Source organism: Macrosteles quadrilineatus, unplaced genomic scaffold, assembly GCF_028750875.1.
Source record: "Macrosteles quadrilineatus isolate MER2022 unplaced genomic scaffold, UCM_ALF_1.0 Scaffold_32__1_contigs__length_1466915, whole genome shotgun sequence".
NCBI classification, from domain to species: Eukaryota; Metazoa; Arthropoda; class Insecta; order Hemiptera; family Cicadellidae; genus Macrosteles; species Macrosteles quadrilineatus.
Window position 1 is genome coordinate 524,291 of NW_026542625.1, and position 144,179 is coordinate 668,469.

A 144,179-nucleotide genomic window follows, 5' to 3' on the forward strand; every position below is an offset into this window, starting at 1 on the left:
CAATCAGATAGTATGTTGAAATCAAGGCAAACATCTAGTGTTATAACTGCTGTGTCAGTCGACAATCTATTCAACTGCTGAACTTTTAAAGGAACTATTTCTAATATAGTTCATACCCTATTTCATTCTGTCAGAGAAATCCAATAAGTATTTCCTGTTTTTAGTTCAGCACCAACTATTAAAATTATTTGATTTCCCTGATCTATTTAGGTATTTGACTCGAAATGTCATTGTTCCTTACACAAACTTAACTTTTGTATTTAGATTTTGACATTATGGTACTGCAATGTTTATTAACTTGAATTCATTGCATAACTATTGTTGTGGTTCACTAAATGATTTGTCATCGTCTATAAATCTAAATTTTAAAATTTAAAACATATTGTACTCCGTTCACAAAATTTAGGCAGGTTTGAGGTGAAGCGATCTCCTCCACTTCATTTTAACCAACAAAATAAGTAAAAACAAAAAAATATGTTATCACGTTAAAAGTTTGGGGGTTAACTAAAAAAATCTTATTTAATTATAAATGTTTTTGTTTGAACTTTTATACTACATTATGGACCATTTTTAAATTGCAGAATCTTCTTATGACTAATTAAGAGTTTTAACACCCAAGAATTTAAAGAGAAAGCTAAATTCATATTTTCTCTCTGACCTCGTACATTTTATGTGTGAAGCTCATAAGAGACTGTGTGATAAGATGCGAGCGTTGTCGCCCTCAAGTAGTTATACAACAACTTAAAACTGTTAACTTCAGTGTTCAAAGTTTACCTTTGCCCCAGATAATAATGTTCAGCGCATGTAATATCTGAGGAAGAGGAACTATTAAAACCTGGCAATAAAAATATCCTTAGTATGTACGCTCAATACGTAGTACAACAAGTTAGAAATCCAACTATCCAAGGCAATAATGTAGTGGGTTTGTCTTTTGATGCTACCAATAATATTTATCGGTAAAATTTGTTTTGTCCTGTATCGACTCGCGCCTTGTTTTACTAGATGCGTTTCACGTACTGGCCCAAAGGCCCATTTAAACTACTACCAACGAATCCACCAACTTTAAATGCCCTGAGCAATTTTGAAGGGGAAATATTAACTGCGAAAAGATAATTTTCACCACACTAATATGCAAAACGAAACAACAAAAGTTTTAAGGAGAAATATTTTTGATCTTAAGGAATAACAGGGAATAGAGAAAGAACGTTTTTTATTTCCCAGGACTGCAAATGAAAAGTTGTGTCAGCCTTAGTAGAGATTTTACTGGGGTCTTGTCAGTCTGTCCTAGACTTACATGTACCCCACACATTGTGCTGCATACGTTTTTACAGTGTAATACATCACACGTAGGAAGTTGAGCTGTAAATATCTAGCGTCTGACAGTGTTTGAGTTATGAGTCTGACGTAGTTTTACGATGCACCCGGTCTCTGTGAAACTCCATGTTTCGCCATTAATCTGAACACAAGTTCAATATAGATTGAGAAAACAATAAGAAACCATTTTTAATCCACAGTAATGCAATGGCATATTTCATCACTAACTAGCTTAGACACAAGCTCAAGTTAACGAAAAAGGCAAGCCGAGGTTGGAAAAGGAGTTTTTGTTAACCTTTACAAATTACCCCCAAATAGATTGCTCATTGCTTTGCTGCAGTGTAACAAAAAGTTGTTTAACTAAAGAAAAAATAATTGTTTCTAGGTTTGCACTTGCGATTAATTAAATCCGTTATGTAAGAAAAACGTTTTTAATCTCACTTGGTTGGGATTTGCTTTCAAAACGTGATCGGAAATAGTTGTGGTATTTGTAAACAACATTTTTGTAAACATATCAGTGACAGCTAGAAAAAACAATCTTGATCCGAACAGCTGTTCGTTATTTCATAGATGTTTAAATGTGATAAAAATTGGACGATCTCTTGACAAAAATCGCACAAAACTGCATTTTTGAACGTCCGTAATTTTATTTACAAAGTAGTGAGGCCATATTTTAATGGCTAAAGACACTCTCGCCAATTCAGTGAATACATTAAAATGACTTGGATCTTGATAGGTACTCTCGTTTTCCTGGAGAAGATTGCGTAAAATGCCATCTTGAGTGTTACAGACAGATAGAAAGACAGACAGAAATTTAGATGAGACTTGTTTCGGCTTCTTTAATGTATAAAACGTAAAAATAACCTGAAAATTTATGATTCTGAGCAATGTACAGACAAAACTCTAATTTTATTTATATAGATGTTTACTGCTGATTTCTTTATTCGTCCAAGGTAAATTATTTTTCATTTCCGATGCAGAAAGTGCTATTTTCAACCCCATAAGTACGGTACTCTGCTAGTTGCATATCATGTCAAACACCAATGTATCAGGCACACAAATATTTTAATTAAAAATAGGTATTTACCTTCGTCTACAGCTCAATCTGTTGTAACTTGAGTTACGGCCGTTTCGGCATTATAATGCCATCGTCAGACGTTGAACATTCAGCTGAAGTAGCGTCGTCATAGTTGAAACACGAAACACGAACACGAATAACATTTTACTTTTACAATTAATAACGAAAACACAACGAACAGGCCTGTCGCACACACGGTACCGGTTGACATTGCCACGATCTGAACTGGATGCCGACTGGAAGTTAATCCTGCATCGTTCTTTGCGTAGTGGTGTTATCAGCTGACCTTTGTACTCCTGCTTTTTGTCTCTTGTCCTGGTCTAAAATACTATTGAAAATGATGTGTGATTTATATTGTAGTTTGTCATTTAATATTGTGTCATCAAAATTATTTTCTGTATAGGCTCTGTAAATTTCGTATTCTTCTAATGTGTCCAATTTATTTCCTTTCTTGCTTGTGTGGAGTATATCGAGGCCAGTGTTCAGATCATACATGTCATGGTTTTTATCAACCAGGTGTTGCGCAAAGGATGATTTTTGTTTGTCGGCTCTTGGACATGGGTGATGTTCTTTGTACCTGGTTCCGAATGTCCGTCCAGTTTTTCCTATGTAAAAGCTCGGGCAATTGGCACATTTAATTTTGTATACACCTGACTTCTCACTTTTGTCGATTACACGATCAGAAACGTTTAATTTATTAATTGTCTTGTTGTTGGTCTTGAACGCCAATTCGATACCATGCTTTTTCAATTCTTTCGTAAGTGAGTACTGAATTGAATACTCGTGTTTTCGTTATTAATTGTAAAAGTAAAATGTTATTCGTGTTCGTGTTTCGTGTTTCAACTATGACGACGCTACTTCAGCTGAATGTTCAACGTCTGACGATGGCATTATAATGCCGAAACGGCCGTAACTCAAGTTACAACAGATTGAGCTGTAGACAAAGGTAAATACCTATTTTTAATTAAAATCACAGCTCAGGGGCTAAAAATGGATTTTAACAAATATTTTGACAAGAAATCTAAATAAATTAATAGATCAAGTATATTTAATGTTTATGGTGGTTTAAAATGAACAAACTTTTTACTAAATAAGTTTATTTGACTGTTTAAAATCTAGGTTATATAAAATTGATGATAAATGCCACTTATTCTAGACTAGACTGTTACAAATAAAAGCTATGTGTTTCATAAAGTGGGTTACCGTACATACACACAAATAGTTTTACCTGAAATTGAAATGCTGTTTTAAAGAAAGTACAGTTATGATTTTGTTAAAGGTTTACCATCAAGGGTAAGTAACATCCACGATACTCGTTTTGTAATTACTTTCCCTTTTAATAGTTTATTTTATTCATTGAATCAAGAACACAACAATAAACTTGAAAATCAAAATATTATGGCATTTTGGTTCTTAACAATATTTTAGGTATGACAAGTTAATACTTTATTTCACTGTAAAAGATACTTTCAATGCTGAAATTTGGTTTTACAATTAAAATTGTGAATCGAGTGAGGATTTCTATTGTAAAATATGTGTTGCTCTACACAATAAAACTAAAAGTAAATAATAAACTACATGCATTTTCTGAGAAAATTAACTTGCAAAGTTTTTGCAATATGTTTGTTAAATCTTACTCAAAAATCAAGATTTTAAAATGTTTCTCAGCAAGATGGGTGTGAAATGGAAGACCGTTTTTTCAACCCTACAATTTGTAGAACCTTGATAAGATTCAAAAACATGTTCCACGAAAGAGATTATATATATTCTAAACATTAGATATAACATAGTTAAAACCAAACATAACGTGAATATAAATAAAACTACAAAAACAAAATACCATTAGGTATATTGTATACTGTATATCTAACCACTAATAAGGCACATCAGTTTTCTTACAAAAACGGTTAACATGACACGCACATATATGGCATTTTAATGCAACATTTCCACTGTATAAATAGGAAAAAATTATTAATATGGCATATTATCAGGCCAACTGCAATATGCAGTATGGTCAACTACTTATATTTAGTTTATAGCTTAATTAAGTAGTATCCAAGGCTTTAGGTTAAGTATTTTAGTCAATCAAAGTATTATCAATGCTTGACTGCAATATTTTACACGTAACCGCTAAATACACTATTTGAACATTTTTCATCAATGATATGTTAGCAATTATAATGAACATAAAGATTACCACCCTCTTTATCATTCTAGTATATGTCCGTGGAACACTGATGACAAGGAAATATTCAATAGTATTTTGGCAGTTTAATCACATAGTTTGAAAAGAGAACAACCAGACAAACCATTTTTTTACTATTACAAAATAACTACTGAGATAACTAAAATGAAAATCAGTCTTTTGGCATTTCAACAAAAATAGAAATAACACAGTTGTGTCATGGCAAATTAAGATCCCTTACTAACTTGTTTACTAGCTTGAAAAATTGATATGGTTAGGTAATTTTAATCACTAGCTACACCAATTAAGAAGATGTCTTTAAACACCAATTTAAAAAGAGAGTATTACCACTGATTAGATTGATGAACAACATGTGGCTTGTTTCACTTGGAACTGGTATTTCTAAAGCCTAGTCCACACATGAAGACTGGAACAGTAGGCAGACAGTCGGCCGACTATCTTTAGACATTGCTGGATACAAACGGCAACCCTACGGAGACAGTCTGCCAACAATGTTTCCGGAGACAAATCACCATGTGTGGACTAGGCTTAAGATACATTCTTGGAGTCCTTATAAGCCTTATGATAACATTAACTGTTATGTATATTTTTTATAGTGACATTGATATGGCATAGGTTATATCACAATAATATCATAACAATTTTGATTACTTCAGTAGAGTCCCGATTATCCTTGATGAGTGGCTGAATGATCGTGGATAGTGCAAACCTAACCTAAAATGTCCAGCAAATAACTAACATTACAGGTCTAGGATATTAAACAAATTTAGTGTATATGCCCTTTAAATTTGTTCAAACACAAACAAAACAAATAATACTGGAGAGCCTATTTTCCGGCTTAGTAATTGCAAAAGTGAAAACACACACGAGATGTAACTTATCAACTTATCTGTGGTCAATAAAGCAACTCTAGTCTGCCCAAAGATCATGGGCCGCTTCACACTAAATATGTAGGTCCTCGCTGTATATCGTATATTTTCCTTGTATTTAATATTTTTTACTTAGATTTTTTATCTTCAGCGTGGTTAGTCTGTTTGTGGATAATCGGGAGTCTATTGACCCGTTTGTTAAAATTTCAACATTACATTTCCATCACAAAGTTACAAACCAACATGTAAACACAACTAAAAACTGCCCTCGCATAAATAATTCCTAAAAATAGTGATACAATAATGGTGAACACAATCTTGAGTGTAACTCTTACACCATTGGCTTTAAACACTGACACAGACATCTAATCTTTATGGGGAAAGCTGCAACAAGTGAGTGTACTACTATTTAAGTTTGATATTTCTCATTTAGTTCTTCATAAAAAAGCAGAAATGGGGTACATAAAATGCTATGATTTACAATAGCTTTAACAGAATTGTAAGGGATAAAGTTCATCTAGCTTACTTGTGAAAATTAGAGTCCAGATGGTGATTGATACAAAATTCAAGATGGCGACCTGAATATTACACTGATATTATAAGTTTTTTTCATGTAAATTTACACCAAAATTTTCTCCTGATGTTTTTAATCTGCTTTAATAATACCCTGTATTTTGACAAAATATCAGTGTCAAAGTTTGTGAAATTTCACTCTCACTGTGCATCTATTAATTAGCCCCTGGACTGGGCTGATCTTGTTAATTCTATCCTTTTTCAAGTAAACTCTCAGTTTACAATAGATTGTAAAATATGTCTATGTCTATTGCGCTTTCCTTTTTGCATGATTAAGATGTCGGTCCACAAGAAAGATACCCATAATTTCCAGCTTCACACTGTGACGATAGCTAAACTGAACCTGGATGTCCTTTCTCATTCTGAAACATTTACATGAGACAGAGACAGTGTTTACATGTGAATGTAAAGTCTACACCATTAGAGTGTCTAAGTCAAAACTTATACAATACGAGTACTACAACTTAAATATTTGGTACTTATAGTGGTATTGTAGAACTACAGATCGTCTCTTGGCGGAGCTGGCAGGGTCACGGCGGGGGGAGAGTCCTCGGTGTCGCTGTGATAGCCTTCCTCATACAAGTATCTCACAGGGTAGATGATCAACGGCTCAGCAGAGAACACTTGCAAGTTACGCACAGGGAAGTTGGCTTTCCACTTCTCTCTGCAACACAGAACTTAACTTGACACAAACTTTGTTATGAAAGGACATTTAGAAGTCGATACATCTTGGATTACACTGGTTGTGCAAGATGTTGTTTATTATTAATTATGTTATGAAATGTGTATTTTACTTTTGTTCATATCATGTATTATTGTTATTACTATTATTATTTAGAGGTTAGCTGTAAGAAAGGACCATGAGGTCCTAAGTTCGCCTCAATAAAGAAGGATTTTCATTTCATTTCATCTCGCTTTGGCATCCTGTTAGTGAGCACAATTATATAGATCAGCTGAGTGGTCTTAGCACTTGAGAAGCAACACACTGAAATATCAACACCACCATAATGTACTGGTACTCATCAGGTTCCTATATTTCGTTCATAATATTTAGGCGGGTTTAGGGGAAGAAATCTCTTTCCACTTGACCTTTGCCTTTAAAATAATAGCTCAACAGCTGATTAAGCAACATAGATATTAAATACAAAAAAAGTGTTAGATGAACCTCCCCTCAAACCACCTAAATATTGTGAACGAAGTATAGTAACAACAGCCTCACCAGCCATTGCGTGACGTATTCCTATTGTAAAATGTATATAATTTTTTTTTTCTGTGTGTTAATGTAGAGTCTCAATTATCTGACCTTTGGTTATTTGGTCTTCTGTGTTATCCCGACCTTACGTATTATCTGACGATTGAATACCTTGAAATTGGTTTGCTAATTCTGATTGATATGACTGCACAGTGCACACCAAAACAGGTGCATCAAGATCACCCCTTTTGCTGCCCCAGGATTAGGAAAATATGTGCAAGGCTATTAACGACCTACCCTCAACTGAACTTCCCTGTTGTTTTAGCACACTGCATACCATAAATTGGCCAACTGCACTTCCCTCTTTCCACACACATCTTAGTGATCGTACAAAGTGAATCCTTTCCCTGAGTGTAGGAGTGTTGCTTTGTCTCATTTTATAGTAACAATGTTGGTGTTTTAGTGTTTTTTTGTTGATTATTTTTACGTTATTTGTGATGATTTGCGATCCACTTTACTAGCAGAAATTGGAAAAAGGTTAACAGCTGATTTGTTAAAAGACAAACTTAAAGCCCCGAAAGGGTTTGTCATTGAAGATCTCGTTGCTAGCGCACAGACCACCTATGTATGTATGTTGTTATTTGGAAATTATATTCTTTGTATATTTCTTCCTTGTTGGAATGAAATGATTTAGATTTGGTTTGAGATATTCTAAATTGTTTGCTTATCTGATCTTGATACAGCCATATAATACAGGATGTGTTATCGAAACAAGTTTATCAATGACTTACTCTGTATGCTTGTCGTACAGTATGGGTAAGTACTCGTCCACTGGTAGCAGGTTAGACAACGGGTCGGCTTCCAGCAGTTTCTTGGCCCCAGACCTAGACAGCAGGTAGCCCAGGGTCCAGTACGAGTAGTTGGGCTTCACCAGCATCTTGGAGCCTGGCACAAACAACTCATCCTTCTCTTGCAGCCTCTTACGGCCCAAGTATCTGTAAAAACAAGGAACACAAGATCAGAGGTGGACTTGGCATTCTTGTGAATGGTGATTACGTTTTGTATGAACAGTAGGAATAAACAAACATTGTTTTGTCCTAAGGTGTTAGGCAAGTCCCTGGAATAGTTTTTCACATTACTTTTATATCTAGGGGTTGTGGCATTATCACTTGGATATAATCAATTGGTGATTTGGCAGGATTTTAACACAAGACCTCACGGACCAAAGTCCCGCACTCTAACCACTAGACCAGCTCAAGCCCCAATAAACAGAATTTTTTTGCCTTGATATCAAGATCATGTTATTATTTTGTCTCTCATTCGGAATTTCTCAAGCACTACACAATTGTGACTTAAGACAACAGATGATAGTGGTATGATGCAGGTCAACAAATTGCACTAAAATAAGCAAATATAATCGGCAAAAGTCCTGTAATCTGCAAAACTTAGCGTTAGCACCCAATAAGCCAGCAGGCCAGATTTCTTGAGGATCTCATTAAGATTTGTTGGGATTTTGTACATTGCACAAAACCTGACAACAGGGTTGTTTACCCTTGGCAACCCTGAGAGCAAACTACAGATCCCAGTAGCTTGGATAGTTACATAGTACATTGCTAGCGCTACTTGCAAGCATTAAGACGGGGAAGATCAGAGTTCTAGCCAGTAGCCTAGGTCAGTCAACGCAATAACGGTCCATAATCAAGAATTTAAACCCCAGAAAGTTCCCTTTTACTGGATAACCTGGCCTTTTTTTACTTAGAACCCGTCTAGTCCACATTATGCCAAGTGTGTGCAGTGGGACTGTACTATAGGGATTTACAAAATGTTGACTATAATTTTTTTTTGTAAATCATTTATAGTTGTGAAAAATACAGAAAGAATCATGAGAACTGATAAATGAGGTCCATGAAAAAAACTTGGGATTATTACTAATTTTGTTTAATGATTTACTAATTTTTTTATATAATTATTTATCTATTTCTAGAATAAAATAGAAAATTGCAAAGATTGAATACTTACACCAAATCCCAGCTGAGATCTAGAGTTTTCAGTTCCTCCAACAAAGACTCCACTTTTTGCCGAAAGAACGGTTCAAATCGAACATCATCTTCCAACACCATGACTACTTCATTCGTACTTTCAGCAACCTAGCAAGACATTTTCATTTTAGACTAAAATCAAACAAAAATTTTTTAAATAAATAAAATGAGAGGTAAGAAAAACTGGATTTAACTTGTTGACTAAATTTGAAATCACTTATTCTCCCAAAAAAATGTATTCCAAAAGTTATTAATTATGCAGCAAAAAACTTCTTAATGGACTTCCTTTTAATTGGATTAAATAAGTTTTATATTGAATATACCTCTGTTTTGCAATATTAAACCCAGTTTTGCACACAATATTCTATTTTTGGTTTTTTTTTACTTTTTAATGCTTTACTATATTAGGTAGTTCGTATTTTTACAACAAATTAGCTTAATCTACAAAGTTTTTTTTTTGTTTTTTTTTTTTTGTTTTTTGTTTTTTGTACCCATAAGCCCCCTAGACACGATCATTGCGGCTTGACAGCACTATTAGAACAGCTGAACTGATGCCACACACACTATCGCATCGTTTGGACAAACTTATGCATGTACACAGTCGGCTTGTCAGTTTGGGTTGTTCACATTGAATTGATAAGCCAAACTTGACGGACTTTAGTTAATCAGAAAAAAAGTCTATCAATAAGGTTTTCAAGTTATAGATTCAAAGTGTGTATACAATTTTTAATAAAATCTATAATAACAAGCTGCTACCAGTGCTTTGCAACGGGAAGAAAATGTGACCTAGAGAGTATTAAAGTGGTGCTGATGTGTTTTAAAATACAGCCACTCTATGATTTAGTTTGAAAATATAAACTGATTCAAAAGCGTAAACCTACTTACTTTCAAACCTCTACTTTTGGTGTTAATAGATCCATAAGAATATGACAACATGTCTTAGTGTAGCAATAGCATCAATTGTTTCATATTAATGCTTCACGAATGACATTTTTTACCATAATTCTTCAATTTTAGTCAAGCCTCTTCACATGTAGCTTACTATAGAAATTTAAAAAATGAAACTTTGAGCAATTCTTTACAAAACGTATACAACCTCACTTTAAAACCAAACATAACCCTCTTCAATCTACATAAAGCGTCACAAAAATCTTTTTTGAGTAAATAAACAAACACCAGTTAATTTTACTAACCAGCTGTTTCATTAACTAAATTAAATTTGGAAGCATGCCAGGCGTAGCCCTTTGGAAATTAGCCTGTGGGGCAGAGCCCTTAGGAAATTCGTCCATATCAATACTTTTCGGCAAATCTACACACTCTAAGCTTCATTTTGATGTGCCATATGTCTATATTCTTATTTGGTAAATGGCCTTAACCGTTTACATAAAATTTGATTGTATCACTTTAATAATATAATAGATTCATAAATGACTGAAATACATAATAATTCATCATAAAAAGCTTGTGTTAAGTGATTAACATATGCAAATGTAAAAAAAATATAAAGATCCAACAAAAAAAAACTTAAATCAAATTTAACCTTACTAAATTGACTTGGGTGTCAACATCTCATTACTCCGTAAAAAAATTAAAAGTTCAATATTAACAGACATTGTATAGACAAGTCCGAATAAATATCATTCCAACAACCAGAAGTTATTATTTAAAGAATGTTATGTAGCAGCCACACCACAAACAAAACCTCAGTTTCTATTGTTTGCATGTAATTTAATCTGCCTCCTCGCAACGACTCTCTGGCACATTTTAATATATTCATTGTTACCACAGTTTCTATCTATATTCATGAAGTTATACAACTTCCATACAAATTTTTACTAACTTTTTAATCTATAAGAATAATTGCATTCAAATTGAAAACCAATGTATAGAAAATGTTCGTGTATAGCACTGCTCAAGAATAAATTATCTGAAAATAAATTTTGAATTGATTTGTTCATGTTCGTTTCTGTTGCGCGAATACCACAAATCATCGCCTTAGCTGAGGTTTGTGTGAGTAAATATAAACCAAATTTTATTATTTGAGATTACATTTTATTTGGTTTCATTAAGTTCCATGAATTATCTCCCCAGTTGCAGTACTTTTCCAATAACAAGGTTTTTTAACTATATTTTATAATCATCAAATTCCTATCAGTTAACTTTTGGACGGGTGAAATGGTTTTTCGAACCAACAAAATTAAAAGCTTATTGTCAGTTTCTATAAGAAAGTTAATACACAAAAGAGAGCATTCTCAAAATTTTCAACAATGTTATTCATTGAAAGGAATAAGAAAATTGGCAAAAGACACATCACACTTAAAATTAAGACAGCTTGAGCAAGCTCATCAATTAATACTTAAATCTAAAACACCTTCCGGTCTAAATTTGAGATAGTATGTAAAACTTATTTTCTTTCTTTCTTTCTATCAACATTTTCTTTTTTACTTCTTTATAAGTTATATGTATTTTGGATTTTTGCTGAAATCATCTGATTCAGAGTGGTTAACACTTATATTTGTTATTGTTTGTTTGTTCCTGAAGAAGGCTTATGCCAAAATGTAGAACTTATTTAAAAAGTTGTAACGACCCAAAATCCGTCAAGGGGTAAAACCCCGATTTTTAAAAGTTTCATTTTAAGTATTATAATTTTCTACGTTCGGGGTAAGTCGCACCCGCGTTATCAGCGGCATCGTAGGGGCAAGGGTCCTACGTCATCGTAGAGGGGAGGACGCTAGTTACCTACCCCGCTGCCAAGGGCGATGGCGAAGAAGGACCAGAAGAGCAGACCTCATGGTCAGTTGTCCACTTGCTACCGAACCGTCAGTACGCCAGAGGAGATAGATCCAACAGTCCTAACTTACGAAATTCTGGTCAGTTAAAAGATTTCCCCCGTTCCTGGTAGAATCCTAAGGCATCAGGTTAGTGTGCTACCGAATTTATTTTGTTTAATCTCATTTTTAGAGAAGTTTTATTATTTTTATTTTATTGTGCCGCAGTCGCGTGCACCCCACACGCTTTTTCACGTACGAGCACACTACCTTTTTGTCTTAAACCAGCTTCGGAAATCATTTAAGTTGCCAGAACGGTTTACGTACAAATTATTCCGTTACCCTGAACGTCCTACCTCTGACTATTAATACAGCAACTGTATCTAATAGTTAATGGTCCTACGTAAGTTTGATTTAAGAAACCCCGTATCGACTCTGGTGATCGACCGAGTTTAATTTTCCCGACACGTTTACTTTGGTGATTACCAAGTGTAACGAACAAACCACGTTTAGGTTAAGTTTCCAATAAATTAGGCTTATTCGCATTCATCGTAGGTTAGCCAAAATTCTAAATTTAACTTTACATATTTTTCGAGTGGCTATGATGAGCACTTGTTGAAGGTAAGCTTAACATTGTAAGCATTATTTTTGTAATTAATATTCTGAAGCAATAAACTTGAAACGATAATTAAATAACGAACACGTTAGAGCCCTGGACTATCTCATTGTAGGCTAAGCTATCTGGACAAATTATAAGGTGTGACCTAATTTCAGGTGGGACGACAATTACGTACTTAAAATCTAATTTTGTCTCTCAACCCGAAATTTCGTCATAAAGTGTGTGATAAGTTTATTTTGAAAAAAATATATAAAAAAATGTATAAGAAAGTTAAATGATATTATTTAGTTTTATTTTAATTAAGTTATTGTATTGGTAACATCAAAACTGCTGAAAATATGCATTAGGTGTAAAAATATAACAAATTTCAACATTAAAGTCAACCAGAAAATACATTAAAGTCAATCTCTGATAGAAATACAGATGAATTTTGCAAATATCTACAGAGCACTAATAATAATTTTGTATTTAACCCCGCTTTAAACCCCAATGAAAATTACAAGAGTTTTTTGAGAATTTTTTTATTATCTTTCAATCATATATTTCCTGTTAAATCACTAAAAAAGAATGCTAAAACTAATAAATCTACTATGAATTGGGTAACCCAAGGTATAAGAATTTCCAGTAAGAGGAAACGAGAATTGCACTTGGAAGCCAAGTTTAGTAGAAACCAAGAGTTTTTATCCTATGTAAAGCAATACAAAAAAATATTTAATAAAGTTGTAAAAAATTCAAAGATTCTCTCAAATAATAACCTAATTAGAAAATCTGAAAACAAGTCTAAGGCAGCTTGGCAAATTGTTAACAATGAACTGGGTTTAAACCGTACTCAAAGATACAAAATTATTTTAAAAGATGATACAAACCAAACCACTGTTGATAATCCTGATGATGTAGCTAAGCTTTTTAACAGTTTTTTCTGTAATACAGTTATTAATCTGAATGTAAAAAAGGCTTCTGTCAATGGTGTTCATTCGTCTGTAAAATCATACTGCAGTGATGGTGGGGTTACATTGTGCAATCTTAGCCCCACTAATAAAGATGAAATAAAAAAGATCATCCTTTCTCTAAAGAACAAAATTTCAGTAGGCTGGGACGAAATCCGAATTAAATTGATCAAATCTGCTGCTGACATTATCTCCGAACCCTTATCTCTTATTATAAATCAGTGTTTAAAGAATGGTATTTTTCCGGATCAACTTAAGTACTCCCAAATTTCTCCCGTTTTTAAGAAAGGTTCAAAATCAGATATTAATAACTACCGTCCAGTATCAGTATTAAGTAATTTTTCTAAAATATTTGAAAAAGTAATAAGCTATAGACTAGTTAATTATTTTGAAAGTAATAATTTATTTTACAATAAACAATTTGGTTTCCGAAAAAACTTAAGCACAGTTTCTGCTCTTACTCAGTTTGTTAATGAGATTGCAGAGGCCTTGGACAGGTCTCAGGCCACAGCAGGTGTTTTCTGTGACCTGACTAAGGCTTTTGATTGTGTGGATCACTCACTCCTGTTGCTAAAACTTATTGATTATGGGATTGGGGGAAGTTGCTTTTCTTTAATACAATCTTACCTTTCTGAAAGAAAACAAAGAACTTTAATTTTAGAAGATAACAACAAACATTATTCACCATGGGAAATTATATCCACAGGTGTTCTCCAAGGCTCAGTATTGGGCCCACTTTTTTTTCTTATTTACATTAATGATCTTCCAAAAGGGAGTGTTGCTGAAGGTCTAAGTCCCGGAAGGTCTAATTAGACCTTCGACACACATTTTGCAGTTTGTACTTGTTGCTGAGGGTCTAATCTGGTAGTATGTCGAAGGTCTAAGTCCCGGAAGGTCTAAGTCCCGGAAGGTCTAAGAGTACAGTCAATGCAAAAAACTCATCCACTGATACTGTTTTAGACCTTGCGGGATTAGACCTTGGGCACACAATGTATATTTTGTAAATAAATTATTATAAAATGAGAGTTGCTGAAGGTCTAATTCCCTGAAGGTCTAAGATTCGAGTCCCTGAAGGTCTAAGATTCGAGTCCCTGAAGGTCTAAGATTTGAGTGCCGGAAGGTCTAAGATTCGAGTCCCTGAAGGTCTAATTCCCTGAAGGTCTAAGATGCGGGCGGGCATTGCGTCGCCAGAGATGAAGGCTACACAAGCAGGCAATAACGCAACAACTTTTAGAGTTGTAATATTCTTAGTGATAGTTTTAATAACTCTCACGTCTTTTTTTTTTTGCTAGCTCGTTATTACAAGTACGATGGAGATATAAAAAAAATCCTTATTTATATTATATCATTGATTATTGGATACTTTAATTTTTGTTATTGGCATAGTTGCTGGGCCATAACAGTTGCTATAGCTCAGAATAAATCATTACATCAGTTTAAATTGGTAATTAAAAACCATTGTGCAATCGGCATAAGTAAGTTAAATAAGTTCGGCAGAAATAAGTTAAAGTTGGTGTTAAAAGAACATCGTTAGTTTCCTTGGTGTTCAGGATTCTGTTTTGTTTATTTCAGCTTATCTTAGCCAATAAATAGTTTCATCCATATACTTTATACCACAGATGTTAATGACTAATTTCATATATATGTATGACCATTGATTAATCTAATCTTTATATTTGTGCTATAACTTATTTGTGAAGATTAATAATGTCACATGTTTTTAATAATGTTAAAATGATGGGTAAATAAATAGTGATTGAAATGTTGTACAGAAATTGACTATTCTTATTTTGACTTTGATAATTGACAATTTAATAACACATATAGTCAATGTTTCATCTTACTAATATTATAAATCTAAAAGTTTATGAAATTTTGCGTGCGTGCGTATAAGGCCGGTTCCGAGGCAATCAATGTGATTTTCCACCGTGGGTCCGAGGTCCCCGCTTGTTTCGAGGTCCTGGTGAGGGACCTCGGATCCAAATACAACCGAAAACGTGTTTCGTTGCCAGAGAATAATTTTAATATCAATATTAAGTGATTTTGAGCGTGACCTTGGAACCCTAATGGAAAGTTTAAAACTTCTTCGCGGGATTTCCAATAGGAACGTAGCGATAGTTTTTACTTGTACACAGTGTGGCATCTATTTATCTATAATATTAAAACGAAACAGTGTTTTTTTATTTCACGATTCTGAATCAACCACTCGACGGATTTACATGATTTTTGTGTTGAAAGAAAGATAATTTTGAGAACTAGGGAATGTCGAAGCCATAATTTTAGTTTTGGGTCCCAGTTTTTTATAAATTAAGTTTTAATTTTTAAAAAGTCTAGCAGCCGACGCTAAGATTCTAAACTAGCTTTCGGCATAAAATAATTTGCTTAATATAACAGCTGTAAACATTCAGCTTTTGTGTCACAAATTCAGCATTTGGATAAAAATGTAAAGACATACTTAGCGTTGACTTATTTATACTATGTGTAATGCTAATCATTGTTACGTTCAATTCTTCTTTAAGAGGATGACAGGATTAATTAAATATACATAGTAAAATACTAGGATGTTCAAAATATTTTTTAAAGCAATCTTTGTAATCTTGATTTGTTTTAGAGCAATATAATTTGTTTTAACTAACAGCTGGTTAAATATAAACTATGGAACTATGAGGTTATTTTATTTACTCTTATTTCTTCATTGATTATAGGAAATAAGTCAGATTAGTAGAGATAATTAGACCACAGTTTAAAATAGTTTGGACCAAAATTAATTAAACCACAGTACAAATTGAGGCTCTGTACACGAGCCTAATAAAAAAGGATAAATGCAAATTATTTTACTGCTCCACTTTTCAAGGAAAGAATAGAAAAATAACAATGTTTACATGTTTTATGAAATCGTGTTGAGTTGTGGTTACGTTTGGGGGTGCCTATATCAGCGCCCCCAAACGTGAAAATATCACTTTTATTTAAACTATGAATATATTGTAGTTTAAATTAACTAATATGGGAAATTACGATGTACATTTATTCAATGAGGGTGGGTAATTATCAAGGATAGAAGTTATAACGGTATGGATAATAAACATTGACAATTACATCATTAGCTTTACTAGCGTGTTTACTTTTTATATTCCTGCTACATATGACCAGTTCTTTTTTTCAAATGAATGTTATTTGAACCAAACAGCTGTTTCAAAACAAATTGTTATTGTTTTTACTTTTCTTTGTTTAGACTTATTTATTTAGTAATTAATGCAGTGAAATTGATACAAAGGATAGGTGTGACGATTAGTTTGATGTTAGGACACCAAAGTTAAATTATGTGTACTATGAATTTTATTTGATATTATCGTTTTATATTAGGTCGTTTCTATTCAGACCTACTGGAAATTGTGTATAGTAAGTTAGTTGTATTGTGGCATTGTGGTGATAATAATTATAGAAGAGGCAGGTATGCTATAGAAGGTAGTATCGTTGACTAGGTCTATACACTTCTCAATTGACTATTACCTTTGACTATTGGATACAGAAGTTGTATAAGATAAAGAAGTGTTGTATTAATAGTCAAAGCTATTACTCTCTCTACTGTATGCTACTTATAATCAGTGTGCGTCTGTGCGAATCGGCTGCAAATCTCACTTCAACGTTTTTCACATCGTAAAAATTGCAGAATTGCTGTTTTATTGTAAAATTATCGGATTTAAAATGCATAAAAACATATTTGGTGGCACAACATTTGTTTAAAGATGATTTTTCACATTAAAACTGCAAGAAACTTTGTCTTTTTTAAACTAGCTGATCTGAATTGTACACGGTTTTAACTGACTACTGAATTCCTGTACGTAGGACGGGCTAACACCTCGTACTTATTTAATACGCAAGCAGGATTTTTGTGACAATTACTCCTCCGAAACTACTGAACCGATTGACATGTTTTTGGTGTCATTGGAAAGAGGGTAACCTGAAGTTGTGCAGGAAACTTTCATTTTAGGGAAATAATGAGAGGTTGAGGCCCTGGAGCCCTTTAAAGTTTCGTATTTCTCCATAAGATTAACATGGGAAACAAATATTGTTATGAAACTCCAGCTGTTGTCAGAAATTAAAAGTGAAGAGAAGAACATATGTTAATTGTAAACAGTCAATAAGTTTGCTAATATTAGTTTGCCACAAACATTTACTTACTCGGTTGAAATGAAATAGTTACTATTTGAATTTGGGTTGGCGTAATTATTACAACTAGTGTACATGTTGCTCGGATTCGAGCAATTGCAAAGTATTACAGGAGTTATTTCAAAACGAATAACAGTCATATTTACAATGATTTTAAAAGAGTCAACTCAAAGATTACCGGTGTGTAACTCAGACCATGTTTATCTTCGTTATTGATAAACCTAAAGCATTCCGGCCGGTTTTCTCCTTCCCAAAATGCCTCGCTGTACAGGCAACACAGGTCATTCATTGATAGAGGGCCAATTGGGAACGAAATGTCGTTTTGGGGTAGTGTTAGGGCGCATTTGTAACCTAATAGTTGACATTGTCCAGCGTCAGGTCAAGGTGCTAACTGTGATGAGTTAAGCCTATTACGCGCCACTGTTCTGTAGCTGCGGTCGTTATCACGATTACGCCTCCTGTCTATGTTTCGTTGTCGTCGCGTCGGAGGCATTTAAAAGAAAAAACAACAAAAGCAAAAAATGCGCTACACAAAACAACGATAAATGCACAAATTTAAGTTACAATCATGCTAAAGCGACACAAAACAACGATAAATACACAAATTTAAGATACAACCATACGGTACTAACACGATCCGTCTTGAGGGTTATGTTTACACAAACTCAAATAGTAAATAAACGTACTCAATGCGTTTCATTGAATTGAAAAATAAATAACAACAATTAAATTATACAGCTGATCAAAATGTAAACAATTATGTTCCTCATAAGGATAACATGGGAACTTTCAAAGCCACTGGGGCAGAGCCCAAGGGACGTTTTCAAAAATGTAAGGCCAGTTTGCAAATCTACGCTACACGCTCTTTCCAATGAGACGTCAATGGATAAAATCGGTTAAGAAATGGCGGAGGAGTTCAACCGACAAAGTTTCATGTAGCGTATTAATTATATAGATGGGAAAAAACGAGAGAGCCTGGATAGATTGATATACTAAAAAGAAAACTGAATTAACACTGTGCTTCATTTCTTAGTAATCATTGAAAGAGACGATTTGCAAACTATGGAAACATAGGAAAGTCATAGAACACCACCAAGGGGAAGAAATAGAAATAATGTGTGTTATAAACACTAAAAAACAAAATCAGCTTTCGAAAAATGATAACATATTTACAAGAAATGTTGATTATATCGATCTGTTATCTACATCTTGAGTATTCCATAATCTTTGAGTCGAATCTTTTATAGTCATAAAAAATATGACTGTTTTTCGTTTTAAAATAACGCCTGTAATACTTAGCAATTGCTCGATTTCGAGCAACAGGGACACTAGTTAATTATAAAACATGTTGTTGATATTGTATAAAATGTACAGTAAAATTCAAAAATTATATTCTCTACTTGTTAGTCTACTTATAGAGCTAACTGTACCCGTTGGATTGAATGAACAGTGGAGTGAACTAACAGGCAAATAATTTGTAAAATTACTTTTTGGAGTGAACCATCTTGGAGTGAATGAAACATATCGATAATTACAACTCAAGTTGTTGCGTTATTGCCTGCTTGTATAGCCTTCATCTATGGCGACGCAATGCCCGCCCGCATCTTAGACCTTCCGGGACTCGAATCTTAGACCTTCCGGGACTCGAATCTTAGACCTTCCGGGAATCGAATCTTAGACCTTCCGGGACTCGAATCTTAGACCTTCAGGGAATTAGACCTTCAGGGACTCGAATCTTAGACCTTCAGGGAATTAGACCTTCCGGGACTCGAACCTTAGACCTTCCGGGAATTAGACCTTCAGCAACTCTCATTTTATAAACATTTATTTAAAAAAGTAACATTTTGTGCCCAAGGTCTAATCCCGCAAGGTCTAAAACAGTATCAGTGGATAAGTTTTTTGCATTGACTGTACTCTTAGACCTTCCGAGAATTAGACCTTCGACATACTAACAGATTAGACCCTCAGCAACAAGTACAAACTGCAAAATGTGTGTCGAAGGTCTAATTAGACCTTCCGGGAATTAGACCTTCAGCAACTGATCCTTCCAAAAGCTATTAATAAAGAACTAATTCTTTTTGCCGATGACACTACTGCTTTGATCAAAAATAATAATACAGCTGAAATGTTTTCTTCTCTGCAAAGTGTGGTAAAGGACATGGAGCAATGGTTTTTAGAAAATGGGTTAAAACTTAATGTTGAAAAAACAAATATTATTAAATTTTCTACTAGACACAAAAATATGGAAAACTGTTCCTTTAATTTAGTTGAAGCTCATAAATTCTTAGGGGTTTACGTAGATGACGCAGTTAAATGGGATTCACATTTGAATTATTTACGTAACAAAATTAGGTCGATATCATCTTTATTCATACATTTAAGGGACTGTGTTTCTATTGAGACACTTAAAGTAGTTTATCATGCTTATGTGGAGTCAGTGTTAAGATATGGCATAATTTTATGGGGTCAAGCTACTGGTATTAAAACTTTATTCAGGTTACAAAAACGTATTATTTGTATTATTACCAACTCTCATCCACGCAGTTCTTGTAAGAAACATTTTCAAAGTTTAAGAATTCACACATTAACGGGGTTGTATATTCTAGAATTATTAAATTACATACATTCAGTTAAAAATGAGCTACCAGAAACAATACATTTTAATCACAGGTATGAAACCCGAAATGAAAATATATTTAGACTCCCCAGACACCGTTTGACCCTATATGAAAAATCTCCATTGTACGCTGGGCTGAGATTGTACAATGTGCTTCCGCCATGCTATAAGTCATTAAGCAAAACCAAATTTAAAGATACAATAGATAATTTTCTTATTGACAAGGCTTTTTACTTAATTGAAGATTTTTACAGAACTACAATTTAGAAATTTTTTTTTTAAGTGTTTGGTTTTAAGTTAAAAGTTTTAATGTTAAATATTTTATGTATGGATTTAATTTTGACAATGCACCTATTCTAAATGTTATGACATGTATGGAATGTTTTGTGCAAATAAAGTCTATGTCTATGTCTATGTCCAGATAGATAAACTTACTCTTTGCCAGATAGCATGATGACTAAGAAAGCAACCGATTTCCCCTCGTTTCATAGGCCTGGAAAATAAAATCATAATATATTACAGTAACTAGAATTAGAATTCAGCATATTTTTCCCTACATGACTAACGAGTGAGGCATTTATTTCATTGAAGCACAAAATGTTACTAGAAAAACAAATTAATATACAAATTCAATACATATTTTGTACTATGTTCGAAAATCGTACTAAACCAAGACATGTGAATTATTTTTCTATCAAAACATAACTAACTCACCTCTTATGGTAAGGATCCGTGTAACCTTCCATGAGTGAAACTCCCAACTCCTTCAAATCATCATCAGTCAGTTCTCTAGAAAACAAATTTATATCTTTTTAAAGTGGCCCATCTCAACTACAACAGTCATAGGTATGCCTGCCCTTGTATGAAAAGAGGTTATATTTGTTTAAATATTCAGAGAGGCACTGGTCGCCTATCAAAATTCATCAAAATTCACTATCATTCATTGCTTGTTGTAATACATGGTATAAAATCTCATACAGTAGACTCCCTCTTATCCGGACTCCTCGGGACCAAGGCCAGTCCGGATAACAGTTTTTCCGGTTAAACTGACGTCCCCAAAAACTCGTTAAAAAAACGGACCATTTAAATGAATACTGTATACGTATTTGACTTAAATTTAGGAGAGCATTGTATTTAGACACGTGGGTACTTTCCTGTTATCTGGTACCTGCGAAACAATTCTTTCCTGTTATCTGGTACCTGCGAAAAAAATTCTCGAAAATTAATCAAACTTATTTACAACGCAGGTCGGTGATTGCGATGTTTTCGAAGCACTGTTAGAAGTAATTCGTGACTTCTGGCCACCCGAAACTCAGATGTAATCATTGTTTGTTGTTTTTGTTTGATTAATAAACGCAGGTACCAGATAACAGGAAAGAATTTTTTCGCAGGTACCAGATAACAGGAAAGTACCGACACGTGATCACTGGTCTCAAATCTTTTCCATGAAAACAGTCGTTTCAGTACCACCTACTTCCTGCCGATCTAGTCCGGTTAAACCGATGTGCTGATAAAAATTTTAAGGCTAAAGAGATGTCATTTCCGCCGAGTGTTGTCTGGTTAAACCGATGTCCGGATTAAAGGTGTCCGGATAAGAGGGAGTCTACTGTAGCAGTGTTTTCATTGTTGAGATTCATATATTCTTTAGCATATGTAGGCTGGTAACTGTTTTTATAAGTTTGTTTGTTTTTGTTCAAGGACGCCAGGCTCTAGCCAGGAATCGTTTTTCACATAGCTCAGGCTAAGCCTAGGAGATGCGGTACTATCAGAGGTTCCCAAGGTGGCGGGTGGAAGTATATACGATGAGCAGTGTGATGAATGCAATTATAAAGTTAGTAATAAAACAGGAGTTATTTATTGCGAAGATTTTATCGGGCGCCCTACCCAAACCCAAAAACCAGATTTCTTGGTTAATGCACAAAGAATTTGACACAATTTTTAGAAAAGCCTACGCGGTGTTATCTACAACATTGTTAGCAGCTTGGTAGCGTTTGCCATGTGAATCTTTTTGTTTGACAAGTCAAATTTATGGTTTTTAATGTTATGGTGTTGTAAATAGTCTCCTTCACACTAAACAGAGTTTGTGGGATTCAACTGTGCGTGTTCTTACAAAGGATGAAAAACAATATAAGCCAGTTCTTACTTGCCATCCACAGCGTCTACTACAGTTACTCGGAGACCGAGCTCGGCAAAGCAGTGTTCCATCCTGTGTCTCCGCTCTGGTCGTCGCACCAGGTTTATCATGAACACCTCATCCAATCCTAGTGTGTCGCGTGGCGGCAGGCTGGTGTAGTCTGCTAGTAGCTCACTCACTGGTAGTGGTGGGCTTTCAACTACAAAAACCAACCCATATGATTGTTTTATATTGTCAAATTGTTTGGGTTATTGTATTTTTTAGGTTGTTTGTAAAAGGTGAGACAATGACAACATCACAATCTTTATATAGTAGAAATTTAACATTTTTAAACCAGGATACATATAAATATCAATCAATCAATCAATCAATCAAATATTCTTTATTCACAAAGTTTAGACAATATGTCTTGAATAGCGTCATTAAACTAACATAAACAAAAAATTATAAACTAAATAATTAAAATCATTCACAAAGGATTTATATAGTAAAACTAAAAATGAGTGCTATAACTTTAAAAAATCACAAAATCCTGATTACGGAGGTTACGTTAGAGTAAAACTAGGTAGTAACTGGAATTCAAATGGTCGTTTCGAGATTACAATTTAAAAATTCTTTGATGGAATAAAATGGGTTTCTTATCAACAAGTCTTTTAGTAGGCTTTTGAATCGGTTTGTATTATTTTCTTTTTTAAGTGAAATCGGTAATTTTTGAAGAAATTTTAAGCCTGCATATGAAGGTTTTTTGGTATAGAATTCTAAATTATGTCTAGGAAGGTTAATTTGAAAGCGTGTGTTATATTTACTTGCAGTGGATAATAAATGAAATTGTTTTGCATAAATTATTGTCTCATATATATACAAACTGTAAACTGTTAAATACATACATATAAATAGCACATCATAACAAAGCTTATATTAGATGGAGTAATTTTATAATTTCTTGAAAACAACGTCCTTCAAGTGACGTACTTGCCTATTACTTGACATCCCTTTAGTCCCTTGAACCATTAGATACTCATTCCAGTATATCTAGTGGAATCGCTTGGTTTTCCAGGCCAATTTATTACAGTTCAAGCAAATCTCTAGCTTGAAAACCCTTGAAATTTAAGTAGCCTTATAGAAAAAACCCACAAAGAAAGAAAAGAACCAATGAAAAACTTCCTAACAACGAAGGCTTCCTGGAGGTCCTTTTCGACTTTGAGTTACTGCGACTCACACTTATTCCGCAATAGCTGGTGGGCCAACTGTTTTGCAGCTCCCACCCATTTTTTTAATAGAGTTTAAGCAGTATTTCTAAATCATTTTACCCACTTTCCTATCATTTTCCAATTTGAAAAATGAAAAACAATGATGAAAAATCTTCCGGGGTATACACCAATTGGTGTTCTTTGCAAGCTGTTGTAGTGGACGTATTGGAGAAGGTTAAAGTTAAAGGGTTTTATGTGAATTCCTATTAAAGCGTGCCACCATGAAGTTACGTCTATGTAAACATCTGAGAACTTGAGTTCAGATGTTGAGTTGTTTGTCCTCTATCCATATCTAAAACCATTTTTACCCAACATCTTAAAATCCAGATAAATCAGCTGTGAATACTGCAAGGTTGGACAAATGACAATGTAATTTTTACCCATGATCTCCAGTTTCAGGTTGGTTAGTTGCAGCTTGTCGTAGTTAAGTGTGTCATCCCTCTCGAGTGGAACCATGACATAGCCGTAGATCAGATCATTGCACACATACAGCGGCAAACCTACACATAACATGTGTACATTACAGTCAACATTATTACACAGAGAGAGTATTTAATGTATTATGTTTGTTTAATCACTCTGTATACAAAAATAGATCATATCCGTACAGCTTGGAGCTTTACGAAAATCATTGTTTTCCATTTTATTGAATCATAAGTCTTTGCCTGTCTTACATTACTTTTCCCAAACAAATAAATTTCCGTTTAGCTCAACAGAAGTGCTAGTGTATGTATTCTTTCATCACAGAAAATATCTGACACCTGTCTTTTAAAGAAATTGTAAACTACCTAGGCCTATATAAGAAAACTGGAAAGAGAAATAGTGTTTTGTTGTTTTATCAATTGTGATTATTTGAATCATGATGAAAAGTATTATTCACTACTCTTCTTTAAAAAGTTCCATTCTGGTGCTCACTTGTAAACCACTATCTTGCCCAAAATGTGTCACTTTCGGGATTAGTAGTGAAGTGCTATTCGGAGTAGTCAAAAATGAAATTGTTTATTATTGTTTTTTTCCTGAAACAATTAATGTTTTAATAGTTTGATAATATAAAACCATTTAATGCAATGCTTAAATAAAACACTAATTTGAATCTTGCAATTGTACATACACAGAAAATTACATACATTACGCCAACATTCAAATCACTTGTACATTAACCATGTACCTCGCTATATAACTTTATAAGCTGAACCACAGAGGTTACCTGACAAGTTAGCAGATAGAGCGAATGTGATGATGTCATCGTGTGGTCCGTTGTAGCCGTCGACCAGCTTAGGGTCAAAGTGTAGTTTGTCAGACTGTACGGTTCGCAAGTCTACCAACACTGACGAGTGAACCATCGGAACAGCAAAACATCCTGACCGCTGCCTGTTGAGTATTGGCTCATAGTCCTTCAAAACAAATTGAATAATTGCTTTTCAACCTTTTTTGTCCCACCTTCACATCCTACGACACAAGGCTTTAGCCAGAGCTGTTTTCAAATTGCTTCAGGCTTAGAAGAGTTTAGAGTGTTGCTACATAGGCAATTAATAGACATAAATAACTATTCAAGGCCAGAAACATGGAGTGAAAAAACAATTCTCACAAATAGTTATTGGTGGATAAGTAAAAAGAACTACTCTAGTCTTAAACCATACCTAGTGTTATTTAAATTGGGAATAAATATGTCTCGTTTATGGAAATATTCTAGAAAAAATCCAATCAGACAAAATAAAATTAGCTTAGTCTGCAGGTTTGCTGCTGCGGTATCAGAGTAATGATTAATAAATGACATCTTACTTCAGTTCGAGTGTAGTAATAGTCTTCAGTCATCCCACACCAGAAGTTAGAGTAGAGCCCGTCGGAACGCAACATCGGAGCAGTGACAGCATGGTGCTTCTTCACAAGCTCAGCAAGTGTTTGAGGGTTTGTCACAAACACATCACAGTCTAGAAACTGAAACAAAATGGAAAACCTGAAACAACCCCTACTTGATAGTAAATAAGATATTGGAGCACTGCTTAAATAACACAAATGGACTACACAGCTGCGCTAACTTTACCTACCCCTCAGGGTAGATATAAAAACGTAATTGACCTTTTGGATAGCCCCCACATTATTTTTAACTTCAATTATTTTATTATGTCACATTAAGTTATGAAATAAATGAAATTATCATTTCATTTTGACTCACCACTAGGCCTAAATCATGCGTCATCAGTAGAGCCTAAATAGTAGGCTATAAGAAAAACTTATGGCAATGTAAGTATTATCTATACTGAACTAAAGCTATAAGACCTCCAACTGATTATAAAGACTCTACTGAGCAAAAAGTAGGCTTACAATAGTCTGCACATATCCTACCCAGACATAGTCCGCCCACACATCTCGACTGAACTTGAGAGCTTGTTCACGTAGATTGATGAGGTGAGAGTAGCGTGCGTGTGGCCAGTGCGCAGGACCGTCCTCCCCGGGGTGGTAGGGAGGCGAGGGTACCACCTCCACATCTACAGCATGGTAATGACTGGACCAAACACTCAACCAACGCTGTAGGATCTCCACTGAGTTGTCCTCATTATGATCACTCCGAATCCTAAAGAAAGAGATCAATGTAGTCGGTTATGTTGGGTTAGTTCAGTGGGCGATGAGTAGGCAACTCAAAGCCAGTTAGCTATAAGCATAATAAAAGAATTTATCCAAGCTGATCGGGATATTTTTTTTAATTTTGTCTTTTTTAACTTCTAAATCAGCGTGGAGTCCCCTTAATTAGCCCACTAATGTTTTAAACTGGCCTTACAAATCTTACTAACCTATGCACAATTAAGTTGTCTTTCCAGTGAAGAAATAATTAACTTACCACATGGAACTTTTATCATCTGTCTTTCTTATAGGCCTAGTGTATAATTTTGGATAAGTCATTCTAGAATTTATGGTACACAAAATAAAACACAAAGAAATAGGGTGAAAATTGGCCACTGGCTTGAACACTTGCACACTCCTAACTTGCAAAATCTCAGTAGGCCTAGGCATATATTTAAAATAGGTCCACTGAGCAACAGCATAAACTGTGAGATTGAGTACCGAGTAGGCCTAGGCCTATTCGGTTTTCGGTACTTCTACAGTAGGCTAGGGTTGTAATAAATAGGTAAGTTAACGTTCCTTAAGGTTTGTCAATTCTATAGTAGTCTCAGGTAGGTCTAGGTCTACACCAAATATTGGATTTAAGTAGAGTGGGTGCATTGGCTAGACCTGTGATTGTGTGTTATGGCCGGCCACATACTTAAGTTAGGCCTAGGCCTACTTGTTTTAATGTCAGTTTCCTGTATTCGCTTGAACTGGAAGTTTAATGTACCGACACTAGTCGTCTGAGACTAGGCCTTTTATATATTACTTAGGCTATATATATTGACGCCATCAATCCCCCATGGGGTAAAGGTGAAGAACCGTTAATAAGGTACGTTTAAGTATGTAAACCTAACTTATTAACTAAGTATCTAAATCAATCGGAAGAAATTATGAACATAAAGGCTAAGTTAGTAGGCCTAGGCCTTAGGTAATATTTAAAACTAATTCATAGCCGAAGGAAATTTAAAAAATAATAATTGTCAAAGACTCCTGAATTAGGCTATAATAATGTATGTTTAAAGCTAAAATAACAAAGCTTTAACTTCTCACCACAGCATTATCCGATCTTTTGGATAATCTAACCTCTCCAGACATGTTAAAAAGTATGGGAGTGTATGTGCTTTATTCCTGACGAGAATTGAAATTACAATAGTGCTATTTTTCAGTTCCAACACATCATTCATTTGACCATTGATAGATGGTTTACTTATAAAGAATATAAATAACAAAATGTTCCACAAAACTAAATTTTGAAGCACCGCCATTCACCTGACCTGACTAATCAATCCAATCCAACTAACACAAACACAATAACAAAACAACAACTTATAAAACTCAACTCAGCGACTCAGCTCAGCAAGAGCAGGTGTTAGATTGTTTTGTTTTGTATTGTACACCTGTTAGTTAACCAAAACAATCTATTACACTACACTTCTCTGCTGCTTAGATTTCGTTTACATTATTACAATACAATCACGAATACATGAGGGTTGTGTTTGGTCTTTTGGTCTATCAGTGTCGGCAGTCCTTAGTCAGCTGATTAACTTACTGATAAATGGCGGGGGCAACGTACCCATCATTGATTATGATTATATATAGATGTATAACCAATTGTGCCCATCTTTTCAGAATCCTAGTTGTGTTTTTAAAATACTATTTGATTCGTTATAGGATCTCTATTTTCTATTTGGAATGTCTTTAGTCAATGGTTACTATTTAAGACAGGTGTGCACCCTTATGGTGAATTTTAACCCAAACATGAGTGAAAAAGGTGTGGGCTAGTGAAAATGCTTTGAGTAGCTTTATTACAGCTTGTTATTGTCTTTTAGGCCCGGTTCACAAGAGCGACTTATCTAGCTGACGACTAGGTAAGCCCGACTGCTTGGTTAGCGGACCACAAGATATACCGGCTCACACAAGCGACATGTCCACGGATTAGATGACAATTTTGATATCAAAACCACTCGGATCCATCACTGGTGGACAATGAGAACAAAGGGAAGGATGCGAGCTGCAGCGCGACTACCTGATCGCTCGTTTGAACGCTCCCATAAGGCTACGTGTACTGCTACGCCACTAGAGCGGATGACTGGGTAGCTGCCATGAGTGATTGGGAAGTGGGGCCCGACATGTTTTGGGACACCAAGCTCGAACGCGGCTAGCTAGTCGTCGCCCTACGCTCGTGTGAACGAGAACGGCTCCATTTGATCCAACCAGGACTTTATTAAAATCCCGATAATGGCGATAATCAATGTCAGCTATGCCAGATTTTTCAATGTAGCACTACAACCCCTCTATAAGAATTGACCTACTTTAGTATTGATTTCCACAGTAGTAATTATCCAAATTATGCAATTAATTTTTATTATCAATATGGTATATCATATCTACACCAAAGATAAATAAGGTACTGGAGGAAATTCAATGGCGCAGGCGCACTTAAGTGGTGTCTAGCACTACACCTTTTCCACTTTAATTTCAGAAAGGGTCAATTGTATTTCAGAATAGTCATTTGTATTTCAGAAATGGCAATTTGTATTTCAGATGTAAGATTTTAATTTTAGAAAGTGTCAACTGTATTTCAGAATAGTAATTTTAATTTTAGAAATCATCACTTTTATTTCAGAAATGGTAATTTATATTCCATAAATGATTATTTGCATTTCAGAATATATCAATTGTATTTCAGAAATAATTTGTGTTAACAACTTTGTCATCAGCATTAGGAATTAGCTATGAATTTGTTATGAGAAAAAACCTTTAGTTAGTATAATTTTTATATCATAGGATGAGATTCAACTCGGAAAAATATCTCATTAGGCCCTGGTCAAATCAGGAAAAAAACGTGATAAACTTTTCTAGGCTAACTTAATTAACCTAAACTTAACCCTGGGCTTCTTATAAATTTAATTTGAATCAGATCCGCTACGACTGTGTAAAATTGTCTAATCGATCATTTCTGAAATACAATTGACTTTGTCTGAAATACATTTGACTAATCCTGAAATATATGTGACAATTTCTGAAATACATATGACTACTTCTGAAATTCAATTGATGTTTTCTGATATAAAAGTTACTAGTCTGGAATGCAAATGATACTTTCTGAAATGAAAATGATAATTCTGAAATACAATTGATGCTTTCTGAAATAGACTTGACACGTTCTGAAATAGAATTAGAAAAGGTGTAGTATCTGGTATCTAGGGCAAAGACCAACGCCTTCGCTTCTCTTGGCCCCCTCACAATTATTCTTTTACGTAATGCCATCTTCATTAGGTATTAAAACGCTCATGCTGAAGGAAGACTCTAAGCCATATTCGATAGGCGCTTACGCACAATGCTGCATTTTTTAATTGATAGTGGTGTTAAGTCAAAACAATCCTCTTTCCTATACTTTTTTGTTAAAAGCACCTGTAACTCCTCACAGAATCCTCATGTACCTATATTGGTAGGTACTACCTATATTGGTAGCAGTATATGGACTGTTCCTGAGTCATTTAATGAGTACTCTCCACAAAGTATATTTAGTAATACAATTTTGATGCAACTGTAGTTTACTTAATTGGGCAAAATTAAACCTCGTTAGCTGATGATTATATGATAATTTTTTCTTTGTCCAAGCAGTGGCATTATTATAGTGAAGAAAGTCATTAACTCTTCAAATGAGTCCAAAAACAATAACTTTTTGCTATTGGATATGCCAGAGATCAACCTCGTCTCTCTCCCATCAAAGTCCATATCACAAATCCTCTCGGCCAGACAGCGCTATGACTTGAACCCTCCGACAGTCTGTTCCTGCTTGTGTTGTATCTGTATGTGTTGTTTTTTGAATGTGTGTCTGTATTTACACATCAACAAAGCTAATCAAGCGGATTCAATTCCCTGGACTGAAGTGTCTGACGATGGCATCTCGCCGAAACATATGTACCACAATTGTTACTTTTAGAACTGCATGATGATAGGTGATAAAAACTCGTTTAGTGTACGAGTCTATAGGTCCTAACAGGTTTAATAGACTTCAGGTTACTTGTTATACACGGTAACACCATCGTGAGGTTCGTTAAGAAAGTTCAACTTGTAACGTGCAAAGTTTAATAGGTACCGTAGCGAGTAATATTTTTACTATTCCAAATATGTTACTTGGCTCGCACAGCAAAAGCTGGACATACCCAGCCAATATTGTATTGTATTGGATTGCAGATATGTAAAAAAATATAAGATTATAATAGTGTAGAGACCAAACAGCATAGAGACATACACTAAATATATAGAGCTACGCAAAATATTTGTCCTACTGTTACCTGACAAAGCAGATTTTCTTGTACTAATTTTAGCACGCAAAGTAGCTAATTGCTGCATTTACTTACTTTTGCCGCACTCCAGTATTCCAACCAAACAACACAAAACACTGTGCTTTTATTAGGCACGTAAGACGTGTACGCTTGAAATTAGTTGGCAACACTTAATGATACTAAGACTAAGATCAACTGTTCCAGTGTTTCCCATTCCTTTCAACGCTTGAATTTAACCATAGCCACCTCTAATTGACCAATGAAATTAAACCAATAGACAATTTATGTAGGTACAGTAGTTGCAAGAGCAGTTGTACAGTAATGACGCTTATTGTTAAAGGTGAAAAAATAGAATAACGGTAAAGGAAAGGTTCACAACCAGTAATAAAGGTTATGGCAATAAATATTAATGGCCATCTTATTTTAATCAACACGATGGAAAAAACACAATCATTAATAATTGTACAACTTTTATATATAGATATACACAAAAAATAACAATAATATACAACTACATACAAAATAAATAATTTGTAAAGATGATTTCATATAGTCAGATTTTTACAATAACATAATCTATGAAATATTTATATGGTCAGCTTTTAGGTTAGGTTCACTTTGGTGTTTCTGTCATGGTGAGCTTTCACAGACGGTTGTTCCACTGTTATGCCTGAAACAGTTTAACGCATCATTTAAATGCAGTAACTTACTGAAATATTAAAATATTATATAAAGTCTATTTTTTAAGTTGTCAGGATATAGTATTTTCCTACAGTTACCTAACAATGTACATGTTCTCTCACTGATTTGAGAAAGCAAAGTGGCCAATTCGCTCACCAGTGAGACAATGTTAACATTGTCTCACTCTAATTACTTTGTCTCACTCCAGATTTGCAACGTGAAGGCACGAAATAGTGAGCGCGTAACATGCAGGCAACGTCGTATGCGCGCGAAATACGTTGGCAGCACTGGCTGTAAATCAGCTGGTCAGCTGTTGTACTGTTGTATTTGTCACTTCACATTAAATGTGATATTAAAAGTTCACTTCTGTGTAAAAATAGGTTATGTTTGTTCATGTTTCTTCACAAATGTTTTTGTTTTATGGTAACTGTAGGAAAAGTATAATGTGCAACTCGAGTTCAAAGTACAATTGCCTCACTCGAGAAACCATTCCTCACTCGCCTACGGCTCGTGAGTAAGGATTTCTCTCGAGTGAGTCAATTGCTCACTTTTCTCACTAGTTGCACAAATAACTATTCTTTTGTAGTTTTACCAAGAGAGTGATTGTTTGGTAGATGGACAAAAGCAAAATAGTATAGTAGAAAATGTCAACGTCTCCTATTAATACTTAACTGTTTAATAAATTGCAAAAAAATAAAAATAATTTTCTACAATATTACACAAGAAAACAGATTTAGTTTTTTTTTAGATTTACCTCAGTAAACTGAGAATGTCTGCACAAATGTCCTTGACTCGAGGGTCGATGTTGGTACAACTGTACATCTGTCGCAACAGTTGGCTGCCCTGGTCCGCTTCCAGCATTGGGCAGTATCTTGAGGCTATGAGATTTATCAAAATAAGTTCAATGTAAAATAAGTTCAATACAAATAAAATAACAATCTATATATATAAAATCCAATGTATGTATGTTTGTTTGTTTGTTTGTCCTTTATGGACTCCGAAACCGCACGACAGATTGTAATGAAACTTTCAGGCATTATTAACTTTCAGGCATTCAAGGATGGTTTGTGTGAAGTTTGGTGCAGATCCATCAAAAGGGCTCCGCCCTAGTGGCTCTGGAGTTTCCCATGTTAACCTTATGAGTACTCATATTTAAATGGAATAAAAGAATCTTAACAGCTGGTTCAACCAAACAATTTGATTCTGTGATGTTCAATAACATTAAAAAGGTAATAGGTTTACCAACAGGGTGCAGCACTATTATTTTTTAATTTATGATAATTTATGATAACAGCTAATTTGCAACCAAAAGGTGAGTAAGCGTAGCAAACGAACTTCAACCGGACGTGATTGAGCCATGCGAGCTCATCTTGAAAATGAACGAGCATTGACACAAAACCATATTAGGACAGGACGACGTCTGTCGGGCCAGCTAGTTAACTTAATAACTCTTAACTACATTGATATAAAACTATCTGATGGTACAGTGACCAAAGCTTGGACTGTCCCCTTGGAAAAATATAAAAAGTGCTAATCCGTAAGATAAAACACAAATACATATAAAAACTTTAACAACATGTTTAATAAAAAATTTAGGGTTAAGGCATGAAAGAAGTTCTACTGAAGTTCTTGTTCTGAACTTCCTGCTCTTGTTAACACACAACTCGATCCTCAAATTGTCTGGGTAGCCTAGTGGTTGTAAGTGCCCCCTTCAAATCTGAAGGTAGCTTGTTCGATCCCAAATTGGGTTTTTTCTCGATCTAGATGCCATTTATAGTTGGGACTATCAATTAATGATGATCCCAAACAAAAAGGTGAATGTGGGTTTAAATCCCATTTCCTTACTCATAAATAAAAAAAAAATTGTGTAGATCCACAAAAAAGAAGTAAGTACCATTCTTAGTGCACACGTGGTGTATCGCCCACACCGCCCACAGCTGCACTTGAGGAGCGTCGTAGCACTGCAGCAGGGACAAGAACGGATGGAACGACCTGTACGCCACCATCTCACCCTCGGGCGGCTGCCACGCGGCGACCGCGGCCCCCAGGTCACACAGGGCGTCCTGCCACGACAGCTCTGCTCCACTGTCCTGCCACGCTTTCTTCCCCTGTGACGCCAAATGTGCCATGATCCCTGCGGCAAAGTAGCTCACGTCTATCTGGGACGAGTGGAGCAGGTTCCTGGAACAACATTTAATATTACAGAGCTTGTGCCAATGACTACGGAGAGTAGAAATTTCGTTCCGTGTTAAATGTAGCTAGTTTTAGAATGAAAATCAGTTTTAGAATGAAAATCAGTTTTAGAATGAAAATCAACTGAATCACAATATGACACTACTTTTTTTCTTAAAGAAATATCAACTAGGTGGCGTTCGCAGATGCATCCACAAAATTGAGCGGAGTCATCAAGGGTTCATATTATACTGTTTTTGTCATACAGCAGTAAAAACAGTAGTCATTGATGCATGCGTTCCGGGTCTAAAGTAGCATTTTTACTCTTTAGGAAATAAAATTCGTTTTTAGCCTCTATGGAGTAAAACTCAGCTGTTGTCAACTCAGTTGTAAATTTATATTGTAAACGATTGAATACGTATCGAAATATGTAACGATTCGTACTTCATAATCATTTTAACCAGTCTCTTCCCATAGCATTTTAGCATTGCAGATACATTAATCCATTCCCACACTCAACACTGCCCACCCCCAACGTCGTGGACCTGTATCCCTCTTTTCCCATAGCATTTTAGGATTGCAGATACATTGTAATTGCCAAAGACAGTTCCCACACTCTGCACTGCAAGCCTTACTACTTCCTTCACTAATTCCTACGACATAGACCTGTTTCCTTCCCTTCCCATAGCATTTAAGTATTAGATACATTTATCTAACTGCCCAAACGGTTCCCTCACTCTGCACTGCCAGCCGTTACTACTTCCTTCACCACTTCCTACGTCGTGGGGCCTGTTTCCTTCCCTTCTCATAGCATTTTAAGATCGAAGATACATTAATCTAACTGCCACAGATGGTTCTCACAATATCTCCATACTTCATTACTTCCTAAGCCACTTCCTACATCGTGGACCTGTTTTCAGCACTTTCCATAGCATTTTAGTATTTTAGATACGTTAATCTAATTGTCACAAACATTGCCCACACTCCGCACTGCTAGCCTTTACTACTTCATTCACCATTTTCTATGTCGTGGGCATGCTTCCATCCCTTCTCATAGCATTTTGGCATTGCAGATACATTAATCTAACTGCTACAAACTGTTTCCAGTTCCCAAACTCAGACTGCTCACCTTACTACTTACCTTCACCTCCTTCTTACGTCGCAGACCTGTTTCCCTCCTTCCCATAGAATTTTAAGATTGTAGATACCAAGATACCTTAATCTAATCGTCATAAACAGATCCCACACTCCGGACAACTCGCCTTTACTACTTCCTTCACCACTTCCTACGTCACGGACCTGTTTACCTCCCTTTCTATAGCATTTTAGGATTGCAGATACCTTATTCTAATCGTCATAAACAGTTCCCACACTCCGAAAAACTCACCTTTACTGCTTCCTTCATCACTTCCTACGCCACTGACCTGTTTACCTCCCTTCCCATAGCATTTAAGGATTGCAAATGCCTTAATCTAATGATCATAAACAGATCCCATACCCCGAACATCTCGCCTTTACTACTTCCTTCACCACTTCCTACGTCGCGGACCCGTTTACCTCCCTTTCCATAGCATTTTAGGAATGCATAGACCTAAATCTAATCGTCAAAAACAGTTTCCACACTCCGGACAGCTAGCCTTGACTATTTCCTTCACCACTTCCTACGTCGTGGACCTGTTTTCCACCCTTCCCATAGAATTTTAGGAATGCAGATACCGACCTAAATCTAATCGTCTAATACAGTTTCCACACTCCAGACTGCTCACATTTACTACTTCCTTCACCTCTTCCTACGTCGCGGACCTGTTTACCTCCCTTTCCATAGCATTTTAGGATTGTAGATACCTTAATCTAATAGTCATAAACAGTTTCCACACTCCGGACAGCTAGCCTTGACTATTTCCTTCACCACTTCCTACGTCGTGGACCTGTTTTCCTCCCTTCCCATAGCATTTTAGGATTGCAAATACCTTAATCTAACGGTCATAAACAGATCCCATACCCCGAACATCTCGCCATTACTCCTTCCTTCACCACTTCCTACTTCGTAGACCTGTTTCCTTCCCTTCCAATATCATTTTAAGATTGCAGATACCTTAATCTAATTGTCATAAACAGTACCCACACTACGGACAGCTCGCCTTGACTACTTCCTTCACCACTTCCTACGTCACGGACCCGTTTTCTTCCCTTCCCATAGAATTTTAGGAATGCATAGACCTAAATCTAATCGTCATAAACAGTTTCCACACTCCGGACAGCTCCCCTTGACTACTTCCTTCACCACTTCCTACGTCGCGGACCCGTTTTCCTCCCTTCCCATAGAATTTTAGGAATGCAGATACCGATCTAAATCTAATCGTCTAATACAGTTTCCACACTCCAGACTGCTCACATTTTCTACTTCCTTCACCTTTTCCTACGTCACGGACCTCAAGCTAGTGTCGTCATTTGATTACATTTATGATCCATAACACCGTTTATGTTCTAATGACTGTGGAATAATGCTATCAGCTCTTTATTTATCTAATGAATTCAAAAGTCAACAGCTGATCATATGTCTTTGTTTATGTGTCAAATACTGCTTCCATAAGGATTACATTGAAACTTTGAGACCCAGTGGGGCGGATTCCTGAGAGACTTTTTTAACGCCATATAGATGTTGGCACTCACCGGTATGGTCTTTATCACCATACAAAAATTGAAAACGATTGATTCAGCCGTCTAGGAGGAGTTTGCGTATTACGAAATGCATAAAAGTCGACGTATAAGAGCTTCGCTCGTTCCGCTCAATAAAGAAAATTCATTGATTGATTGAGCTCAGTTGAGTGAGCCACTGAGAGTGTGTTGCTGTATATAACTGATTCCCATCATATACCAAACTTCTACTGAGCCAGACTGGGAAAACAGCTTATCATTCACTAAAGCATATTTGATGTCACATTGAATATCAAAGGGTTAAAAATAGAAAGTATAAATTAGACTGTAGCATACTCTGTGTGCGACTCATTCAAGTCTTTTTGAAAAAAGGAATCTGTTACAGCTGGTTTATATACACGGGAAGCCTGATCTAGTGCTCTAGTATCAAAGTTTGAATAGCACAATATCCTCATTTGTTAATTTCATTTTTCATTTATTCATAACATTAAAGTCAGCAACCCATTTCATCTTCCCCTTAACTTGTCACAACTGGCCAAACAGATGAAATGCTGTAGCCGAGGATTTACCTGAGAAGATCGATGAACGCAGCCTTGAGCAGATAAGTCCTCAGTTCAGGCACTTCCGCGATGTTGTTGATCAGTCCGAGCACCTTAGTCTCCACCGTAGCTTCTCCTGGGAACGCCACAAGCACTCCCAGGAACAGGTCCAAGCCTCCCTCGTTGAGGAACATTATACACGTCGTCGGAGACTCATCTGTAAGCATGAGGAGAAGGTATTCCAGCTGCTTAAAGTCACACCCTCTCTTAACCGACCCTAGATTACCCCCTGTGCTTGGGCATAAAATAGTGCCCATCCACCCTGAGTTTTAAAACCGGTTGGGTTGACCGACTTTTTCCAGGAATCTAGGGACTTCCGTTTTCATCCTTATTGCAGTGATAAAACAGAAATCTGTCCTTGCTAATTTAATTTTGTAATGCGCAGGAAATTTACAACAGAAAAAGATAAAATAAAAATTGATGGGCTTTTTGTAAGTTTTAGAGTGTGATTGTGATTGTGTGAGTTTTTATGAATAAAGTATTCCTAATAGTTTCTAAAATATGAAGTACTGTAGTATACAAGAGACAGATTGTCTTTCTATGCCCAGAGAGAAGTAAGGTGCAGAGGAAACAAGCTTATGGGACAACCGTGAGCATTCAGCTCTGGTGTGTTAAGAGTGGAAATATGCTTATGACGGGCAAGGAAGAGTGGAAAATCCTATTGCACAGGGCGCAGGGTCTTCCTCCATTAGGGTAAGGGGCTGGTGCGGGACTTGGACCTAGACACCAGCAATAGTGCTAGACACCCTCCTTACTTCTCTGTGCTATGCCACAGTTAATATATTTAGGTATACAAGTTGACAATCATGTTGCATACTTTAATTGTTATTTGAGTAGAGAATATTTTTATGTTTTATGAGAAAAAAATTAAAACAAGGCAATAACTGAAATCAAGCACTTGAGCTTATCTTTAAGACATAATATAATAAATTAATTTCTACAGTAGGCTATTTTATTCCATAGTTTCCCATTCAGTCAACTTTTTTAGGTTATCTGACCTAGGGCCCATCCCATTAGAGTAGGAGGGTTTACTCGTTTACTGTAATTTTAAATCTAAAATTACGAGAAAATCAAGCTTCAGATAAGAAGACAAGTTTGATTACCTGTGAGGTTCCACAAAGCACTGAGGGTAAACTTCATGGTGATGTCTACCGTCTTAGTCTCCATCTTGCCTCGGACAAGACTCAGTAGCTTCCTCATGTACGGCTGTCGGCTACCCAGCCTAGACGTCTCACAGGTGGAGATCTTAGCAGCTGCCAATACAATTTGATAATATTATTTTAAATGTTTTCTCAACAACAGTAAAATTAGTAGGTACTATTTGTTTGTTGACAAAGGGCACATATGGCCTACCTGTTTAAGATGTTCAGATGTAAAGAATTATAAAATAAGAGTGAAAAATTGTGTTTGAAAAAGGGACCTTGGCAAAGATTGTAGCATTAGGTTTTTAATTTTTTTCTGTAAGAGATTATCTTTATTGTTTAATTTACCTTGCTTTAAGTTATTTTCTAATAAACATCCATATTCGTTTGGTTTAATATTTGTTTGAAGTGAGTAATTCTATAAACCAGTTTGCACTGAGAAGAGCTTGAGAATCAAGGCATTTTGATTCGGAAAGTAAGCGAATGGGATAGGCCTAGTTGGAGTCCCACTGTATATGGACCGGCTGTAGCCAATTTTTTACCACAATAGGGCTTGAATAAGCCACTGACAAAGTGCTCCGCTACGACAGAGTGCTCCACTATGACAGAGTGCTCCGCTACGACAGAGTGCTCCACTATGACAGAGTGCTCCCCTATGAAAGAGTGCTCCGCTATGACAGAGTGCTTCGCTATCAACGTTTGTTTTTCTCCTTTAGCTTGCAATAACTTGTCCTTTCAATTTTGGTTGGTTAGAAAGTTTGCCTATTTAAAAGAAATAAATAGATAACATTGCACTTTGTCGATGTCTCAATTAACCTCAACACTAAAACTGGCAGCTTTAACATGGAGGATGTCTACGATTCAATATACTATACAATCCCAGCTGAGTATAGCAAAAATGTGGTTCGGATTCCACTATTTGCTGTAGGTCCCTTAGTTGCCATTGGCTTTATGGGCTATTAATTATCAGTCTTGCCTAAGGAACATGCCGGCCTTAGTCACTAACAAGACTAAAAGATCGCACCACCTATCCTATCCTACACTCATCTCCATTCATACTTGGCTTAAAATACCTAAGATAGTATGGTTTCAATTGAAAGTATTTAAGTATTTATTTAATTTCACTTAGTTTTTCTTCCAACACAACTACCCAATTAGACTTGTGCACTGACCTAGAATGCTACAAATAGCTACGCTCATCCTGTTCATGGACGGGTCCTCGAATGCGCAGAGAGAGTCTAGCACCAGCCGAGCGCAGCGGTACTTCTCTATCGGGACATCCTGTAGGATCCTGTCACTGCACAGAGTAAGCAGAGTGTTCTTCTGTAGCTGGTAGTGGTTGGGGAAGTTCTCCATGGCAACCAGAGATAGTTCTACCACCTACAATCAACAAATCTGTCATCAGCTGCCAAAGGAACTTCTCACTGCATTGAGACAGACATTCACAACATATTACACTGGATTTATTGTAATTGATTTATTGTTCATTGAATGAATACTGAAGTAGATAACCCATGTACATGGAACTGTAGCCAATTATTTAGAAATTACATCAAATTTACCAAACAATCCACTCACAGAGCTTGATATAGTCTGGAATTATATTATCATTTTAGTTATTGTTGTTGTGTTTGGAAGATGCTACAGTTAGCAAAGGCAATAGTTTGTCTTTCTAGTGTCTTTGGTTAATAAGCTGACATAAGTAATAAAGATAGTTTTAATTTTTTTACGCTGACTACAAATTTAATGCGAGAGAGAATGGGGTGTTTAGTTCTAACTTCCAACCATGTCAAAGGGGATGTCAATACTCCAGAATGTGTAATTCAGGGTTGCCACCTTAGGTCAGGGAAAAATCGGGACATTGCTCCCTCCCTCCCGGATTAACATAGGCTTAAATACGGGCATAAGGAACCAAAATCGGGACTGTCCCGGCAGAATCAGGTTTGGTGGCAAACCTGGTGTAATTTAACCCTTTAAGGTCAATTTTTTCGGCGAGTATATGTTGCCATTTGAGCAGTCGGGAAAATGGCGCCCAGCAACATATCCTTTATATATCCTTTAACATATAATTCGACAGCAAAAATAAACTTGTTTGATTTTTTCTTTTGTTAGTATAGGTCGCCATTTTTGAGGAGTCAGGAAAATGGCGGGCGGCGACCTATACTCGCCATTCAACCGTGAAGGGTTAATGTAAAATGATGAATTTTGAATGAATGATAGGGTAATACAGTTACTAAAAATCAACTGGTTTTTAGCCAGAATCATTAAATAAAAGTTCAAAAGTCGAGGGGTCTATTTCTTACTATCAAAATAGGATCCATTTGACAATAATTATTAAGATGTATCATGTGTGTTCTGTCACTTGTAAGTTTTAGTATTATAACGTAAACTGTACCGTACACTTATTTAGCTTTGTTTCTTGTTGAAACAAGTTTTTGAATCTTTTGAACACGGGACAAACTTTATAAACACTCATGTACCAAGAACAAATGTAGTTTTCAATATATTTTGGACAAATGTCATGTTCTCATTTTACCTTAGCCAACACGGCAGGGTGTATCCTAGCGGCCAAGTCCCCCTTGGTCAGGTTGTACAGACAGGCTGTGGCGGCCATTTGCACTCCGAAAGACTGCGGGTGTAACTTCATCCCAGGCAAAACTAACTGTAAAACAGGCAAGTAGTGTTGTAGCTATTGAGAATTTACTATTGCATTGTCTCACAAGAGAATATACTTTTTTAATTGTAATATTTCTCCTATTGGTTTACAATCTGCATGTTGTTCTGTGTGGGCCACACTTGATAACCGCAATACCGAGACCATAAATAAATAAATAAAAATGTCTTTATTAAGCGTTTTCTCTGGTACACCAGCTTTTCAGAACAACTTTCGCCACTATGCTAGATATCTTATTCTAGCAGAGTGTTAGCATATCCATCCATACAAAGATTGTGGAGATTGTGTCCATCTCATACAATCGTAGTAAAACAGTGATTGTCTTCCGCAATCACAATTTCATTATGACTCTTACGACATACAAAAGTTACTATTTCCAGATATTAAGGTTATCTTCTGCCTTGTGATGAATACATCAACATCCATTGTGAAATTGCTTAAAAATTTGTGTTCTTTCAATATTTTTTCCTGGTGATATTGTTGTTATTTGTTGAAGCTATCATCATAGACAAATAGAATAAATATAGACCGTCAGCAGTGCTGCGGTTAGCATAGGTTATGGCGCCTACCGCTAGGAGTGCCGTGTAGTTACGACGAACACCGCTGCAGCGTCTGCTGGTAGCATATGGCTCCTGCACTCCTCGTCTGGAGCGGTATGCGCTTTTTAACTACACGGCACTCCTAGCGGTGGGCGCCGGAACCATCCCTTGACAGTCTATATTTATTCTAATTGTCTATGGTTATCATTTACCACAAACAATCATTGAGAACAACAATCTTCAAAGAACATCCAACTATTCATAGCTAAATTAATGGCAACACCAATCTTTAGTTGAAACATAAAAGAGGAATCTACAAACCTTTATAATGTCAACCCTGGTGTCCGAGAAAGTAGGAGTGAGTCTAAATAGGTTATACAAACACTTCTGGACATACAGTGGACGGTGATAGTAGCGTCTCAATGCCAAGATTATTTGTTCTTCTGTCGCAGTCCCAGCAACCTATACACAAACCGCACAAGATTAAACCCGAGGGGTTTTAAGTATCAAATCAAATCAAAATCTCCTTTATTCATGAATGTACAAGTACAAAGAATAGAGTCAGTGAGTACTTATTGTCTATTCACAATATTTTAAATTGTAAAATTCCTCAAAGGAGTAAATTGGTTTTTCTACTAGGAATTTTTTTTTGTTTAAAGTAAAATTTCCTACTATTACATTCATTTTTTATATCTTTTGGTAAAAGATTTATATATCTAAGGCCTCTTTCTATTCACTGTGTTTTTTTTATAAAATTCTAAATTATGTCTGTTTTGTATAACATATTGTGCATTTCTGGTATTATATTTATTACTGGTAGGCCTACTTAGTTCTACCATCTTATTCTAGTATTTAACAATAAATCAGAACAGGGCCCTCAATACCCCCAATACCCCAAATTACACCTACCTGAAGGTTGGGGTTGTACTCGGGATTTCGAGGGTTGATGAAGCAATCATCGTAGCAAGCCTCGGAATGCACAAGTCCGAGGAACCTCAAGTGGGGATGACGTCTGACGAATCCTTTCAACTCTTTACGACCGATTTCATCCTTTCCTGAAATAAAAAAATGTGAAAAGTAGTCAAAATCATATATCATACCCCAAACTTGTTTGTCAACATGCAACACTCTACAATCATAATCTTTCCCAGCACTCCGTAATCAAAATATTACCTGAAATATCCAGTGATGTTAACTTATCCAAAACTCTTTCCTTGTTTAAAAATTCATTCGTCTTGGACGCAATGGAGACAAACATTTCAAAAGGGTGGTTGTCTCGATCTTCCGACATGTCTAGGGTTTGAAGCTCAGTCATTTCAGCCACTACCTCCTCTTTGGACGCAACTAAGATATACTGTAAGACAATACATTTGATTTATTTCAAGGACAAATTACAACAAATATTTACACTTAGGAACATGTAGAGCTCACATCAAAAGCAAAGTTAAGAAATGAGTGTTATTCATGTTTGGATTGATATCACAAAACAGGTTCAGGTATTCTCATAAAACATAAGAGCTAAATGATAGACAAGAATGATAACATATTACAAAAAGACTTTGTAAAATTACAAGTAGGGTGAGTTTATCGCCAATGTTTACCTTTAGATTGCACATGGCCAAGGATTTGAGCCTGTGTTTACCTTTAGATTGTACATGGCCAAGGATTTGAGCCTGTGTTTACCATTAGATTATACATGGCCAAGGATTTGAGCCTGTGTTTACCTTTAGATTGCACATGGCCAAGGATTTGAGCCTGTGTTTACCTTTAGATTGTACATGGCCAAGGATTTGAGCCTGTGTTTACCTTTAGATTGTACATGGCCAAGGATTTGAGCCTGTGTTTATCTTTAGATTATACATGGCCAAGGATTTGAGCCTGTGTTTACCTTTAGATTGTACATGGCCAAGGATTTGAGCCTGTGTTTACCTTTAGATTATACATGGCCAAGGATTTAAGCCTGTGTTTGAGCTTTTTCAAAGGTGTTATATCATCAACCCTAGTGTTTGAGATGTCCAGGTTTTCCAGCTGAGGTAGATCGGAAGCTACAATCTCTAGTCCGTGACGGTTGAAGTCAGTGTTGCTCACATTCAAGGTCTGCAGGGCTTGTAACTTGGCGAGCGCAACAACAACACAGTATCTGGAAAAAGAACACAGCTGAGTCAGGTAAGTCAGAGCAGTTTGATCGTCAACTGAGTAGACTAAGGCTTGTTGCCAAAACAACCATAGATTCTAACTTTCTAAAACATCTCAGAATGTTAAGTGAAAATATTATACCATCGATTGCAGTTTAATTAAATGGACCTGTATGGTAAATGTTCTACGGAAATTAGGTCTACATAAATAGGCTATTGGTTACAGTAAAGACAGTAGCGTAGCCAGGACTATGTAAAGAAAGGTTTAACATAGAGCCCAGGAGGGGGTCTGAGGGCAACCTTGTAATCTTTAGGACAGAAACAATGAGGTTAAGGAAACAAAGGGTAATAGTGGGGGTCTTTATAAAGGTCTTTGCTTTATAAGGGTCATTAAAAAAAAGAGTTAAAAATGTTATCTAAAAATTTCTATAATATTTCAGTTCCGCCCTTACACAGATGTACACTTACAGGATGTTTAGCCAACTGGGAAATCGGGAAATGTATGTGAATTTTGTCTGACTTCAAAACATCTTCTAGATAATTATCGTCTGCTGCGATGGCAGCGAAATAATTTTGTCAAATGGGGGGTTATGACCCCCAAACACTCCCCATTGCCTACGCCACTGGGTATAGAGTACAAACATCCTTCGTTCAGATTTGTTTTTATTTTTATGGTCTCTTCACTACATAACCCATTTGTATAGGGTTGTATGGTACACACAGTGTTGTTTTATCCGTATTCCTGTATTGTTTAATGCAGTTTTAACGTTATTAATTTGCTACAATGAGAAAAGTAAAAACAAATACCACTGCCGCAGCGCAACTGCAAAATAAGAAAAATTGCCCGATTGAATTAACAAACACTACAACATCTGCTTCAAAGTATCTGATAGTTTTATTTCCTATATAATATTAGTTTCCTAGTTAATTTCCTAATAGTATTAGTTTAACGAGTAGGCTACTTAGGTTTGCTGCAACAGGGAGGGTAAAAAAAGTTTTTTGTGAAATTTTAAATCTGATCAAAATATGTTTATAAACAAGCATACTACAAAAGTTTACCTGACCAACTTATTCTCCATAATAATAAAATGGGAAGTTTATATTTACATATTTTTGTAATTTTCTCCATACCCATTATATTATTAGGCGCATAATAACGCTTCAATACACTTTATCAGGCTATTTGTTTTTTAAACTCTAAAAAATATTAGCCTATAGAAAGAAATTACAAAACTTTATGTTTTTAAGGTAAAAAAAGGGAAAACCATAACTTTAAATCCTGCTATTAGACTCTAAATCTTAATAAATAAAACACAAGCTTACTTTGGTCCATCCATAAATGCACTGTGTGCTACGTTCAGGGAGCGTAAGTTCTGTAGTGTCCACTCTCCTAAACAGCCGATGAGGTCATTGACGGTCACTTTCAATCCTTGTGTCTCTAGGTCGGTTATTTTGTGGGCTCTTAAAACTTTAAGCCCACGTAAAGTCAGTTGACTAGCATCCGATAAGCAAACTCTCCTGATAACAAAAATGTTAAATATGAATGTCAGACAACTTGAAGTGATCTAGGCCTATCCTTGGATGCTTTGGGTTAGTTTATGTGGGTTTGATTCCCTACAAGATAAACTCATAAGCCTATAGGGTTATACAAAAACACATTTAATAAATAGTCAAAACATGATAGAGAAAAAATCAACAGGCTCATTTAGTATAATTGTGTTTATCCACGCATTGGTGGCATTGATAAACGTTTTTTGTAGGGACACGGTCCAAACCCTGGACTTGTGGGACTGTGGGTGCAGTTTTGAAGAGAACCTACAATATATTATTGGTTGAAATATTAGTTCGATCCTATAGGCTAGATCGTATCAGATGTTGATTTCAGACAATATAAGTTAACTTGGGTACCGGTACCTATATAGATTGTAGGCCTAAGTATTAAAAAATACTAACATTTCAAGCTATACGATCTTTTAAGAAGAATCTTTTACACTGTTCTGCGGCAGTTAGTTTATTTCTCTTTGGCTTTGTTGTTTAAATGATAACGACAAACAAGGTAACATTTATGAAAACAAGCTGATTGGCCAACGCCGAGTTTTTTTTTTTAAGAAATAGCTGGTACCATACTGTATGATAAATTTACAAAGATGTCTATTTATATGCCGTGTTATATTTTTCATGAGTTTTTTTATAATAAGATTAACTTATAAAAGCAGCTTCTTTCTGAAAGGAAATAGGCATATGCTAAATTCTACCTTAAGGTATTTTACTTCAGCCAGGTCACATTCTCTTTTATTTTGTTTGTATAAAAGTTTGTTTGTTTTGTGTCCCTTGTCTTGTGAGTGTGTGTGTGTGTTATTTATAGAACTCTGTAGATAACCTTCAAATGAAGTGACTAATTGACACCTTATAGGGGCTGCACTTAAGTTTACCTCCTACACTCATTCGAATGAAAATATTGATCGATATATCGAATAATCAGGTACACTTCCATAGCTATTGGCACAAACAACCGAATGAAAATATCGATTGATATATCGATTATTCGATATATCGTTTGGTTAGTTAGGTAAGGTTAACCTAACCTAATTAACCAAACCATATATATCAAATTAAACAATCGAATAATCAATATTACTCATTCGGTTGTTTGTGCCAACAGATGTGGAAGTGTACCCAAATAATCTATATATATATATATATATATTTTTTTTTTTCATTCGAATTAGTGTAGGACGTAAACTAAAGTGCAGCCCTTGTAGGCCTGATGATGGTTCAGATTAAGAACTGAAACTAAATTAGTTGCCATTAGCCTACAGCGGCCAAGGATTACAATAAGCCTACTATAATTAAGCAGGTATTTTAGGTACATAATACGCCTACAGTAATGCAGAGGCTAAAAAACTCATTGAAAATAAATTCTACTAATCGTTCGGATACCAAGTTAGTAGGCTACGCTACATTTCACTTAGCTAGCACAAGCACCTTCAGCTAAAGTTACCCTAAATGATCAGCTTTGTAGGTAGATAGCCAACATTACCTTAATCTTGTAGTACTAACATCAAAAAGAGACATAACTTGATCACAGAGTTTCTTTTTGGCACACAATGCAGTAAGTAGTTGTTCTGCTATTTCGGTGTGTAAAAATATTTCACTGCCCTTAAAAACTACCCTAATTCCATTTGTTGGAACTCTTGCATTTTGTCTTTGTTCGTCAACACTTTTGTCTACAGGTGATGATTCAAGCCTACTTGTAGCTACAGTTGATGAGGTTACTTCACATAAAGAGCCCAGATTTTCACAAATAAAGTCAACACATACATCTTGAAGTGAGCCAGGTGAGTCATACATGTTGTTAATCAGGCCTATTTTATCTAATTATGCTACTGATTCTCTAACTTAAATGAATAGGTTCGTTTCACTATGTTAAAATAAATTTGTAATCTACTAAAATGTTCTTTCCATTAGTGTTGTCTAATGTACCAAGTCAAATTTAAGGTTAAAATCACATATCAGTGACACTGACAACATTGACATAATATTACGATCAGCTGTGCTGTACGATGAAAAATAATGATTGACGATATAGTATCCCATGGTGTAATAAGTAGGTTTGAATTGATACTACACCATAATACTAGCTAATGGATTGTTTCCTGAAATAAAAAGCATTTTATTCTCTTATTTATGTTACTTCAACGAAAATCTTTTATCTGGAAACATTTGAGATGATTGTCACTCTTATAGATAATATTTTGTGAGATAGTTTGAATTTCAACTTAAGAGGTTGGCTATTCTGATCCTGCTGCTAATAATATACAGTGTTGCCAAAAAGCGGGTAATTACCCGAAAAGCGGGTAATTTAGTTACCTGGGGGTAATGCTGCGGGTAATGGCAAATAGGCGGGTAAAAAGCGGGTAAATGACAACTGATCAAATATTATTTTTTTTCGTATTATTACTTATATTTCACTAGAAGAAAAATATTTCCCTGCGTTTTTTTCCATTAAAGTTATTTCACAGACTTTTTATTCCTTTACACTACTTCTCTTAATCTTCATCAGTTTGGTTCAGTTCTCACTCAGTCACTAGTAGCATAGATAAAACATACTCCCTTAACTTGTGTTGGTTAGTCTATGCTAGTAGTGTAGATATAAAGTCAATGCGAGTAGGCTACAGCGTTCAGTCGGTTCGGTTCGGTTCAGTTTCAGTCAGTACGGTTGTTTGTAGTCTTTTCTTTTGGATTGGAGTGGAAAAACTTTTGGTTGCCTGGCCTTAAATGGCTGATCCGTGATCCTCTGATCTCACTCTCACTTCACTTCTCACTATACTACAGTCAACGCTGATACGCTGATACCATGGTGGAAGGAAAATACCGTACCATACACTAGTCTACTTCTAAGAAGATGAATAACATAAAACAGGGGAATAATAATGTTGATAGGTTATAATAACTATTTTCTCCCTAAAACTAATAAAAAATAAAATTTTTAACAGTACTTACTCATTATTAAACAAGTATATGACATAGGCTATCATAAAAAAACCAAATCATTGTAGGACTAATGAAATTATTTTTGTAAGGTCAGTAAGATTGAAAATTTCATTATGAAGGTTAATTACAAGTCTCAAGTCCTATATTTAGTTCTTTACTACATCTTAATTTGTGGGATTACTCAAAACTAATTTATCAGGGTTTTTATTCGTTACTTTTAGAGACAGGCAAGAGTGTTAAAAGGGAATTTTTGGTTAGTTGAGGGTAATTTTTAGAAAAAGCGGGTAATTCTTTGCTTTGGAGGGGGTAATCGGGCCATAGTGGATTGGCAACACTGATAATATAGCTTCTCGTCTGCAAGTGGTTGTTTTGTATTGATTTGAAGAAATGTCAACCAAGCTAAACTCAATTGTTGATAAACAAGATAAACAGGAAATATCCTTAGAGAAGCATTATAAGTGTTAATCAAAGAATTATTTTTAAACATCCAATGATGAGAGAGTAGTTTCTTTCCAGCGTGTGTTTAATTCGTGCAGTGACTCCTGTTCTTAAATATTAGATTAGCTTCTATCAAATTTGTCTCTCCATTAGGCCTAGTATTATTGAATTTTTTCTCTTAGCAAATTAGCAGTTCACGTTATTAATAAATATTCCTTTAACTTTACCAGTTGAGATTCAAGAATGGCTAGTTTAAATGTATCTGATGTAAACCCATTACCACCTGGCTGGGATTGTAAATATGACAATGTTTCAGGAAAGAGGTTAGTAGATCATGTTTTCCTTTTTAAGCAAACCATGTAAAAAAATAATAGACCCTTATCCTTCTTGCCTTTTCCCACAATAAGAAAGGGTCTTTGTACCAGTGTATTCACAAGACCAGACAAAAATCCCGCTTTTCAGGTCGAGAAAATCCTGTTTTAGCGTGACGGAAAACCCTTTTGTGTCTTGCATGAATTTCGTAAAAAATCTGGTTCTATCCCAAGTGATATTTTTGAAGTAGGCTATCTTGTTTTAAACAATCTCTTTAAACCTTTCCATAGTGCTATCCTGCATCTACCTATCAATTAAAACTATCAATTAACACATTGCGTGCGGGTCAGTCGCCGGCGACCGGTTCCTTATCATTGAGATAAGTGCAATTTTCAAGAGTAAACATGACGGCCGCATTGAAAGAGTTAATTCTGGATAGTTTTTATCTTGACTTAAATCTAAAAATTCTGCAAAAAAATAAAATTAAAGGTAAAGAGTCAAAAGTCTTGTTTGCATGCCATTTTTATCCTGCACATGGTCCAAGAATTCTGTTCTTGAAATAAAAATCCTGCTTGCGGAAACACTTGCTTGGTACTGCTTTGCTAATCCACACATTCTGTGCAAGGGCACTGACCTAAACGTTAAACGTTAGAGGTATATATAGTCAATGACGTTAGGCATAGTTCTGCTGCAGTTTGTCGTTGATCCACTGTATCTGTACGCTAAATAACAATTGAATTGCTGTAGATCGTCTCTCTTCATCGACTAGGTTACCAATACAGTAACTTATGTAAATTAACAGCTAAAGCTTTCAGCTCAGCTTTGCAATTTTAAATTTACTTAAATTTTATTCCTGCTTAGGTCGTTTAGTTTGATTTCTTTATAAGCTGATCAATTATTATTTGTCATATTAACGGTTGTGATTTTCAAAATAAGAAAGAAGAAAATAAGAAATAAGAAAATAAAGTGAATAGCTTAGGCCTAGTGTCAACTTGACTAATAACTAATAATAATTTTTCAGACAAAAGAATTGATAAAAACAAGGAAAACAATAATTAAATATTTAAAATGTTACACTTGAAATCTTGAAATCTAGTGATTGAATCAATCATCCTTATATATAATACGTGGCGATTTCTACAAAACACTACTCCTCCGTTAATAATGGCCGGATTTTTACAAACGAGGTGTCAAAATTAAGTATTTTTTGTGTAGACACCCCCTGTCACCAATTCCTGTAATAAGTCTTCGGGCTTCACCCCACAGGCCATCAAAATCCCAATGTATTTCTCATGAAGAAAAGTCTTTGTTTACTTAAACAGACGAATAAGTTGTATTAATTACAGCTGTTCATAGTAAACACATGATACACACAAGGAGCGTTCGTTTTTAGAGTGAGTTTGTTTTCAGTGTCGATAACTGGAGTAGAGTGAGCCTTCGTTTTCAGAGTGAGTTTGTTTCCAGTTTCGATAACTGGAGTGGAGTGATTGATTACATCATCTTTTAGTTGACTCTTTTAAGTAATCGGAAATTGTGACTGTTATTCGTTTTGAAATAACACCTTTAATATTTTTCAATTGCTCGAATTCGAGCAACAGGTGCACTAGTCTGATACATTGAATGAATTAATTATTGTATGTATACTTAGATCACAACCCATCAATTTATGTAGATAATGCATCCTTTCAAATTATTTACATATAAGCAGTGTACCAGGCAGTTACGGTACTTAGCATATCACATTAATTATTGTTAAGAATTCTAATAAATTACCTTACAATTACTTTCAGATATTATATCAACTATTTTACACGACATACGAGCATGGAAGATCCTAGAGTACAACATACAGAAAATATTCCGCTGCAGGTAAGTTGTGTTGGCTTATAATGCTAGAATATATTTATCCGTAGGTTTTATTATCAGCTAGTCCCAACACCTCAACTTTGTCATATTTACTATCAGTATCTAATCCATTTAAGATGGGAGTCACAGGTTAGTGATTTTATAAACGGAGAAGACGTTTTTTAACTTAAATGTAAATATAAGAGGAGTGAGACATCTTTGTAGCTTTGTTACTAAAACAGTTAGTTGTTTCTGTAGCCAGAATCATTTATCAAATCCTCAAGATCTAGATCAGTGGGTTCAATTTTTATTAATTAAAAAGTTAATGCATTTCCTCAAGCTCAAGCTTAACCTTTCAAAACTAAAAAGTAATATCTCTAGGGAAAATAAGCCAGAGTCAGACGATTTGAAGTCAAGGGGAAATTTCTTAAGTGCTTTCTTTATTTTAAGAACTTGACTATGATTAGCCTACAAACCTTTTCCAACACTGGGCAGTTTAAAATATAAGAGAATAATGTACATTTTTATAAAAAATAAATGTCTATCTTCTCCCCAGGACTTCACATCAGCAGCAAATCATCGGCTGGGTCTGATGATGGGAACCAATTCTCTGAAACGTCAACAGAGCGCAGCATCAGACAACAAGCAAGCAGCCACAGACCAGACTGTAGCTAAGATAAGTTCGATGTTTCCCACTGTCAGCGAAACGCACATCCGCACACTACTGCTCAAGTGAGTAGGCTAATGAAACATTTGTTAGCTAATCAAAAAAGTGTTTTTTGTCAATGCAATCAGAAAAACATTGCATTTTAAAATCTTACTAGGTGGGCTGATCCTTAAATTTAATATAGGCCTATTTTTCATAGTTAATTTTTTCTCAATTTTGTGTGACTAACCCAACTGCATAAAAGAAAGGTTAACTTTTTTCTCATAGCATAGCTATACTGTGAATATAATTACATTTATTTGAGTAGGACTTTAGGACCATTGACTATGGATGCTGGAAATTATCTACCAACAATATGAAACAATATACTGTGGTGTCACTGTGTTGATTTCACGTGTTGCTGTCAACTTCTTTCTTACTGTTTAGCTAACCGATAACAAAATATTTTATAAACAGCTGAAAACATTTTAAAAACAATGTATCCACCAATTATAATGGATGGTTCGGCAGCCGTGTTGCCACAGTTAAATGTCTGAGCCATGATGTCACAGTTGCCTCGGTTACCGTATGTCCGCAGGTACCACAACCGTGAGGCCGTGGTTATGAGTGCGTTGCAGGTGGAAAAACACCCGCTCACTACACCCGGACCCTACACGCCACCCATGGGTGCCCGTACTCTCCCGGGGGTGGGGTTGTACGCTGTCACCCCTCCAAGCACCCCTAGAGCAGGGTTCCTCCCCCCTCGACTCTCACCTCGTCCCCACTCATCTCCCAAGATGAAGCTCAGGTTTTACTCTCCCCTAGGTGTCCCGGAATGCCGTAGTCGATGTGTCTTTTCTTTGTGTTTGTTTTGTTGAGGCATGTATATTATATGTTTATTTTAGGTTGTAGTTGTAGTTAGATTCGTCTGCTAGACAGCGATACTTATTTTAAATAGTGTTTATTTTGACTCTACAAATAGCTGTGGTATAGAAATAACTGTATAGATAATCGTCCTAATTTTTTGACAATGTTTTTTTTTATCATCAGTCTGTATGTAACCATCTCTAACTTTTTAAATTGAGAATTATTTAATTCGTTCATTAGCTTAGATTTGTAACCTCACTCTTTCGAGTTAAAATAACATGTTTTTTTTAACATGTTTTGAATTGTAACAAAATAAGTTATGTTACCTATTCTTGTAAATATTATCTCGAGACAAAAATGCTTATAACATACAATTGATCAACGTTTATAGATGTATATTAAAATAATTTTACCCATCTTGTCTCCATTAGCTGATTAATTTATGCCTGCATTTATTAAGTATTTTACTTTTGAACTTTCTATCCATAAATGATTACCATGTTTTTTGTTGTGAATTTAGTACCTACCATACTTATTTATCATATTATGTACAACAACCCTTTCTTAATTTTTAATTTGTCCCTATGTGTAGCATGTTGAACAGTGTTACAGATTTTTAAATAACATTAATCTATGTTGATATAAATGTTCATTCACTTATTACAATTCAAACCAAATGCTAAGAATTTTGTTGACAATCCAATGTATTCTTGTACATATTTGCTGGCATCAAGTATTACTTGACTTGTTTTGCTGTAAAGATATGGTAATACTGCACTTAATAATTAGGCTACAGGTTAAATATTATCATTATTTTGACTTTTTAAAACTGCAAACCAATCAATATATTAAGCTGTTATGTGTACTGTAGAACCTCGATGGTTCAACACTTTGTGGACTAAGATGGTTTCGAAATATTTAAATGTCAAACTATGGAGTAGATTGGAGATTTACAAACAGGGAGTATTTAAAACTCAAGATAGAGCAAACAAACTAAAATAAGTAGTATAAAACTGTACACAAATAAACAAACTTATCAACTTACATGTCTACTGTACATTCTTTGGCTTCTTACTGTATAAAATAGTTTGTAATATTCAACTATTTTTAACTTCCAATGTTAGGAAAAATGTAAATATAAGTTACCCCATCACTGTATAGAATGGGTAATGATGGCTGATTTTGCCTGGTCTATACGCCGAAGGTTATCTTACCTAATCCCTTTGCTTTCGGTTGGCCAGTTGTATAGGCCGTGTTGTTAATTCAAACATCAGCCACTCCCGTGGCCATTACCTTTGGCAACCTCTCTCTGCAAACCATCTTGGCTCCCCTGAAGAATTCTACCAGCTTAGAATTACTTAAGTTTCAAATTTGCTTAGGCTCTTAGGTCGCATCACTAGGAGAATCTAAACAAACAACATTCAGTTAAAATATCTGGTCAAAGCAATAGTGCTTCCATGTTAGCCAGTATAGATTGTGTCAATTAGAGTGGCAGCGGGATGAGCATGCACACAAGAACCCTTCCCCCACCACTGCTGCTTTTTAGCGAATTTCCCCATAGGGAAGACGCTATTGCCGAAGGTTTCAACTTGATAAGACCTAGGCTCGGGACTGATTTACTTTTTCATTTTGATGTCCCCAGAGGCCAAAAAGACACCTCAACAGCTTATTCCCATTGGATTAATTGAATACCACCAGCATCGAGTGTGACTCTCAGTATTGTTGGGAATATTCCCCTCATCAATCTCACTGGCCATCCTAATTGACATGATCTATCACTGGCTATCCGAGAGGCAAGATAATAATGTGAAATTTATATATATTACTTGCTGTACAAAAGATAGCGGCCATTACAGCTAGCTACCTGACCGAATAAGTATAAAAATACTCTTGCTGATCGCACAAGGTTAACTGGTGCTTACTACCCTATACTGTACCTAAAAAGTGCTCAGTGCCTGTAGTATTTCATTTAGCATTCTAGTTGACTCCCGTATGTTGCCTAGGTACCTGAAGAGTGTATTCCCAGTGGTTGAGGAGACAGTTCTGCTCGACACTCTGAGCAGTTCGGACAACAATGTCCACCGTGCGACGCAGACGCTGCAGTCTATGGGGTTTGACAAGCGGGCGACGCCCCCGCCAAGAGTGTGTCTTCAGAAACAAACACCTTCTACACAGTCTGCCCCCCCGGCGCCGCAGCACTCACCCCCCGCCAGGATGAAGAGCGTGGAAGAAAAGCAAGAGAGTGAGTATTGGTTTTACCTAAGGTTTGAGGACTGCATTATTTCCTGAAATATTTCTTGTTTTGTCAAGTTACCCACTCAAACATTATGTAATGGTTTGCATTAATGAAAGCTTGTGACATGGAAATAACCTTTGATTCAGAATATTTAAATACTAAAAGTTACAAACTAGCTGCAGTGTCTTATTTTATGCAATTATCAAAATGTATTTAATCAAAAACCCATGGTTGGATATATATTTTTTAAGTTTAAGAACTTAAACAACAATAGTATTTAACAAAATAGATGTCAATGGTGTTGAAACAAATTAGATTAAAAAATACCCCCACCGCAGCAAACCTGCAGTCTAAGCGGATTTCTCTAATTTTTGGCCTGATTGGCTTTTTACTACAATATTTCCTTAAACTTTTGTCAAATTTATTCCCCATTAGTGTTAGGTTTAACGAGTTCTTAGGTTTCCTGCTACAGAGTTGATAGTAAAGTGTGTTTTTTAGTGAAATATTAAGAACTTGTTATAAAATAAATAAATTTGCCAGAGCATCCGCAAACTACAACAGTTGTCTTATTCCCCATATAAATAATACAGCAATTTTAAAATTGCAGTTTTTTTGGGGGAATTTTCTTCATAACCATTAAGCGAACAACGCCTCAATATGGGGGACCAAGGTCCTGGACGGTAATAGCTTATTCGCTCATTCCTAATGAGGTTGAGGAATTTGCTAAAAACAGCCAGTAAGGTAAAATCCTGAGCTTTAAATTTTATATTTAAGGTAGGTTTTGTCATTATCAGATGTTCTGTTAAATCAGTGTCTATGGGCGGCGACAACAATGTTTTGTATGTTTTGTTGTTTTTGTTTTGGTTTTTGTTTTTGTTGTTTTGTACAATGTTTTGTAACAATGGACAAAACACTTCTATTCACCAACACTTCAACCTCAACATTTCAACTGTGTAGAAAGCCATCTTCACGGTGACTTGACACCGGAAATATGTCATTTATTGGCTTGCTTGGTCAATTGTACTTAAGTCAAGTCACCCAAATATGTCTATCTACATTTTAGCCACGATGTTGATGAATATCTATTTTGTGTCAGTGTTTTGTTTATTTTGGGCAAGGTCGCACCCAAAGACCACGGATCTTCAGTATGTAACCATGAAAGCATATCTTTGAAGATAAAATGTTTTGTTGTTTCACAGTGAAGGTTCGGCTGAGGGAAAAACACCCTGACGTAGCCGAGAGAGTTGTCTCCATTGCTCTGGACAGTGTGGACTACGATGAGACCAAGGCAGATCAAATACTGACCATGGCTGATGAAACGCCTCCAGCTACAGAAGACAAGAAAAATCCCGACTCTAGGTAAGACTGCTACTCACTGACTGATTTTATCCCAAAGACATGGATTTGTCATGTTTCTTTTATTAAGATGAAATTCTTTATTTTCCATTCTCGTTCTTATACTAAGTCAACTTAAAACTTTTCTTAATCAACACATTTTGTTTGAAGTAGTAAATGCAATTCTTACACTCAACCAACTGTTTGCAGTAGTGGACATGAAGTGATGAAGGAGATCATTGTAGAAGAGCCGTCTCAGCCTCCTTCTCCTGAATCTCCTCCTGACAGTCCATCCGGAAAGAGGAACAAGAATAACAGAAACTCCAGGTAGGCCTACTTACATCTTTAACACATTAAGCACATTTCGTAAATATGGTTAACAATCTGTTTGAATTTTTCAGGCGTATTTCTAGGGCTGCACTTTTTTCTGCAGGGTTGCACAATTGATGCAGTACTCTGTATTGAGTAGCTATTAATTGTCATACCAAAATGGAATCCAGATAAGTGGAAAGGTCAATTTCATGGAAAATAACAAAATTGAATGTTAAAAATCATTAAATGAATACAGTTTTTTGGATATCAAATCCATGTAAGGTTTTAATTTCTTTTAGGCCTATACTAAAACCACTAAATTTTTCATTATTTCAAAACATCTTATAAGTTGTGTATTATTCCAGCTTCAAGAACGAATTATTAATAAACTAGTTTACCTTGTGGTTGCCAGATTCTTGAAATGTGTAGATATCTTGCTCGATGTACATTTCGCTACATGTGTAGCATCGTCAGGAGCACAGTTTGTCACATTAGTCTATTTAACACAAACACTATTTACAAATATTTACATTTTCGGTCGGATGATGATTTACGGTAAAGTCATAGGAATCCAGCGCGCGAACGCGTGCGCGGACCACGGCGCGGACCGGAGCCACTACATGTGTCACTATTTGACTGACAACTGGCTTGAGGAGGTATGTTTGGGGAGGTTCGGTCAGGGGATGGGGGTGAGTTTACGATGTTAGAGCTTTCTCTTCTTGGACTGCGACGTTGCCAAGTCTCTGCGCTGTTGCCACGTTTATCTTCTAGATGGTTTATAAGTTTGAAAATTATTGAATTGTTGTAATCTTCTTTTTTGTTTAATAGGGTGTCTGTATTTGAACTATGGGTATGTTTATATATGTGGTAGCTTTCTTGGACTTTCGCTATTGACTTAGAATTTGTGCGTTTGAGGATTGTTAATGATTCTGGAAATGAGATGTGGTGGTTCTGATTACTTTTCAGGTGTTTGGCGACTAATGATTCTGGATTGGCGTGGTGGCTGGCACTATGTTCTTTGAATCGCTGTTTAAATGATCTGTTAGTATAACCAATGTATTCTTTTTGACATGGTGGTGCACATGTTATTTTATATACGCCTCTTTCTTGTTCTATTGGGATGTCAGTTTTCTCAGCTATTCTGTAGTTTGGGACGGGATTTGTTTTTACTCTGTATGCAGGTTTATATCCTGCATTGTTGAAGACTTTTCCAATTTTCTCTGTTATCCGGTCGGTATAGTTGATTGGTATATATTTAGCTCGTTCTATTGTCTTTTCGTCATCTATGATGTCTGTTGGAGGGTTAGGTTTTAGTTTCTTTAGTATTTTATTAATCATTTTATCGATAATGTGAGGGTCGTACCCATTGTTAATTGCTATATTTTCTATGGTTTGTTTTTCTTTGGTGTACTCGGCTTGGTTGAGGTTGTAGTTCAGTAACCTATATACTAGAGATCTGAAGGCTGCCATTTTGTAGTTGTAAGGGTGGTTTGAGTTGGCAGGGATTACAAGATCGGTTTGGGTTGGTTTCCTGTATATTGCTATTTCTACTGTTTTATTATTGTTTTTTATTACTGTTACGTCGAGGAAATTTATAGATTTGTTGTTTTCGTGGTCCATTTTGAATTTAATATTGTTGTGTGTCTTGTTGATGTGATTAAGGAATATTTGAGCTTGTCTGCTATTGCCATTTAGGACGAGGAAAGCATCGTCAACATATCTGGTGTAGAATATGATTTTGTTATGGTATGGATTGTTTTCTGATAGGATATGTTTTTCTTCGAAGTGTTGCATATATAGTTCTGCGAGAGTGGCTGATAGAGGGCCGCCCATTGGTAGGCCTTGGGGGTCATAGTAAATTTTGTTGTTGTATGTGAAGTAGCTCTGTTCTGTAATTATTTTTACTATTTTGATTATATCTTCGATCTCGTCTGGTAGAAAATTGTCGGACTTTGTGAGTCTGTCTTCTAGTACTTTTAAAGCTTCTGTCCGAGGTATGTTGCCATACATGTTATCGACATCTATTGTTGTTAAGAGGTGTCTGTCGAGAATTGTTTCTTTTTGTATTCTTTGTATGAAATCTTTTGTATTTTTACATGATACGGTCGAAGTATTGGGAATGTTATTCTTTATGAGGTTGTTGATGTATTTTGCTAGTTTGTATGATGGTGAAGGTATGGCGTTTATTACTGGTCTGATTGGGTTACCTTCTTTGTGTGTTTTTATTAGGGGCTTAAAGATTGGTGGCGATGCGTTGTTGTTGTATAAAAATCTGTTCTGTTCTGGATTGATAATACAGTTTTTGTTTAGGAAATCTTTTATTTCCTTGTTGTATACTTTTGTTGTGTCATTTATTTCTTCGATTTTGTTTTTCTGGAAGTATTGATTTATTTTGACGTTTAGTTCATCTTCATTAATAATGACTGTGGAATTGGATTTGTCTGCTGGTAGGATTTGTGCGTTGTTTGCGATAAGTTTTTGTTTTATTGTTTGGATGGTTTTATTTTCGGTAGAAGGTTTATTGATTGGGTGGTTGTGTTTAATTTCTTTACAAATTATATCAGCTACACCATATCTTATTTGATCTCTGTCTTCAAGTTTTACCATTTGTAGTCCTACCTCTGTTTATAAGTTTGAAAATTATTGAACAGATTACAACAATTCAATAATTTTCAAACTTATAAACCATCTAGAAGATCAACGTGGCAACAGCGCAGAGACTTGGCAACGTCGCAGTCCAAGAAGAGAAAGCTCTAACATCGTAAACTCACCCCCATCCCCTGACCGAACCTCCCCAAACATACCTCCTCAAGCCAGTTGTCAGTCAAATAGTGACACATGTAGTGGCTCCGGTCCGCATTACACATGTAGCGAAATGTACATCGAGCAAGATATCTACACATTTCAAGAATCTGGCAACCACAAGGTAAACTAGTTTATTCAAAACATCGTTGCAAATTACATAAAAAATGACTGTCAATTAAAAAAAAAAAACATTATTGTAATGGTAAAATATAAGATATGAAGCGATACACAACTACTCAGCCAAATGTCTCAATTCACACCGAAATTAAGACATGAGGGGTAGCAGAGAGATAAACAAGTATAAGGGGAGAAGTTGATACACTTTGTGGTATGTAGCTCACTAAAACATCAAAAGAACTAAGTCAAGTATCAAGTGCAGACGCCTAAAGCCTGGTACGTATTTTCCAATACAGACAGAGGCAGCGAATAGGGATTGTCTTGACATACCCACTATAGTATCATGATGCAATCATACCACACAATTTCTCGGTACTAGATTGTATAACACAAAAGGTCGATAAGTGAAAATCGGATATTAAAAACTCTACTGCACTGATAAAAAAATATGGTGACTTATTCTCCACCAGCTACTTCTTGATGATTCGTTGTGTCCAGGAGCAAAATGGTTTTCAAAAGTACAACTCTGTTGAATATAACAATGTGTTTTATTTGATTTTTTTTTATGTGTGTAAGGATAATTTGTTCCATAAAGGGCAATTGATTTTTAAATTATAGATAATATTTTAAAATCTGGTAATATTTATAATAGCCTATAAGAACTAACCAACCTACATATAAGATACATTCTTACTGACTCACAATTAATTTGTTATATCACAATAATATTCAAATAGCAAACGGTGTACGGTTTTCATAAATTGCATTATTTTTTTATTTTTATTTATTACTTAGCTAGCACATTAATTCATAACATTTATTTTTTACTACTATCTCAGCAGGTTTTGTGTAAAACTGTGTTTTTAATGAAAATCTATTACTTTTGATGCAGTTCAGAGACATTGCTCGCAATTGTTAAATTTGTTATTACAAATATTTTCTTCTACTTTCCACCAAACAAAGTTTTATGAAAAACAGGTTTATTACAACGGAAGAAAATTATTTAACAAACTACCAACTAATATTCAAAACTTAAAATTATAAGAATACAAAATAAAATTAAAACAAATCCTTACTGAAAATCCAATCTATTGAAGACTTCAATGACAAATTCATCAAAATTTAAAGAGTTTGATTTAAACCTAAAATGGAGATCTCCGTTGGAAATAAATAAAACCTAATTGTACTGTCGATACGATTTATATTGTCAAGTACATAAAGTGTAATTTACAATCTGAAATTAAAAAAATAGAGCCAATGCCAATAGCTAATATTTAACATTATTGGTTTTTAAATAATATTGTCATTGCGGTTTAAATCTGATCTAATCTACAGACAGACATAGTAATTACATAATTTTTAATCTCAAATTGATGTTTGATAATGTTAGTGAACGCTAGATATTGTTCTGGAAAAGTTTGCTTCTGTGGATTGAAAGTGTTTATTTAGTTGTGCTGTGCTGTATCAAAGTAAAAGTTTTTTGATAAGAATACTACTTTAAATATTCATGAATTTTCTAGTCCATCATGGAAAACCCTTTAGTTGCTCTTTGGTTTCTGTACCGTGTAGCATTCGTGGGTGCTTCAAGTGTTGCTGATAGATCGAGTGGAAAACCGCAAGATTCACATCTCTCTCCCTTGCCAAATTACGTTGTGGCAAATGTATCTAATCTCCAAGCCGTTCAAGATTCTTCCATCCGGAAAAAAGCGGCTGCACTCTCATTTCCTCTGAGCGAACAAGACAAACGGGACCTAGAAACTTTGGAAATGAAATTCGACAATGAAAAAGACTGTGCTGGGCTTGCAGCTCCTCAGATCGGTATTTCAAAAAGAGCGATAGTTTTCAAAGTTGACGAAGAAGAAGGAGTCAAAGGTTTTCCTAGATCCGTCTGGATCAACCCTACTTACGAGAAGGCGAGTGATGAAACAGAAGTCGCTTATGAACAATGTTTCTCGGTGCAAGGAGTCACGGCGCCTGTGAGACGATACAAGTGTATAAACTACGAAGCGAGAGATGTGAGTGGGAATATCGTTCGAGGTCGTGCAGAAGGATTTTCGGCAAGAGTCATTCAACACGAAACAGATCACTTGAATGGTATACTTTTTATCGATCTGGTCCCAAAGGAAAAGATCATTACTATACAGGAATTCAAGAAGCTTTTGAAAAAGTACGAAGAAGAAGAATCAAGGAGAAATAAAACTAAACGATAGTTAAAGATTATTCTTTGTTCTTCAGTTTTCATCTTGTAAATACATTTTTGTAATTTTATCTTTGACTTTTTTAAACGTTCCTAAATCAGTGTTTGATAAGTGTGAATTTCGAAGTGGATAGAATGACCGGTTTATTGTAAGCCGTTGTGACATCAATAATATTTTTCTCATGAAGAAATAACAAAGCTACTCTCACCACTACTCTTTAGAGTACCGTTAGAAGTATGGGAAGTTAATAAACAGTTTGAGTTTAACGCAAATAAGTGAATTAAAAATTCCAAAATCTTATCCACAAAGCACACAATAAAAAATACAAGATTGGATTTTATGTCAAATTTGGAACCTTTTCACTTTATTTTCAACCAACAATTAGTTTGAAAATAATGTTGAATGGGTCAGCTGATTCTATTATAAACTCCCCTTGGTTGTAACGACTGTATCTATTATGCATTATGCCACCCTAACTACTGTTTCCACACTTTTCATAATGACATTTCCTATTCGAGTGACACACCTATCCACCAGTCAAGCTGTATTTCCTTGTGTTTTATCTACGAATTGAATTCTTATCGTTTGGTAAGCTTTATTTATAGTTTTAATTAAGTTGTATATTTTAAATTATATATGGTAAACTTGAAAATATATTATACTTCAGTTAGGGTAAACTATTTAAACAATAACTGTAAGTGAATAAACCTAAATTTAAAATAAATATTATTTGATAGTAAAGTGCCTGGCAGCTGAGCCATGCTAGGTTGTGTTTAATTTGTTTCCTTGGTTAAAAATGGAAACATGTAAAATTTACAAGAAATTTAGGTTTTTATCAGAAATAAAAATATTGTATGAAATTAAACTAAATGTAAAGAATGGAGGAGAAACAGTTCCTTAACAAGAATCTTTTCATAGATATTTGTCACCGAAAGTCATTTAAAACCATCGTAAATTAAATTATCACACTCGCGCTATTGACACAGTCAATGATAAATACAAAATCACATTTGTATTTTAAACAGTAATACTGTGTGTTGCAAACCAATAGAAATTGTGTTTTTACCAATTTTTGTCTTCTTCACTAAATTTGCTGAGTTATTGGTGAAATTCACAAACCAAACTTTGCCCCTAAAAGTTTGCAATTCTAAACTTTCAGCATTTTGCTGCTATATTTCAAGATAAACTTTTGCAAACACAAAAAACAAACACACAATAATTCTATTAGAGTATAGGATAAGAAATTGTGTTTATACTTAGCTGATTAGTAAACAGATAATACAAGAACTGGTAAATATCAGATTTTGGAGGTTTCCACTACTATCAGTCTAGATACATTTATGAATCATAGTGCATATTGTGAGCTGTAAGTGGAGTTTCATTAAATTATTATTATAAACTATATTTTTGTCTCTCTGAAATTCACATTAGTTCTTAGTTTCTCTTGAATACATGTTTAAAGTTGTTTTTTTTTATCTAGGCCATAGTGGCACTTTAAATGAAGTCAATTTAAACACTTTTTAGGAAAAGCGGTCTAACCCCTTTAACGTTTTGTAGATGTGCTTGCGAATCAAAGTTGGATGCCGAGGTGCTAACCACCACGCCCCCCCCCCAACACACCCTTATTCTTAAATAGTTTAACCAACAAAATTTACATTCATTTTTTTAATTTTTTATCCAAATTATTTGTTCATGAGCCATTGGTTTGGAGTTCGTTGTAAGCTGTATAGGCAAATAAAAACCGCCCCTAATTCAGTTTTCCCTCCACAAAAACCATATGATAATTAATTATACTAAATCTGACAATATCATGTGCCTTCATGTTTTTAATCAAAACAAATTTCCAACACAGGTACGAGTTGAAGCTCAAGCAATAAGTTTAATGATATTTTATGTTTCTAGATCTATCGACATGACCGACTTCAGTGGTTATCGTTCTCTGCTCACCAGACCAGCTCTGGGACCTAATCCAAGACTCGTTCGCGGACCTGATCAATCATTGTTGCTGTAAGTATAGGTGTGAAAAGTGAAAAGCTTCTCTTTAGGAACTGACCAAAACATATACTTGATTCACACAAAAAAAACATCATTTATGTTTCTACTTAAAGGATTTGCCTTTTAAACGAGTTGTCTTTAATATTATCATAGCTTGTTAACACTCACTAACCTAATTTAGTACCTGTAATGTTTAAAAACTTAAAAGTAATGTAAAAAAGAACTTTGTTTCAGCTAAAAAATATTCAAAATCTAAAAACATGAGAGATTGTTTGAAACTATTCTTGATAAAGGTTCGCAAACAAGTATTTTATTAGATGGTTTGATCTAGTACAAAATTATATGAATATGCTTCATCTAACCCTTGCCACTTGATTTACTCAATAACACATCTTTCTCTTAAATTCACATGTTAATGTTTGAAATAAACAACATATTTGACAAAGCAACAACCAACTCAAGGACGACAGAAGACAGATATCAGCTGAGGTAACACCTGACACAACACTCTTCACTTATCACTAGTATTACACATCAAAATCAATCAGCTGCTTATTTACGTTTCTTTCATCGTCTTTGTTTTCATCAAATGGATTCCCTCGAATAATGCATGCTGCAGATTAAGTTATAATATTTCAAAAGGAAAGCCTTTCAACCTTTCAAAAGGTTTTTGAAAGGATATAGCAAAATAAATAGCAAAATTATATATTTAAGTTTATTGTTGCTGGTGGTGAGTTTATCTTTAACATGTTTATTGCGGCATGTCTACAATCGGAGACATCAGCTACCCCGCCCGGGTGCGCATGCCTCCTATCAGAGACATTATTTGTCATGGACATTGTAATGCGATTATATTTCGTCTAGCGATTGAGAAGGAAACGCATATTGTGCATTAGCGTGCACGTTAGGGTAGTAGGTTTTTTAATTTCATGTTTGTCGAGGTTAATGCCAATATTCATATTTTCCAAAGGGCTTTATTTTTGTGTTTGTTGACGTGGTTTATCGTTTAGATAAACAACGTCGTTGTAGCATGTTATGAGAAATGTTATGACATGAAGTAGAATAACGATACTGAATTGCATTGTGGAAGGAACATAACCTCAAAACTTTGCTTGATCACTTTTTGCGGTATGTTTTGATTGAGTATCCGGGTACTTTGCCTCTGCCTTTTCCATCCATTTGGCAATACTGAGGGCCGGCTAGCAGTTTTGTTTAGTTCTGTTATCTATTGTTTTTTTTGTTTTTTTTTTTAACTGTGCACAACGACTGGGACACAGTACATGCTATAATATGCCTCTACTATTTGATGAAACTGAATTCAAACATTTTCGCGAACTCATCCACACAGTGCATTAGCTGCTGGCGCTCCCGGCAGCGGACGACCATCACGCAGCCACAGCAAAGGTGTTAAAGAATGATTTTGCAAACATTTTCGAACGATAATGGTGTTGCAGTGCTATTGATTTCCCTTATTTCATTTCATAAGCAAAAATTCGTTAAGCGAATTTAGTTTTTTTTGACGAATAATCTACCAAACACTAAACACTTGTTTACCAACAGGCCCTTGATTTTATAAACCTTTTTTTTTTAGTGACCTTCTATGGGAATTTTTTGCCTTTCATATAAATCTTTGTAACTTTATTTTGAATGGTTATTTCTTTTTATTTGCAAACTCATCATTAGAACTCATTTTTAGTACTCATCTTAAGTAAAAACAATAAAATTACCGATCTCATCATAAATATAGAATGTGCATGTATTTATTATACTGAATAGAATTTGTTTCCTAAAACAATTTCATCATTATATCAGTACAGTAGATGTATGTATGCAACATTTTATAAAATCAAAATCTGTTTCATCCCCAAACATCCCTTCCTGAGCCTTCATTTGCTCAGAGTTACAACAATTTTACTTATTACAGATTACTTAACAAAATTGGTTCAGATATCTAAAGAAACGCAAGTTTGTACAGAGTTGCCTTTAGTTATGCCAGATAACAGCTAGTACCTTGAAAGAAGTATAAGGTAGCAGTGTTAGCCTATAAACAAATCTACATGAGTGAGATTGTACCAAACAAATCACCATTATTACCCTCCGAAATCAGATGTTATTATCCGTTTTTGCCATTAAAATTCAATATTTCTAACAAAATATTTTCTTAATTATCGCCCAATTCTCCAGGAAAAAATAGGCTAACAATTCCAGAAAAAAATAAAAATTCCTATGTCCTTACGTCATATAATTGACTATTGGATACAGAAGTTGGATCAATAGTCAAAGGTCATACATAGGATCACACATATCACTTTTGGTATCTTTTACTTAAGGCTATGTTTCTACTTTTGGGAGCGAGCTGGTATACGTGGTACAGAGCCGAGACTTTGGTCCCCAAATTCCCCGTGCTCAAACCCTGTCTAATGGATATTATCCGAGTGATAATGGTGCAACCTCTAGGCCTAGCCTGAAGTATTGTAAAAAAAACAATCACGAGCTAGAGCTTAGTTAAAATTAAATATAGGTATCTTTAGATTGCTTATTGATGGGATAGCCAGTTAAAGCCCGCTATTGACATGTACATGACAGTGTGTCCCACAGGCCGGACTACGTAGCCTGGTGTGGTAGTGGGGGTTTGGCACGGGGCCCCGACCCTCTACACTGTGAGGGCCCCTCCTCTCCTCGGGGCCCCGACCCCTCTCTACGCAAGGGCCCTCGTGCTGGACTTGCCCGAGGCAGTATCTACTCTCAGCTCGCTGCTCTCTCATTGGCCGAGTCTCGTGGCAAATAGCGGTGGTGCTTCACCTTGTAATGGACGTTAATGAAGAACTACAAGCCTGCGTAACTTTTGAATAACGTAATTATAAAACAATAGTTATAATTGTACAAAACTATTGTTTAGGTTATAATTGATAGGAAAGCTAAGTCGCTAATTAGGAATGTTCTTTAAAAAGGATAGTTCAACTAGCTTTCCTGAGAAAAAGACCAGAAGCTAATTTACACACAATAACAGGTCACAAAACATTCCTTTTGGAAAATTCTCCTTATAGGGAAAATATCACATTAATTGTGATCAAAATTTGGTGGACTGTTGTGTAATATCAACTAGGCCTACTACCTGAACTTTTTTCTTAGGTAAGTTGGTGTATCAATTCCTTGTAAAACTTAACCCTGGTATTTTGGCCTGATAAAAGACTTAGAGTAGAATGAAGAGAAATCTCATTTGAAGCTTTGCAAGTATTGTCAAGTCCTGTGTAAGGACGAAATATCTGTATGTTTTGTGACCTTTAGTTGTATATTGATTAACCCCTGAACTCAAATTTCCTCAGGTAAGCTAAGATTTTCAAAATTGGAGTACACAATAAAAAAATATGTGTTTTACATTCCTATTCAATACATCTGTTTTAGTATTAAGTACGACACGCCTCTTAACCTGTGTTCATTTACGATACATTCCGCTTACTCTTTACACCACTGGATTGTGAAAGGTACATATCACTGAACAGACGTATATTTTGTATTTCTCCTGTACACAAAAAGAGTAAGTGAGTTTATACACAAAGAAAAGAAGTATTGAAAAGTGCTTCCACCGTTTGGAAAAAAGACAAAATGAATGTTGAATGTTTTGTTACTTCGACATGTGAAAATTGTTACTTAAAAGACATACCATTCCAGTTTTTTACTACCTTTTTCCAAATGACATGGCAGGTAAATTTGCATGCGGTTTTCTTATTTTAAGTTTATATTTTAGTGCCAAATTAAATTATGACCTATCTCGTACTAACGGTGAGATAAGTAGATGTAGTTTTGCTGAAAAAAAAAAATAGTGAGTAGCCTTAGGGCCATACGAACATGAATATAATTCACTTAAATACACCTATATAAAATGCTATGGTTGAAATTAACTAACCCAAAGCTTGATTGTAAGACAAGTTTGTGCTCTTTGTTTGTTGTATAATCTAGTCTTGCCTTATTTTAAGCTTTGAATGTACTTTAATAACCTTGATATTTGGTAGTTGACACTCACACAGGTCTAGGTGAACCACTATAATTATTATACCTGTGGCAGTTCTTAAATTTTCTTTAACTTAATTCTAGATTTTCCTGTCAAAGAGGAAGATTGTTGACCTTTTGAAGTATACAAGATTGTGTATCAGTATTTTTATTTTCTGGTGTCATTGTCTGTTTACCACTAAAAAAACTTATACATGTCTTAACCAGGTGTTTTGTTTCTCTATGGTTAAACAATGTTTTGCATTTCCTTATTTCAGTATTCTTTTTTATTTATATTCTATAAGATGTATTTTGTTACGGAATATCAACATTCTTAAGTTATCATACGCGTAAGTAAAGCGTGAATAAGTAAATTGTGAAGTGTTTTAACAAGCTCTTTGTGAATTGTATTCTAATTTTGTTTGTCCCAAGTTGATGTCTAATGAAATTTTGGCATACAGTAATAGAATTAGTCTCGATTATTCAACTTAATTCGTCTGCAGCAAGGTTAAATAAGCAGAGGTGTCAATAATTTGAATAATAAAATATAATTTTCCTGCCCACTAATACTCTCAAAACTACTGATATCGGAAATCTGCACAATGTAATGATCATCACACTGTAGTTTTCGTGTTAGCGATAATTTCCCTGGAATTTGTTTCCAAAAGACAATATTCTTTATTTACATATTCGTAGAGAGAATAGTACATGCGTGAAGCAGCAAGACCATGAGTTTCCAGAGCTTTGTCTTGAAGAGCTTGCGAGTAAGATTTACTTATCATAATTGTTAGTTTATCTACTTTTCTGCCAAACACTAACATTCAACATTCACTTTTAAAACCACATGAGCTAGATAAAAAAATTAATAATGTTCATGGCAAAAAATTTAATGGCTCTTCAGAGTTCTTTCAGCCTAGAAGTTTATAATCTCAGTGCACTAGATAAACTACAATCACTTTAGAATTTGGAAAAAAAAATTGAGATGGTAAATAACTCTTCAGCGGCTGTTTGAAATTAACAAAAATAGCTCTCATGGCGGGTAAATCCGAGATGGTCGTCACCTTAGTTGGATAATTGAGACTTACCATGTTACCTTTACATGCATTGAAGAGATGTTTAAATAAGGGTATAAGTGCAATAATTAATAACAGTTACCCTACAAGCCAAAACAGAATGCTGATGTTATTGATGTATGATTGTTAAACCTTCCATTACTTCACCATTAGTGTTGTGTAACTCTTTGTTGAATGTATTATGTTGTGTTTGTGTGTTAGTTTGCGTTACTTGACTCTTGTATTGTTATGAACTTATTGATTAAGGTGGGGTTAAATTCTTTCTTGGCTGATAGATCAGCATTAGTTGGTGTGTATATTAAAAAGTTTTGTCAATTAGTTCACTTGGGTCACTACTACTGGTTCTCTAAACAAAAACTAAGCAATAACATTAAAAAAAACTGACAACTACAATTATTTGAGTCATAGAGAAAAGTTGCATCCTCAACATGTTGTGGCTGTAAAGTTTATAACATTTACCTATTAAAAATGTCGGTTTGAATCTCTCAAAAACATTTTTATGGTCAAAATATCTTTTGGTCATTAGTAGAAAGTTTCACAGTTGGGAGTTGACTTTTTGATTGCTAACACCAACCTAATTATTTGCTCAATGTACACTTTCCCCCTTAAATGATATCATGCTGTATCTGTATTTTTCTATGTAGTCTCGATAGTTTTAAAGTTGTACTTACAAATTATTTTTTCTAAATTCACTCAGCACTAGTTTAATTATCACTTTGCAGTAGTTTTAGAAATAGGTCAATTCTTTTGGTGCAAATTTTATGTTTTAGCATAGATGATCCAGTTTACTTAAAGTTGATTATTTTTTAGTTGTTAAATTTTTTTATTTTTTTAAATTTAACCTAGAAAATTGTATTTAGCCAAGTCATATAACAAAAGTGTTTTTTCTGCTTCTAATTCAATTTTAGATCTCTATCTTTGAAGTAGTCATAGATTAGATAGGTTTCAGTACTTTCGAGCAGTTTAGAAAACTTAGAACTATTAAGTAATGTCCTCTTTAGTTACCATCATGTGTGCTAAATGTGGGTTTGACGTTTTAGTAGGAAATGTTTGTAGGAAAGGTCTAAAATGTGTTTGACCAATTTGTGATATCAATAAGTCATAAGAATTTGTCAAACTGAGTGTCAGAGAGCTATTTTCATGTACCCTGAACGTATTGTTAAATAAATATTTACTTATGAATAAGTCCTTTATTTTACCAGTTGTTTTACCTCAACGATAAATACGACTGTAGACTAAAGAGTTAAGGTTACTTATCTGTGTTTTTTGGCCAGGATTAAAGTACACAACCAAGACTTTGCCACATTTACAACACACAGCCAGACTACATAAAAAACTTAAGATAGTCCCTTTTAATTTCTAAATAATTTTATTATATTTAAAAAATTACCGATTTAGGCCTAATATAAATTTGCAATATATATAGGTTGTGTAAACTTTAAACATTGCAATACCTAATTAGGCTGCAGCTTATTTGAAGTCTATAAGATCTTTCTTTTATAGAATTGTTCTGTTTACTAACAGACTTAACTGTTTAGAGATTCATCAGTGTAGTAGAAGCTTAACGCTGACGTTCCCAGACCGGGTAGTCTTCTCGAATACCACGAAAACCAGTTTTAAGACATGAAAATGTTACACAGTTAACGAGATCAAGACAAACTACGTACAAATTTTTAGTAAACATAGCTGAGGAGGGGTTTTGAGAAGAATTTGCCAGTTTTGGAACTTTTAAAACTTTTATTGTATAAAACAATTACTTAACGGTTGGACTTGGCAACTCGCTCCAGTTCGTCCTTCTTTTTGATGGCGTAAGAGTTTGAAGAGCCCTGAAACATAAGACGGCATGACATGACTAATGCTATTTTTATTTTTTATGAATAAAAAAGGTAGGCTATTGAGTTATAAATTTAAAAAGAAAAATTATAGGCAGGCCTATAGCCTACTGATTCTCATCTTTCAAAACCAAATTAATTCAACGTCAAATAATAAATTTAGGCCTATTAGTTTTAAAGTACGCCCAGTTGCAATTAATGATGTATTAATAAGTAATGCTGAATTTAGTTTTAGTGAAATCCTATACTCTAATACGAGCAATGTTTGCTTGTATGCTTGCTTGCATGCTTGCTTGCTTGCAGAAAGATCTCGAAAACGGCTCCGACGATTTTCTTAAAATCTGGTAAATAGTTTATTTTTGGCCTAAAAACGAGCTTCATGCAGTTAGAACTCCCAACAAAAATCTAATTACGTAGAAAAACTAAACTGAAAGTCACATTTTTTTTAACATTAGTCTTATGGGTTGCTAAGTAACCATGTTGGTTGAATTAAATTACAAGGAAAAAGTAAACAAAAGACTTGAAGTTGTAGTAAGTGTTCATAATAAGCCAACTACCCACAGTATACTAGCAAATTACAAATACAGTACAAAAGGGAAAGCATCACTTGCTACTATTGAGCAAAGATTATACTGAAGATTGCTCGATACATTGTAGGCCTAGTAAAGGCAAGCAGTACGAAGTGTGGGATCTGTTTATGACAATTAGATTAAGGTATTTGCAATCAAAAAATGCTATGGGAAGGGAGGAAAACAGGTCCGTGACGTAGGAAGTGGTGAAGGAAGTAGTCAAGGCGAGCTGTCTGGAGTGTGGGAACTGTTTAAGACGATTAGATAAGGTTATTGGCAATACTAAAATTGCTATGGGAAGGTAGGAAAACAGGTCCGCGACGTGGGAAGTGGTGAAGGAAGTAGTCAAGGCGAGCTGTCTGGAGTGTGGGAACTGTTTATGACGATTAGATAAGGATATTGGCAATACTAAAATGCTATGGGAAGGGAGGAAAACAGGTCCGCGACGTAGGAAGTGGTGAAGGAAGTAGTCAAGGCGAGTAGTCCGTAGTGTGGGAACTGTTTATGACGATTAGATAAGGATATTGGCAATACTAAAATGCTATGGGAAGGGAGGAAAACAGGTCCGCGACGTGGGAAGTGGTGAAGGAAGTAGTCAAGGCAAGTAGTCCAGAGTGTGGGAACTGTTTTCGACGATTAGATTAAGGTATTTCCAATCCTAAAATGCTATGGGAAGGGAGAAAAACAGGCTCGCGACGTAGGATGTGGTGAAGGAAGTAGTCAAGCCGAGCCGTCTGGAGTGTGGGAACTGTTTATGACGATTAGATTAAGGTATCTGCAATTTTTAAATGCAATGGGAAGGGAGGAAAACAGGTCCGCGACGTAGGAAGTGGTGAAGGAATTAGTAAGGCTAGCAGTGCTGAGCGTGGGAACTGTCTGTGGCAATTACATTAATGTGTCTTCAATCCTAACATGCAATGGGAAGGGAGGGAAACAGGTCCACGACGTAGGGAGTGCTGAAGGAAGTGGTAAAGGCGAGCAGTGTTTGGGAATGGATTCTGTATCTGAAATACTAAGACTGCTTTCAGAGCAAACTAATGATTTTCCCGAGCAAAGCTCGGTCCCCAGGTACTAACCAAATTAAACAACTAAGCTTTCTTAACTTCAAATGATAAATGTAAAAAAAGTGTTTTTTTTATTTTTCTCATTTTTGTGGCTTGAATAAAAATTGTAAAGCCTGTTTACACATGATCATTTTTAAGCATGTGTTTTGAAGTATAATATGTGGGGATAAATCTTACAATAAAAGCCTTTTATCGGGAACAAACTACAAGCCTACTTGTGGCGAATTAAGTATAAAGATTAAAATTATATTATACTTTTCTAAGAAGTGATGACAATAATAATCCTTCGGAACAACCAAGAACTTAAGTTTTTTTTTCTGAAAACAATAAAAATGTTACAATGGTTAGATTTTTTTTTTTTTAGCGAATTTCCCATATAGGGAATAAGCTATTACCGTAGTACTCATGGTAAGACCTGGACGCGGGACCGATTTTTTTTTTTTCGTTTCGAGGTCCCTAGAGGCCAAAAACACCATCCGTTCAAATTCATATATATATATATTTATATATTTATATCTAATATATAAAATTCTCGTGTCACAGTGTTTGTCTGCAAACTCCTCCGGAACGACTTCACCGATCGTTATGAAATTTGGTGTGTAAATTCTGTAGGTATGCGAATCGGACGTAAACTATTTCCCGTTTCGAAATTCTTAAAAGGGCTCCGCCCCAGTGGCTCTGGAGTTTCCCATGTTAACCTTATGAGAAATGGAATTAATGAATCTTAACAGTAATATATAAAATTCTCGTGTCACAGTGTTTGTCTGCAAACTCCTCCGGAACGACTTCACCGATCGTTATGAAATTTGGTGTGTAAATTCTGTAGGTATGCGAATCGGACGTAAACTATTTCCCGTTTCGAAATTCTTAAAAGGGCTCCGCCCCAGTGGCTCTGGAGTTTCCCAATCCCATGTTAACCTTATGAGAAATGGAATTAATGAATCTTAACAGCTGTTTCAATTAAACAAGTTGGTTATGTTCTATGATGTTCAATAGCATTAAAGTTACTAGGATTACCAACAGGGTGCAGCACTATTATTTCTTTTACTTTTATGACAACAGCTAATTTGCAACCAAAAGGTGAGTGAGCGTAGCGAACGAACTTCAACCTGGAGGCGAGTGAGCGTAGCGAACGAGCTAACCTGAAGGCAAGTGAGCGCAGCGAACGAGCTCCAACCTAAAGGTGAGTGAGCGTAGCGAACGAGCTCCAACCCAAAGGTGAGTGAGCGTAGCGAACGAACTTCAACCAGGACGTGATTGAGCGATGCGAACGAGATCATCTTGAAAATTAAACGTAATGGTACTTTCTTTCCATCGGTAGGCGATACGAAGTTCGCCGGGTCAGCTAGTATTTATATATTTATATATTTTGTTATTGTATACATCAATGAGGGCTACTTTAAATGTTACTAAGCAAATCAAAATACCACAGTACCCTAAAAACATTTTATTTTATATTACTTACATGTTTCGGACATTAATGCCATGATCACAGTATAGTATATAACCTAATAGGTTATATACTATACTGTGATCATGGCATTAATGTCCGAAACATGTAAGTAATATAAAATAAAATGTTTTTAGGGTACTGTGGTATTTTGATTTGCTTAGTAATATTTATATATATATATATATGTGTCTGTTAGCACGATAACTCGAGCAAAAATGATCCGATTTTGATGAAATTCGGTACAAACGTGTAAACCTACGTTTATTCGAACGAGTTCGCGATCCAGCATGATCGGACCATGGGAACGGGGGTTTACGGGGGGTTTTATGGGGTAAAAATAGGTTTTTCGCATTTTTGACCCAAAAAACATAAAATGTAGCAATTTCTTTCCAAACCATTTTGTAGCGCTTAAAAAAATAATAATTTAGTATATTGAAGCGTTATTATGCGCCTAATGGTTACAGAGAAAATTCCAAAAAATTGTAAATTTAAAATTCCCATGTTATTCTTATGGAGAATAAGTAAACTGTTGTAGTTTGCTTGTTTATGAACATATTTTGATCAAATTTGGAAAATGTTTTTATTTCTTACTAACTATTAACATAAAAAAAAAAACAGTTTTACCTCCCTGATGCAGCAAACCTAAGTACTTGTTAAACTAATTCTATTTAAATCGGGAATAAATGTTATATTTTTAAGTAGACATTTCAGTGTAAATCAAATCAGTCAAATGGAAATTCGCTTAGTCTGCAGGTTTGCTGCGGCGGGGGTATTTTTTTGCCACGATAGTAGGCCTATACAAACTCAGAGAGTGTTACCTTGGCAGCATTGATGAGTTCATCAGCCACACACTCAGCGATGGTCTTGATGTTTCTGAAGGCAGCTTCACGAGCGCCTGTGCACAACAGCCAGATAGCCTGGTTGACCCTACGGAGGGGGGAGACATCAACAGCCTGTCGTCTCACAGTACCAGCTCTTCCGATACGTGTTGAGTCTTCCCTCGGCCCTGAGTTGATGATGGCGGTCACCAAAACTTGCAGTGGGTTCTGTCAAACAGATAACATAGATGCTTAAGAACTACACTTTGGCATTTAACACTTAAAAGCAACCAAATGAAAATTTTATTTACGATTAAATACTGGTAGTTCTAGATTTACCCAATCCTAGTTCGTACAATTTAGCACGTAGGCCTTCATGAATCCCCCCAAAAAATGCAATGCATGTAAGAAACTAAGGATGAATCAATTAAAGCAGCTACGGTACAATCCAACTAGTCTATAAATAATCATGAATAAACTCTTTGGACAATTCAAAATTAAAATTTAATATTTTTTTCCCAAACACAGTTGTAAGTGATGTAAGGCCTATCCCACAGCTGAACAGGCAAAGTACAAGTTGACAAAACAACTTTGTATTGTTTTCTACAGTTTTAATTGTAATATACCATGGTTTGAATTTGTTCCTAACTACCTTCTGATCCCAAAACCAAATTTTGGGTCTTATCAGAAATGCATTGATGATTGGTGGAAACTTATCAAGGTCAATATCTTATCTCTAAAAATCTAGGTATAACAGCTACAACCAGTGCTCGATTTGTGGGGGGAATGCGGCGGAACGTAGTTTCGGTACCTCCCTTTCAGAAAGATAAATATATTGGCATAAATTGGTACATACATAGGTACAAAAACTCATTAAATATAGGTTACAGTTCCGGCATTTATTTTTTTTTACAAATCGGACACTGGCTATCACCACTCTTCATTACAGGCTACAGTACAACTTACCCCAATACTATACGGGTGGTTTGGATTTCAACTCAGCGCATGCAGTTTCACTATTGGACAGTGTATTGTAAAAATAAAATCAGAAAAGGTAACCCTAAGCAAGAAATAGATGTAGAACAATGTTTTTTGACATGTCGTGTCTAGGTGTGTGGTCAGTCTTAGTAAAAACACTTTGTAACAACATATTATTAAAATTGTTTTGCTATCAAATGAAATTAACATTTTGCTTAGCACTAAAAACTTGTGTGTGTACCAAATGAAAATGGCTAAATGAATGACAATAAACCTTAGAAAATTGTACAGTAGGCCTACCTACTACTGTATAGCCTAAGCCTACCTCTCCAGTGAGCAAGTGGATGATCTCAAAGGCGTGTTTGACTATCCTCACAGCCATCAGTTTCTTGGCGTTGTTGCGACCATGCATCATAAGAGAGTTGGTGAGACGCTCTACGATGGGACACTGTGCCTTGCGAAACCTCTTGGCTGCATACCGGCCGGCCGAGTGGGGAAGATATTTGGCATTCTTCTCCTTCACGGCTATGTAGTCCTGTAAATATTATTCAAAAGTATTACTCAATTTGCAAATCAACAAATTAATTACTCGTTTACGAAAACTAAACACAACCAAGGATACAGTTATCAAAACTCTGTAGCCTAAACTATTGCTTACGAGGTCTTGACGAATTTGTAACTGATCTTGGTGAAATAACTCTGAACTAGAGCAACAATTAACAAACCCCGCAATCACTGACACATATAGGTTTTACCGGAGATAGTTGCTATCAACATTATGCCTACCGGTACTGGAAATATAACTTTTATTTTAAACAAAATGCATCAACTGTCCTTGTAACCCTACTGAATGCGCCAAAGGACATTTTACAGTACTTATTTTCGTAACTTGCTAAAAGGTTGGTATTTTTCTGCCATCTGAAATACTAGGAAGGCTTATAGAAACACAGCACTTAAAGGTGAAGGAGGAATGGAGTATAAATGCTGCATTTCTTACAGGTACAACACATAAATATTATACATCTGCCTGCCTGATATACGCCTAGCTTTATTGCAAAATTATTTTAATACAGTTAACAATTATGGTTACATGTTAAGTGGTTAGGTGGACAGTAAATTTCTGCCAGATCACGAGTTTATTCAGTTAAGAGATAAACAAACCTGCAGAGACATGTCGGACACTTGGACATCATCACAGCTCCAGCGACCGAACAGCTTGATCTCCGGCAGCTCGGGGGCCGCAGCTACAGGAATAGTGTCAACCCCAGCTGCGGGCTCGTCCATTCCCCAGTCTTCGTCCGCCATCTTGTAACAACAACAAGAATCATCACCAAATCTACAATTTCAAAACCAGTCGTACACAACATTTAAGTTATGTAAATTGATTAAATATAAGTTCACCTTCAGTTAAGAGAAGGGGCCAGTGAGAGACTAGTCTGAATTGAGTTGTGGGTTGTCCCATCCCGCACATTACACTCAAACTGCTGGTGACAGGAGCTTTCCACCGGGCAGGGCTCGGAGCTCAGCTTTTCAGCTTCCCAGCGACCGACCCTCCCGCTATTTCTGGTCCCCTGCAGCCCTCCATGGGCCCCCCCTGCTAGAGGGTTAGCCACCCTATCTCAGACCTTCCCGGGGCCGAGTAGCAACAAGTGCTCTGTATGTAGGCCCCTGGTGCAGGCTTCCCACTGGCCCCAGGTTGTATCATCACTAGGTGAATTTAAATTAAACCACTTCATATTAGTAGGCTTAATTTAGCCTTAGATCGACTAGAACTACCTAGTAAGCCCTACTTAAATGTCAATGATTGGCCTATTTATTTGGACAAAATGCAAAAAAGTGTATTAAATTCCCCCAAGTAAACAGTGTTGCCAACATGCGTTTGTGAAAATTTCCGTGGGCCTGTCAGACGGGGGTTTTGGTAAAAGTGTTAATTCATTTAGTGTTCGATAGATGTTTTTTTTTACGTTTCAGATATCTTCCAAAATGGCCATCCAGAGACCAGTAAAGTGGCTGAGTAACACTTTAAATTTGGTCAGCTAAACCAATATGACCTAAGTTAGGCCTAAATCATATTAACTTATTTATATTTCTTTAGTTATTTTCAAGACTCACTACACCAGGAGTGCAATAAAATCTGATTCAAACCAAAGGCAATCCACCAAAGCAGAACTACGGGTGACAGTGTGACATTGTCGCAGAAAGCTTAGCCTGCCTGACTGGTTTTTTTTATATTTTTTTATATAAATTATTTACATGGTCCTTTCTTACACTTAACCTGTGTAAGTTTCTATTGAAAGTTGATAAAATTGTTTTTTGCAGAATATATTTCTGTAGAAAGTAGACAACTTAATTTTCTTGAAAAAGATTAAACGTTCTGCAAATTGTAATGCTACAAAACGTCATGCATTACGTAAACGAAAGCTGCAACGTCAATATTCTGTGCTTCGATCGTGAGGAAGAATAACCTAATTACCAAAACGAAAACAATGTAATAACAGAAGGGAACCAATACAAGCGTTTGAAAACTTATTTATATCCAAATATTCATTAAAACTATCACACACGCGGTTCATTTTACACGCAACTTGGACGGCAATGTTTTGCTATGAAATAGCTGATTAAAAGGAGGTAAGTTAACTTAGCTTTTCCGGGACGGTAGACCAGTTTGAAGGTGGCCAATAAAGAGAATAGGTACTGTAGGCTAAAGTAACATGCAACCTCATAGATATGGTAACATATTTGGTGCTTTTAGATACCTTAGGTTATGATACAGTAATCAATTTCAGTGTTAGGTAATAAGTGATCATCGATGTCCTGCCTCGATTTAACGGCAAAAATAAAAAATTATTGTAAAATGTTGATTATCATGATAGGGGAGTTTCTAACCAATAAATTGTGGGTACAGTTCAGCAAGGAACCTGCATCATCGGATTAATAAGATATACAGTAGAACCCCGGTTAACCGAAATAAAGGGGGGAGAGCCGTTTCGGATAATCAATTTTTTTTTTACCCATCAAATGCTTAAATAGCCTATGTATTACCACAGTGTGTAGCAAAAATGTTATAATTGGTTATAGAAAAGCCCCTTTTGAGAGAAGAACAGGCCTATCTATTTACATATTACTTATTGTACTTATATTTTAGCCCTGTATTAATTTATGGAACCGTTTCGGTTAACCCAATTTCGATTAACTAGGGTTCTACTAAGCTTATCGATTATGATTAGGTTCAATAAATAAGTTAACTTATCGCATTGAATTGAATTTTAACATGATACAAATAAAAACATTTCTAAAGTTGTTTCATTAAACATTAGGCCTAGTTTTATTTAAAACTAGCTGAATACCCGTCCTTTGTACGGGGTAGGCGTATGAGTATAAAATGCTTATTGCAGTTATACTCACTCATGTTTTGTGTTTGCAATGGAAGAGGACACGGTTTGAGAAAATTTTGTTCTTTTGATTTACGGAAGCTATAGGCCTAGTATAGCAAATTTACCATAGCCATAATGTTTTACCACTACACCTAAACAATAAAAAATTAAATTATTGAATATTCCCACAATATCAAAACATTGTTTATAAATTAAAAACATAAACTTATCTGCAAACAATCCTACTTTAACAGTTCTCATTGTGCATCACAGCTTTTTGTTGCGGCTTGGTTCAAATTACCTTTGTTGTCATAAATTTAAAAAATTAATAGTGCTGCACCCTGTTGGTGAACCTTATAACTTTGTGTAATTGAAACAGCTGACAAAAATCCCTTTTAAATATAAATACACATAAGGTTAACATGGTAAACTCCAGAGCCACTGGGGAGGAGCCCGAGAGGATTTTTGAGATAAGAATATGTCTAAATGTTAATCGGGAATGTGAGCTATCATCATACCAAATTTCAGCCCAATCCGTCCAGTAGTTAAAGCGTGATTGAACTTCAAACAAACAAACATAAAAACACACAACTTTCACATTTATAATATTAGTAAGATTTGCACGACTAAAATAATAAAAGAATCTAAGTTAGGCCATGGAAAAAACATACTGCCTTGGTAGATTTTTCATCCCAATAGAACAGCTGAAGCCAATTTTATTATTAGTTGGTTCTGTCCAGTACACTGTAAAGGTCATGTTTCGTTCACAATTTGTTTCTTGTTATTACAATCATTTAACTTAAAACCTCTTTTGACTTTTTACCAAATAAAACGATTTAATCATGAACAATAACTCGTCCCCTGGTTCTATAACCAAGCAGTAAGTTGTTAACTTAAAGCACAAATCATGAAATTAACTCTAAAATAATAGCAACAAGCACAAATCATGGATTACCGGTAACTCTAAAATAATAGAAACAAAATTTGGTCAAAACTAGCGATCAGTGTCACCGAACATGAACTAGAAACGAAAAACAAGTTTCAAAATTTGCAATGGGATGAGAAGTATACTTGTGTTGGTTAGTCTATGGTAAGGCCTATATCTACTTAAGTATATTTTCCGAATAGGCCTAATCTTAGGTGGTAATTACAGTAGACTCCCTCTTAAATCCGGTCACCTTTGAACCAGACATCGGTTTAACCGGACTACACTCGGCGGAAATGACATCTCTTTAACCGGTTAATTTTTTTTCAGCATGTCGGTTTAACTGGAGTAGATCGACAGGAAGTGGGCAGTACTGAAACAACTGTTCTTGGGGGAAAGATTTGAGATCAGTGATCACGTGTCTAAATACAATGCTCTCCTAAATTTAAGTCAAATACTGTATACATTGTGCATTTACACAGTCCGTTTTAACAAATTTTAGCGGCCGTCAGTTAAACTGCAAAAACCGTTATCTGGACTGGTCTCGATCCCGAGGAGTCCGGATTTTAAGAGGGAGTCTACTGTAGCCTAGGATCAAAAAAGGTTTTTAAAAGATTAACTTAGGCTAACTTAAGTTTTTGTTAGTTTTGTTACCTTTCACTTTCATAAAAATATATTTTGTATGATAGAATAATAATGATAGGCTCTACTTTCACTTAAAACAACAATATAAACATTTAAACACATCGTGCATAACTTAAGTTAACTAGGTAAATTTTAAGTTTAGGTTAAGTTAGGCTTCCTAAAAAAAGACATTGTAGAAACTAGAAACGATATCCACCGAATCAATATTGATACTTAATTACTTATTTGAACAGTAAGGCCTATTGATTTCTAAACCAATAGTATAGGCGCAGGTTCTCTTTGGGATTGAGATTACCATAAACAGTGACCTCTCTTATTTTGATGTGTATGTTTTTTTTATCTTAGGGCCTAACTTACTTAAATTACGTTGGTAGAAACAGTTTTACAAAAAAATTCATATAGGCATACAGTAGAACCTCTTTAATCCGAACCCCAGTAATCCGAACATCCACTAATCCGAACCCCTCATTGCTGTCCTCTATAGGGTACACAGTAGGCCTACAGCAGTTCTTAAAAAACTGAAGGAACACGACTAAATTAAAGACAACTGTCTGACAAGTAATAGATTTGCTTATAACATGACTAAAGATGTGTTTACCCAGAGTCTTTGTCCATGTCCAGCAACAAAAAGCCTTTGAGACTTACTTGTCAGCTACTGAAATATTGCGTCCCAGACACGAGTTTAGGTTATCCATCAAGAGTCAGTAAGATCGTAGGACTGTCACCGGCCATATGTATAAAACTCCTGTCACAGTAAATGCAAACACAGTGACTTTATACGCCAAGTACCAGTCGTCAGTCAATAAGTTAAGTAGGCTACAGCTTGTAGGAGCTACCTGAGTTTGAGGTTAGGTTTTAAGTGTTTGGCTTTGTTTTGTGTAAAACTCGCTAGTGTGTATTACTGTGTGTAAGTTTAGTTTACTATAGAGTGAAGTGGGATCAAATTAGGTCTAGGCTGGCGTAGGCCTAACTCAAGTTAACCCTACAAATATTTGGGTTTAAGTAAGCACTTTAAAGTTGCTCATTGGGCTAGGAAACGGAGTTCAATTTTAAGTTGTAACATTAGGGCCCACCGAAAAGTGTGAATTCTTTCCCGCTTCATTTATGGAAGTTCTTGTACTAAAGTAGACTAGCCTAATAACATCTCTAACACGTGCCACGTTCGGTCATAACCTCGACTAATCTAGTGGCAACCCTCGAACAATAGGTGGATTGTTAAAATGTTATAATTCATGTTAGTATTTAAAGCAGTTTTTATACAACACACGAAACAATAATTTTACTTTCTAAAACATTAAGACTTACCTTGATAGCTAGAATTCCCAAACTTTACACCCTTCCCTAGGAAATAATGAAAGATAAAGAAAAGAAATTATGGCAGGCAACTCGGCACCGACGGAAGTAGAGATCCGGAGCATTCAGTGTAGCCAACAATAAAGAGTAATTTTCTACTGTATAAAATGCCATTCAAAACAAATTTTTAAATGAAATTTCTTTGTATTAAGCTGAGAATTTTGTATTCAAATGAGTTAAATTATTTTACTGATTAGAGCTAAGTGCGACCCTTTGGTCAAGGCAGACGTTTTTAAAAAGTTTATATCATTGACTAAAGATACTCCAATTATTATAAAGGCATTGATTGACCGGGGGAATGTTTAATCTATGATATTACTAACGAACAATAACAGTAAAACACAAAGATAAATTGCTATTTTAAAAACAAATCAAATAAAATAATTAATTGATTTGATAACACACTCATTTCTATATTTGGTCAAATTAGTTTTGAAGTTGGTTTATGACGAAAAATAAAAAAATTACAAAACAAACTACCTTTTTTAGCCGTGCAGATTAAACACTTCTACAGTGGCTCGGCAATTCTGTTAGAAAATCGGCATGCTATAAAATTTTGGTCCCAATTACAGGGCCGGCGAGAAGCATGGTGGAAGGGTGAGAACCATCTAGGGCCCCTGATTGGGCTGAGCGATCCCGGGCGGATTTCCCTGATTTAATGTCCAGCCGCCTCCGTGCTGTTTTGTTACACATATAACAATACATAAACAGCCCTTCCCACCGGGCCACCGCCATTGGCTCGGGCCACTTATATGCCCTGTTCCACCGGACCACGACCGGGTCGATTATAAGCAACCGGACCACCTGGGTCATGTCGCCAGCCCACTACCACCGGGCCACTTGTAGGCGCTGTCCCACCAGGCCACAGGTATTGGCCCGGACTACTTTCACAACCCTTACCTGCCGAGCCCCGCCATTGCCTGAGGCCTCTTCGAAGACCCTTCCCCATAAGGCCACCACCATTGGCCCTAGATACACCAACAGCCCTTCCCCACCGGGACTCCGCCATTGCCCCGAGCTACTTCAACGACCCTTGCCCGCCGGGCCACCGTCATTGACCCGAGCCTCATCGTAGGCCCCTCCCCATCGGGTCGGGGTGTTTCACCCGGGCCGCCCGGACTTGGGTACGGTGCCCGGGCCATGTTGACCGCCCGTCACCGACGGGGCACTGGGGACCACTTCCACGCCGGGCCGGCACATTTGGCCCGGGCGATTTGGCACACCCGGGCCGTCTGGTCTTGGGTACAGTTGTACCGGGCCATATCACCAGCCCGTCGGCAACGGGCGACTTGTATAGCCCCGTCCCACCGGGCCTCAAGCATTACCCCGGGCGTCTTGGGGAGCCCTCTTCCACGCAGGGCCGGTGCAATTGGCCCGAGCGATTTGGCACACCCGGGCCGACCACAACGGCCCGGGTCATGTCACTGGCCCGTCACTACCGGTCAACTTCCATAGCCCTGTCCCACTGGTCCACCGTCATTAGCCCGGGCTTCTTTGGGGAGCCCTTCCCCGCCGGACCGGCTGAATTGGCCCGGGCGATTTTGCACACCCGGGCCACCCGGGCTCGGGTACAGTGCCCAGGCCATGTGACCGGCCCGTCGCCGCCGGGCAACTTGTATAGCCCTGTCCAACCGGGCCAAAAACATTAACCCGTCTTGGCGGGCCCTTCCTAGCCGGGCCGGCCGATTGGCCCGGGAGATTTCGCACACCCGGGCAGCCCGGGGGGTCGTTGGGACGGAGTCATACCTAGGTCCACCGCGGTCAATCTCCCCCGCGCTAGTTTCCGCAACGTCTGCGGCCGGCGGAGCATGAGACCAACAATCCCTCCCACTTGCCTCTGAGTCGCACAGTTTGGTTTGGCCGACCTAACCAAACGGTGCGGCGGACAACTGGAGACTACTTCACTCGTAACTACGCCTGCAAAATGTAGGATACTTTACCAAAGCACTGCTGTATTGCGGGCTGACTAATGAGACCGTTTTCTGTAAAGTAGTAATTGTACAAATTACCGTACACTTGCTTGACTACGAGAAAATAATTATTCAATTGTCATATCTATTCCACGATTATTAATGGTTTTGAAATCCATACACCACTTTACTCACTAATATTAATGGTACAGATTAAGCACATAACATTAGAATAATAATTCACTTTAAACACAAATGCAAATTGTTAACGACAACATTATTACATTTATTAATTAAAGACAAATCAATCAAATAACAATAAGCCGTTTAATTACTAACACAAAAGGTTTCGTATGATTAGATTATGCATACTGATAAACCACCTATGGTCATCTATAATAATATTTATTTGGGTTTTCTTTTCCGAGTCGGGTTAGCTCTTCTACTCGGCCGATTTTCATAATTTTGGCCTCAAACTAAAGGTATGGACGCACTACAGATTTGCAATCAAGAATCGGCATTCATTTTTATTGACGTATATTTCGAGTTATGCAAAACTCATAAACTAACTCGTTCATAAACTAACCTCATAGTTCTTAGAATATTTGTATATTCAACCAGCTGTTAGTTATAACAATTTAACAAATTATATTGCACTAAAACAAACTAAAGATTTTATAGACTGTTGAAAAAATAAATTAGAACATCTATTATTTTAATTTTACTTTGTACTAGCTGTTCTACGTACGGGAATCTTGTAGTAAGTTGAAACCTTATATTCAGAACAGGAGTTGGTTTGCATATTTAGTGTGCATTTTTCCAGATATGCTAGCAAAACTATTACTGTATAGGAATACATATAATCCTTCGCAAATACAATATCTGACAGTTTCAAAGCCAGAACGAATGCTTCGCAATTAAATGTCACCCGATCGTGTTAGTCCATATTTTATATCTAATGATAAAAGGAATTGCTTTATAGATCTATAGCCCTAAGGTAGACCTGTAATTGAAAGTTACTTTTCACACTGGTTAAAAAAAGTTAAAAAAACTACCTCTACCAAAAACTACTGCACACTTTATTCGGGTTGAAATTTTCAATAACAAAGGTGCTCTTGTCTTTTCCAAGAAACACTGAGAAATAAGGACATTAATGCGCTACCAACAGACATACACACACAATAGCAGTTAGGGGATTTGCTACGCTTTAACCAAAGCAAATTACAAACAAAATAATTATTTGAAAGTTTTGATAGTGTCATCAAATATTATGATAATCGTTTTTAGGCCTAATCAAACTGTAAAATTTGTGTAAATCCGTTGGTAAATATATAAATAAGTAAATAAATACACAGTCCACAAAAAATTTATTCGTTAACAACGCCAAGCTTTAAAAATTCATGATGGTTTGCTAAAAAATCTTTCAATAATGTTTTATCATTTCATAGCATAAACTAACATTTTGGAGTCCAGACAGAAAACGCAAAAATTATACAGTAGGACATCAATTAAATTTAATAAGAAATAAGGTGCAGCACTAACGATAACTATAGTTGTAAATAGTGATGTGTTTCTACATAAAAATGATTCTTACTGCTACCACCGGTTCTAAGGAAAAGTAGCAGTACCATAAACCAACGTTTACATTTAAGAAAAGAACTATAGTACTTGCAACCAATTCAAACTGTCCTTCTAATCAAACTGTTTTATATAGGTTTTAATCCGTTGGCAAATAAATAAATAAATACACAGGCCACAAAACATGTAACATGTAACGTTAACAACGTAAAGCTTTAAAACTCACTATGGTTTGCTAAAAAAAAACTTTCACTTGATGTGGTGCAGTACCGAAGTTATTAATCTCCCTTGGTTTTAAATGTCTTTTAAGTTTTCGAGAATCAAAGTTATTTCCCAATAATAGCATTAATTGTAAGCAACTTTCAATGTTAACATATTAATGACAGTTTGAAGAAACCACCTTTATCCAAACAAAGGTTTCTTATGTAAAATATTACGTAATCTCTCTCTAAACGATAATTGGTACATATATCTAGCAAACATTCGGAGGAAATGTGACAAAAAACGCACAAATCTGGGGTTTTGGACGTTTGTAGTTTTACTTCCTAAGTAGGAAAAGTACCGATATCGTTGTCGAAATGTAAGTAGTAAAAACCAAAAGTGACACATTGGAAAATTGAGTTTAGCTACATCTGTAAGTTAAACCTCTGTTACGATCACAGCAAAATCAGAAAGATCTTCCACGATCGCAGCAACATCCACGATCACCCAGTCACCCACTGCAGTTGTGATTTTTTACTTTGCACTTACCACAACTGTCCTTGAAGCGCCGTCAATGAATGGAAACCTTTTTTGTAAGGCACAACGTTTTTAATCTCACTTGGTTTGGATGTGCTAACAAAACTTGATCGGAAATGGTTGCGGTATTTGTAAACAACTTTTACTGTAAACATATCAGTGACAGCTAGAAGTGAGAACTAATCCAAACAGCTGATCGTTATTTCATCAAATGTAATAGTAAACATTAGGAGAATCACACTATGGTTGCGGTATTTGTAAACAACTTTTACTGTAAACATATCAGTGACAGCTAGAAGTGAGAACTAATCCAAACAGCTGATCGTTATTTCATCAAATGTAATAGTAAACATTAGGAGAAAATTTGACAAAAATCGAACAAAATTGGGTTTTTGATAACACGTTATTTTGTGTTCAAAGAAGCGAGGCCAGGTTTTTATAGCCAAAGACACTCTCACCAATCCAGTAAATACAGACAAATGATTAGAACCTTGATCGGTACTCTAGTTTAGGAGTAGGCCGCGTAAAATGACATTTTGGCGTTACAGACGCAACCACAGAATGGACAGACAAACAGATAAACAGACATACAGACAGAAATTGAGATAAGACTCGTTTCGGCTTTCTTAGCCTATGAAACGTAAAAATAACCAAAAACTGCATGATTCTAAGCAATGTACAGACAAAACTGTAATTTTATTGATATATTTAAATTATCTCTCGTCCTCTATCCGAATAATTAAACGTATCAATTATTAAAGCATTACACATAGTATAGAAAGTCAACCCTACGTATGTCATTTCATTTTCATCCAAATGCTGAATTTGTGTCGAAAACGCTGATTGTTTACAGCTGTTACGTTAAGCAAATTGTATTATACCAAAACCTAGAGTAGAATGATAGCGTCGGCTGCTGGACTTTTTAAAATTTTAAACTTAATTTAAAAAAACTGAAACCCTAAACTAAAATTGTGGCTTCGACATTCCCTAGTTCCCAAAATTGGCTTCTTTAAAATCTTTCTTTCAACGCAAAAATGATGAAAATCAGTCAAGTGGTTGATTCAAAATCGTGAAATAAAAAAACCTGTTACGTTTTAATATATAAGATAACGTACACATTTTTGTAATATTCCTGGAATTAGTTTGGGTTTTTATTACTCGATACTTAAATTATATAAATAGCCAAAGGCAAGATAACGTCTGCCGGCTTCAGCTAGTTTTTTAATAATCCTATCTCCTCTCTGGCATTATTTAATTCGAAAATGATTACATTGCATTATAAAGTGATTTCATACGTTGTAGACCCACTTATTATGTCTTACAGTATACCCCTTCAATCACGGTTAAAAGATTAAATACACCTATAAAGAGTTATTAAATTGTGAGTGAAAATAGAATGATAAGTATTTGTTATTTAATTAGAAGAAGATTTACCTAAAAATGGGGCCCATTGGCTTCCTTATGGGGCAAGAATAAGTGACCCAATGTCCCCAGTGTCAATAAGCAAACTTTTTTAATTAAAAGAAAACTGCTTTTCGTGGTGGGCCCTCCATAATAGTAGGCTATTTTTAGGACGCATTTCATCCCTTAGCCACCTTCCTAAGATAAATAAATTATTACATATGAGATTATGAATTTCAAAATGGAAAAGAGTGTTTCTTCAGCGTGTAGATTCTTAATATAATAATAATACGACATATTATAATAACGAATAATATGACAGATTAAAGTGTTTTCCGTACGTAAATGTGAGTGAGTGTATGTATAATTGAAGTAACATAAATTATGGAAGCAGCCAGATTGGGTAAAATAAAATATGTAAAAACAACAATTCATTTAATTTAAATAACAACCCCTAATTATTCGGTCCACAATGGAATGACATGCCGGGCACGTTATCGGTACTCTTACTTGAGTACCATCTCCATTAATAGAGAATAACTGTTGAGAGACAAATGCCCTCAAACACCAAACACCTACTACAAAACACGGGGTGGCCACAGGGGGTGCAAAGCCTCGTGGGCTGCATAACACCGCAGAAGCGGAACGGCGCGGCGGTTCGATGACCAGAGCGTCCAGTTTTGCGAGCAAGAGAACAAAGAGTTTGCGTTCCTTGAAACCCAAACAAAGACTGATGTGTTGGGGTGCGAGCTTTCTCTCGGCGGCAGGGCAGGTAGCTGGTAGCTACGGCCGCGACTAGGGTCGCTGCAGTTGTAGCTAAATAATATCATCGACGCATTGACGGTGGTGGATATATATTGTTAAAATAAAAATGAATTATAATAATTATCATAGTTCAATGTCCTAATTAAGAGCTTAATTTTTACGCAAAAACCTTATATCAGACAAATGTGCTTTATGGACAGATTTCACGTTTAAGTCCCTACCACGTGCAACACTTGGTTTTTTAGCAAATTTCCCTATAGGAAATCAATAGTTTCTTAGCAAACGTATTGACTGTTTACAATTAACATATGTTCTTCTTCTCACTTTTAGTTTCTGCCAACAGTGGTTGGAATTTCATAACAGTGTTTGTTTCCCATGTTAATCTTATGGAGAAATACGAAACTTTAAAGGACCTCTGGGCCTCATTCTCTTATTATTTCCCTAAGCAGAAGGTTTCCTGCACAACTTCACGTTACGCTCTTTCCAATGATACCAAAAACATGCCAATCGGTTCAGTAGTTTCGGAGGAGTAATTGTCACAAAAAACCTGCTTGCGTATTAAATAAGTAATAGATAGATATACTGTTATAGTGTCCCTGTTGCTGTTTTCTTTTTAGTATATCAATTCATCCAGGCTCTCTCTCTTTTTTCTATTGTAATATTTGCGCCAACCCAAATTCAAATCTTTATAATTAATACGCTATATGAAACTTTGTCGGTTGAACTCCTCCGCCATTTCTTAACCGATTTTATCCATTGACGTCTCATTGGAAAGAGCGTGTCGAGTAGATCTGCAAACTGACCTTACATTTATGAAAAAGTCCCTTAAGCTCTGCCCCAGTGGCTTTAAAGGTTCCCATGTTTTCCTTCTGAAGAACATAATTGTTTACATTTTGATCAGCTGTATAATTTAATTGCTGTTATTTATCTTTCAATTCAACGAAACGCATTGGGTTCATTTACTGATTTTGGCTGAATAGAAATGAAATAAATGTACTACTTTAATTTACAATTTAAATAATCTAAAAAGCCTTGGCAATTTGATATATTTTACCTCCTATATAATGAAGAACACCTACAGTATGAATATTCCCACAAAAAATGAACAAGGATGTTAGTCGAAGTGTTAATATTTTGTAGGAAACACGGACTTAACTTTATGATTATTGGCAAAGGAAAACACTCTAAGGCTGAATTAAACTGTTACGGCAAGGACATTAAATATATGTTTTATTAAAAGTCAAGAGATTTAAAATAATATGACTACATCCAAAAAACTTTAATAAAACTTTCATTGAAGGATTTGCATTATTCACATTTAAGGGAAACAAAAAACCATCTAAACAATATTAGGCCTTTCAATCCTGCATTTTTTCAGGTAAATTTATCCATTGAGTATACACGTATATAATTGAATATACGTGTACTCAATTATATAACATACGTTATAACAGTAACTAGCCAAATTATTGCCAATTGAAGCAAATACAATTGTGATAGAGAGGTTATGCAGAAAATCAGGCAGTTCTTAAGTAACGTAAACAAAATGTTATCGTTGTAAAAAAATTACAGAAATTTGTAAACGTACTGGCAACAATGGGTAGTACCATGCAGACTACATTATCATTGACGAAGATCAACATGGACAACCTAATGCGGCTATAAGTGGGAAATATTTGTAGAATACACTAAAAAACTAGATCAGCTTTTGAAAAATTATAAAATATTTACAAGAAATGTTGATTATATGGTACTGTTAGGTACGTGATCTATGAGTTGAGTCTTTTAAACTCATCGGAAATTATGACTTTTATTAGGTTTTAAATAAGTTATTTGTTTTTAAACAACTACCGTACTTTACTTCTTCGCAATTGCTCGATTTCGAGCAACATGTACACTTGTAGTAAAATGTTTCATTTCAACCAAGTGTTTGTAGCAAACTGTTAAACTGTCAAACTTCCATTACTATCCAAACTATCCATTATTTCGTAAATTGCCCTTTAAGGTCATAATTCATTTCTAAAGCGAACTTTCCATATACCTAATGTTAAAAATACCTTAGCTGTACTTATTTGTTTGTTATTCTTTCAATTTATTTCCTTATTAAAATAAGTGTGTTTTTTAGCGAATTTCCCTCTAGGGAAGTAGCTATTACCGTAGGTGGCACGGTAAGACCTAGACCCGGGACCGATTTACTTTTTCATTTTGATGTCCCCAGAGGCCAAAAACACCATTCGTTCAAATTTTTATATATGTATATATATATATATATATAGACTTATATATGTATATATATATATATATAGACTTATATATATATATATATACGTCCGTGAACGCGATAACTTGAGTAATTTTTGTCCGATTTTGATGAAATTTGGTTTAAAGGTGTAAAGCGGGATAAACTTGAATGAGTTCGCAAACCAGCACGATCGGACCATGGGAACGGGGCTTTACGGGGTGTTTTATGGGGTAAAAATTGGTTTTTCTCACTTTTGACCCTCAAAACACAAAATTTCCCGATTTCTCTTTAGACCTTTTTAAAGAGCTTAAAAAAACAAATAATTTAGTATATAAAAGTATTTTTATTCGATTATTAGTAACGGATAAAATTAAAAAAATTTTAAATTTAAAAATTCCCATGTTATTCTTATGGAGAATATTGTCAAATGTTGTAGTTTGCTTGTTTATGGATATATTTTGATCAAACTTGGCAAATTTATTTATTTTGTACTAAGCTATCAATATTTTACTCAAAAACACACTTTACTAGTTTCCTTGTAGCAGCAAACCTAGGTACTCGTTAAACCTAATGTTATTAAAATATATTTATCTGAAAATCAATTCAGACAAATGGAAATTCGCTTAGTCGGCAGGTTTGCTGCGGCGGGGGTATTTGTATTAGGTACTGTATTCTGTGTTAAAACATGTAGCACATGAAATGGTTGATATCACCCCATTTTTCAGGATTCTCTACGGAGAAAATTCGTTTGAGTAGGTTGGTGTATGTCTCAAATCAAAGAAATAAAATGACTCGACTTAAATTACTTAACACAGGTTATCAGTAAGGCATATAAGATTTTCTTAAGTTCTCGATTCTGGAAACACTTTATTGCAGCATGTTACCTCGAATTGAAGCTGATCGTTTAGCATTCATTAGAAGTCATCAGTTAAAACTGAGAGCATAAATACCGGTAATGTAAGTGAGCCTTGACGACGCAAATAGAGATATTTAAAATTAGTTTCTAATAAGTACAATACAATAATTGGAAATATGATGTCATGTTGAGAAATTTTACAAAACTACAACATAGCAGCGCATAAATAAAATATTATTAAAAGCAACAAAGATTAACAATCCATTGATTAAATGAATGGAAAAGGCGTTCCTGTCATCCCACAATACAGCGGAGTTTGCAAAAGGTATACTAGTTTTTGCAGGCGTTGTTTCGTATGGTACTCAGCCATACATATACAATAAGTGCCGGCTATGTATAACAAGCTTTATTTTTACAATGATTTCCTTGTAAAATCAAATAACTCAATTGTTAATATAAGTGTAGTAAGAAGATTCGTTCACTCATCTATTATTACAATTAATACAATAATAGCATTCCCCAAAAATTTAAGTTGCCTTTTTTAAAATAAAACTTATTATGATATCTTCTGGCCAAAAGTTTAATTATCGTTCTGATTTTAAAATATTTATTTAACATTGCAAAGTTTAAAGTAAATTATTCACCTACTATAGGAGGGTTTCGAAAAGGGTAATTAACTTCAAAAAATACAAAAGGATTTTTTTATTCCAAGAAAATAAGCAGAAACCAGATTTATTTATCTTAGTAGCAAAAATGCTATACAAATATATAACACGGGTTACTTTTGTATTAGTCTTACTCTTATCCCATTTAAATACTATAATAATGATAGTATCAATAAACAAATGCATATTAGTTATGTAAATGAGACTTTGTCCTGACCGTACCAGCCTAACAGATGCGTTGGCCACTGGCAACAAGGTCTACCGGCAGCAAACACGACTACATCCCCTTCACCCGGTTCAGCTCGGACATTTCGCACCACCAATCGTAGGTCAGGTTGGTGGTCGTAGACCTTGTTGGCCGCGGACCTTGGCGCGTCCCCGTTGGGACGGGTTCGTCACAACGGCCGGGCGCTGACAGAATTAGCAATAAAAAATGTGAACTGATGGTAAAATTATTAAAAAAATACTACTTCTTAAAATAACTTTACCATTTTGTGACTATTGAAAAAATATATTTGTAGTGCAGTAACCTAGTTTATTTATAATAATCATGTTTATGTATCCTTTGGAATGTTTTTGTATTCCACATCCAACCAATACAGGTATTCATTTTGATATCACTTCGCTTCACCTAGTGAGTCATCTCTGTAAAAAATATATAGGTACCTACATTTACTTTTGGTCAAAGGTTCAGTTAAATGCTATCTAAACAAATTTAAACAGCCAAGAACTTTATATTCATAGAAACAACTTACTTTCTTGAAAGATATCATACAGGCAACATAAAAAAATGAATTCTTCTTAGTCATAACTCATCTTTTGGCGTTGCAGCACATGTCTCCCCCGTGATTACACTGACTAGTTTTACAGTGTAATTTATTTGTTTTCCATGTTTTTGTCGTGTTCGTGTATATGTTTTCTCAGAGTTAACGACGAATCTAACCGAATCGGTTTAATGACTTCATCGATGTTTTTGTTTTACCTGATGATGTATTTCTGGATGGAAGTCCGAAAACTATGGTTGTAAATACTCAAAAAGGATCACTTGACGAAGCCAGGTAACATATAAACTATTTAAATTTAGTAATCCAGAGGCTACCTCACCAACAAACAAATGCTCCCGAGTTCCCAAAATGAGTCAACAGCACCACAGACGAGTAATGTTTTAAGTACTGGCTCCAGCTGAAGCGGATTACATACTGTACACTTATTGGCATGTTCACACTGGCACTGTTGCACCACTATTAGCCTATAACAGTGGCGGATCTAGAACAGAAACAAGGGGGGGTTCGAACCGGGGGCTTGGGGGATTTGGGTTCGAAAAATTTGTATAAACTTAGTCTCCAAAATGGCAGATTTATACCATTTCTTTGTCCAAAGTTAGTGTGGCAGATTATTTTACACAATGTGTAATGTGTATGCACTATTGTATTACATGCAGTAAAAAAATATATATATATGTATGCGTAAAGGGGGGGCGGTCGCCCCCTTTGTCCCCCCTCTGGATCCGCTACTGGCCAATAATGTATTATGTACCAAAATTGCAGCAACACCAATGAGCATCTCTTGTGTTGTAGTTTCAGTTACATTGTAAATGTATCTTGGGATGGTATAAACTCTCAAGAAAACAAAATATAGGATGAAAGTATCTTTATTTCATTTTAAAGACTTACAGAGAATACAAAGATGTGAACTTTGATTAACAAATAATTGGCATATTAGAAACGTTAAATGTATTTTAAAATGTAACAGACTTTACACCGTAACAAGTATTATCTCTATTTAGAGACCAATGTTGACAAGACTTTAGCCTTGCTCAATATTAGTCATGGCACACAAGGAAGTTTGTTGGAATATCTGAACATTTCTATTGAAAACATATGTTAACTGTTTTTAAAGATTATTGCACTTACGTAACTAGAAATAAAATGAAAAGACTCACGGAATAAATACCTATTACTGTAACAGTATATATGTACAAAAGAAATGACAGTAGACCTATACAGTTTATTTAATACTGTGACTGTGTATACTGTATAAATGCTTTCTCCAGTACTACGACATCCCTTTGTAAATTTATGAAAAAATTAAATTATATGAATTGCGTTACTACTAAATTAGCTACAATAATTTTTACAAAACTAACGTATAAAAATAAATTACATAAAAATTATATTTACATTTTCTCTCAAACCTAACACACAAAACAGGTTACACAAAATTGGATTTTTTTATGATCTTTTAACAGAGTATGTTGTAATACGTTTTACAATATAGAAGCAGTGGAAAGAAGAAACAATGTTAAATACAATAACATACAGGCCAACTCCCTGCATTTTCTAACATTCAATTCCAAGTAATTTGTAAACAATTAATCATTACCAATATAAATATACCATTTCAAAATGTTTCCCACTGTTGAATTCAAGTGTTAGTATTTAAAATAATAATGATAATTATAAATTTACCTGGGAACTCCTTATAATGCAACCAAAAAGTAAACATTTATCAGGATTTAAATTCCTAGTTAATTACTTTCCATTGGCTTATTTTCAAAATTCTATAACATTTTGCCACACAAACGATTTTAAATACTGTATCACACATCTGCGTAAAAATCCTAAGGTTTAACTCCGCTCATATTTTTTTTTACTACTGCAGGGGTAAAAACGTATCATGAGTCATATATACAAAAAAGAAAAAAAGGAAACAAGAATGTAGGCTGGAAAAGAAATTACTCTTTGTAATGTCAACAGTAAAAGAAAACAAATGTTTATTTTTAACTAATGAATATAAAAACTATATTATATGAATACAAACTTGCAAGGATTCAAAACCAAGACCCTATTTTCTCCTCTTCGGTAAGACAATTTGATACAACTGAACTCTTCAAAATCAAAAGAAAATTCAGCTGTGTAAACTGATTTAAACTGAATTACGGAACTAACCAAATAGAGTCAAACCATTGGTACAGTTATTAAATAATTAAAACACAAGATACTATTTATCACAAGAATAACCCATTTTCTCAAAAATTAGTTTTGAGTTACATAGCTCATTTGTTTTGCTTGAGTGGAATTAAATAATATCCATGATAAAGGAAGAAAGTTTACGATAGTGCTATAACAAATTATATAAACGACTAGTAGCAGAAAACCTCTAAGATTTACTTTGCGACTGTTTAACCAACTGAATTGTACCCAAACCTTTTACAATTATTTACACTAAAGCCGTGTTTACACAAGGCCAGTAGCCATTTTACCTCAGGCAACCTGTCTGCCTACCTACTGGCCTCACGTAAACGCGGCTTTACAGACATTTAATAAACAGCAGGAAAGAGATAGTATATAAATAGAGAGCTATTCTACAAGAAGTAAATAAATGCACAGCCATTTACCCCACGCAAGGCAAACTATCACATGTTTTTTAAACATACAAACTGCTACCTTGTTCACAACAAGCTCCTGACACGTTCCAAGTTGTTAGTATCCAACATACAAGTGAAACAACGATAAATACAACAATATATATATACACTTACCCATGTATTAATAACAACATTTGTTCGAGGTTATCACCAAGAATAAATAGACTATGACGAGAGAAAAGTTCATTATTATTGTACCAGAACACTACCTAAAATAGATGTAAAAAATAAATGCATTGATTAAGTACAAGGTTGAAAACAGTCTAAACTCAGTAAGTACAGTTAATAACAGTGGTTTTAATAATAGATGTTAATTTATTTTAAAATTAACAGTATAGAATAAGCAGGGGAATGGAAAATAATGTATTTTTAATGTTATATATTTCATCACTTACGATTTCTAAGTGGTCTTATCGACTTGAAAACAATCAATACTTACCTTTGATTATGGTATCAAAGTAAGAATGACTTGATGGTTTCAAATTATTTCAAAATCAATAGTTTGCAAATTTTAAGTAACTGCTTGCGTTGGGAGTTTAACTAAGTTACTTTTATAATAGAAGATTTTAATTTTGCTACATCTCCTACTGGCTCAAGATTGAGCATCTTAGAAAATTGGCAAAATAAATACATTGTGATTTTTATTAAGTTTTACATTTGTTTGGAAGAGTTTTTTTGGAGGAAAAATCACTTGTCTAAGGAATGCAACGAAGAAGGAATGGATACACAACTAATTTACCCAAAAAAATAGTTCCAATCAGATTAAAGCACACAGGAAGTAGACAACACAATTAATTACAGTAACTTGATATTCCCGCTCCTATCTACAATAATTCTACAATAATCCGTTCTCCTACTCTCTTTTAAAATAAGTCTCCTTGTAGGTGCGAAATATTGAGTTAGTCTTGTTGTGTTGTGAACTTCCAGTGTGCTTTAAACCAGTGGAACTCTTTCCTTGCGTAATTTACTTGTGTACCACATTCCTTCTACTGTATTTGTTTGGAAGAGCAATTTAAATTACTTTTTTAAAATAATTAAGAGATACTTTTACTAGACCAGGGTGGCCACAAACCTCCCTGAAAAAATTCAGGGCTTTCTCAGTTGTGATTTAGGTCTACATTTTACTTGGGGTCTGCAGGTTTATGATATTTTTGAGTCAGGTTGAGTCATGCCAAGCCGAAGCAGTTGAGCGCGGACAGAAAAGCAAAGAGAAAAGCAAACACAGAAAGCGTTTGCGAAGATGTGAGATCGAAAATTTACAATTTTTCTGCGATCGTGGGAGACACAATGATGTCACTGTGACGCAGATGTATACAATTTTGTAGTCACCTCAAAAGATGTTCACGATTTTAACATGACCACTGAAAACTTTCACAATTTTGCCGTGACCACAGACTAAAATCAGGTTTCCCTTCAAAGATATTACAAAACTCTCACATAATTCCCAGTTTTCCCAGAATTCCCAGTCTGTGGCAACCCTGTCTGTCAAATACTCTTTATCCTATTCCTTCCATTGTTACAAACTTCAAAACCTTTCATAAGATAGAATGGAAGAAGCAGTAATCTGGAAAACTACCTTCAAACCATTCCAAACAAACTTTTGATACCATACTTGTTCACAAAGAACAACACTCGATGAACTTCCCAACTAAACCTCGAGTAACAAGTAAACCTGCTTATCAAAACCTAAAACTCATCTACAAATTACACATCTAAAACATTTTGGATGAAATCAGTTATCACTGATATTCAAAGTTTTACTTTGGCATCTCCTTAAAACTTGAAACTCTGGGGATGAGATAAAATCGCTTACGCTAAGGAAGGTCGTTGCTGTCGTGGAAAAATAGATCACGTTATCAGCGTGTCCACAGATTTAGCGTTCTTGGTCTTTTCTGATCGTTTCTGGTCCTGCACAGAGTTCTTTTTCCTTCTGCTCTTGCGCCACCAGCACACAACGATGACAAAGGCAGCCACTAGAGCCCCTATCAACACACCTATCAGCAAATAACGAGTGGTTGATGCCGGGGTGGCCACCAGACAAGTCTTGAATATCTTCATCTCCTCTGTCATATCCACATTGCAAGCCGCAGCGTCTGGGTCGTCTGAAAAATGTGAAACTGTTAACTAAGAATCATTCAAGCTGGTACAGATTGGTACAGTCAAGTGTGAATCTTTTATCATATCAAATCACAAGAGAGTGGGAGGATAAGGACACAAAACTGTATTGCAGAATGGTCTTAACAAAACTTAAACTCAAGAAGCTGTATTTAAAGTACAGAAACCACCAGAGTTTAAATTACTAATGACTGATCTTAGGCGGGTTTTTATTACTGTGACGATCAACTTGGAACTAAGTCCACCCTACCACTGCCATTTCATGGCTCAACCAATCCCTGAGGACTATTTGCGAGGGCAAACCTCGTAGTGTTTTCCCCTTCTAGTAATGACCAAAACAGTGTGTGTTTCTGTCATTTCCACCAAAGTGCGGCCCTGGAGAGTTAATAGGTGACTTGTGTTTTTCCCGAGATAATCATAAGCAATCCCCTACTGACTGAAACATTTACGTCTACATCACTGTCTAAATGATAGTCTCACCGAGAGCCGTGCAGTTGAAGCCAGGCAGAGCGATGTACCGCTGAGAGGTCCAGGTAAGCAGGCGGTGACATTGGCACTGAGTGGTGACGCCTGGCAGGTGGTACAAGGTAGGCGGCAAGTACAGCTTCTCCAGGCGGCACAGTGGCGCTAGGTCAGCAGGTGTCACTGACTCCAATGGGTTACTGGTCAGGTTCAACTCCTATAGGTCAAGGAAATGCAATAAAATCATATTCAAACTCAGATAAAACTCTATACATTGAATGGCTATCTTTGAAGTAAAATTAAACCATTATTTTGTGTTTTACCAAAGTGGTTTTTTATTTTTTTGTAAGAAAACAGTCCAGACCCTTTTTGTTACTAGGTTTAACATACACGTTTTGATGTTTAGCATCATTAATTGACAGCCCAATAACGAGTGGCGCCTGTGTCTAGAATTGATCTTGTTTGGAATCAAAATCAGCATCCTCCAGATTTAAAGGCTAATCTTAAATTTGCTGGTTCAATTCCAGACTCACCCATTCGTCATCCGGCTATCAAAAAATTATAACAGATGGTTATCGTTAGATTGTAAGGAGACCAGACTTTGGACAGTTTCCTTACTACACTTGGAAATCATAACACTCATTGCATAGCATAACACACAAAATAAAATACAATTTTTGCATAAAACATTGTATAACAGAATTAATTCTATACAAAGTTGAATATGTACTAACCTTGAGGTTGGGCAGGGTCCCGAGGGAAGGAAAATGACGCAGTTCACAGCCGGCCATGTTGAGGTAGGCCAGGTTGAAGGCAGCCGTCAGAGATATGTTCTGCAGCACGATGTTGTCTGCCAGGTAAAGCTTGCGTAACGGCAGCGGTAGGTCTGTGGGGAGAGTGTGGACTGCGTTCAGACTCAAGTCTAGAACCTGCGGATCACTGTCATTAGTATACAGTCTTGACGGTTACAGACAATAAACGCTTAACTATAATGGGGGATCGCAGCACATAGTTTAGGACACTTACTAGGCGTGACAAAAATGTGCTTAACTGTTTTCAGTAAATTAACAGAAAATGTCAGGGCATTTTGGGGGAGAAAGTAGTTGAAAAATTCACACACCTCTAACTGGGAAATTAGAGAAAACTTAAAATAGTGTAAAATAAAAGTAAAGAGCCTATAAAAAGCATTTTCAGTTCATCTAGGAGTTACCTCAATTTAGAGATCTGTGCATGAATGAAATGTACCAAGCACAGCAGAGGATAAGCTTGTAAGGAATAATCTTAATAAGCTTGTACTGCTAAACTTTAGGTAACATGACTGAAGTTGTGTCTTAGTTACCAAATCCATTGGGCTACCAACTCATTCAATAGATCAAAAGCCGTACACCAAGATTGATGATTTTGTCAAATGTTTGTTAGCTGCAATATGGAGTTTATAGGAGGAAAAAAATGTTCTTAAACAATTTAAATCTCAAACTCTTTACCTCAAGGTCTGTAAGTTCACTGAAGGCCCCGGGTTCAATCTTGGTGATGAGGTTGTCCCCAAGGTAGAGAAGTTTCAGAGATGTATAATCCCGCAGACTGGAGTTGGTAATCTTGCGTATCCGATTCTTTGCTGCGTACAAAATCTGGAAAGTGTAAGAATGTGTAAGCAATGATTCTTTGAAACTAACATAATTTAAAAATGTTAAAGCTTTGGGAGGCAACGGGGCAAAAACAGATCAGCCTGGAAATCAGAAGTTAGAAGGGGAAGTGGCTGGACCACACTCTTCGGAAGTTGGATGAGGCAATTGAAAAGAAGGCCTCTGAATTGAATCCCCAAGGGACAAGAAAGCGGGGAAGACCCTGTGACAGAAGAAGGCGAGGGAAGCCTCGAGTGTCGGAGAGACCTGGGGTCAGCTGAGGGATCTGGCGCAGGAAGGAGCGACAGGAAATAAGTCAAGTAAGTCAACTAACATAATCTAATCTATAGTCTGATCCAATGACGAGTGATCACAAAATTTCTTTCTCTACATATTGAGATGAAAATTCACATGGTTATGTGGAAAGCTGAGAGGATGTAGTGTTCACCTAACAATCAAAAAGGGCTGATTGGATCCTGAAAAAAATCAACAGATTTTTTATGGTTTAAAACTGGACTTAGCTGTCCCACAGAGGAAACATTCAATGGTAGACTTAAGTGGTGTACAGCTCTAGTACTGGTGTCTAGGGCAATGACCTTCCTCCGAACCTCTCGCCATCACATACTACAACGCTCATGGTGGAGGAAACCCTGTGCCCTGTTATAGGAGTTTCCGCACAGTTCAGGCTCTTCCTTGCTCATCCCAAGTATATTTCCGCCCCAACATACTGAACAACAGCTGAAAGCACACAGTTGTCCCATGAGCTTACTTCTCCTACCTACTTCTCTGTAGCTGTCCCTGATCATTGGGCTTATAAATAGTTCTGGCTCAAGAACCAGCAGATCTTAGCTTGTATCAAACATGTCATCTCATTCAAAACTCATCCTTCCTCTATATTTGCTTTAAAATATGCACCCTAGTGTGTTGGCAATTTAATATTATTTAATCTCTAACATTTCTTGCATATTTTAGAAATTTTATGATACAGTAGTTTAAAAACAATCAAATATTAAAGTTGTCTAATTTATTTTCATAAAAACCATTATATACATACAAAGTGTTGGAGTAAATCAAACGTTATTTACCTCAATGTCTTTATTCAGGTTCTGAGGTATTTCCTCGAAGTTCTGGTTGAAGCAGTTTGCTCCCAGCATCTTGAACTCCCGAGTGTAGGTACATTTGCCGTCCCCGACCACTGCCACTGGGCCTTGCAGTGCTATCACTGCTGCCAATAATACACCTGCAAACAGAAAATACCCTGTCAATTACAGTGTAAGTTATGTATAGGCAATTACTTTGGGATGTTGAAGTAGACATAACTCTACAAACACCTGCTTTTGCTAATTTTGTATACATTTAGAACATAGTTTGAATGACCCACTTTTAGAGGGAGCGTTTCATAAACTCCAAATTTCACAAACTCCAACGCTTAAAATATTAAATAAACAGAGTGGTTCATAACCTCCAATTTTCATAAGCTCCAAATCTATAACATACAAATAATCACTGTTTCACAATGTCCAAATTTCACAAACTCCAACGATAAGATACCAAATAAACAGTGCGGTTCATAATGTCCAAATTTCATAACCTCCAACGGTACAGTCTGGGCCAGAAGTCTCTACAGTGGTTGCCACAGTCAGATAGCAGGCACCGTTCGCCAGCGCTCAACTACTGATAATACGTGCATTTTATGATTGAAGACCACTCAGCTGTGTGACTCAAATATGTGTTAGCACACAATGTGCAAATCAAATTTACATTTTTAATACCTTTAATTCAAGCTTTCAGCTGAGTTTCTTAACTGTTCCGTCTCTCAATTAAAAAGCCAATTATTACATTACAAATATCGTAAGAGATTTTTTTACCGATGAAAAATTTTAAAACATATAAATATGTTTTATAAGTATATTTTCTAATAGCTGTTAAAATTTCATAATGATTACATCAGTTGTTTTTTTGTTATGTGTAAAAATAGCCCTTTGTTAGAAAAGTGCCGAAAACCTTGTACTTTATTCATTCAACCCACTAAAAGGATGAGTTTAAACTACATAAAAAGGTAGAAACTAACATACATAAACGCAGAAATACATTTTTATAAGTAGGATTTAACTTATACATCATATTGTAGGTATACTGGTCACGTTTCAATAAAAGCTCATACTCGAGTATTTACACTTTTTTACTCGACAGCAGTCTCGTTTTCTCTTTGCAACTTAATGTGGCTAGTTCAATAATGTTAAAGTTTTGACAAGGTGATAATTTATATTTTGATTGACTTTTCAGTGGAGAGCTAAGCATTGTATACCTTTTATTTACCAATAAAAATGCGTAATCACAAACAGTGGAGTCTTTGACTGTCGTATAAAATATTAAGGTATGAAGTTGTTGTTGTTGTAACGATTATTGCATATTCTATTTAAAAATAGTGTTCAATGTAAATAATTCAACAAGTTATTAGATAGGTACCTTTTAAAGTTTTTAGATTCTATTTAGCAAATTTCCCTATAAGAAAGTACAGTAGCTATTACCGTAGGTGGCATGGTAAGACCTAGGTCCGGGACCGATTTACTTTTTGATTTTGATGTCCCCAGAGGCCAAAAACACAATTCGTTAAAATTGTTATATTTGTATATATATGTGTACAGCTGTCCTTGTGAAAGCATGCATTTTCTAAATTTAAACCGATGACAGTCAGGGATTGCCCTGGTGTCTTAAAATGGTTATTGCGAAAGCAAGACAAAAAGGAAATTTTAGTTTCTTAAATTCAGAGGGTAATTCGGATGAAATCATCATTATTCTTTGGATTATGACTATTTCTCCTTTAAACTTACCACTGATAACTTTTGCTTCAATCATTTTTGGTGTCATTTTTAGCGAATTTCCTTATAGGGAAATAAGCTATTACCGTAGGTGGCATGGTAAGACCTAGACCCGGGATGGATTTACTCTTTCATTTTGATGTCCCCAGAGGCCAAAAACACCATTCGTTAAAATTTTTATATATGTATATATTCAATTCAATTCAAACAATTTTAATTAATGCAATTTTTTTATTAAATACATAATCCCTTGTGACATGCAAAGCACGCGCGGGATGAAAAACATATTTTTCTTAATACATTTCATTTTCTTGTTTCTGGCAGAAAAAAGCTCATTTTTCCTTTTTGTCACTTAAACAGAACAGTGAGTAGACATTTCCTATTGCAACAGCTTTAATCATATAAATAACACTTAGACAAATTAGAATAATTTAATAAGAACACGGTTTTTAGAAAGACAATAAACTCTACATGCAAATATAAATATTTATTTATCTAAAACAAAGCTAAAAATAAGTTACAGATTAGTTATGCTATATTATGATTGATAGAAAACAACAAAGCTTTTGACTTTATCACAGACCTTTTATCATTATAAACTTCATTACCGAACATTTTTACAAACGCATTAAACATTTTTGGACCAAGACAACAAAACTGATGTCTACTAGTTTCCTTTCTGCTAACAAGTAATATTGTGCTGATCGAGATATTCTATTGACAGGTTTCATTTTAAACATGTACGGAAACGGATATTAAAAAACAAACATAATCAAAGAGTTTACGTGCAATTGATTGAAGGTTAAAAGCTCTTCATGTTCAAAAAGATAACTTACTCTATCATATTTTTTTAATCCAAAAACAGCCCTCAGTGCATGTCTTTGGTTCGTGATGACAGGTTGTAATATGGTAGGATAAGTACCCCCATAATGTACTATTCCATATCTCATCACACTTTCAAATCAGGAGATGTATACCTTTTTTAAATGCTCACTCTTAATGTTGTCTCTTAAGTGATATAAAGCATAATTTATTTTCCTTAATTTAATTGAAAGTTGTTTTACATGCTGCTCCCACTTTAAATGATGATCAACAAACAATCCTAGATATTTAACATATTCTACTACTTCAATACAACTGCAAGAACAATTATACAAACAAGGGTGTTTACGGTACAATAAATTAAATTCATTTTGTAAATTTTCTCGTGATTGATTATAATGTTTTGAGTGAAGTGCTTGATTTGCAATTTGACAACCCTCAAGGAGTGGTTTTGGGCCCCATTATTTTTTGATATATATAAACGATTTGCTGGAGCTTGATTTATGTTCAAAAATATTTGCCTATGCTGATGACACAGCTCTTGTGTGCTCAGCTTTCAATAAAAGGTCGCTGAAACTAAAAATAAGAAAAGATTTAGACAAGATATCAAATTGGCTAATTGAAAACAGATTGTTAATAAACTCCTTAAAATAGAATTGTTTATTTTTCGATGTTTATATATAACTAACGATGTACGGAGGGATAATGCTACTTGATATTTAGATTCAGTGATATCACTACCGACCGTCCCCCCTCCGCGCCACTTCCGGCGTTCGAGGCCGGGTAGCACTGGTAGCAGTTCCTCACTCCGTATTTACTCGAGCCGTGCGTCGATTTTAGGATAAGTAAAAACAGTCGATGATGCGTAGAACCATTGCAATAATTAAATGCTGCTAAGTTTCATCGTAGGTGAACGCATTGCTTAGAATCTGTTTTAAATTACACAAAAAATGACAATATGTATACATGTACTATGATCTGCTAATATTTTTAATGGTTACGTAACACTAAACATTACGTCAAGTTATTTATAGGCCTACTGTGAATTTATATATATTCTGTGATTTACCTTTCGGGTGTTGGACGACTTTTAACTCGATGTATAAAAAGTATATGTAACATAGTTACTACTCGGTGTAACATATTATGTTTTTCCGAGGGAAATATATTCTTCAATAACCACTAACGATTACAAATGATAAAATTGTAAGTAGAACCTTTGTTTTAGTAGGGTGATCCTTAATCCGAGTAGTTTTTGCGTGGACTAAATAAGATCGATATACGGTTTACTGTTAGTTTTTTATATGTCAAAGAGTCGTTTTCACCAAAATTGTTACTGTTAACACGCATAGATTTTTTACTAAACTCTGTACTACATTAACATTTCACTTCATGACGGTTACCCCTATTGTATTAAAAATACTAAACGGCCCAATCCATCCCATGTATTCCATCCCATGTATTACATATATTATCGGTATTATACAACATACGAAAGGTGACAGTGGATTGGGCCGTTTAGTATTTTTATTACAATAGGGGTAACCGTCATGAAGTGAAATGTTAATGTAGTACAGAGTTTAGTAAAAAATCTATGCGTGTTAACAGTAACAGTATTATTTATAAATGTATTTAAACATTATTTTTTAATGTTTTGGTGTAAATTTTATATTTTTGAAATGTTTTAGTTTTCCTGCAAAGTGATCTGAAGGAAAGTGGTAATTGAGTTTATGTTTTGAGTATGGAATATTCGTCTCTACGGCCACCAGAACAATCAAGTTGTACAGATAATTAATTGCTAATGAGAGGAAAACATATACACAATTTAACATAGGTGATGAATCTTACTCAAGGTGAGTGTTTGATGTTCAGCAGTACCAAAATTTACTTTCTCGAGATGGCGAGTACGCTGGATACGTTGAACTACAATGTAAATTTTGTATTATTGAAAAATGAGGTAATTGAGTTTAAGTTTAAGTATGGAACGTGTAATAATACCCATAGTAGGGGACGTAAACCGTTTGTTCTGATCAAAATCATTTATTCTCTACGGCCACCAGAACAATAATGGGGAAATCCACTTGCAAGTTGTGCTGATAATTGCTAATGAGTGGGAAACATGCAAACATTTTATCGTAGGTGATGAATCTTACTCAAGTTCAGTGTTAGACGTCCAGCAGTACCAAAATTTACCTTTCGAGATGGCGAGTACTGGATACGTGGAACTACAATTTATCAGTAAACTATACCCAAATTTTTTTTTTTTTTTGTACACAGGGAAGTTGCTTACACAGGGTGTGAAAAGTACAAAAAGAAAGAGAAAAGGTAAAAAGTCATTAACTGTGCGTAAAGAGACAACCAGATTGAAAAAAACACGTAGAGGAACCATCAAACTAAAAAAAAGTAAATTGCAGTTAAACGTGCTCTGGAAGTCCCTACAAAAAACACTGACTCTTTTGAATTGGGTCGTTAAATTAGATTTGTCACTACTGAAAATCTATGAATTTCGAGTCAGAATAGACTAACAGGGACACAAATATACTCTCCTGATGTTGTCACAATGGGAAGGTAAAATTAGCTCCTTATCAACATTCTGAGTTAATGGAACATCTTATCAACGGGGCTACATACATCGACTATAAAGAAAATATTAAGTATCAAAAGAAACCAAAAACTTTCAAAAAACTATTTGAATAATACATTTGCAATGGTGAGTTATAAGTCTCACTTAGATGAATCAACATCATTCTGGTAGTCTATTTAATCTTAAGATCTGGGACTACTACTTTTACCATCTGATTGGACCGTTAATACCCTCTAACATTGTACCAAAGTATGCTCAACTTTATATACGACGTAAACACAGCTGTTGCTCACAGAATAGGTCAAAGATGCGACCAAGTGCTGATGCGTGATTTAAGTGACTAACTTTATTCCACACAACAAATATAATGAACAGAAATCAGGGAATGTAGGAGTATACATAAACAAATTATCTCCATAGAATAAGTAGCTTATTAGGTTATCAGCATTGCGCAGTTCGTACATTATTTATTTTTCAAATGAAACTCAAATTAAAATAAAACATTCATTTCGTTAAACTAATAAAATGGGTTTGATTAACATAAAATAGTTTATATAGGCCAACTATCAGTTCTATTTTATGTAAAAAAATAAGCTGCCCCTAAATAAAATACAAAGATAACCAGTATTTGTTAATTATTATGTCTCTTATTGCTGACAATATTCCCGTGGCAGAGCACGGGTGGTTAACTAGTATATTTTAAAATCAGTAAATAGTATTGCAAATACTTCTTTTGGACAGTTCAATAACTCCCAATAAACGTGTGTTGTTTAAAATACAATTTAAGAATTAACAGCTGTTTAATTCAAAAGTATTATCCACATCATGAAAATGTAAACAAATCTGTGGAGGAAGCTTTAAGGGCTTCTGGGGCAGAGCCCTAACGGGATTCACTTCGTTTTTTCTTTTGGTAACTCATCTAGAGACCAAGACCTTTCTTTTTACACCTCTACCAAGTTTCTACGACTACTAGTAGTCGTTCTCTCAAATTAGCGGAGACAAAGTTTCCAATTAAATATTTAGATTCCTCCATGTTAATCCTATGGAAGAAAATCCAACTTTGATGGAAGATCCTGCCCAAACTAATAAAGATTTCAAATAATGACAAAGACTTTGCAAAACTACAGATCAGGGCCATTCTTTTGGCACTTTAATCATCGAAATCGGTCCAAAAATGAGGGAGGAGGTCTGTTTACAAAAATCGGCTTAGCGTATTATATATATAGATTTCCGTAGTGGTTAATTATTCATGAGATTTACTTTCTGGAGAGAATTTGTAGAATAGTGTTTTATTAACTGTAAGGGTTTCTGTAATATTATTTATAATATGTTACCTTAAATTATCACTTACATTTCATTACACAGTTTAACTTTAACTAGTCTGAATCTCAATTTTTCAGTGAATATAAATTAAAATGTATGCAGCACTTAGCTCGAAATGATTAGGGGTTTAGGTTGGATAAGAAAAAGTACAGTCCAGCAAAAACTTCGCACCACGGCCTTGCTGGCGTTGCAGTCAAGAGGGAAGCTATCGTCAAGAGGAAACACCATACTTTGCAAAAAAATATATAGGCCTATTTTTTGTTTTGGTCAGAGAGGTTCTGCCTGTGGCTAAATTGTAGCCAATAGTTTAATGCATAAAATAGCCTGTATTTTTTAATTTTTTACAAACAATGTTTCTGTAGATTGCTTAAACAGGTAGGGCAATTTAGCATTTTGCAACGTGTAGAAAGAAACTACAATCGTACGCGTGCCGTATGGACTAATGTTTAATTACCTAAGGACAAAATAAAAATTAATTTATCTTTTACTGACTTTAAAAAAAAACTGCAAAATCGGCATGTAAACTGCGAACTCAATTAGGCCTTTTACCATCACTAACTTTAACAACAAAACCAAGATACCAGAAAACGCCAAATAAAATTTTAACACAAATCACTAATTTCACTAATTAATTATGGATTCAATATTAAATGGAAAACTCCTGCTTTGTTTTTATTTCAAAAACATTATAATGAGATGATATATTCTAAACGTTTCTGTAAACATTTGACGCTTACTTTAGTGTTTAATCAATATTTTGTTTAAAGTGGAATGACCTCAACGGCTACTCTGGAACTAACCTGAGAATTAAACTAAAAAAGTTCGTAGAGACAATATATTTTTTCACTAAAGCAATTACTATGACAAGTTCCAGTGAGCGGGATTTATTAATTTTGTTTGGAGAAGGTTTTAACTAGGTACATTCTGTTTCTCAAAGGAAAAGGGGTTAAAATCATATAGACTAGCATGCATAGTATGAATAAAGTACAGGGAAAACCTATAACAGTAATATTTTGAGGTAGTTTCCTTTTCTTTATATGCTTGTCAATGCTGGAGAAACGTAATTTCGTGATTGGTTTCGACAAATGGGTAATCAAACCCTAACCATGCACTGCAGTGGCAAAAATGTTAGACGTGAGCCGTTGATTAGCTTTTTCAAATATAGATGAATATAAACTCGTTAAATGTTTTAAAATAAAATCATAATATATCCATTGAATATAACATGTAATACTATCTAACAACTAAATGGCTAAAGAGGATGAAGAAGCAAATAAATAGGTATTGTAATGTGGTCTCAACCATGGTCTCAACTGAGAACCCGCTGAACGTTTTAAATAGGCCTATTTCGATAGAATGTAAAGTCAATCGCACTTTTAGCAAGAATTCCACCACATAAACTTAGAATAAGAGTAGTTTCTATTTTCGTTTATATTATTTTGACCAGAACCAAATCTAGGGTAAAGTTTAGTCAATGGGATGCATTTACACTAATTTAGTTTACCTTAACGAAAGGAGAATAAAAGTAGAAATAATAACTGGGCCAGGTCGCTAATTCAGTGGGTTTTACCAAGAACTTAAATTATCTCCACATCTTTATATGCCTTTTCATATTTCACGAAGACAATTTCCGAAATTACAATCGGGGAAGCATTTGTATCAAAGAATTTTGTTAACTATAGACTACCGGTAAGCATTAAAATGCACAAACATACGCCTGTAAATTAAGTTACCATTCTTCGTAATGTAATGACATATTTGATGTAATACAGTATAATGATAATTAAATGCTAGAAACTCAGTTTCTATATCCCGTAAACTGATGCTGAGCCGGCCAAACTCCTAGCGCCAATGCCGCGCCAAGCGATTTTATGCCTATTTTTAATCGCTTAAAAATGATACAAGCAGGCTCCGTATCAAAAAAAGCTTCAAATAAAAAATAAAATTCATACTTTGATCTAAAACTTTGCCGCAGGAATTTTTTTCCTGACCAAAAAATAAAAAAGTTCCTCGCTTACTACATTTTTCATGTTTCTTATGGTGTTAAAAAACAATCATCTGTTTTAATTTGCCTAAATAATTTATAAAAATTATGTTAAGGTAAAAACTAGCTACATAGTAATGAGCACTGGTTTTTCCAGAAAAATAATATATCAATTTGAAATTTGTATGTTAACAAATAAGTGTAGCAGAGCAGGTTGAGTGAATGTATGTTTGTGTAAAACAGAGAGGTTCATTCGGCCCGTCCGCCTCGGTATCCCGCCAATTCGATTGACTTATGGCAGAGACTGTACCGTTGGAGCTTATGAAACTTGGAGGTTATGAACCGCTCTGTTTATTTGATATTTAAAAGTTGGAGTTTGTGAAATTTGGACATTGTGAAACTGTGCTTATTTGAAAGTTATAGTTTTGGAGTTTATGAAGTTTGGAGGTTATGAAACACACTGTTTATTTAATATTTTAGACGTTGGAGTTTGTGAAATTTGGACATTATGAACCTCACCCCTTTTAGAGTGTGCTAATGAAAAATGATATTTTCCCCTTAATTTTGATGTGTTTTATTGTAATTTGTACAAACTGTCAGTTAGGCTTGGTTAGAGTTAGTGTAGGTAGTGTAGGTGACAGAGATGTGTATTTGCCATTATCACACTCTGTCAGGGTCTCAATTCTTTGTACATTTTATTTCTAAAACTAGTAGCAACTTAAATAAAGGGATGGAAAATGTAGTTCTACCAACAGTCAAAGACAGAATCAACTGGTAAAGCATAGTGTTAAGGATTTAAAAATAGGTACTCACTTATTTTAAAGTGAAGTATAAGAAAAATTGACATATCATATTGTCAAGAACATGTTTAGATTGAAAACCTAATTGGTAATCGCTAATCGGCAAGTAATTGAATTGATAGAAACCACTAGAAACCCACAACATTAATACAATCAAATAAACATAACTAAACAACAAATAACAGGACGAGTTTCCCATGTTAACCTTATGAGAAATGGAATTAATGAATCTTAACAGCTGTTTCAATTAAACAAGTTGGTTCTGTTCTATGATGTTCAATAGCATTAAAGTTACAAGGATTACCAACAGGGTGCAGCACTATTATTTCTTTTACATTTATGACAACAGCTAATTTGCAACCAAAAGGTGAGTGAGCGTAGCGAACGAACTTCAACCTGGAGGCGAGTTAGCGTAGCGAACGAGCTATAAAAAAAATAACCTGAAGGCAAGTGAGCGCAGCGAACAAGCTCAAACCTAAAGGTGAGTGAGCGTAGCGAACGAACTTCAACCAGGACGTGATTGAGCCATGCGAACGAGATCTTCAGAAGTTAAACGGGGCAAAGCCTGCGGGTTACAGCTAGTTAATTATAAGGTTGGATTAGACTGCACACTGCACCTTAAAAATACGAGTCAAAAATTATTTATTTACTTGATGGCATTTTAAAAATAGCTGGGCAATTCAATCGAACAAATTGTAATAAACTTGACTGATGAACAATTTGGTATTGTGGATTCTTTAGAAGGTAGATACCAAACACTTACAGTAACAGTTACGAAAATACATCTACAAAAAGTAGTCATTTCTTTAAAAAATAAAGTAGATAAATATCATATTTGATTGAAATGAACAATATTAATATACAGAAATAAGTAAAATTGTATTTAAAATATTTATCAGGTTGCAGGGTTGCAGTTATGTGGTGCTCTCAAATTTCATAAAGCAGTAATGTGCGAAAGCGCCTGCAATACAGTCACTGCTGCTTGCATTACACTAGTGTGCGTGTACTGTCTAACCTCTCATTCAGGCGTCGTCGTTCTGAGCAAAATGCCAAGAACTAGTGCTTCCTGTTTCAAAAGTAAATCAGCGTTAATTTATTTCCAGTAATTTTTGTATTTGGAAAGATAATAACTAAAATTAAATGTCATGATTTGATTATCAATATAAAATATTTCTTGTATTCGTTTTAAAAAGTGCTTAAGTGTAAATGGCTCTCTAGAACCCCAAGATAAATACATATTTCATACAATAATTTAACCTACTAGTATTTTGTGTATTGAAAACGTGGAGATAAACCAAAGAGGTAAAGTTGAGTTTGGTTGAAAAGTCTATAGGATCAACTTTAGTCTAGATTAGAAAGGGTGGGGAATTAAAATAAACCAGCATTTTATTCTAGCACAGACTCAGTCATTATGGCAGTGGGTGGTGTGTAAGCCGTAGATAGACGTGAACAAAACATGTGTGACGAGATAAGATTATTCAATAATCACGAGTGTGTCCTTGGGAAATAAGAAGAAAACAGCTTGACAGAGCAAGAATAAGGTGGACGTTTCAATAGTTTGGGTCGAAGAATGGTCCTATGTAATAATTAATATTCCAATGACGTATACAATGAGGGAAGGTAAGGTTAATGTTGCTATTGGCATCAACCAATTCCCCTTCTCCCCGTCAGGTGGTATTGCACCACACGACATAGACATACCGTGGAAGGCAGAACGTTGTGAGGGCCTGAAACCGGTTTGTTTGGAGGCGGCTCTGTTCAAAATGATTTGTGATTACTTCGGACAATGTAGGGACGATCGTTCGTATAAAAATAGCCTACAACAGAAAAGAAGGGAACTATACACTCTGTAAAATATTTACATTCTCTTAAATAAGACGTACAAACGTAATTATTAAGACTACAAAATTAGTCGTGTATTCAGTTCATCGATGGATTTTATGAGTTCCTTAGTGCACATATGACTTTGAATGAAGTTTTTCTCATGTAGCAGGGCTGTTTTCCTGAACCCTTTTATAAGGTCCTGATATTTCTGAATCACGAGGTTTATCTTGTAAGCATCTTAAAAGTGAAAGTTGAGTTATCAAAATCATTGCTATAGTAGATTCTTATAGATAACTTAGATATTCAGTGTGTTTTCATAATGCGACTTGATCGTTAGTAATAGAGATCGATGATTATATGCTGCACTATGGAGCCTGTTTACCGTCCAAACCCTAGGGATAGGGAGGGCCATGAGACAGGTTCTATCATACAGACTCTAAGACTGCCTTCAGATTTTAAATTACGATTAGATGTGTACTTTTTCTATTCCACAAACATATGTGTATACTTTCCCAGCTGTGGCTATAGCCTGTTTGACGGAACCTGTCTTCTAGCCCTTCTACCTTGGGACCTGCCGATGGTTTGGCCCGGACCAGTCCCAGGTAGACGGATAGTAGAAAGACAGGTTCCGTCATACAGGCTATATTCAAAGTCAATAGTCATAACTATATACAAATGGTAAACATAGACATTTAGTCATCCATAAGTTTAATAGAGATGAGTTATAGGTATGGAACAAACTTTAACCGTTCATCGCTAAAATGATTCCATTTGTGGAGCGGTCATCTACGTCCACAGATGCATGGCGGCTTAACACTTTGCAGTGTTAGTGTTAACAATGGTGTTATCTCGGTCGGTTTGTTTGGACCAACGGTTTTAGCCGTATCGTGCATCGCATCTTGTTTGTTTGTGTTGCTTGTTTACCTGTTTCTCTGACCAGTAGAAGCAGTGGAGAGCGAACATTCCTGTATCATATTGACTCTAGCAATAACCGACCTGCTGGACGACATGTCGAGAAGGAAGATTTTGAGTGTTTTTATGGTGGATAGAACTGTGCATTCCATTCCAAAGTTAAAGCTTGTAGGTAGTCAGTTTTCGAATAAAACGTTCATTTAATTTAGCTACTGACAGAATGTGCTAATTAGCTAATTTCAATTGCTGTAAACAAGCAAAACTGAAAAGTAAACTTATTGCTAGCAATAACATATTGTATCTTGGAACCTTTGATAGCACAAACAACTAAAATAAATACAATTTGAAAAGTAGCACACTAAGTGGATCATTTAACATCAGTGATAGGTTAGTTGGGACATTTGGTGGACACTTCATTAAACAATCGTAATGAGCTCCACTAAAAGTTAGTACCATCTTTGTAAAGATTATATCGGTCGACTGCCTTTTTTGTACGCTACAATGTTCTTTATAAATACCCGAAATCAATTGATCCAACGGTCTTGTCACAATCGAACTACTGGATTATGGCCCACCATAAGAGACCCGGGTTAGTGCAGGTTAAAATTTCGCAACTAACCTACCCCTACTTTCAACAAAACTCAAAATTCTTCAGATGGTTCATACAAGATTTCTTCTTTAGTGTTCAAAGGTTTATATTTTTAGCTTTATTAACAAAGTGTTTTAACGTTTGCTCAAGATAGAATATACTTGAATGTCAGTGTCAATCAATGGGAATACGGCAGAAGAGGTAGTCGGTGTCAACTCTATGAAAAATTAATTGAGTCCATCTGTTGCGATTTTAGTAAATGTAGACCGGCCAATTGCAATTGAGTTAATGTTATTTCAAGTTCGTGGATTGTAAAGAAAGCTTACGTAAAAAGCTTTTGCATTTTCTAATTGGTTATTTGAAATCCAAATCAATATAATCAGTTTTAGAGGAAAGCAATGGCAACAATGGTACAGCTCAATGTCAATGTCAAGCGATAAACATGTTTGTGTGAAGCACACACTGTAGGAACAGTAGAATTCCATTGATAGTCCAAAATCCTAACTTAGTATTCCTTGACCTTTGCGCCCTACGTCTACATTTAGAAACGGTCCAAACCCTCTGTGAGAAGGAAGTTGAAATGTATTCAAACCTATGAATGGACCCTCGCGGTCTACATGTGGCACATGGCAACTCAGTCACGGATTACATCATCTGAACATATGGACCTGTGTTGGCCGGACTTTGATGACAAATACGTCCAGCTGATCGACAAAGATGGGGTTTGTTCGACAAAAGTTCGTAAACTGCCCATATGGAACAGTAAACATAATTCGTGACTTATTTTAGGTCGCCAGAATCATTGTTGGGTGCTTTCACGATATTTCAAATAGTTTATTTGATTTTGATAGCAAAGTCCAGCAGATCGACAAAGATGGGTATCGTTTGCTTATTGCTTCACAAGTTTATATTAACATATATTTTGGAAACATAAATACCGTATTACAAATAATTATTTAACCATGATATACAGTAATTGGATTTCATAGTATTTCTAGTTTGGTTTAAGATGACAAATCCGTCCAGGAGATCAACTATAAGATGAATTTTCTTGTGTCAAAAACTCATAAGCACTATCCATAACTCTAAGTAAAAAGTTCTGAAAAAAGGTTTTTCGACAGAGGTTTCATTATTTAGTGATTGTACATTGCAGGTTTCTTTATAAGTGTTTCTAGTCAGTTGGGAGACAAATGTGTTTAACAGATTGTCAAAGATGGCCTTTGTCCACAAAAAACTTATAAACCGTCCATATGGGTCCACTATCATTGTATTGGAAGTAAACATCATTAACTCAGAAATGTACAAAAGTGATTCTAGTCTGTCAACTATGTATAGGCGGTGAAGCTGTAGACAAGCCAGTCTTTGTTGGGTGTCTTATCTCCCAGCAGTGATTTCTGACTGGTTGGTTTGTCGCACAAACATCTTCGTTATTACTAAAGAAATGTCTCATCAGGCCCGCTTTTAGTTGTTTTGCGTAGTGTGCGATGCTTTTATATTTTATAACTGAAGATTATTTTCCCGGTGACGATCGTACACATTGTACAACAGTAATGAGAATCTTTAGCTGTAAAAATTTTCATGTTTTCTTACTGGACATTGCTCGACAACGATTCCAAATCACTTTAAAATTCAGAAAGCAATCTCCCCAACCACTGCTCTAAGGGAAAGCCATGTAAATAATATATTATAAGCGGACAGCCTTAATACCCTGCCTTTAAGAGTGGACAGCGATGGTTAAAACGCTTTGTACAGATCCTCAAGATAGAAACTTTAAACGACTTTAAAAGTAGGAGGTTCAACGAAAAATTTGATTGATCCTCAAAGTGGTAATGTAAAACTTTTTAGAAAATAATTAAATCGTCTCACTGATCGAAATAAAAGCAAATGTTATATTTGTTTGTTACTATCAAACCAAAGACAAACCGATCGCAATGAAACTATGGAAAATTATTCATACAACTTGGATTGTTTCTGTTTTTTACCCATCTTAAAAATTTACCTTAAATCATAGATAAAACTTACTTAAATACACTGACTTTAAGATCTGATGTGGAGTTTTCGAGGTACATATTTGTTCTATGAGGTAATAAACTCCACGAACTTTAAATTCACATTATTTTGTTGTATTTTGTTTGTCTAGATTGATATAAATTTTAAACTTGTAAACAGCGTACAACTAAATCTGTCTCTGTTTATTCTCTCTTATTTATTCTCTGAAGATCCCATTGACTATACTAAAACTTGAACTAAGTTAAACTTTAAACTACTTTATATTATATAACCACTGGAGTTAATATAACTGTTTTAAGTAGCTTGAAGCAGCTTCAAAACTAACTTTTCATACACTGTGGTCAGACACTTATGCATGTACAGCTAATAGTTTAGAAAACATACACTAACTCGATAAATTATAACAATAATTATTGTTGCCAATTCTGAAAATATTTCTGATTACAGTATAAATAATTTTTAAAGAGTTTACTATGCCAGAAATATTATAATTTAATTACGAATGATAACATACAAATTTGAAAGATTTTTATGTAGGGTCACATAAATAAAGTCGAGCTTTTAAAATTAGGCATGTACTATTTAAAATACTGTATTACGAATCAATCTACTCTTTAGAATCCAATTACAAACCTCATGTACGGTTTTAATACAATTTGATGTGAAATTCATATAACAATGGCACAAGTTATAATGAGGTTACAGCTTTTTAAAAACATTGTAATATGAAAAGTATTCTTAGAGAATAACCAAACCGCATATTGTTCGGTACCTGAAACCCCATAAAAGTAAAACATATAAAATACAACAATCGGTACCTGATGTAAAGCGAACATCCATGATACAAAAAAGTCCACTTTTCACTAGAGTAAAACTATCAGAATGCAGACAGGGTTCAAGGCCATATTGATGTGATAAAATGTGACATTAAAATCAAATCAAGTAAGACACTGACCTTGAAACCGATGAAAATATTATGTAAACAGCTGATGTATTTTGGAGGGAATTTACACATCTTGAACATTATGGGTAATTTAAGAGGCGAATTTATATAGGAGGGGACGCAGCGAAGGAGAATTGTGTCATTTGATTATCAAACGCATCTGAAAGTTTCTTTAATTGCATGCGATCTGACAACATTGCTTATGTAAGAAAAATACCTTTTCTACGTTTAATTATTGCCTTTGGTCTTTACAACTTTTTTTTCTTAAACACTAAAGTGCAAAATATTTTAGACAGGTGTTCATATACGTTACACGTGTACTGTAGTATTTTATTTACTATTTATAAGCTAATTTCAGGTCCAAATCATAACATTTACAAGGACAAACAGCGGGATTGCAGGCGAGGTCCTGTAAATAGTAATGATCCAACAAAATTGTACAAACAATTGCAATCGTAGAACCTTTTCGTGATTGTGTTAGCCTTTCTCGTTCCCATATGAAATTCGCTAATGGCGAAGTGAGTATGATGTTTAAACCATTGTTGAGGCGAAACGTATAGTTTTGCGACTATTTACACACGTCATCATTGCACATTTTATTATTGTTATTTCACTAGTGCATTCTTGGTATACTGTATTCCTGTCGTTCGATAACTACCTCATGCATAATAATTATGTAAATCTTTAAAAGGCCCTCGAAAATGCTTTTTTTAATTACGGTTATTCAAAAGTCAGTATAGTGAGCAATTACTGAGCACTGCAAGATTTCCATAAAGGAAACCTGTTTTTAAAAACTAGGACAATCTTCATCGGAAAATCGTCCAAAATGTTAACCGACTTGGTAGCTTGTAGTTGGGGAAGTATTCGCTTTACAGCTTAGCCAACTATTCGCTTATTGAATACAAAGAAGGGAACTTTCGCCAAGAAGCTGTGGCACACCTGCTCAGACCCACAACAATGTTAAGCATCTTCTCCATCTTACACATTCACATGTTTAATCAAACATTTTCAGCAGTATGTGTTGGCAATGTGACACACTCCACACAAATATTAATTTTTAATTTCGAGCAATGTTAGGAAATTTTGATTGATTTCAAGACCCGGTATTCGAAAAATGAAATTCAATTACGTGAAACAGATTTATTGAGATGACTAGGAATTAAAAGGAGAGTTTATTACTACGTATATTTATCATTCCAGGTGAAGTGGAATTACTAAATTTAAAAAATTCTAAATTTTTCTTCTGATAATAGCCTAGTATTTTTCTGTTAGAATAAAAATACAATCCCACAAAATAATACAGACATAAATATTTTCTCCAAAGGAACATCCTGTGCGTAAATACAATGGATTATGTTATTAAAAATCGCTACATAAATGTTCACATAAATAGCTAAAACAAAAATCTAGTTTGTGCAAACAAGTTTGCAACAATTTTGAACGAAAGAATTGTAAAATTTCTGTAAAAATGATGGCCAGATAAGAACAAAATATTGTACAATTTATCTTAATTTAATTTATAAAATTAGCACCGGTGCTATCCATAATACATTATAACATAATTATAATATGTACTGTATATACAAAATTAAAACCCTTTTTCCTATTGTACTTTAAATAATTGTATACAAACATGCATTTGTATTTTGTTCTGATTAAAACTAAGTTATTGATAAACTGTGTTGATGGAGCTTTAAAACAAAAACAAAGTTCTCGAAGAAAGAGACCGTCGTAGATTTAAGTGCTGTGTTTTGATAGGTGCTCTACCCAAGCTGTCAAATAAATGATCGATTAAAATGTCGTCAAGTCACCAGCACTCTTGACTTGATATTTTATACTTCACAAGAATTGTTACATATTGATAAGAGATTTTATGCACTTACCAACGAATTTCAAGATAAAGAACGATTTCTAGCAATTTTACCATGAATTAGTAGTTCCCTGATTACTATTACGAATTATTCAACAGTGTTCAGCAATATACTAATATTACATCATCGTCCAATACCAATACAAGCATTTCCATCTAATCAAACTTGATATCAAACTGGTTTTCGACATTATGCAACTCCCCAGCGACGAATGATGAGTAAATCAACAATACGCTGATTTCAGTCCGACTGTGATGCAATCAAAAGATACACATTACATAAGTGTGGCCAAGAAGTTTTCCAAGTTTTGACCTTTTTAGACCGAGGGATTATATTGACTAGTTACGGTTATTTTTTTTTGTAATATCTCGTACTCTAGTAAAAAAAACGACATTTAAAAATCATTTGGTAGACGAACATAATCCCAGATACTAAAGTTCATCAAAGAAACTTAATTTCAATATTGTACTATAACGATATTATTGATAATCAATAAACATTGCTCTGTAATCGACCAATAACGTATCACCATCAATAAACACAAACATGAATAACACAGCTGATCAAACAGTTTTAATCAGCTGATTTCCACTATCTTCCATTGTTGACCGCCCAGTGACAAGTGTATCAATAATGGACAGATTTAAATGCAACGTCCTAATTATGTCATCTAAACATACTCGTAATTTTCGAAGTACAAACACACTGTTTAAAAAATGAGTTTTACAACATGTACTGAGTAAATTTACTAAAACCCCTTTTAAAAACAAATTGTAGAAAGGTCTGCACTTTTTCACTTTTAACTGAGGTTGCAAGCTTAAGAGGTTTCGTATTTACTCAAACGTGCATTAATAGTGAGGCAGGGTGGAAACTTTTGGTGCAAGGAAAGCGTTTTATATTAATGTCGTCATTACCAAAACACTGACTCAAAGGTTGATGTCAACAGCTGTGGAAGACTTAAACATCGTCTTATCTCTGTTTATGAATGTGTCAACCTCAATTACAAGATGTTACATGCCTCAGACGATAAGAATTCTGGGAAATTATTACATGGTTGGCCAACCGGAACTCGACATATGTAATAGAGATTACACATGGTTTTGCTTGGGTAATAGTATAACAAATGTATATTTATCGATATTTTTACAAGTGAGGATTATTCTTTAGTGACTAGGTCGTAATTTTTCAAAATTTATATTTCGTTTACGTCGGAAATAACAAAAGCCAACCTAAACTGGAAGAGACTGTGACTGTGACTAATTTTATTTACATTAACTTTTCGAATTATTTTTGGAAATTTGTAAAGCTGTGCGTTGGATCTAATAACCTAATGACGTCCAAAATGTATCAATTACGTACATGTTTTTGATAAAAACAGAACAGTAACACAACCCATTTGCCACTGTACATCAGGTAATGATGTTTTTTACATGAAGTTAATGACAAGCCCAGGGGGGAGGGCTGGAACTGCACTCACGGTCAGTCCCTGGTCCTAATCCAACTACGGAACTGCACTCACGGTCACTTTGAGCCTTTCTAGAGGTACCGGAACTGCACTCACGGTCACTTTTTAATTAGCCTATATCACATTGTGCAACACCATGATTGAATTGATAAAAACTTCTTAAATTAGTTGAAATATATTAAAAAGTTTAGATTAAATTAATGTAAACGTAAAAAAATAAACTTAGGTACTACTGACATTGTAAAAAATACACATATATATGTGCACAAAAAATTCTAGCATAGTATTTACGATAACATGATAGGCTATATTCTTATTATAACGAAGCTTCTTTTGTAAAGGTTAGGTTAGGTTAGGTTAGGTTAGTTTAGGTTAGGTTATTTATTGTTGTATTTATTGGGACAGACACTAAAACGTGTATTAAATAAAGTATTGGATAAAATAAGACAGAGGACGGAATAAACAGATGACTAAGGGGCTAGCGAAGCGTTCAGCCGTGAAAGACAGATTTTTGACCGTGAGTGCAGTTCCATATGGCTTAGGCGGGCTACCCTTCCCACCCTAGTAAATTCCTTTGACCGTGAGTGCAGTTCGTTGTCAGCCGACCAGGGTTTGTAACTGTTCCCTTACAAACGTAAAAAATAACAATGTCGTTAAAACACCCGCAATAGATTGAAACCCTTTGAACAACTTTCACGAAAAAACTACATCAAAATTTGCAATAGTAAATACGTCTTACACTTTAACAAAACATTAAAATAACCAATGTCTTAATCTCGGAGCAATTTAAGGTTATTCAAATATGCTATTATGAAACCACATAATTTTTTATGATCAATGAAGAATCAAATTAAACTATAAACTTTTACATAATTCCTAAACGTCCTACCACTGATCATTTGGCGGTTAACTAAGCGTATACTATTTAACAGCATTATATCCATCAATAATTAGGGTGTACAACAATACAAACTATTCTAACAAAACTAACATTTCCAAACATCTACCCTAATCAGTTGTTCAAAGGTTTTGCACATCAGTTCCAAATTATAATACTTTCAAAACCACAAAAATGCCTCAATTGCTTCAGAAGCCCCGAAAAGCAGGGATTTGTTCACCCTTTTGTGAAGTTGCTTTCAGCCGGTTAGTATCCATAATAGATTCGCCTGAAACATAACACTTATCCCGTCATGTCACTTGGTAGGGCGTCCCTAGTCCCTAGTCCCCTATGATCGATATTGGTAGCCCACATGCACAATACATCGGCAAACACAATTAAAGCTGCAGAAAATCAACTTGTTACAATATTATAAGTCGCAAAAGGTATTTTTATGCAAGTTTTGCTATGATCAAGCGCAATAAGTTTCGAATACTATACAAACTTTTAAAGCTATACACATCGCATCTAAACCAGTGATATTTTGAAATGAGGTATTTTTAAGCAATCCAACCCCCTCAAATCTATGAGTATTATATGTCGGGGGTTAGTCGGACCCATTCCTCAAGCCCTGAAGTACGAGATACTGACCACTAGATAGAGACGCATAAAATGGCCATTTCTTTGTACATATATTATGGACAGTTCGATATTCAATTCTCCTGTAGAACAAACCAACCATGTAATCTGTGGTTGTAAGAAAATAAAGTAGATTAATTAAATTACCAACAGAATGTGCTAATGCCAATTGCTGATTTCTGCTAAATACACTAATTGTAACCAAAGTAATCTGAAAGTACAAGTTACTGGAAACTTGAGCATTCTAAATGGCACAGTAAAAAAATATTGGGAGAAAATATAATTGGTAAACTGTAGTACACTATTTGAGTGGTTCATTTAATTATTCATCCTAAATTAAATAATTGTTACACATAATCCATGTATAGACTTGGTCTACTTCAGTATCCAAAAGGGAGATAAATTCCGCCCGGTGGTCAAATTTTGGATGAAGAATTGTTTAATAACTCCCGAAGGGTCCAGTGCGGTGATCGCTTTTAGTGTGTAGTCAAACCCTTAAGTAATATTATACTTTTATTTGTTCATTGCTACTTTATTCATGTTACAGGTTAGTGTAGGTTAGGTTAGGTTTGGTAAGGCAAGGTTAAGTAAGGTTAGGTTAGGTAATATAAATTAACTTATATATTAGCTAAGCTAGGGATAAGCCCTACAAAAGTAATGATAAAAGTTAAATCTTTTGGAATAATCGTCCAGTAAATTGTTGCAGAACTTTACGTCCAACTTTGACAAACAACTAAACCCGACTACACCAGGTATTTACAACAGGCTAAGTTGACCTTGAATGTTCACTTCTAGAATTGCCTTAAGTCTTAACGACCGTAAACCACTAAAGATGAGAATTTAGATAAGTAAACCAATTAGAGCTCGCCAAGTGCATGTTTACTACGTTGGTGAAAAGTCACAACAAAACATTTAGGCCAAGTATAATAGGCGTTTGGTACCACATACAATTAAACGTAGACCTGAAAACCATCTGCTATAAATTTATAGAACACTGATCTTGTCGTTGCAAAGCGAAATTTCTCTAATCCAAGTTATGTAACGCTTTACCTGAGCTAAATTCGGAAATCCTACATATAAATTAATAGTTCCAACGCAGCTAAACTTAGTAAATCTGGTAATTCTTTCCTTTGGGCTGAAATTAGTAAACATTCACTTTATTTGCCTTATCGTCAGATTAAAATCAGTGCTATTAGATTGGACTGAAATTGGTAAACATAGTTTTTGGAAAAATTGGATGATTATGACGTAAACATGTGACATCAGCTGTTGACATCAGTTTTTCAGCCAAATCTAATAGCACTGTTTTTAATCTAACTACAGGTTAGATAAATAAAGTAAAGTGGGTTTTTGTATAAGAAGTAGAAGTGCAATATGATGCAATTTGATATATTGCGCCTACAAAACTCTTACAAATAGTCAACGCATTTTCATGTGTAATCAGGTGCATTGCTATACCAGCTGATCACTATTTATTATGATTGTTTATATTTTGATTTTACATTGCTATACCAGCTGATCACTATTTATTATGATTGTTTATATTTTGATTTTACATTGCTGTACCAGCTGATCACTATTTATTATGATTGTTCATATTTTTATTTTACAGTTTTGTTTTCTGTTTACACCTTAAAATGAGTTCATTAAGTTATTCAAATCCATTCTTTATTTAAAACACAACATCAGGAAATTGTACATGTCCATTCATCAGATGTTTTTCTTATATAATCTAGCCTAACAATGTTATTCTCCCAAAAAATGTTAATTAATTGTCAAAACTAACTCTCAGTTATCACGTCGCAAGTGAAAAAATAGTCTATATCACAAATATTAGAAGAAAAAATGTATGGATCATAAACATAAAAAATGAGATCACTGGTTCAAATGGCTATACTGATATCCGTAACAGCTGTTTTAGTTGTTTTTGACAATTCCATTTAAAAAAATAACAACACATTTATTCTTTTGGAGCCAGTGACGTCATGTTTTATATTTATGTTCCATACCGTTTCTGTTCTAATATTCATGGGTTATCTAACAGTCGTATGATCATCGCTTGTCCTCAAGTCATGAATATTTAAGAGAAGATAGGAAGTGACTAATTTGTACTTTGAATATTCAAGTAGTGTCATTGTTAGACAAATTGTTTAAAGGGAACGGGTTGGGAAATGGAATGTAAAGAAAATTTTAATAGACAATAGTTGCTTAGGCACATTTCACATCCTTACACCCAATAAATAAATACATGTTTGTGCAACACATAGTATATTAAACTAGGTGGCGTTCGCAGAGGCATCCACAAAATTGAGCGGAGTCATCAAGGGTTTATATTATATTGTTTTGGTCATACTGCAGTAATACTAGTCGTTTTTAATGCAAGCGTTGCGGGTCTAAAGTAGCAATTTTACTCATTAGGAAGTAAAAAAGTTTTTATCCTCTATGGAGTAAAAATAGTTTTTATTCTCTATGGAGTAAAAATAGTTTTTATCCTCTATGGAGTAAAAATCAGCTGTTGTCAACTCAGTTGTAAATTTCTATTATAAACGATTGCATGTATCGAAATATGTATCGATTCGTGCTTCGGAATTATTTTAACCTACAGTCTACAGTCTCGTCCCAAAGCGTTTTAGCTTTGCAAATACATTAATCCATTCCCACACTCAACACGCTCACCTTTACTACTTCCTTCACCACTCCCTACGTCGTGGACATATTTCCCTCTCTTCCCATAACATTTTAGGATTGCAGATATATTAATGTAATTGCCAAAGACAGTTCCCACACTCTGCACTGCAAGCCTTACCACTTCCTTCACCATTTTCTACGTCATAGACTTGTTTCCTTCCCTTCTCATAGCATTTTTGGATTAAAGATAAATCAATCTAACTGCCACAGACGGTTTTCACACTATGCTCATACTTTACTACTTTCTAAGCCTTTTTCTACATCGTCGGCCTGTTTTCATCACTTTCCATAGCAATTTAGTATTTTAGATACGTTAATCTAATTGCCACAAACATTCCCCACACTCCACACTGCTAGCCTTTACTACTTCTTCCACCGTTTTCTATGTCGTGGGGATGCTTCCATCCCTTCTCATAGCATTTCAGCATTGCAGATACATAATTTTAACTGCTACAAACGGTTTCCAGTTCCCACACTCCACACTGCTCACCTTACTAATTCCTTCACCACTTCATACGTCTCGGACCATTTCTCTCCCTTCCCATAGCATTTTATGATTGCAGATACCTTAATCTAATTGTCATAAACAGTTCCTATACTCCGGACATCTAGCCTTGACTACTTCCTTCATCACTTCCAACGTCGCGGACCCGTTATACTCCCTTCCCATAGCATTTTATGATTGCAGATATCTTCATCTAATCGTCATTAACAGTTCCCACACTCCGGACTGCTCGCCTTTACTACTTCCTTCGCCACTTCCTACGCCACGGACCTCTTTCCCTCCCTTTCCGTAGCATTTTATGATTGCAGATACCTTAATCTAATCGTTATAAACAGTTCCCACACTCCGGACAGCTTGCCTTGACTACTTCCTTCATCACTTCCTACGTCGCGGACCCGTTATCCTCCCTTCCCATAGCATTTTATGATTGCAGATATCTTCATCTAATCGTCATAAACAGTTCCCATACTCCGAACTCCTCGCCTTTACTACATCCTTCACCACTTCCTACGTGACGGACCTGTTTCCCTCCCTTCCCATAGCATCATAGGATTGCAAATACCTTAATATAATGGTTATAAGCAGTTCCCACACTCCGAAGAGCTTGCCTTGACTACTTCCTTCATCACTTCCTACGTCGCGGACCCGTTTTGCTCCCTTCCCATAGCATTTTTACTTCCTTCGCCACTTCCTACGCCACGGAACTGTTTCCCTCTCTTTCCTTAGAACTTTATGATTGCAGATACCTCAATCTAATTGTCGTAAACAGTTCCTACACTCCGGACAGCTTGCCTTGACTACTTCCTTCATCACTTCCTACGTCGCGGACCCGTTATTCTTACTTCCCATAGCATTTTAGGATTGCAGATATCTTCATCTAATCATCATAAAGAGTTCCCACACTCCGGACTGCTCGCCTTTACTACTTCCTTCACCACTTCCTACGTGACGGACCTGTTTCTCTCCCTTCCATAGCATTTTATGATTGCAGATACCTTAATATAATGGTCATAAGCAGTTCCCACACTCCAGACAGCTTGCCTTGACTACTCCCTTTATCACTTCCTACGTCGCGGACCCGTTTTCCTATCTTCCTTTATAATTTTTGGAATGCAGATATCTTAAATCTAATCGTCATAAACAGTTCCCACACTCCAGACTGTTCACCTTTAGTACTTTCTTTAACACTTCCTACGTCGCGGACCTCAAGCTAGTGTCGTCATTTGATTATTTTATGATCCATACCACCGTTTATGTTAAATATCTGTGGAATAATGCTATCAGCTATTTATCTACTGCATTCAAAAGTCAACAGCTGATCATATGTCTTTGTTTATGTGTCAAATACTGCTTCCATAAGGATTACATTGAAACTTTGAGACCCAGTGGGGCGGATTCCTGAGAGTTATTTTTAACGCCATATAGATGTTGGCACTCACCGATATGGTCTTTATCGCCATCCAAAATTTGAAAACGATTGATTCAGCCGTCTAGGAGGAGTTTGCGTATTACGAAATGCATAAAAGTCGACGTATAAGAGCTTCGCTCGCTCCGCTCAATGAATAGTTGCACATGGTATATGAGTAGTTTTGTATATGAAATTATGTAAATGAATGTTCAACAACCCAAATGTAAATTTAATTTGGAAAAAACCTAGTAATTTAAACTTAACAAGTATGTTTACTCTTTCAGATATTTTATACGACAGAAGCTGGTAGTTTTTACAGCAGTTTAGTTTGTTAGAGTTTCGATAAAAGCTCTGTTTTATTCCAAACGTAATACAACTTTAAATATTGATGGACAAAACAGAGAATCCAAACTGTTATGATGCAACTTTTAAGTTGTTTCCACGTAAAAAATAGCTACAACTTAAACACACATCAATAAAATGTATACTTCAGCTTTTCCATAGCCAACTCTGTTAATCAACGAACTCAGATTTTGTTGGAAAATACGAAATCTCGTTCAAATATTCGAGAGATGATGCCATGCCACATATGATAAGGTATCTCGAGTCTCTTGTTCTCGATCAATTACAATGCAATTAGTAGATAAGCGAGATGTCACCCAAATTGGCTTAAGATTGGTTTGTTATCAGTGAAGAGCCCTCGTCACCTTCGTATCTTAACACTTATAATTTGATCATCCAACCTGTCTCGTCTTTCATAATAGGTTTGTGGATGCTTAGATGGGATACTAGAACTAGGCTACAATAATCAGTTATATAAACTGGGACTCGACCTTATAATGTCCCTTAAGACACACTAAGAATACACTAAGACACTTAAGATACACTATACAGTGGAACATTGGTAATAAGTCACTCTTTAATTACGAGCGTAATTTCCAATTCCCTATGGAATTATGCTACCCCTAATCCCATGTTATTGCAAACCTCGATAAGAAGTCAACCTTGATAACGAGTCTAATTTATCCCCACAAAAAACCTGATATCAAGATTCTACTTTAACACCAAGGAAGAGACGAAGTTCGCAAGGACCAGTGTTTTGTGAATATTACATTATTGGCTAAGATGATTATCATTAATTTAAGACGGCTAATCACATATAGGTGCGTATTTTAAGTTGAAAACAAAAGCAAGGCGAGGTTAGAATGGACAATATTATCTGTGTAGCTTTGTTCTGACTAAAATCACCTGTCTCTATAGTCAGGGCCATCTAAAAGCTAACGGTATTACAGATCAGGGGCATCTGAGTCCAGAATTTAACCCCCACAAGCTATTTATTATATTCGAGATCTAAACGGCAACAATTTGAATGCTAGGCAAACATACCCACTCAGATATTCCTTTAAGCACAACTATTCCTTTATTCCTTAAACACCCAATAATTACTAGTAGCTGGGTCAAGTTGCGAATCGAATCGTCGAATGTTGTGATGTATTTTTGTATATAGTGTGTACCATATAATTCATTGTTAGGACTTTTTAACCAATACCGACTACATATCCTGAATGTTTACAGTCTATCTCAGGTTGTTTCCACTATATCCTCAGTGCCGTATCCTTTGTCTGACACTCAGGACGCTGTACGGAGAGGAATGTGGTCTGTGGAGATCACGACGTCCTTGGACCATAAGTGTTATTATTTTCAACAGTTGAACAGAGTTTTCCCCGGTTTTCCCACACCGACACGTAATCTTATCCCATATTTTTACTTATTATGTTACAATGCTACGATACGATGTTTAGATGTTCAATTAAAGTAGCATTAACATTCTGTAACAATACCATAGTATCAAATTTTATCAGGGAAAATCGCAATGTTTCCTTGTTTTGTCCAATTAAATCAAACGTAGGCTTTTAAAAATAGTAGGTCCAGCCGCTGCTAAATAAAATGAGAATTTGAAAAATAGGCAAATTATGAAATATTAGATATTTTTCTTCTCATCGGAGATTAAACTATCATCATTGGTTAATCTGAAGGGATTAAACAGGATTTTATTTCAAGTAAATATCGAATCAAATACAATAAACCTAGCCTACATTATAACTTAATACAATGTTATTCTTGGGGTAACATTATGCTAAAGACAGCTAAAAACTTCCCTCGTTTAGGCTTTATAAATAAAACTACAGTATTGCTCTCCTTGGTCATCACCACTCTTTTGAAATAAAGATCATTTTCCTTAGCCAGAATTAATCAACAGTTTTCCTCTATTAACTGAATGTAAATGTAATCTTATTTGGATCAAAAATTAAAAAAATTTAATTCTCATTTTAAAATAATTACCAAAAGCAAACTTTAAATACGCATTTTAAATATCAGGTCTGTGTAACAATTTAAAAAAAGTGACACTAATTTTGAAAACCTCGCCTAGATTGGTTCTAATTTGCGACGATAATCTAATCTATGGTAGATTACACTTCCTTGAAAACCTAAACCTTACACACAACCTAGTGTTTTAGCATTGACAGTTAAATTGCATAATTTCTATCCACTGTTAAGTGACGATTAAGCATTTAAAATGACCTTCGGAAAGGCCATTTTAACTTTAAAGACCGTGGTCGTCGTCACTTTCCAACAATGGGACTCTGATAACTAGTTTTATTCAAGTTTACTCACTTAGTCTTACACTAAAGACTCGAAATTGGCTATGAATTATTGTTTTTGCAAGTAGACTGTTAAGATTCTTAATACTGTAACTCATTGCTTAATACACCAGTGTACATTGGTGGCGGATAGTCAATAAATGTCCAAGCCATTTAGATCAATCTAGAAATTAAAATGTTAAACTTTCAAAACTTGTAATATTGAAAAAAAATCACTGTGAGTTTGTATGTATTGACATTAATATTATTTTAGCAGTATTTAATTCAACTATAAGAACTGAACGTTAGGTTATTTCCGCTAATCTTGCTGCGCTTAGATACGATGCAAACTCGAAGATTATTGCAATTTATTTGTAATGCCCTCAATGGTTTTGGCTAATAGTACAATTTATTTTTAGACAATAACTAAAATTGTTCAGTTAAGGTTTCTTACTTATTGATTACAGAGACCAGTCTGCTTTTAACTCTTGTATAAAATAAGCATAGAAATGTTTGCTGTTTGTTTTATAGTTTTCTTAATCAGTATTCACAAGCGGTCAGCCGTTCTCCAAGGCCAAACACAAGAACTGTCCCTGGCCAAACGTCTGTATACATTTGAAGTTCACGACAAAGAAAAACAATCTTGATTAGACGTCTTTTAAGTGATACAACGATCACATTGTAAACGCTTTTGTAGAGCAGACAGAGAACGTTGTTGGTTTAAAATCCTGGAAAATTGCTTTACATTGTTTTGTTTAAAATTTTAAATGATTTGGGATTGCTATGATTGTCTGAACATACCATAAATTTAAGACAGGGAAGTTTAGGCCATTGACAAGGAGGGTGTAGTGTACAGTTTTTCCATGTTTAGCCATGCTAATCATAGGGAAACTCATTGTAACCTATAGAACCTTTTCATCATCACCCCATCAGTTATCATTCAAGACAAACTACAACATCAATAAATATCTCTACGAGAAGCTGATTCAACCATTTTTCCATGAGCGAAAAATTGGCTAGATTTGGTCTATATAAGTAGGATGTCTTCTTCAAAATTATAAGCCTCATCTGTTGAATGATTGATAAATACGAGTTTTGTTATTCTCGGGCAGTCACAAGCTGTGAAATATAGTTAAAAGCCAGTCTTATAAAGAAGAGTATATAAAGAAGCCAGGTTATGATAGTTTTTAATCATTTAAATCCTATTTTATGCACTAATAAAGACGTTTCTTCATTCTATAGGTAGTGTTTTAAACAATAACACTGCTGTAAACTTACTTCATAACCGAGAATTGCAGCATCTCTAATAGAAAATTCAACAAACGTTTTCTGTAGCAGGGTTTTGTTTTTACAATTACTAAAGAAACAATATAGGGTATTGTGTTTTGGATAAGTAAAAACCTGCCGTTTATAAATACTAGGTAGTAAAAGAACTGGACCTATCTTATTTTCAAAACAATAAAAATAGCATGATTCATTTTAAATGCTAGTTTTAAAATTTCTGAAAATAACTTCAAAATGTCTTTGAAAACTTTAGAAATTTTCCAAAGACAAAATACAAATTAATGTTGCATAGTTAGTTAGTCAAAATCCAGAGCCAAATGATAATTCAAGTGAGATTACCACGAGACCCAATCCTGATGAAATTTTGATTACTCCAATCATCAAGTTTATTTTCAATCGTCGTTTATTTACACTTAGCGCCAGTTTGGCAGTCAGTGACGTCCATCATCTGTTAGCATAAACACCATAACACTATCGACTGGTTCTGCTCTTCTAATCCATCTCCCGAAACGAACAACAAGCAAGCGTGCTAGAATGAAGCGTGTTAGAACAATTTCAATTTCGTATAACATACAAATCTGTTCGTTGAGAATTGAGATCCTCAATTTTTACAAAATGTAATATCAATCAACACGTTTTACGTTTGAATCTGGTGCATAATATTTTACCTTACACAGAGCCAAATTTAAAACGTTTCGTTCATTTTAACCCATACGTATACAGATTAATTTGTTAGCATTGCTCTGCTCTGAGTTAGTTCATTTAGGCAAACAATTAGGCTTTTATAAGTTTATTTATGAACACCACAGACTCATATAGAACTCAATGACAAATAGGTCCATAAGATTATGGGTATTTAATCAAATCGAGGGTGCAGTATCAATCACATACTGATAAGACAGCGGACGCAACCTTATCACTTGACTATCACCGCCTCATTGAATACAATGGCTTGGTATCATCACATACAAATTGGGTTTAGTGCCTATTGTGTCCATTATGCACGGGTTTGTCTTACTTATTGACGATTCAGATGTTAATTTCTGGAAGATGATTGAATTGAAATGAAAATGCTTCTTTATTGAGGCGAACTTAGGACCTCGTGGTCATTTAACAGTTATCCTCTAAGATAAGGATTCAATTCTTCTAAATAAGTTTTTCACTATAACCATCATACACATTATCCATTATAATAGTTCTTCCAATGCCAGCGATTTAGACAAATTAATGTTTTGTTACGTTAGGATTATACCGGCACTGGTTGAAATACATGTTTTGAATATGTGAAGAGGGCAAAGAGAGTTCAAATAATTTTAAAAATTGTTGGTTTATAAGTAGTATGAATTACAATTGTAATGGCAAACAATCCCCAAATATTGAGATCGCAGACAACAGAGATTACGATTAAATAAATTACATTGCACTGAAGCAAACCTAAAATGTTGGCAGCTTAAACATTATAAAACAATGGTAGGACTTACAAAATTAAATAACAAACGGAAACCTAAAAGTAAAAATGGCTTCAACATTCTCCTCCTCTTAAAATTATCTTCTCTTTGATAGACGAAACATGAGAATCCGTAAAATATCTTTAGGGGAAAAAACACAAAACACATCACGTTTAAGATTATTGTTTAAGATAAGGCCTACTTATTGGTACTAGCTGTTACCCACGGGCTTCACCCCCCGTTTGAATTCATAAGTATTAATACAACCCACAACTATTGATTGGTAAAGTAAAGCTGAGATAAACAAAACAGAATACAGTAATACAAACAAATAATCACATCTGATTTTAATAAGGCAATAAATTGATAGAATAACAAACAAATAAGTACAGCTAGGGTATTCTTAACATTAGGTATATGGAAAGTTCCCTTTAGGAAGGAATTACATCATTAAAGGGCAATTTATGAAATAATAGTTTTGTGCAAGGTTTATCGTCATGACGAACATTTTACGTATATGGTTTATGGGGATGTGACTTAGTTTTCTTTAAAGTTCATGGCTACTTTGGGATTTCTATATGGATTTATAAAATTACGTGGAAGCATATGAGCTCGGTGTTTGACATCCAAGAGTTGAAACGCACGTGCACCAAGTATTCAAGCCATTGTGCACGTTCTGCGAGGTTTATTGTTATGTTTGACACGGTAAATCAAACACGCAGTCAAACACGTTTCATATCGCGTTCGTGATATTTACATCGCGAAAGAATTTCGTGCGTATTTCACGTCCGAGATGTGAATCGAAGTCCGCGATTGCCAAACTAGTGAGAGCTCGAGAGAACTTTATTCGTGTATCAGATTTAGTGCGGGAAATAACACTTTAAAGTACTGTACTTCTTTAAGTATTCAATTACAAATATTGATTAATGACGGAGTCAAAGTTTATATTTTCAACTCTCTGAAAAACAATTATTAACACGTTACAAAGCGAAGCACAAACTTTCACGTTCACAAAAACTGAGGAACAAGTTGTTTCGACAGATTACATTGTTGGTCTATTGCTTAAGTTTGAGCTACGAAAACAGCTGACAAAAACGGCGCTTGGAGAACGTCACGTACCCTTTATCTGTATCCAGTGATTTTTATTATCAGCCATTCACAGTGCCAAATACTAAGTGAAAAATAAACATTAGACTTTGTATGATGCAACCTGGGCCTAGCTAACCAATGTTTCGGGCCAGGCTTCAGGGTAGGGAGACAGGTTCCAACATACACACTATAATAATTTAAATAAGCTCAGATAAATGTGTTATCCGAGTTTTGTTTCCATTATTATGAAAAATTTGTATAAGATTGCATATCAACGACAAAAAACTGAGAAAGTAGTAATTGAAGGATTACTTATTCACTTGCAAATGAAATTAACGACATTTTAATCACACAGTATTCAGAAAATCAACTACAAAATCAATTAAAATCAAATATGTTCTATATAACCGGAAACGTATACGCCTTTATGTTTATTCCATCATATGCGTACTTTGCTAACATAATATAAAACCTGGCTCTACTGGGCTCTACTCTTTTTATATAGAGTTTCTAATTTTAAGTATATGAGCAGGATTTCTGTTTCAAGTATTAGGATTAACAATATTTTTTTATATTCAAAGAACAAATTGATGGTTTATCAAGTCATCAATAACACAAGTCGATACAGTTGCCAGCACAAACGACGCCCACGGCACGTTACAACTTTTCGCGCTATATTGCCCTCCAAATTCCAATAGCGAAGTTCCCGCGCAAAGTTTTGGAAGTTTTTCAATCTGCAGTCGCCTGCGGCTGGGACCGGAAGTGAGTCCGTTATCACGGTGTTTCCGGGTGGCTTCTATGGGCAAACTAAGCTGGCACCCCGTAGAGATAACTGGTGGAAATTTCCATGGGAAGATAAATCTATACCACACCAAGAGGACGTCACCGTGCTGTCTGTGTTTTCCTGGTTGGTGGACAGGACCAATCGACATCATAACAGGACCAGGTTAGATCTATTGAAAGTCGCAAACCTAACGTTGTCAAAGAACGACATTGATAATCCGTCACACAAGGACTACAGTAGAAGATGCTGCAAAGAAGATTTTTTTGGAAGGGTGTATTTCCTTTATCATTAGCCATGCAAAATTACGTAAATGTAAAATCATGGTTTGATAAGCATCTTCGGCCGAAAAGAGTGAGGTTAGCAAAAAACTACGTTCGATCAGTCGACAATGTAAACACCCTTATCGACGACGGTGTATGGAGCCAACTGGAGCGTGCTTATAAACACAGTTACCGGTACAGCTTACCATTTTTAATTTAGTTTTAAGGTAGGCCTACACTAAAATATTACCTACTTCAAATATTTACCAAAGATGCTGTAACTGTAATTGATTCTCTCCAGCATTGATACTGACTTGTAAATAATCCTGAAATGTATAACATTCAGTATCTCAGAGCATCGCCCTTGCTAGGCCATTATTCACGCCACGCTCCGTAGTTCCTCGCAATGGCTTCCTACCCGCCAAGATCGCGACGTTCTGCCGCCAAAACGACCGGCTTCTACCAACGATCACAGAATAAAAATTCATATTTTGTTCAAAGCGTGGTAAAAATCCGTCACAGTAGATTCTCCAGGCCCAAAATAGCAAATATGATTTAATTTAAGAAAAAAAAATTATTTTGAGCTGAAGACGTTTTTGGAACTATTTAACTACAGTTTATTTAGTTAGCTGCGAGCACGAATTCGACAGAGTTTGCTTGCCCTCGCTAATTTCTAAGAACGCATTGAACAACATTTGCGAAGCAAATTGCACACACGAGTTGGCTGGGGACGAAAAGACAAATCTTCAGCTTCTTTTAAAACCTCGGTGCCTAATTATCCTCGCTTGCACGTCCGAAGTTTTTATTTTTTATTCACTCTACCCGCTCAGTTTGCCAGGGAAATTTGGTCCAGTTTGTGCCCAACTCCTATAACGTCTTCAACTTAGTTTATAAAGTTCAAATCTCAAAACGATTGAAGGACAAACCAAATTGTGTCGATTTGCACGACGAAAGGCTGGCAAAGACAATCAATTATCAATTATATCAATTATTTAAGATGGGGACGCCACTATGTGCGTATTTTAACCCAAATATGAGTGTAGGATGAGTGGCGCGATCTTGTAGTCTTGTTAGTGACTAAGGCCGACATGTTCCTTAGACACAGCTGTTAATTAATAGCCCATACAGCTAATGGCAACTAAGGGACCTCCAGTTTATAGTGGAATCCGAACCACATTTTCCTTGTAATTTACGAATTGGTCTAATTATCAGGATAGTACTGCGGATAGTCGTAGTACTCACTAGTGCGGACGTTAATCCACACCAGTGAGCATCGCATCCACAGTGCATCCCTATAAATATCCAGAATTCGTGACCTCCTAGTAGCTGGATTACAGGACGACGCCACCCGTCCCAGTCAATTACAACATTTGACAACAATAACATACAGTTACTGTTGACTGATACAACAATCGACAAGTACCAAGTTGCAATTCTGGTCGTCTGGAACCCGATACGTTCCAGGAAACCTTACTTGTTGATTACGTAGGTCACTTCCTTACCAGGAACACTGACAAGATGGCCGCCGTGCTGACGACGTGGCCATTGAACAGCTGATCGCGATGACGTCATATTGTAATTGCATCCGACACTCCGAGCCATAAAATGCATTAGGAAAATAAACGCTGACTTTGCAATATGCATGAAACAAACAAACTATTGTGTTTCTGTTTCCCTCGTACTGTGATAGGTTATGTAAAATGCCACGAACTTGACAGTGCGTGGTTCCTGTGAATGGTTTTGATGTTTTGGCATAGTATCTGATTCCCATGTTGCTGTCGGTTTTAGGGTGAAAATAAAGGTTGTTTAATTGAGGCACGGACAGACTGCGCTGATGACAATCGCAGATTTCTTTCCATTACAACAAGACGTTTCCAGTCAAACCAAAAAGACAACGAATTGTAAAATAGTGTTTTTTATTTCCTATCATACACAAAAATTATAGGCCGACAGCAGTGCTGCGGTTAGTATAAGTTCTAGCGTCCACCGCTTGGAGTGGCGATACGGTGCCCGCGCTACTTAACTACAAGGCACTCCCAGGGGTGGACGCCAGAACTTATGCTAACCGGAACACTGCTGTCGGCCTATATTTAATTATATTTGTCTATGATCCTATCAAAACTAGAAGATAAAATAGAATCTTTACAGTGGCTCATTCAACTACGGTAGTTGGAAAAATATGTCAAACACGTGGTCCCATGTAGATGTCTACTAGAGTACCCAAAAGTCAATTGGTAGTATCATCAAGTTATTTTCATGACAAACTGATACAGCCAAGAAACATTTCGACATAATACTTAAAACGTTTAAAATCGTAATTAGATCATAAAACTTAAATGCAGGAACAAATTACTGCAAGAATTGTTTGGAATCTCAGAAGAGACGACTTCGAAATGGCATATAACTTCTTAAAAAAACCAATCGACCCATACTAATTACTATAATTAGGAGAATAAATAACACAGGTGCACTCCTGAATTGACAATTAATTTAAGTTAACATATTACTAAAACTCTAACTTGGTTTATCGATTGCGAATGACTAATTGTAAAAAATAAAACTAGTACACTCCTAAATTAGCAATTAATTAATGTTAACATATTACTAAGGCTCTATAAATTGGTCCCTCGACTGCAAATTTACAAGCGACCAGGCGAACTACTTTACGAACCCAGACTACGTCATGACTGCAGCTGTTTATTTCTAGGACAGCCGAGAAAGTCTAACGGCATGACAAGGTTAAATCATACCTGTGGACAAGTCTATTGTCATTTGAAATGACATTACTTCTAGAACTAACCCCTGATAAGAGTTTGGCTGATAAATTTAACAAAATCATAATGTTTAATCATTTTGGGAAGAAGGATCATTTTGAAATCGGAATTCGTTTGTTCTTTGATCATAGCAAATGCTGTTATCACTATTGAAACTATATTTTCTCAGTGCTCTACAAATTTACTTGACGTGTTAAACTTAAATTAAAGTTCGTTTAGTCACTTAACTACATAACATACGCCGACTCTCAAATAATATTATCTAGCCCTCTGCGTCAAAAATACAGTAACTAACTATTCTAGTAAGTGTGTACAATTATAGCAAGTGCAAACTACTGGGAAAACAATGACTATTTCCACTTGAGAATAAAAGTTCAATAATGGAATATTGTATCGGCGTTTGATTGAAAATAGCTATCGAGCTGTAGGGACTCTGGGGACCCGATGTGAAACTTTCAATGGACATTTTGTCGTTAAATCAAACATTTTCATTGATTTAATGCGTCGATAAAAATAGATTGTCATCGTACAAACAGAAATGACTAATTTGAGCTTGAAACATTAATCGACCTAGAGGGAAATTGTACGTTTCTAAATCAACTTTATTTAAATTTAAAGCTTAACGAAATATTTACTTTACAACTCTAGGTATTGCGTTCGCCTAGTGTTTCATCTTTTAACTTGGGAAAATTCCAAAATTCACATAGATTTTGTTAACTACATCATCTTATATTATAATCATGTAACAAAAAATAAATAGAAAATCTAATTTTTACAGTAGAACACTCTGTAAGGTCATTCAATTACATTTCATTTAAAGATTTGGAGTTGGAATAACTGGACCATATAAATGGTATATCTACTTCAGTAACCATAATGATGGTACTGAACTCTGTTGGTCGGTTATGTAATCTTTTGTCACATTTGAAAATTGAAATAAATCTTATCAGAAGAACACAAGTGTCATAGTCCAGTGATCACTATCAGATATTATCAGCGCTGATGATCTGATAATGTGACCCTGGCAGTGGCAGTGTCAGCGGAACCGGACATGTGTATCTGATGGCTGATGGCAGCATAGGCACCAAACAGCTGATGCAACAATGCTGTGTCGACCGTTACAAAAAATACGGGTAGCTCGGTTGGGATGGCGAACTTTCCCACATAAAGTTAAGAACGTTTATAATAAAGCACACGTTAGTAATTTGAATCAAAATAAATGCATGGAGGAGTTTTGAGAGTATGTTCATCTGTGTACGTACGGTTGTAGTTCGGTTAAATTTATAAAGAGGTCAAAGAGGTCATAGACAAATAGAATTTAAAAAATACCGACAACAGTGCTGCGGTTAGCATAAGCTCTGGCGTCCACCCCTGGGAGTGCCGTGTAGTTAAGTAGCGCGTGCACCGTATCGGCACTCCAAGCGGTGGACACCAGAACTTATGCTAACCGCAGCACTGCTGTCGGTCTATAATTTGTGTCTATGATAGGAAATAAAAAACGCTATATTTTACAATTAGTTGTCTTTTTAGTTTGACTGGAAACGTCTTGTTGTAATGGAAAGAAATCAGCGATTGTCATCAGCGCGGTCTGTCCGTGCCTCAATTAAACAACCTTTATTTTCACTACAACCGTAGTCTAGAAAAAAAATTAAATCGCAGGAGGAGGTAGTCACGATAATTCCATCCCAACCGAGGAGGTTATTTAATTATTTGATTGGAAATGGAATTTTCCTCTCCCTTCACGTTATTATATCATTTACCCTAACTAGCCAGTCCTGTATGCTTGGACGCAGTAGTATTCCCCCTATGAAGTCGGGGAAGGAGTAAAACTTGCAACCTTGAAATTTTACAACACAAACCTGACTACGAAACAGTTACCTACTTTACACCGTAATATAAAACATAATATAGGAAATCAAGGTCTATTGAAACGTCCACAATTTCACAGCGAAACTGTTTTTGTTATTTTTTATGGTTTATTAAACGATCACAATTTGATCGATTCTCCAACATCACGATCACAATGTGCGGCACAATCTCGATTGCACAATGGACACAATGGTTCGTTGATCGGTGACCTCCCCCCACCACCAAGAGGAAGAAGAAGGTGCGAGGAGGACAAAGAGTTAAATTCCACTACGTAGCTGATGTGTCAGCGTCTTTGCTTCTAGTCCACCGTTGCAGTTCCTTCCATCATGGCGGATATAACATGATCAGGAATTGAACTGGAACGCGTTCAAATATGTTACAATATATACGTTTATTCAATTCTGAGTGCTGCCGTGTAGGAAATGAGAAACGGATTGAGATGTCTTTCGAAAAAAATTAGTTTAATAAGCTACGGTTTACGGCTGAAACCCCTTCAAATTTGTATACGAACTTGGTTACACGTGCTTATACATTCAAACGTGCAAAGCTATCTATAGTCAGCGACCGAATTTGATAGTTAAAAAAGAAAACGGAATAACAGTTCTTGGGACACAGTATAGTCTTAGGCCAGCATTCAAACACAAGTCAAACATAGAAATCTATAGAAATATATAGAAATTTATCTGTCTTCTTATGTATTATTCTTGTTAGTTTGCTCTCCATCTAGTTTTTCCCTACTAATGTACAGTACTCAACTAGTTAGTTGTCACGTCACACAGAAATATTGTATTTTACTGTAAAAACGGTAAATCCGTTTACTAATAAAAAAATAAAGAATATTTTTGTTCCTGGATTTTGACCACTTCCTTCAGCTAAAAAAAACTATTAATTATTCATCATTTTAGTCAGACAGCGGCACAATGTTGGGCATTTTAAGCTGAAAACGAGAAGAAAATAAGTGTATAACAATGTGTTAAAGCCGTATTCATAGTTAGCGACTTTGTTTTGTTTTAGACTTCAAATAGGCAAAACTACCTATTTATTTATCCATGACCATTAACCAAAAAATTACCTAGAATTGGACCAATTAAATTCAAAATCGTTCCAAACAAACATCAGTTTTTGTATAGCTTAACTTTTGATTTAGTAAACAACAATGCAACTGTACAAACGTATGCTTGAGGTAGTTTATGTTCTGTTGTCATGCTACACTCGATCTTGAAACGTACGTCATATCGGCGCCATACGTCGATATCGATGTATAAACATGGCTCTAGGAAAATATGGATGTAATTATTAGAAAAACAAAAACTTTAGAACGTCAACTTCACGAGCTATTTAATGGTTAAAGCCAATTATGATAGATTTCAACAATGTTCAGCAAGGTTTCAAGCAATTGCTATTCAATACGAAAATAAGTGCGAAACTCATAGTTTGCATTCCGACTATACTGTGTGTAGTGTGTGATCGTGTGTTGGAGCCTGGGCTGGGGAATAGCCATTGGTTAGTCTAATATGGTATATCGTTGGGGGACATGTTCCATGATACAGACTATAGTGAATTGTATTTCTCAGGACTAAGGTCCCTGGCTAAGGTATCCCACCTCCGGTTTGGTAACTCAACACTGTATGTGGTCATGGAGCGTGCACTGGTCAGTCTGGGATACAACAACACTGGACAAACAACTAAACTACAAACTCAAAAGTAGTACTGAATACTGTGTTGACAAGTCAACGTCTACAACTAAAACCCACTTATGCGCCCTTGTTTATGAGGAAAATCTCGATTTTAGAATAAGTTTTTATTTGACACGTGCTCATTTTTAATGCTACTGGTAATAGGATCTATGTCCACAACTAAAATCTGCAGTCATCATAAATCAGTTAAGAGGGATTATCTAAATTTGCGAAAATGTTTTACTAAATATCCTTTGTGGTGGGTTTCCCCGACATTTTCCTAATTGTGGCAAATCCTGGTCTTTTGATGACGACCATGTAAATGAAGACGACCTCCATTTCGTGGTTTTGGACGCGATGAATCAGTCCATTCTCAAAAAAAAAAAAAAAAAAAAAAAAAAAAAAAACTTTGAACTCAACTATTACTCCATTACTGCCTGGCGAGTCCACCAGTCCAGGCGCAGGGGTGGGGCGGGTGGTTCAAAAATGTGATTACAAATATGTTTTCTTCTACAAGGCTATAAAGGCTTCAGAGTACAAAGACCCAAAATAGACACAGTTGTTTCTCAGCCCTCTGACACATCACAACAAAGTCAACAATTCTTTTCCTAATTGCTCGCTTCATTTCCATTCCACGGTTCATGGCTGGTCAAGTATACATATCTACTACAATTAAAACCCACATATTAACCCATGATTAGCTATGACAGATAGCAAACTACGTAGATGTATTTACATTCTGTTGATTATGGAATGATAAGGACTGGGATATTTTCGATAACGAATGATTGCAATCTTCGATTATTCTGTATTGAATATTATGTTCGTAAAATGAACTTTAACATAAAACCCACTTCTATTGAATTACAGTTGTTAGTGGTAGACCTAATTATGTATCATTGCCGATATTCAATGACGATCATTGACTATTCAATGAGCGCAGTTTATTCATTGCGAATTCTAAACATAACTAATTAAAACTGGATGCGACACAACGCAAACCTTCACTAGAGAGATCGAGTTATAAACATTTAAAGAAAGCAAACAATGCTATATGTATGATAATGGCGGAATTCCATGATTAGTAATTATACTTATCCATAACGTAACGTTATTAAATTAATCACAAAGTTACCAGAAGTTAAATACGCGTTGTCACTAGAACAACAATGAGTCGTACATTTACGTAGAAGAAACACAAGATAATGTATAATTCCAAATTAAATTTCAAAATTCAGGATGTCTATAAAAATGGGAATACAAGGTCAATGCAAACATATTAAATAATCAACAAAAATTTTATTACATTTTAAAATACTTTAACCATGTTTTAAGTCGTGTTGCAAGCTCATTAAGATCCATTAAAACCCAAATCCCACAGTGAGCAATAAATTTCAATTTCACTCACAAATAAGAGAAGGTCGCGATGACAAGCGAACCAAAGGTGATTATCGAAATAAAACGGGTCGCGTGCGGTGGAATGGATTTCCCGTCACAATCCCAACTGTGACTCGCCCAACACACTTGGATTCTACATTTTAAATGCTGGGCTATAATATTTGAAAAGTACGTACCTCTCTCAATACCCGTTTCATTTTTGTACTGAGGCTATTAATGCAATATGTTGCAAAAGAAAGGACATAGCTCATGAGAGTTTCAACTTTTGGTTTGTGGGGAAACAGTAAGAAAAAAACATTTTTTTCACTAACGGGTCTAAAATGATTGGACAAATACATTATAACATTTGAACAAAAATTAATACAGCGATTAGGGTTGTACAATTTTTGCTCAAATTTTAAAGTACCATAACAGACGAAATCTCAATCAAAATCGTTCGAGCCGTTTATCAAAAATCCAATTTCCCGTTATTTTATGTGATTTTATGGGAAAATCACCATTAAAATCAAAATAAATTTCTAAAAAAAACTACTAAAATTCTATGGATTATAATTTACATTCCAAATCTAATCAAAATCGGCCTGCAGGTGTACCTATGTAGCTCAGTACACACCCACCTACACACACACACGTATCTTTGAAAACCGCCCAAAACTTATATTTGTAACAAAAACTCGAACTAAAAAATGTTTACGAAAACAATACTTTCTCTATACATACTATGTGGCCAGGGGGGAGAGTAAAATACACGAATACAGGGTTTCTTAACTATTCTTGATACATTTCCCCGACTTGCATTGAAATACTGTAACAACTGTATACTGTAGAAAGTATTGAACTAGCCAGTTGGTTCACAGTACAAAGACTTGCTCAATGAACTGCTCAAGTGGTGTAGTGCCACTTGACATGGCTTTTAACACATCGATACAGTTTTGTTCTGGCCTTTTATGTTCTTAAGAGTTGATCCTGCTGAACAAAATGGACATTTGTTTTGTTGTTTTTTTCCGGTTTGGACCCGTTTTATGAGAAACGGCAGGAATATCTACCTAGTTAATGCTAGACCCTGGGGGGTATTTTCACAGTATTTTCACTTTCGGTATACAGGTCTAACAATAAAATTTTAATATTTTCGAGAATTGCCTTATGACTAAAGGAGATAAGGGTCCTAGATAAAGTTTTAGCTAAATAGCCTATAGTTTGAATTATGTAAATAGTCTTGGTCATATATTTATGATGTGCTTTTAAAATTCATAATTGCGAAGGGTACCGGTACTGTATCGGGATCAACTTAATCATAATTTCATTTGGCGGGATTTGAACCCGGGACCTCACGGACCGAATTCCCGCGCTCTTAACACTACACCAGCTCGCTCTCCCAACCGACCGTCTGGTAAACGTATGAGACAATGTATAAAATGTGTTAACTACTGTATCGTATGTTCTCTGCTATTTAACCGAAGAGTAACTTAAAGTACACACTGTAAAACTAATCCTAAAATAGAATAAACAGAGTCAGCCAGCACACTCAAGCAACGGACACGAAACACATCAAAACAGGCCTCATAATCTGCCTCATAATAATCTTTACATAGGATACATACTGTACTAAATTGATTGTAAATTGCGGTGTACAAAATTAATGTTAACGAAGTTTGTTCGAATAATATTTATTTTACTTTTACCAACCAGTCTACGTTTGGTGAATTAAAAGAGCGTTTTAAGTTCACTTTCTAATATACAGTGTTCAAAAAAGCTGGAGTGATCTACGTACGGTAGTGATTTCTTGAGCCAAAATAAGGAGAAAATCAAGAATGAAACTTTATTTCTCAACCAAAATTGCTTCGTTAACCATATCCACCTTTTTGTATCAGCTAGATCTTCAACATCCAAGTTCGTAGAATAACAATTAAATTACCAGACGCATCAATATTAAAAACAATTCTAGATTACGCTCGATTTAAGACCGGTCACACATGCACACGATTCAGATTTGAGTGTGCGCAAACAGCTGCACTGTACAAACATCTGGAGATTCAAGATAGACCTCAACATCTGACTAGGAACAGCTGATTTGAACCCACAGGTAGCAATAGGTGACCCGACTAGAGACTAAACAAATGAAACCTTCCAGGGAGGGTCGTGTTGAAAGACTACAAGTCGTAAATTTGGAAACAGTCGCTTTCAAAACTAACAGCTGGTGCGTGCCCAACAGCTGCGATTTTGCAAAATGAAAACCTGGCCAAATGTGCAAGAGAATCCTGTAGTACAGTCAAAACTTGGTTTCTTGTCAATAAAACGTGATTGTGACAGATAGTACATATTCTTATAGATTCAATGTCAATGTTAGTTATAAAGCCAGTGTAAGTATGGAGTTTAAACCCTTTTAAAAGGGTGAGGTGGTAATCCTGACCTTAAAAGGTTGGTAGGTACTTTAATCTCTCCAAATTAATGTCGAGTGGAAGTGCCTACTGCAGGCACTGCCAGATAATGTACAACGTTTACATGACACTACGTTTAACGGTGACTTATTCGGATTGCATCCATATGCGCGAGTAGCTTGGCATGTATCTAAGTATATAAATACATCTAAAGATGAAATAAGAAAATACCAGTTGATTCCAATGTTGATTCGTATGGCAATAAGAGTGATTTGATTGGCTTGAAGCATGGATGCAAAGTTAATTCCAGCTTATTTCTATACGTAGCCCCCCGCGTCGCCAGCAATGAAGATGTGATCGGAACTAGTTAATTCAAATACAATAAAAGCAACAACCGTATGTCATGTTTTGTTTGGATGCATAAAAATGTTAAACTTAAAAAACATGCTTATTATTGAAAAAAAAACTTAATTAAGTTTGTTGGGCTAGCCCAGGAGCAGCAGCACACAAAATCGTTTTGACAAAACTCAAAGTATTAAATCCTGGCAATAAAATTTAAATATGACGACCTACCAGCACTTAGTAATTTTGATGAATATCTAAATATTGGAAGTAATTCCTTGATTCCTTCAGTCTGTCATACGCAGTAAAAGAACCAGGAGTTTATTTCCCAGACTCAAGCTGAACTCTTCACACCAAATCCGCAATCATCACCACTCTTATCATTGTTATCAGGTACGTCTGTTTACAACCAGAGATAGTGATTACCTCGCTTAATGTAGGCTTACAAAGCTTAGCTTACACAGAACTAACAAACACAGCACAAATCAATGTTATAATTGTCTACACCCTCAAGCTAAAATCTACCCAAAGGTGGGTGGTACGAACGAGAAGGATGTGGAAGGATAGTTATCCTTTGATCACAGGAATTGTTTGTGTTTGTAGTCAAATCTATGGACGACACGCCACGAATTTTTGCCTTAGACACTCTCATTCTGGGATACTAAATTAAACATCATATAAAATAGATGTCTCCTACAGGGAAGTGTATACCTAGTACAGTATGAAAGATTGTAGTCACACTAGCAGAAAAAGCTGGTTCAAAGGAGCGATCGGCAAAAGTGTGCTGTTGCAGAATACATTTACAATTCCAGCATCTAAAAGTCAACCATAAAACCGCAAATCAGTTTATCATTCCATATAATTTCATGCCTGACAAGTAGACCGTATCAGAACCACATGCTGATAACTTGAGGTTTAGGAACTTATCATTGACGAAAATATAGGACAGCTATAATAAAAACTTTAGTATTTCGTCAGCAAAGCCACAAGGATAAGATATATATTTATTTTGAATAGCAACCCATTGCAATTAGAAAGTAACAGTACCTATATCAATCACTAAATAGACAATATTTTAGAGCAGCATATACTGTAGAATGAAACTACAACTACCACTGCCAGGGAATTTGTTGACGTACGGTATGAACTACGTTTACCCTAGTGTATGCAATTTTGGTAGGTGATGAAAACAACAGGTTTTCAGTCAATAATTCTAGCATATCTAATAACCTTTATTATTAGGCCTACTATTACAGAGCTCTTAACTTGTCCTTGTCATAGAATGTTTTCTCCCTTCGCATTAAACTTGATGTTTTACTAAAGCAATAACAATAAAGACATAATACAAACAATTTTTCAAATATTTAATGTTGTTTAATCTAATTAATATTGTTGCTTAATTTTGCTTTATGCGGAGCGCTCAAAATCATTTG

At 35.4% G+C, this 144,179-nt stretch overlaps 5 protein-coding genes across 7 annotated transcripts in view; 1 reads left to right on the top strand and 4 right to left on the bottom strand.

The window, feature by feature from the left end:
- Positions 1 to 6,149: 6,149 nt before the first annotated feature.
- LOC129005759 (glycosyltransferase 25 family member-like) lies at positions 6,150 to 27,643 on the bottom strand. Its single transcript, XM_054434759.1, has 11 exons — positions 27,437 to 27,643; positions 26,126 to 26,354; positions 25,562 to 25,717; positions 24,987 to 25,173; positions 24,160 to 24,279; positions 22,539 to 22,728; positions 21,110 to 21,184; positions 20,831 to 20,888; positions 9,255 to 9,382; positions 8,027 to 8,230; positions 6,150 to 6,707 (listed from the first exon to the last, which is right to left on the bottom strand). Exons 1-11 carry the CDS (start codon positions 27,568 to 27,570, stop codon positions 6,542 to 6,544), a joined length of 1,647 nt encoding a protein of 548 aa, XP_054290734.1. The 5' UTR covers positions 27,571 to 27,643; the 3' UTR covers positions 6,150 to 6,541.
- Positions 27,644 to 31,134: 3,491 nt separating this feature from the next.
- LOC129005739 (protein zyg-11 homolog B-like) lies at positions 31,135 to 46,772 on the bottom strand. The gene is made up of 13 exons (XM_054434729.1): positions 46,322 to 46,772; positions 44,605 to 44,799; positions 43,076 to 43,286; positions 42,320 to 42,500; positions 42,056 to 42,201; positions 41,468 to 41,608; positions 40,470 to 40,595; positions 39,106 to 39,313; positions 37,895 to 38,044; positions 36,762 to 36,948; positions 33,257 to 33,543; positions 32,117 to 32,240; positions 31,135 to 31,351 (listed from the first exon to the last, which is right to left on the bottom strand). Exons 1-13 carry the CDS (start codon positions 46,630 to 46,632, stop codon positions 31,312 to 31,314), a joined length of 2,307 nt encoding a protein of 768 aa, XP_054290704.1. The 5' UTR covers positions 46,633 to 46,772; the 3' UTR covers positions 31,135 to 31,311.
- Positions 46,773 to 48,169: 1,397 nt separating this feature from the next.
- On the top strand, positions 48,170 to 65,951 carry LOC129005751 (uncharacterized). Of its 3 annotated transcripts, XM_054434746.1 has the most exons (9): positions 48,170 to 48,536; positions 50,316 to 50,394; positions 50,927 to 51,102; positions 51,615 to 51,824; positions 53,887 to 54,125; positions 55,319 to 55,478; positions 55,665 to 55,781; positions 62,789 to 62,893; positions 65,468 to 65,951. In XM_054434746.1, the coding sequence occupies exons 1-9, from the start codon at positions 48,457 to 48,459 to the stop codon at positions 65,667 to 65,669; spliced, it is 1,368 nt and encodes a 455-aa protein (XP_054290721.1). In that variant the 5' UTR covers positions 48,170 to 48,456; the 3' UTR covers positions 65,670 to 65,951. The 3 variants fall into 3 exon arrangements, with proteins under 3 accessions (XP_054290721.1, XP_054290719.1, XP_054290720.1); XM_054434744.1 differs by lacking the exon at positions 51,615 to 51,824; XM_054434745.1 differs by lacking the exon at positions 51,615 to 51,824 and having other exon boundaries at positions 65,480 to 65,951.
- Positions 65,952 to 69,661: 3,710 nt separating this feature from the next.
- Positions 69,662 to 81,015, bottom strand: LOC129005744 (40S ribosomal protein S5). Its single transcript, XM_054434735.1, has 5 exons — positions 80,908 to 81,015; positions 75,820 to 75,963; positions 74,984 to 75,193; positions 73,681 to 73,908; positions 69,662 to 69,770 (listed from the first exon to the last, which is right to left on the bottom strand). Exons 2-5 carry the CDS (start codon positions 75,961 to 75,963, stop codon positions 69,702 to 69,704), a joined length of 651 nt encoding a protein of 216 aa, XP_054290710.1. The 5' UTR covers positions 80,908 to 81,015; the 3' UTR covers positions 69,662 to 69,701.
- An 11,736-nt stretch (positions 81,016 to 92,751) lies between these two features.
- Positions 92,752 to 144,179, bottom strand: part of LOC129005746 (decorin-like) — a 51,809-nt gene continuing 381 nt past the window's right edge. The window contains exons 2-6 of the mRNA XM_054434737.1: positions 99,822 to 99,976; positions 98,599 to 98,742; positions 97,849 to 98,043; positions 97,133 to 97,331; positions 92,752 to 96,639 (exon numbers count right to left, since the gene is read on the bottom strand). Coding sequence (XP_054290712.1) covers positions 96,386 to 96,639; positions 97,133 to 97,331; positions 97,849 to 98,043; positions 98,599 to 98,742; positions 99,822 to 99,976 — 947 coding nt within the window. The 3' untranslated portion in view covers positions 92,752 to 96,385. The remainder of the gene's footprint in view (positions 96,640 to 97,132; positions 97,332 to 97,848; positions 98,044 to 98,598; positions 98,743 to 99,821; positions 99,977 to 144,179) is intronic.

What these genes read in the sequence shown, in the direction of transcription:
- LOC129005759 (XM_054434759.1), bottom strand. Translation starts at nt 27,570, where the DNA reads ATGAATGATGTGTTGGAACTGAAAAATAGCACTATTGTAATTTCAATT. An exon ending in ACGGATCCTTACCATAAGAG is followed by an intron (nt 20,889 to 21,109) that starts GTGAGTTAGTTA and finishes TTTATTTTCCAG; the next exon opens with GCCTATGAAACGAGGGGAAA. An exon ending in CTGTACGACAAGCATACAGA is followed by an intron (nt 6,708 to 8,026) that starts GTAAGTCATTGA and finishes TCTGTGTTGCAG; the next exon opens with AGAGAAGTGGAAAGCCAACT.
- LOC129005751 (XM_054434746.1), top strand. Translation starts at nt 48,457, where the DNA reads ATGGCTAGTTTAAATGTATCTGATGTAAACCCATTACCACCTGGCTGG. An exon ending in CAGAAAATATTCCGCTGCAG is followed by an intron (nt 50,395 to 50,926) that starts GTAAGTTGTGTT and finishes TCTTCTCCCCAG; the next exon opens with GACTTCACATCAGCAGCAAA. An exon ending in AAGAAAAATCCCGACTCTAG is followed by an intron (nt 55,479 to 55,664) that starts GTAAGACTGCTA and finishes AACTGTTTGCAG; the next exon opens with TAGTGGACATGAAGTGATGA.
- LOC129005739 (XM_054434729.1), bottom strand. Translation starts at nt 46,632, where the DNA reads ATGTATGACTCACCTGGCTCACTTCAAGATGTATGTGTTGACTTTATT. An exon ending in GTTAGTACTACAAGATTAAG is followed by an intron (nt 44,800 to 46,321) that starts GTAATGTTGGCT and finishes TTTTGTTATCAG; the next exon opens with GAGAGTTTGCTTATCGGATG. An exon ending in TGCTTTGTGGAACCTCACAG is followed by an intron (nt 36,949 to 37,894) that starts GTAATCAAACTT and finishes TCATGCTTACAG; the next exon opens with ATGAGTCTCCGACGACGTGT.
- LOC129005744 (XM_054434735.1), bottom strand. Translation starts at nt 75,963, where the DNA reads ATGGCGGACGAAGACTGGGGAATGGACGAGCCCGCAGCTGGGGTTGAC. An exon ending in TCCACTTGCTCACTGGAGAG is followed by an intron (nt 73,909 to 74,983) that starts GTAGGCTTAGGC and finishes TCTGTTTGACAG; the next exon opens with AACCCACTGCAAGTTTTGGT. An exon ending in AACTCATCAATGCTGCCAAG is followed by an intron (nt 69,771 to 73,680) that starts GTAACACTCTCT and finishes CTTATGTTTCAG; the next exon opens with GGCTCTTCAAACTCTTACGC.